At 34.5% G+C, this 144,179-nt stretch overlaps 1 long non-coding RNA gene across 2 annotated transcripts; it reads right to left on the bottom strand.

Annotated features, from left to right (window-relative positions):
• Window positions 1-41,730: 41,730 nt before the first annotated feature.
• LOC108397328 (uncharacterized) lies at window positions 41,731-139,511 on the bottom strand. Of its 2 annotated transcripts, XR_012132874.1 has the most exons (5): window positions 139,400-139,511; window positions 138,610-138,683; window positions 76,732-76,835; window positions 47,375-47,433; window positions 41,731-42,072 (listed from the first exon to the last, which is right to left on the bottom strand). It is a non-coding gene; the product is annotated as an uncharacterized lncRNA (long non-coding RNA). The 2 variants fall into 2 exon arrangements; XR_012132875.1 differs by lacking the exon at window positions 47,375-47,433.
• Window positions 139,512-144,179: the final 4,668 nt, after the last annotated feature.

Here is a 144,179-nt window from a genome sequence, read left to right as displayed (position 1 = left end):
CATTGAGAGAAAAGTCAAGACATAGACTAATAGAACATTTCTGAAATACACTTATTTGTATTACAAAGGATTCTATCTAGAGTGTAAAAATAGCTGATATAAAATCAAAACAATGCAAACTCAACATATAAAAAGCAAAAAACCCTATTAAAATTAAGATAAAATGTGAGCAGGAATTTCACAGAAGATATATAAGTTTCTACTAAACATATGCAAAGATCCTTATGTTAATTAGCCTTAAAGTTACTTTCAGATTAAACCATAATATACCACTATGTACACTAGAACATGGTTAAAAAAAAGAATCAAAAGTGAATATAACAGGTTTTACAAGGATGTGAAACCAATTCAATGGTCATACCCTCCTGGATGATAAGTAGTTTCTGTCACTTTTGGAAATTACCTGACAGTTTTCTACTGCTATTGAACAAATGCATAACTTTGACCCATTAATTCTATGTATACATATGTACTCAAAAATGCACATATGTTCACCAAAAGATATGTATGAGAATATACATAGCAGGACTATTTAAAATAATCAAAACTATAAACAATCACAATCCATTAGCTGCTTATTATATTTTGCTATATTAATAGAAACTATACAGAAATAAAAAATGAACAAACTACAACCAAACACAAAAACACAGATGAGAGGGCAGAAAGATGGCAGCATGAGAAGTGAGACAGAAACCTCCTCCCCAAAGCACACATAACACAAAAATACAGCATATGAGACTCATCCTGAAAGAATGACCCAAAAGAAGACTACAACAGACTGCCTACATATGAAGAAAAAAGCAGACATAGAAAATGTTAAAGTGGCAAAACCATGACCCAGTAGGACCCAATCCTACCCCTACTGCAGCTCACAGGCAGGAGGAAGATACATGGAGCAGGGAGGGAGTAGAAGTCAAGGACTGCTAAACACCCACCCCTGGAGATCCAGGAGTATGAGACCACATTATGTGGTGCTCTGGAGATTAGAGGGGCTGGGAAGAAAAGACAGGCAGAATACTCAGAGAGACTGAGATTCCAGCCACATGTGGAGAACAGGTACCCATGACCAACCACTCTAGGACAAAAGAAAGGCAGGCACTTTGAAAGACTTCCCAGTAGTGAGAGGGACACTAAAGAGGCAAGGATTACACAGAGTTGGCTGCTCAGGAGAAAGGACAGATGAACAAAATTGTTTGGGAGCACTCAGCCCAGCAGGCTGGGAATGTTCAGGGGCTTCAGGCACTTCATCCTCCAGCTGGGAAATGCATGCTTGAGGTCCCCCACTGCAATATTCAGCCTGCCGCTCCTTCTACCCAGTCAGCAATGGTACACAAAACTGCCGACACCACCATAGTGCCAAACCAGCCAGAGGAAAGCCCCACCTATGGCAGCTATAGGGGCATAATGCAGAGGCTCTTCTCAGTGTGCTCAGCCACTGGCCCTGGCAGTGGAAGAAGGTACTGCACCCAGGAAGCAGGAAAGAGTTCTTTTGTCCTAGCAGGCATGGCATCACATGTCTGCGACCCCCACCATCACTCCAGGGCCTGGACAGCTCCAGAGAGGAGAGCTTCTGGGTACTAGAGATGCCACAAACATAAAGTTATTATTCCATAGTAACCATTAGGAATGTGAAGTGGCAAAAGAAGTGGTACAATCCCAAATCCATCAAACACCAGAAAGAGGGCTAAGTGAAACTGAAATCATCAAACTTCTGGATAAAGATTTCAAAATAAAAATCATAAACATGCTCATGGAGATTCTGAGAAATATTCAAGACAAGGGAGGAATACAAGAAAGAGATATAAACTTTGAAGAATACATTATCTGACATGAAACATACAATGGAGGGATTAAAAAGCATATTAGATGAGGTTGAAGAGACAGTAAATGAAATGGAAATTAGAGAAGAGGAATACAAAGAAGCTGAGGCCCAGAGAGAAAAAAGAATCTCTAGAAATGAAAGGATATTAAGAGAACTGTGTGACCAAAGCAATACAGCAATATTGGCATTATGGGGTACCAGAAGAAGAATAAGAGAGAAAAAGGATAGGAAGTTTCTTAGAGGAAACAATTGCTGAAAACTTTCCTAATCTGGGGAAAGAAATAGTCTTGCAGGCCATGGAGGTGCACAGATCTCCCAACACAAGGGACCCAAAGAAAAGGACACCAAGACATATAATAATTAAAATGGCAAAGATCAAGGACAAGGACACAGTATTAAAAGCAGCCTGAGAGAGAAAAAAGGTTGCATACGAAGCAAAACCCATCAGGCTATCATCAGACTTCTCAGCAGAAACCTTACAGGCCAGAAGGGAGTGGCATGATGTATTTAATGCAATGAAATGGAATGGTCTCAAACCAAGAATACTCTGCCTGGCAAGATTATTATTTAAATTAGAAGCAGGATTAAATAATTTCCAGATAAGCAAAAGTTGAGGGAGTTTACCTCACACAAACCATTTCTACAGTGTATTTTGGAGGGACTGCTCTCGACGGAAGTGCTCCTAAGGCTAAATAGCTGTCACCAGAGAAAATAAAACCACAGTAAAGGAAGTAGACCAATTAATTACTAAGCAAATACAAAATTAAATCAACTATCCCCAAAGTTAGTCAAGGGATACACAAAGAGTACAGAATACGACATCTAATATATAAAGAGTGGAGGAAGAAGAAGAGAAGGGAGGAAAAAGAGAAAAACTTTTAGATTGTGTTTGAAATAGCATAATAAGCAAGTTAAGTTAGACTGTTAGATAGTAAAGAAGCTACACTTGAAACTTTAGTAACCACTTGAAACTTTAGAAACTTTTGTTACTAAAGTGATAAGTACACTCCTATCAATAATCACCCTAAATATAAATGGACTGAATGCACCAGTCAAAAGACATAGAGTTACAGAATGTATAAAAAAGGAAGACCCATCTATATGCTGCCTAAACAACACTCACTTCACACACAGACTAAAAGTGAAGGGATGGAAAAAGATATTTCATGCAATTAATAGGGACAAAAAAGGATGAGTTGCAGTACTTAGACAAATTAGACTTCAAAACAAAGAGGAAACAAGAGACAAAGAAGGACATTACATAATAATAAAGGGCTTAGTCCAACAAGAGGATATAACTATTATAAATATCTATGCACCCAACATAGGAGCACCCAAAGATGTGAAACAAATACTAACAGAATCAAAGAAGGAAATAGAATGCAATGCACTCATTTTAGGAGACTTCAACACACCACTCACTCCAAAGGATAGATCAACCAGACAGAAAATGAGTAAGAGAGAGAGGCACCAAACAACACATTAGAACAGATGGACCTAACAGACATCTACAGAACACTCCACCCAAAAGCAACAGGATACACATTGTTCTCAAGTGTACATGGAATATTTTCCAGAGTAGATCATAAAGTAGGCCACAAAAAGAGTCTCACTAAATTCAGAAAGACTGAAGTTATACCAACCAACTTCTCAGACCACAAACATATGAAACAAGAAGTAAATTATGCAAAGAAAACAAAAAAAGCCCACAAACACATGGAGGATTAACAACATGCTCCTAAATAATCAATGGGTCAATGAACAGACAAAAACAGAGATCAAGCAATATATGGAGACAAATGAAAACAACAACTCAAACACCCTAAAATCTGTGGGATGTAGTGAAAGCCAGTCTAGGAGAAAAGTATATTGCAATAGAGGCTTACCTCAAGAAAGAAGAACAATACAAAATAAACAGTCTAAACTCACAATCAATGAAACTAGAAAAAGACTAACAAATGAGGCCCAAAGTTAGTAGAAGGAGGGACATAATAAAGATGAGAGCATAAATAAATAAATTGAGAAGAATAAAACAATAGAAAGAATTAGTGAAACCAGAAGCTGGTTCTTCAAGAAAATAAACAAAACAGGTAAACCCCTAGTCAGACTTATCAAGAAAAAAAGAGAATCTACACACATAAACAGAATCAGAAATGAGAAAGGAAAAGTCACTATGGACACCACAGAAATACAAAGAAATATCAGAGAATAGTTGAAAAATTATATTCTAACAAAGTGGATAAACTAGAAGAAATTGACAACTTTCTGGAAAAAATACAACCTTCCAAGACTGACCCAAGAGAAACAGAAAATCTGCAAAGAACAAATCCCAGCAATGAAATGGACCTGGTAATCAAACACCTTCCTAAGAACAAAAGCCCTTATTCATATGGCTTCACCTCTCAATTTTATCAAACATTTAGTGAAGACCTAATACTCATTCTCCTTAAAGTTTTCCAAAAAGTGGAAGAGGAAGGTATACTTCCAAACACATTCTATGAGTCCAGTATCATTCTAATATCAAAACCAGGCAGACACTATAATAGAAGAAAATTACAGACCAATAGCTCTGATGAACATAGATGCAAAAAGTACTCAACAAAAAAATAATAGCAAACTGAATTCAAAAATACATGAAAAAGACCATCCATTATAACCAAGTGGGATTTATTCCAGAGATGCAAAGATAGTACAATATTTGAAAATCCTCCAACATCATACATCACATCAACAAAAAGAGGGACAAAACCACATGATCATAGATGCTGATAAAAACCAATAGATGCTGAAAAAGAATTTTACAAAATTCAACATCCATTCATGATAAAAATTCTCAACAAAATGTGTATAGAGAGCAAGTACACAACATAATAAAGTCCATGTACCATAAACCCACAGTCAACATCATACTTAACACAAAAAGCTGAAAGCTTTTCCTCTAAGATTGGGAAGAAGAAATGGATGCCCATTCTCCGCACTTTTATTCAACATAGTTCTGGAGGTCCTAGCCGCAGCAATCAGACAAAGAAATAAAAGAAAAAGGCATCCAGATTGGTAAGGAAGAAGTTAAACTGTCACTATTTGCAGATGACATGATATTATACACAAAAGACCCTAAAGAATTCACCCCAAAACTACTAGAACTAATAAACTGAATTCAGCAAAGTTGCAGAATAGAAAATTAGTGTGCAAAATCTGTTGCATTCCTATATACTATATATGCAAGCCTTTGTGTTAAGCCTGTGTAGTTGCCATAGATGGGGCTGTCCTCTGGCTGGCCTGGCACAGTGGCGGGGACAGCAGGTTTGCATGCAGGTTCCAGGTGTGAGGAAGGAGTGGCAGGCTGCTTATAGCGGTTGGGTGCCTTGGGGCTGGGTTGCCCCAACGCCTGAAGCTCATGAAAGTTCCTAACCTGCTGGGTTGAGTGTGCCAGGATGATTTTGTCCACATGTTCCTTCTCCTGGGCAGCAAGCTTTGTGTAATCCTTGCCCCTTTAACAGCCCTCTCACTGTTGGGAAGTCTTTTGTCCCACCTTTCTTTTGTCCCAGAGCGGTTGGTTGTGGGAACCTTTTCTCCACAAGCAGCTGGAATTTCAGTCTCTGACTTGGCTTACAAATCCCTCTAATCGCCAGAGCACCATGCAATGTGGGTTTGTACTCCTAGAGTAGATCTCCAGGGCAGGGTATTTAGTAGTCCTGGGTTTCTACTTCCTCCCCACTCTGTTTCTCTTCCTTCCCCCTGTGAGCTGGAGTGGGGGGAATGTTTGGGTCCCACCAGGTTGCGGCTTTGTTACTTTACCCTTTTCTGTAAAATGTGTTCTCTTTTCCCAGATGTAGACTGGGTGGTGCAATTTTATTTCTGGTCACTCCTTTAGGAATAGTTGTATTTGCTGTATTTTCATATTATATGTGGTTTTGGAAGGAGATTTCTGGCTCACTTCTCACACCACCATCATTTTCTCCCCCCCTGAGAATGTACTTTTAATGCAAATATATTTCTTTATTTGCATCTGTTGTACTGTTTATCTTTCTGTTAATTCCCTTATTTCATAGGCCATTATATTTGCCTATTACAAATTTGTTTGGCAAAAAAAACATATTTTCTTGAAATAATTCATAAATATTAAATACTAAGAACCAAATAATTAATATTTTTTTCTACAACATCCCAGAATAGTGGCTGCTAGAGACTGACTGTATACAATCAAAATTATGTTTCATTTGATAAACATCATAAATGGAAGTAGAATTTTTCTGTTCAGTTTGATTTAAAATTTTATAAAATAAACAAGTAACTAATAGAATAAATGTTACAGTACTAATAAAGAATCTTTTTCTTCCATTTTATTACAACTAGGGAAAGTTTATAATTGAATAATTAAGGAGACCTGGGGATGGTGTACTCCTTTTCATTTATAACAAATTATCACTATATGGTTATCTCAGTTTAACCTAAATTGACCACCTGGAGACAATAATTACACAGCCATTAATTGGTTATATTTCCACCTCAGTAATCATTTAGATTTGATCATGAAATATCAAAAATCTATCATGGTGAATAGGTCATGCTTGTTATGCAGAAATAAAAGATCTATATTGTCTTATTAAAGACATATCACACTCATACTATACCATGGCATCTATTGATATTGTTTTCATAGCAAAAATCATTATGACTTATATAACATATACTTTCTCAGTCATTCCCTTTGCTTTCAATGAAAAATATGCTTTGCCTTTTATGCATGGTATGATAAGCTGGCTATAACAATTAACTCTAATTACAGGTCAACTTGGACAAATTCTGTCATCAGTAATTTAGAAAGTAACATTAAAAAAAGCTTATAGGAATAAATCATTCTAGTTTATTAACACCAAGATCATTCATTTCCTGAGTATACTAAATGAATAGGAACATGTACTTAGAAGAAATTGTGTCAGTTTATCATTTTTAATTCGTTTTTTTCTTGAATACTTTGCTTCAGATGGAATGAAAAATAAGCCTTTACTTGAAACACCATTGCTGTGCACTAAAGGTTCTAATTCTCAATAATGTTTCTAGATTGTGGAAGTTATATTATAACTTTTGTGATTTTGTCATTATAACTGGTAATGCATTTAACTTTCATGGTTTAGTTCTTGCACTTTGATATGAATATTATTATTAATTGTCTATTTCTCCTTGTTTAAAGCAGATGTAGGTATAAATTAACTCTAAGTAATGTTTTATAATATTGTCAAAGTATATATCCTTGATACACAATTGCACCAATCACAGGCACAATCTAAATCTTGGGACAATTCCAGAGATAATAGGAAAAGCTTGCTTGTAATTTGGTCCTGCAGAGACTCCCCTTGTTTAATTTGCTTATGCCTAGAAAGTTTCTATTATCAAGGTGATTTTTGTAGAGATAAAACTAAAAGTGAAGTAATTCCATTATTGCTTACTCATAGAAAAATATGGGATGTATCTGATTTGAGCTCCCTATATAACATAAAGCAAACACCAACTTTGCCCTTTCCCAGTGACCCAAACTTTGTATATTAGACTATATATATGATACATTTTGCATGCAGATGTGTTAACTTGAACTTCCTCCTTAAGCAAGTAATCATTCATCAGCTATATTGAACAAAAATGTCAACATATTCTAAGACTTACATAGTTTTTATATTCAGATACACTGATGACTCAGTAGGGAGGTGAGAATGCCTATCCTGAAAGGTTTGGGGCTAGTGGAGAGACAGGATTCACATGAAGCATAATATGTATTTAAAATTGCATGCTTTTCTAATTGAAAATAATTTGCCTTATGTTTCATATTATATATTTTTATAGTAAAGATATGTCATAAAAACAGTGATTTTTTTCTATAAAAGCTATTAGTGAAGGGTCAGATGGTATATGTATTTTGTTTTGCCCACTACATAGTTTCTCATCATTGTAGTTAAAGAGTAACCATATATATGTAAGCAGATAACATGGTTATGTTTTAAGAAAACTTATAAATGAATATGTCATACATCTACTGATGAACACTTACATTGCTTCCACATCTTGGTTATTGTAAGTAGTGGTGCAATAAAGATAGGGGTGCCATACACACAGTGGAATACTATTCAGCCATAAGAAACAAATCCTGCCATTTGAACATCATGGATGGAGTTGGAGGATATTATGCTCAGTGAAATAAGCCAGATGGAGAAAGACAAGTACCAAATGATGTCCCTCATTTGTGGAGTATAACAAAGAAGCAAAACTGAAGGAACAAAACAGCAACAGACTCACAGACTCCAAGAAGGGACTAGCAGTTATCAAAGGGGAGGGTTGAAGGAGGGTGGGTGTGGAGGGAGGTAGAAGGGGATTGAGGGGTATTATGATTGGCACACATGATGTGGGGGGGATCATGGGAAAGACAGTGTAGCACAGAGAAGGCAAATAGTGACTGTGACATCTTACTACACTGATGGGCAGTGACTGCCACAGGGTATGGGGGGGCAAAAGATAATATGGGTGAATGTAATAACCACATTGTTTCTTCATGTAAAACCTTCATAAGAGTGTATATCAATAACACCTTAATAAAAAATTATGAATTACCTTAAGTGCTGACTATTATAAAAAAGATGTTTCAAACTTAGAAACATATACATTAGTTCCATCTGGTAAAAGGTAAGTACTAAAATATTTATAAATACCACATTATAATTCACATGTCACACATGTAGTGATATTAAACTTTCATGTATCCCAATTAAAAGCTATTATGTATTGTATAATACACAATCACCCATTTGTGTATCTAAGAGGAAAAATAAATGATAAAAAATGAATATGGAAAAGATGGCTGTGTGAGAGGAGAGACAGAGGCTTCCTCCTAAAACAGGATACAATTAGAAAATTTAATTGGGGCAACTAATCCTGAGAGAGCAACAGGAAAGAGGACGGCATCAGACTGACACACCTGGAGAAAAGAGCAGACCTCAGCGAACGGGGTAACGTACCAGAGCTGTGGCTCTGCAGGACCCGAGCCATTCCCCCACCCCAGCTCACCAGAGGGAGGAAGAGAAATGGAGCAGGGAGGGAGTGGAAGGCCTGGGCCTGCTGAATACCTAGCCCCGGAGATCTGCGCTGGGAGCACAAACCTACATTTCATGGTGCTTTCATGAGACTTGCATGACTACTGGGTTGGAAAGTTAATACAGGCAGAGTTCCTGGGGAGACTGGGATTCCAGCTGCATGTGGAAAGCAGGGATCCATATCTGGCTGCTCTGCGACAAAAACTTATACCTGTGTAACTGGCTCACTGGCTCAGGCAGTGGAGACAGGCACAGCAGCCAGGAGGCAGGGAACAGCTCTTTCCTACCCCCAGTTCCACTCCACTGCGACCCCCGACATTGCTTCAGGGGCTGAGCAGCTCCAGAATAGAGCTTCTGGACACTAGAGGGTGCCATACACAAACAGGAAACGCCAAAGGAACCATGTCCAGAGTAAAATTGTTAATACAACTCCTGAGAAAGATTTAAATGATATGGACCTCGTGACTCTTCCTTAAAGGGAGTTCAAAATAAAAATAATCAACATCCTAATGGAGGTACGGAAAGACATCCAAGAACTCAGGAATGAATTCAGGTCAGAGATACAATCATTAAAGAACATGATGGAGGGTTTTAAAAGCAGGTTGGATACAGTGGAGGAGACAATAAATGAAATAGAAACTAGAGAAGAGGAATACAAAGAAGCTCATGCACAGAGAGAAAAAAGTATCTCTAAAAATGAAAGAATATTGAGAGAACTGTGTGGCCAATCCAAGTGGAACAATATTCGCATTATAGGGATACCAGAAGAAGAAAAGAGAGAGAAAGGGATAGAAAGTGTCTTTGAGGAGGTAGTTGCTGAAAACTTCCCCAATCTGGAGAAGGAGATAGTCTCTCAGGCCATAGAGATCCACAGATCCCCCAACACAAGGGACCCAAGGAAGACAACAGCAAGACACATAGTAATTAAAATGGGAAAGATCAAGGATAAGGACAGACTGCTAAAAGCAGCCAGAGGCAGAAATAAGATCACATACAAAGGAAAACCCATCAGACTAACAATAGACTTCTCAGCAGAAACCTTACAGTCCAGAAGGGAGTGGCATGATGTATTAAATTCCATGAAGCAGAAGGGCCTGGAACCAAGATGACTTTATCTGGCAAGATTATCATTTAAATTTGAAGGAGGGATTAAACAATTTCCAGATAAGCAAAAGCTGAGAGAGTTTACCTCCCACAAACCATCTCTGCAGTCTATTTTGGAGGGACTGCTATCTATGGAAGTGTTCCTAGGTTTGGATAGCTGTCACCAGAGGTAGTAAAATTATGGTAGGGAGGGCGGAGCAGCTGATTGCGAGACAAATGCAAAATTAAATTGACTATCCCCACAGCCAATCAAGGGATAGAGAAAAAGTATAGAATCTGATACCTAATATATAAAGAATGAAGGAGGAAGAAAAAGGATGAGAAATAGAAAAGAACCTTTAGATTGTGTTTGCAACAGCATACTAAGTGAGTTAAGTTAGACTCTTAGATAGTAAGGAAAGTAACCTGGAACCTTTGGTAACCACGAATCTAAAGCATGAAATGGCAATAAGTACATACCTATCGATAATCACCCTAAATGTAAATGGACTGAATGCACCAATGAAAAGACATAGAGCCACTGAATGGATACAAAAACAGGACCCATCTATATGCTGCTTACAAGAGACTCACCTCAAACCCAAAGATATGCACAGACTAAAAGTCAACGCATGGTGAAGATATTTCATGCAAACAATAGGGAGAAAAAAGCCGGAGTTGCAGTATAGTATCAGAAAAAATAGACTTCAAAACAAAGAAAGTAACAAGAGATAAAGAAGGACATTACATAATGATAAAGGGCTCAGTCCAACAAGAGGATATAACCATTGTAAATATGTATGTACCCAACACAGGAGCACCAGCATATGTGAAACAAATACTAACAGAACTAAAGGAGGAAATAGACTGCAATGCATTCATTTTAGGAGACTTCAACACACCATTCACTCCAAAGGACAGATCCACCAGACAGAAAATAAGTAAGAACACAGACGCAATGAACAACACACTAGAACAGATGGACCTAATAGACATCTATAGAACTCTACACCAAAAAGCAACAGGATACACATTCTTCTCAAGTGCACATGGAACATTCTTGAGAATAGACCACATACTAGGCCACAAAAAGAGCCTCAGTAAATTCAAAAAGATTGAAATCTTACCAGCCAACTTTTCAGACCACAAAGGTATAAAACAAAAATAAATTGTACCAAGAAAGCAAAAAGGCTCGCAAACACATGGAGGCTTAGCAACACGCTCCTAAACAGTCAGTGGATCAACAACCAAATCAAAATGGAGATCCAGCAATATATGGAAATGAATGACAACAACAAAACAAAATCCCAACTTCTGTGGGACGCAGTGAAAGCAGTCTTAAGAGGAAAGTATATAGCGATCCAGGCACAATTGAAGAAGGAAGAACAATCCCAAATGAATAGTCTAACATCACAATTATCGAAACTGGAAAAAGAAGAATAAATGAGGCCTAAAGTGAGCAGAAGGAGGGACATAATAAATATCAGAGAAGAAATAAACAAAATTGAGAAGAATAAAACAATAGAAAAAATCAATGAAATCAAGAGCTGGTTCTTTGAGAAAATAAACAAAATAGATAAGCCTCTAGCCAGACTTCTTAATAGAAAAAGAGAATCAACACAAATCAACAGAATAAGAAATGAGAAAGGAAACATCACGATGGACCCAACAGAAATACAAAAAATTATTAGGGACTACTAAGAAAACCTGTATTCTAAGAAGCTGGAAACCCTAGAAGAAATATACAACCTTCCTAGACTGACCAAGGAAGAAACACAAAATCTAAATAAACCAATTACCAGCAAAGAAATTGAAGTGGTAATCAAAAAACTACCCAAGAAAAAAAACCCTGGGCCAGATGGATTTACCTCGGAATTTTATCAGACATACAGAGAAGATATAATACCCATTCTCCTTAAAGTTTTCCAAAAAATAGAAGAGGAGGGAAAACTCCCAAACTCGTTCTATGAAGCCAAAATCACCCTAATACCAAAACCAGTCAGAGACCCCAACAAAAAAGAAAATTACAGACCAATATCCCTGATGAACGTAGATGCAAAAATACTCAACAAAATATTAGGAAACCGAATTCAAAAATATATCAAAAGGATCATACACCATGACCAAGTGGGATTCATCCCAGGGATGCAAGGATGGTACAACATTCAAAAATCCATCAACATCATCCACCACATCAACAAAAAGAAGTACAAAAACCACATGATCATCTCCATAGATGCTGAAAAAGCATTTGGTAAAATTCAACATCCATTCATGATAAAAACTCTCAACAAAATGGGTATAGAGGGCAAATACCTCTACATAATAAAGGCCATATATGATAAACCCACAGCCAACATCATACTGAACAGTGAGAAGCTGAAAGGTTTTCCTCTGAGATCGGGAACAAGACAGGGATTCCCACTCTCCCCACTGTTATTTAACATAGTACTGGAGGTCCTAGCCACGGCAATTAGACAAAACAAAGAAATACAAGGAATCCAGATTGGTAAAGAAGAAGTTAAACTGACACTATTTACAGATGACATGATATTGTACATAAAAAACCCTAAAGTCTCCTCTCCAAAACTACTAGAACTGATAACGGAATACAGCAAAATTGCAGGGTACAAAACTCACACACAGAAATCTGTGGCTTTCCTATACACTAACAGTGAGCCAATAGAAAGAGAAATCAGGAAAACAATTCCATTCACAATTGCATCAGAAAGAATAAAATACCTAGGAATAAACCAAACCAAAGAGGTGAAAGACCTATACCCTGAAAACTATAAGACACTCTTAAGAGAAGTTAAAGAGGACACTAACAAATGGAAATTCATCCCATGCTGTTGGCTAGGAAGAATTAATACTGTCAAAATGGCCATCCTGCCCAAAGCAATATACAGATTTGATGCAATCCCTATCAAATTACCAACAACATTCTTCAATGAACTGGAACAAATAGTTCAAAAATTCGTATGGAAACACCAAAGACTCCAAATAGCCAAAGCAATCCTGAGAAAGAAGAGTAAATTGGCTTGGATCTCATTCCCCAACTTCAAGCTCTACTACAAAGCCATAGTAATCAAGACAATTTGGTAGTGGCACAAGAACAGAGCCACAGACCAGTGGAACAGATTCGGGACTCCAGACATTAACCCAAACATATGTGGTCAATTAATATTCGATAAAGGTGCCATGGACATACAACGGGGAAACGACAGTCTCTTCAACAGATGGTGCTGGCAAAACTGGACAGCTACATGTAAGAGAATGAAACTGGATCACTGTCTAACCCCATACACAAAAGTAAATTCAAAATGGATCAAATACCTGAATGCAAGTCATGAAACCATAAAACTCTTAGAAAAAAACATAGGCAAAAATATCTTAGATGTGAACATTAGCGACTTCTTCATGAATATATCTCCCTGGGCAAGGAAAACAAAAGCAAAAATGAACAAGGGGGACTATATCAAGCTGAAAAGCTTCCATACAGCAAAGGACAACATCAATAGAACAAAATGGTACCCTACAGTATGGGAGAATATTTTCATAAATGACAGATCTGATAAAGGCTTTACATCCAAAATATATAAGGAGCTCTTGCTCCTCAACAAACAAAAAGCAAATAATCCAATTAAAAAATGGGCAGAGGAGCTGAACAGACAGTTCTCCAACGAAGAAATTCAGATGGCCTGCAGACACATGAAAAGTTGCTCCACATCGCTAGTTATCAGAGAAATGCAAATTAAAACTATAATGAGATATCACCTCACACCAGTAAGGATGGCCACCATCCAAAAGACAAACAACAACAAATGTTGACGAGGTTGTGGAGAAAGGGGAACCCTCCTACACTGCTGGTGGGAATGTAAATTAGTTCAACCATTTTGGAAAGCAATATGGAGGTTCCTCAAAAAGCTCAAAATAGATTTACCATTTGACCTAGGAATTCCACTCCTAGGAATTTACCCTAAGGATGCAGCACTCCAGTTTGAAAAAGACAGATGCACCCCTATGTTTTTCACAGCACTATTTACAATAGCCAAGAAATGGAAGCAACCTAAGTGTCCATCATTAGATGAATGGATAAAGAAGATGTGGTACATATACACAATGGTATATTATTCAGCCATAAGAAGAAAACAAATCCTACCATTTGCAACAACATGGATGGAGCTAGAGGATATTATGCTCAGTGAAATAATCCAAGCACAAATACCAAATGATTTCACTCATCTGTGGAGTATAAGAATAAAAGAAAAACTGAAGGAACAAAACAGCAGTGGAATCACAGAACCCAAGAATGGACTAACAGTTACCAAAGGGAAAGATACTGGGGAGAATGGGAGGGTAGGGAGGTATAAGTGCGGGGAAGAAGAAAGGGGGTATTATGATTAGCATGCATAATGTGGGGGGTGGGGGAAAGGGGAGGGCTTTGCAACACAGAGAAGACAAGTAGTGATTCTACAACATCTTACTATGCTAATGGACAGTGACTGTAATGGGATTTGTGGGGGGACTTGGGGTAGGGGAGAGACTAGTAAACATAATGTTCTTCAAAAATGATAAAAATTTAAAATAAAAAAATGAATTAAAAAAGAATATGGCATAGTCAGAACTGGCTCTTTGTTGAATTTATTGAGTTGCTTCCTGGAAGTCATATTTGTGCAAAACTAAAATACAGTGAAATGGTCCAAAGAAATTTATATTGAAAATTTCGGTATACCTGCAATATTATTTTATAATAAATAGCTGCATTTCCTACTAATCCCAATCCTCCCCTCTACTATTAATATTTATTTAGAACTCTATTGCTCAGTTTTTAGTTGTGGAATATAATGTAAATAGTGAAATTGCATGAGAATATAAGTACCCCTCTCTACAAAACTATCAAATGTAATCTAAATTAATCTAAAATACTCTGAGCTGATTCCACACATATTTTATAAAATTAATCTGAATGTATTATATATATATATATATATATATATATATATATATATATATATATATACCTTGTAAATTTTAAACACTGGCAAACAACCCAGCTTAGGAACAGAATTTATAGATGTAAAGTTTAGTTTTCCTTTTAACTACTGCATTATTTTAACATTATTTTAAATTGAATTGGGTTAATAATACCTATTTCACCATTCTTGTGGAATTTTTTCAAGAATAAGATTTGGTAATATATTTAGTATTGGTTTTAGACTATAAAGAGTATTAATATATGGAATAGTGTTACAATTTCAGTAATAACATATTTACTTTGTTATATTAGTGTTAGGAGCTATTTTATAAAATAAGCAATACTTAACATTATATGAACTATTTCTTAAAGTCATGGTTATGGTTATCTACTATTAGAAAAGGAGATTTCAGTGCTATTCATGTTGGGCAGTTTTTCTGCTGTTAAATAATCTGCTAAAGATGAAAAAGAAGTGAAAGTCATATTGAGAAATATAAAATTCACATAGTAAGTATAATTTGGCTTCCAATATATAATGAATTCTAAATATATTAATGCTGTTCTATATGAGTTATCAAGAGGAGCAGCAATACTGTAATCTTAAGTAAGTTACTGAGGTTGAGCAGAAAAACAACTACCTCTCAGCTGGAATCTTGGAGGGGATGGACCAGGGAGTATCAAGCTCCAATGGACAGAGATTTAGAGGAAACCTGTCTCCAATCTGAGGGTTTGCTAGGTCCCCTAATATTTTCTTGTTTGAATCATACTTTTCAACCTAGTTTTAATTTCCCAACTTGGGAAACATCCACAAAGACTAATGATGAAGTAGAAAATATTTGTCTATTATGAGTAAGGGAACACATTTTTGTTATTTTCTAAAAAAAGCAGAATCACTTGTCCTGAAATAAAGTGGAAATTTGTTCCAGAATTAAAAGTGCACAGTAAAATACAAAATCTGGGTATGTCTAGCAGTTTATGGAGCCAAGACTAAATTTTGAAAATTATACTTTACAAAACACTCAGGTAGGCTTTTAGACTGTCTTTACATACTCAGAAATCAATATGAAACATCCTAGGAAACAAACTTACAAGCTCTAGCTCTAGCTCTATGGAAGCACTTTCTGTTCAGAAGAACAACTGGATTCACCAGGATACATTAAGTTTAAATACTGAAGGAGAAAGGATCAATATACTAGACGATTTGAAAGCAAAACACTTGTCCAAAGTAAAACACACAGAAAAAAACAGGCAAAACAAACAAATTTAAAAAAAAGACTTCAGTGAGCTGTGGGATATAATAGGTTGATTGATATTCATGTAATTACGGTCCAAAGAAAAAATTTGAGAGTTGTAGTAGTATAATGGGTGATTTTCCCCCCCAAAATTTGATGCAAATTTTAAATCCACATATCCACAGGCTCAATTACAGCAAAGTAGGATAATCATAAATGCAAAAAGACTGAAGCACATCTTAATCAAATCACAGGAATTGTAAAACAAAAATTAAAGTCAGTCAGAAAAAAAAAAAAGAATGAATATGTACAGAAGTGCCAGATTTTTCAATTGCAAAATTAAAGACAATGAAAGAGCATTTTGGAAAGGCAGGGGATAAAACCAAATTAAAATTCTATATTATTCGAAAACATTCACCATAAATAAAGGTAAAACGAGTTTGATTTCTGATCTACTAAACTAAAAGAATTTATTTTCAACTGCCTCTGCCCAAGGAATCTTAAAGGAACTCTATCACATGGAATGAAAATATATTAGATAGAAAAGTGTTCTAAAAATGAAATAAAGAACAGGGAAATTATAAATCCTCAGGTAAATATTTTTTGGTCATTTCTAATGACCTAAAACAATTGATTTTATTTGTAAGACCAAAAATCCCAACAAGATTACTTCTGATTGTATAAAATATGCAGAAGATACATAATAATAGCACTTCCTTAAAGGACATAATAACAGAAGCATATTTTTGTAAATTTTTAAATTATATGTGAGATAATATAGCAATATAGAAAGTAAGACATTAAAGATGCATATTGTAAACCCTAGAACAACCACCAAAAATAAAGAGGCACAGCTAAAATACAACAAGTGGAAACTAAAAGGAATACCAATAATATTATATTCATCAGAAAGAAGGAAGGATGTGAGGGAAAATTGAATAAATAATCAAAAAAGGCAAATAGGTTATAGGATGAAACCCAACCATACTGAGTGTTATGTTAGTTTTAAATAGACTAAGTAATAAATTTAAAGGACATCCTCCGGAATGAATAATACTTTTTAAAGGACCCAACTCTATAGTTGCTAAAGGAATCACACTTGAAAATTACAATATACAGATTAAAGATAAAATGTTGGAAAATTACATATCATGTGAACACTACTCATAAGGGAATTCACATGACTATGTTAATACCATAACAAATAAATTGCAGAAAAAGGTAAATGACCAGAGATAAGGAATAATCATGATAATAAAATTTTCAATTATCAACATAACAAGTATATATATGACATGATTTTGCACCAGAAAACGGTTTCAAAATATATGAAGCAGAAAAGAATTGAACTAAAAAGAGAAGTAAAAGAACTCCATAAATTATAGCTTCAAATTCCATCCTTTATTGCTCAGTAATGGTAGAACAAATAGAAAACCAATGAGGATAGAAAATGCTAATATAATACCATTGAACATACTAGACCTAAATGAAATGGATACAACTCTTTACACAACAGCTATATAAATATTCTTTTCAAGTGCACATGTAATATTCAGAGATCAATCATGTTGAATTATAAAATATCTAAAACATTGATAAAAATTGACATTGTACAGAATATAATCCATAAGCACATCAGATTAGATACGAATAACAAAAATAAAACTAGAAAATCTCCCAAATACATTAAAAAACTAAACAATGCATAGGCAAGTAATGTATGATTCAAAGAAGTAATAGAAAAAGAAGTCTGATAATATTTTAATAAGAGTACAATGAAAACAGTTTATCAAAATGTGTTATATGACTAAAAGCAGCACTTGAAGAAAATGGGCAGCCTTAATTGCATATATTCAAGGATAAAAAAGACTAGAATTAATGATTTACATTTCTACCTTAAGAAGCTAAAAATAAATCAAATTTAATTCAAAGTAGAAAGAAAATAATAAATGAGGGGGAATTCATAAAATAGAAGCTAACAAACAATAGAGAAAAAGCAATCAAATCAAACTGGTTTTTTGCAAGGAATATAATGTGTTTACACATAAGATGTTATGTTTATTTATTATGGTTTATGTATATATTTGCATATTTATATATTTAACATATATCATTAAATTGTATGAAGTACAAATACATATTCTATATAAATTAAATGTATGCATTTAGATCAATTAAAACATTACTCTGAAGGAAAGAACCCAGATATCCATAATGTGTGTGTGTGTGTGTATAAATTCTAAAAAATGTAAAATGAATATTCTAGAACATGTAAAATAATTAGAGCTACTGTTTATTGAAGGCTTAGTATGTGTCTGTTACGTTTATATGTTGCCTATAAAATCTTTGTAATAACCATTTGTGAATTGTAAGTTTATAATTATGAAAACAACTTTCAAAATCCTGACTAAATTGCCCACGATTAGACAAATACAGGGTGTAGCTGGAATTTGAAACAGTTTCTATTTTAGAGCTTGTACTATTTATGTGTGAAACTTCCTCTCAGGCGGTCATAGCCAATAAAACCCTTTAACTAGAATATCAATGTTCATTTTTCTAGAGATTTTCTTTTTTCATATCTTGTAACAAACTAATGTGGCTATCACTGATTGGATGTGGGAGAGCAACATGAAAATATCAATAGCTGGAAAATGTAACTTACTTGAGAGTGGGCTATATCTGTTTGATGCATCATTATAACTCCAACACTTAGTACGATCTTTGCACATTGAAAGTACTTAGAAATTATGTAAGAAATGACCACTAGTCAGAAAGCGTAAATGTTTCCTTATTGCTTATGTAGTTGAGTGTACTACTTTGGATGAGACAGAGTCCACAGAAATTGAAAGGTCCTTTTGACATATGGCCTAGAAGTTTCCTTCCAGTCAAGTTACCAAATGACCTAAGCCATCCTAAGGAAATAGATTGGCCTCTTGAGCATATATACATACTATTGATTCACTTGCTTAGGTTATATTTATTTAGGAAAAGTATTTAATTGCCAAATTAGCCTACAAAAGTGCTTGATATGATTTTGGACAATAATCATAAAACACAGCATGAATAATACATGAACAAATTTAAGAAAGAATAAAATGCAGTTTGTGGTCCATGCCACATTGCCACATAACAATGTGAAACTATATCTTGCAAAATTGAATTTGAGAGGAATGTAATAAGGTATGTGTCACTTCAGGGTCCTAAACTTTGACTGCAAAGTTTATTCATGCATTTTTCTATTGCCTAAATGTGAAACACAAGCAAAAATAAAATAAAAACAAAAACAAAAAACTATGATGAAATGAATTTGTATCAGATAATAAACTTCACTTTCTGGGCACACAGAGACAAATTCTGTTCTTCTATTGCACTTATTTGAAGACCACAGTCAGTCTGAATTCTCCACCTATAAAAACTCACTCCTAAATCAGAAAGCTATTTATACCATTGTGATATAATGCTATCAATAGTTATTTTCCTAATACTGTATCTTTTGAAAAGATAGTTACATTTTCAAAGAAGTCAAAGCCTAGAACTAAAGAAACTGATAACTTGAATAGGAGTACTAAAATCCAAGTGGCAAGTCTGACTTATGAAGAGGGGAGTCAGTCTCTCTTCTAGCACATTTAAAATCCCACCATAGAGGAAAATACCATCTCCATCTGTTTATCACCTAACAACTGACGGACAGATGTCTGCAACTATACTTACATATGTAAACATAATAAATTTGAGTATGTTGTATTATCCTAAGTTTAGCACTGAAGATAGGTTACATTCTGAAGCCAGCTTTTGAACAAACTGCCAGGAATAAAAAGCACTTTAACACAGAGAGTTTTAACTCAGAGACTTTTCTAAAGTTAATGAATATTAATAGTAAATACAAATGTAAAACAAATAATTTAATAAAGTCTAAGTTGTACTGAATTGGTTCTGCTGTGAAGTACTGTGAAAGCATCATTTCCTCTTTGGGATATGAACTTGTCATTTGTGAAATAAGAAACAGTAAGACTCCTTTTAAATCTATACTTTAGCGATTTATGTTATTTGTGCACAGTCTCTGGGTGAGCAGTTGTGTGGTTTCTGTGTTGCCATGAAATAATGCATACACTCTGTATCCCTTCCCCTTCCATTAGTCTTGAGGGGGAATCTAAGTTTATTCTTTTTTACTCTCATTTTTTTGGTGTAGAGGTAAGAGTAGGAGCTTGCTTTTATGTGTCTAGGAAGAGTAATAAAAATCTGTGAATTCAGCATCAGTGTCCCCAATAAGCTTGGGAACTAGGAGACCCTTGGATGAAATCCCTAATTTCAATTTAAAGGCTTCTTAGAATTTACAGCTTAAGAATTGAAAGAAAGATCACTAACAACAAAGTAACACATGGAAAATTATATGAATGAATTCAAAATTCATTAGTAGTCCAGTGTTTTTCTATCATCTCAATAAATATCAAGATAAAATATGTTAATATCTAAGAACTTGAAAACAATATATTTATACTGAAGATAAAATAATTAAACTGAAAACAAATATATAGAAATTAGGTAATGTAATTAAACAAAACCCATGCTGAAACAACATTGAAAAGGCCAAATAATTTTTTTAGCCCCAGATTTAAAAGATGGGATGAGAATGTTAAGAGTGAAGTACCTCAATTACCAAAAAAACTTAAGAAAAATACACATGCATACATGGAAATCTCTTAAAAGTCTATGTTCTAAGGAAATGACAACACAATCTGTTTTATATAACAGAGAAGCTGATCAGAACTGGAAGGTACACACTGGAAACATTCACCCTTAGAAGAAAATAAGCATGTAGTCGTTGGGGAGCAACATCTGCTCAACTAGTAGCTGTCAGTTGCATCCCCAAGAAGACAAAAATCCTCAGGGTAAACAAGCAGCATAGATATGGCTTGAGTCAAATCAGCAAAGTGCTTTCTTTGCAGTAACAAGGATTTGTAGCATTGGAGTCTTATATTTGAAATTAAGGTGTTAATATAAGGAATCTGTATATTTGACCAAGAACAAGTGCCTAAATGTCCTACTTTAGTTATGCATTCATTAGGAGCCAATGCCTAGGACTCATTCTTTTGGATATTTCTAGGACAGTTTTATAAGCTTCCTTCCATGGTGCCATCCCTCAAAATTTACCATGCCCTCCCATGCGCCTAACATCAAGTTCTAAACCATCGATTCTAAAATTAAATTCTGTATCATTATTTCTTTTATTGACTTTGGGTTGCTAGTATGAAACTTGCCTAAATCATGTTACTGCTTTAATACCTTCATTGCAAGCAATGAACGTAACTGTCTGCACTTCCTCAAGATCTAAGTTTAATTTGAAAACAAAAACTAAAATCCACAAAATAATTTTAAACTCTTATTATGACTGTATTATACATACATATAAAACACAAAGAATGGAATGAATGGGTAATATTATTAATAACATAAAAATACATGCATCTATAACCAAGCTTAACAAATAGAACATATCGCAATGTACCCATTGCTAATTTCATGCCTTGCCTAAAGACAAAATTGTACTGATTCTGTTTTTTTTCCTCAAACTCTAAAAATATATATTTTTTAAAGACTGAGTATTTATTAAAGCTTAAGAACAAAGTTCTTGGAGTCATTGTCCCTAGTTTCTGACCTTTTTTCTAAGGTGACTAGAAAAAGGGCCTAGCAGAAATGCTCTGGACTCCAGTTGGTTTCTTTTCTTTCTCATGGCTAGGACTTTCACTTTACATTTAATTCATTTATTCATTTGTGTATTTTTATTTTTATTTTTTTTGAGAGGGCGTCTCTCATATTTATTGATCATATGGTTGTTAACAACAATAAAATTCTGTACAGGGGACTCAATGCATAATCATTAATCAACCCCAAGCCTAATTCTCAACAGTCTCCAATCTTCTGAAGCATAACGAAACAAGTTTTTACACGGTGAACAAGTTCTTACATAGTGAATAAGTTCTTACATGGTGAACAGTGCAAGGGCAGTCATCACAGAAACTTTCGGTTTTGATCACGCATCATGAACTATGAACAATCAAGTCATATGATTATTCTTTTGATTTTTATACTTGATTTATATGTGAATCCCACATTTCTCCCTTATTATTATTATTATTATTATTATCATTATTTTTAATAAAATGCTGAAGTGGTAGGTAGATGCAAGATAAAGGTAGAAAACATAGTTTAGCAGTGTAAGAGGGCAAATGTAGATGATCGGGTGTGTGCCTGTAGAGTAAGTATTAATCCAAGACAAGGGCAACAAAACATCCACAGATGCAGATTTCTCTCGAAACAGGGGGGGTGAGGTTCTGAGCCGCACCTCTGTTGATCCCCAATTTCTCACCTGATGGCCCCCCTGCGACTGTGCCTGTCGTAGGTTGTTCCTCCCTTGAGGAATCTTACCCGTCTCTGGCTAACCAGTCATCTTCCGAGGCCATACAGGGAAATGTAAAGTTGGCAAGTGAGAGAGAAGCAATATTGTTTGAAAGGTAAGCTTTTTACTTTTTTGCAGATTTATGCCCTGTGGTTTCTATGCCCAGCATTTGTCTTGAGGTATCTTTACCACTTGGAAGAATTATGATAATCGGTAATCTGGATATGAGGTATGAATTCTACTTAGGGGTTGTAATTATGAAGGAAGAAGAGAAGCTATAGAAGTAGCAGAGAGAAGAAAACATGGGAAGATTGATTATTTCTTTGACATATCTTCTTGTAGTGTAACATAAGCATATATAGGTTTTAAATTACTAATTAAATTGCATGCACACATCAACATAATAGGAATACAGCTACATAACCAAAGCAGACCTACAATTACCAGCCATAGACAGTGAAACCAAGAAAACCAGATAGGCACACTAGGCATTTGTGAAAACTCATCAATGATATGATGGATATTGTCTAACTGAATTTGAATATTTTGAGAAAAATCAAATTAAAACAACACATTCCTGGGAACTGTTCACATCCTATATGTTCTTTTAACAGTAGATACTCTATAGTCGCAAGATTTTGGAGCCCTGCAACTTGCACTTCTCCTAATTATTGGTTGAGTTGCAACCGTATAGATCCAGTCAAATTTGTTGTTTTCCTGTATGCACAGGCCAGTTTAGATATCTCCTTCTTCATTCCAATGGCAAGTCCAGGAACCGGTGGGATAAATGCAGCTACAACTGCAACAGCACCAGGATCTTTGTTGAAGTTTTTTGATGATCATCTTCTGGAATGACTCCTCCAGAGAATGTTGATGTTGGAAGTTCTTCTTCATATCGTATCTTAATTCGTTTTCTGGGAAGCCAAATTAGGCTTTGATCCTCTGTATAAACACAAACTAACTCTTTGCCCACATTTTGATATGCCCTTTATACCATTGTGAAGAACTTATTGGACATCACCACACAGGAACTGCTTTTTCTTTTTTTTTTTTTTAAGAGAAAGGAATATTATCAGAAAAATGTACTTTCATAGCTGATTATCTGACACCCTTTAAATGATCAAAATTAAGGATATTTAAAGCATGCATTAATCAGTGATTTACAGTTAGTTTTATCCTATCAGGGAGTAATCCCTGTTTCCTTTCTTTCTTTTTGTTATCATTAATCTACAATTACATGAAGAACATTATGTTTACTAGGCTCTCCCCTATACAAAGTCCCCCCTATAAACTCCCTTACAGTCACTGTCCATCAGCATAGCAAAATGTTGTATAATCACTGTTTGTCTTCTCTGGGTTGTACAGCCCTCCCATTTTCTTCCACCCTCCCATTATGCATGCTAATCATAACACCCCCTTTTCTCTTCCCCCCTCTTAACCCTCCCAAACCACCCATCCTCCCCAGGGCCTCCTTTCCCTTTGGTACCTGTTAGTCCATTCTTGGGTTCTGTGATTCTGCTGCTGTTTTTTTCCTTCAGTTTTTCCTTTGTTCTTATACTCCAGAGATGAATGAAATCATTTGGTATTTGTTTTTCTCCGCTTGGCTTATTTCACTGAGCATAATACCCTCTAGCTCCATCCATGTTGTTGCAAATGGTAGGATTTGTTTTCTTCTTATGGCTGAATAATATACCATTGTGTATATGTACCACATCTTCTTTATCCATTCATCTACTGATGGACACGTAGGTTGCTTCCAATTCTTGGCTATTGTAAATAGTGCTGTGATAAACATAGGGGTGCATCTGTCTTTTTCAAACTTGAGTGCTGCATTCTTAGGGTAAATTCCTAGGAGTGCAATTCCTCGGTCAAATGGTAAGTCTATTTTGAGTGTTTTGAGGAACCTCCATACTGCTTTCCACAATGGTTGAACTAACTTACATTCCCACAAGCAGTGTAGGAAGGTTCCCCTTTCTCCACAACCTCACCAACATTTGTTGTTGTTTGTCTTTTGGATGGTAGCCATCCTTACTGGTGTGTGATGAAACCTCATTGTGGTTTTAATTTGCATTTCTCTGATAATTAGCGATGTGGAGCATCTTTTCATGCGTCTGTTGGCCATCTGTATTTCTTTTTTGGAGAACTGTCTGTTCAGTTCCTCTGCCCATTTTTTAATTGGATTATTTGTTTTTTGTTTGTTGAGGTGGGTGAGCTCTTTATATATTTTGGATGTCAAGCCTTTATTGGATCTGTCATTTACAAATATATTCTCCCATACTGTAGGGTAATTTTTGTTCTATTGATGGTATCTTTTGCTGTACAGAAGCTTTTAGCTTAAGGTAGTCCCACTTGTTCATTTTTGCTGTTGTTTTCCTTGCCTGGGGAGATATGTTCAAGAAGAGGTCACTCATGTTTATGTCTAAGAGGTTTTTGCCTATGTTTTTTCTAAGAGTTTTATGGTTTCATGACTTAGATTCAGGTCTTTGATCCATTTTGAATTTATTTTTGTGTATGGGGTTAGAAAATGGTCCAGTTTCATTCTCCTACATGTAGCTCTCCAGTTTTGCCAGCACCATCTGTTGAAGAGACTGTCATTTTGCCATTGTATGTCCATGGCTCCTTTATCAAATATTAATTGACCATATATGTTTGGGTTAATGTCTGGAGTCTCTAATCTGTTCCACTGGTCTGTGGCTCTGTTCTTGTGCCAGTACCAAATTGTCTTGATTACTATGGCTTTGTAGTAGAGCTTGAAGTTGGGGAGTGAGATACAAACCAATTTATTCTTCTTTCTCAGGATTGCTTTGGCTATTCGGGGTTTTTGTTTTTTCCATATGAATTTTTGAACTATATGTTCCAGTTTGTTGAAGAATGTTGCTAGTAATTTGATAGGGATTGCATCAAATCTATATATTGCTTTGGGCAGGAGGGCCATTTTGATGATATTAATTATTCCTAGGCAGGAGCATGGGATGAGTTTCTATTTGTTAGTTATCTCTTTAATTTCTCTTAAAAGTGTCTTATAGTTTTCATGGTATAAGTCTTTCACTTCCTTGGTTAGGCTTATTCCTAGGTATGTTATTCTTTTTGATACTTTTGTGAATGGAATTGTCTTACTGATTTCTCTTTCTATTAGTTTATTGTTAGTGTATAGGAAAGTCACAGATTTCTGTGTGTTAATTTTGTATCCTGCAGCTTTGATGAATTCCGATATTAGTTCTAGTAGTTTTGCAATGGAGTCTTTAGGGTTTTTTATGTAGAATATCATGTCATCCGCAAATAGTGACAGTTTAACTTCTTCTTTACCAATCAGGATTCCTTGTATTTCTTTGTTTTGTCTGATTGCTGTGGCCAGGACCTCCAGTACTATGTTGAATAACAGTGGGGAGAGTGGGCATCCCAGTCATGTTCCTGATCTCAGAGGAAAAGCTTTCAGCCTCTCACTGTTCAGTATGATGTTAGCTGTGGGTTTATCATATATGTCCTTTATTATGTTGAGGTACTTGCCCTCTATGCCCAGTTTGTTGAGAGTTTTTATCATGAATGGATGTTGAATTTTGTCAAATGCTTTTTCAGCATCTATGGAGATGATCATGTGGTTTTTGTCCTTTTTGTTGATGTGGTGGATGATGTTGATGGATTTTCGAATGTTGTACCATCCTTGCATCCCTGGAATGAATCCCACTTGGTCATGGTGTATGATCCTTTTGATATACTTTTGAATTCGGTTTCCTAATATTTTATTTAGTATTTCTGCATCTACGTTCATCAGGGATATTGGTCTGTAGTTTTCTTTTTTGGTGGGGTCTTGGCCTGTTTTTGGTATTAGGGTGATGTTGGCTTCACAGAATGAGTTTGGGAGTATTCCCTCCTCTTCTATTTTTTGGAAAACCTTAAGGAGAATGGGTGTTATGTCCTCTCTGTATGTCTGATGAAATACTGAGGTAAATCCATCTGGCCCGGGGGTTTTATTCTTGGGTAGTTTTTTGATTACCGATTCAATTTTGTTGCTGGTAATTGGTTTGTTTAGATTTTCTGTTTCTTTCTGGGTCAGTCTTGGAAGGTTGTATTTTTCTAGGTAGTTGTCCATTTCTCCTAGGTTTTCCAGCTTGTTAGCATATAGGTTTTCATAGTATTCTCTAATAATTCTTTTTATTTCTCTGGAGTCCGTCATGATTTCTCCTTTCTCGTATCTGATTCTGTCGATGGGTGTTGATTCTCTTTTTCTCTTAGTAAGTCTGGCTAGAGGCTTATCTATTTTGTTTATTTTCTCAAAGAACCAGCTCTTGGTTTCATTTATTTTTGCTATTGTTTCATTCTTCTCAATTTTATTTATTTCTTCTGTGATCTTTATTATGTCCCTCCTTCTGCTGACCTTAGGCCTCATTTGTTCTTTTTCCAGTTTCAATAATTGTGATGTTAGACTATTCATTTTGGATTGTTCTTCATTCTTCAAGTGCGCCTAGATTGCTATATACTTTCCTCTTAAGACTGCTTTCACTGTGTCCCACAGAATTTGGGGCTTTGTGTTGTTGTTGTCATTTGTTTCCATATATTCCTTGATCTCTATTTTAATGTGTTCATTGTTCCATTGATTATTTAGGAACATGTTGTTAGGCCTCCATGTGTTTGTGAGCCTTTTTGTTTTCTTTGTAGAATTTATTTCTAGATTTATACCTTTGTAGTCTGGAAAGTTGGTTGGTAAAATTTTAATATTTTGGAATTTACTGAGGCTCTTTTTGTGGACTAGTATGTGGTCTATTCTGCAGAATGTTCCATGTGCACCTGAGAAGAATGTATATCCTGTTGCTTTTGGATGTAGAGTTCTATAGATGTCTATTAGGTCCATCTGTTCTTGTGTGTTGTTCAGTGCCTGTGTGTCCTTACTTATTTTCTGCCCAGTTGAACTATCCTTTGGGGTGAGTGGCGTGTTGAAGTCTCCTCAAATGAGTGCATTGCACTCTATTTCCCCCTTTAGTTCTGTTAGTGTTTGTTTCACATATGCTGGTGCTCCTGTATTGGGTGCATATATATTTAGAATGGTTATATCCTCTTGTTGGACTGAGCCCTTTATCATTATGTAGTGTCCTTCTTTATCTCTTGTTACTTTCTTTGTTTTGAAGTCTATTTTGTCTGATATTAGTACTGCGACCCCTGCTTTCTTTTCTGTGTTGTTTGCCTGAAATATGTTTTTCCATCCCTTGACTTTTAGTCTGTGCATGTCTTTGGTTTTGAGGTGAGTTTCTTGTATGCAGCATATAGATGGTCTCGGTTTTTCATCCATTCTATTACTCTGTGTATTTTGATTGGTGAATTCAGTCCATTTACATTTAGGGTGACTATTGAAAGATATTTACTTATTGCCATTGCAGGCTTTAGATTTGTGGTTACCTATGGTTCAAGGTAAGCCTCTTTAGTATCTTAGTGCCTAACTTAGCTCGCTTATTGAGCTGTTATATACACTGTCTTTAGATTCTTTTCTTCTCTCCCTTCTTATTCCTCTTCCTCCATTCTTAATATGTTGTGTGCTTTGTTCTCTGCTCTTTTTAGGAGTGATCGCATCTAGAGCAGTCCCTGTAAGATGCCCTGTAGAGGTGGTTTGTGGGAAGCAAATCCCCTCAACTTTTGCTTGTCTGGGAATTGTAAAATCTGTCCATCATATTTAAATGATAATCGTGCTGGATACAGTATCCTTGGTTCAAGGCCCTTCTGTTTCATTGTATTAAATATATCATGCCATTCTCTTCTGGCCTGTAGGGTTTCTGTTGAGAAGTCTGATGTTAGCCTGATGGGTTTTCCTTTATAGGTGACCTTTTTCTCTCTAGTTGCCTTTAAAACTCTCTCCTTGTCCTTGATCTTTGCCATTTTAATTATTATGTGTCTTGGTGTTGTCCTTCTTGGGTCCTTTCTGTTGGTAGTTCTGTGTATTTCTGTGGTCTGTTCGATTATTTCCTCCCCCAGTTAGGGTAAGTTTTCAGCAATTATTTCTTCAAAGACACTATCCCCTTTACTGTCTCTTCTTCTTCTGGTACCCCTATAATACGGTATTTTTCCTTTTGGATTGGTCACACAGTTCTCTTAATATTGTTTCATTCCTGCAGATCCTTTTGTCTCTCTCTATGTCAGCTTCTATGCGTTCCTCTTCTCTGGTTTCTATTCATCAATGGCCTCTTGCATCTTATCCATTCTGCTCATAAATCCTTCCAGAGTTTGTTTCACTTCTGTAATCTCTTTCCGGGCATCTGTGATCTCCCTCCGGACTTCATCCCTTAGCTCTTGTATATTTCTGTGCATCTCCATGAGCATGTTTATGAGTTTTATTTTGAATTCTTTTTCAGTAAGACTGGTTAGGTCTGTCTCCTTCTCAGGTGTTGTCTCTCTGTGATCTTTGTCTGCCTGTAATTTTGCCTTTTCATGGTGATAGAGATAGTTTGCAGAGCTGGCACGAGTGATGGCTGGAAGAACTTTCCTTCTTGTTGGTTTGTGGCCTTCCTCTCCTGGGAGAACAGCGACCTCTAGTGGCTTGTGCTGGGCAGCTGTGCATAGACAGGGCTTCTGATTCCTGCCCGGCTGCTATCCAGTTCATCTACACTGTTGCTGTGGGTGTGGCTTGCCTCTGGCTGCTGCTCCGATATGGTGGAGCCATGTTGGAGGGGGAGAAGCCAGGAGGCTATTTATCTTCGTGAGGGGCGTCAGTGCTCCCTGCTGCCCAGGGGATTAGAGTGCCCAGAGATACCCAGATACCCTGCTCCCAGACTAAATGTCCCCAGACTCTTCCATCCAGTTTTGGGTTCCCTGTCCCTTTAAGACTTCCAAAAAAGCACTTGCAACAAAATAAATAAATAAATAATAATAATAATAATAATAAAAGAACTGCTCGCTTTTCTTTTTCCCCAAGTGCCGGCCTCAGGGACCTGCTCACAGGTCTTGCTGTCCTGTTTCCCTAGTATCCAGGACCCCACGCATGCACTGTGTCTGCGCTCTGGTCCAGATGGCTGGGGCTGGGTGTTCAGCAGTCCTGGGCTCGCTCTCCTTCCCTTCTCCAACTCCTCTCCTCCCACTGGGAGCTGGGGTGAGGGGCACTTGGGTCCCGCATGGCTGGGGCTTGTATCTTACCCCCTTTGTGAGGCTCTGGGTTCTTGCAGGTGTGGATGTGGTCTGGATGTTGTCCTGTGTCCTCTGGTCTCCATTCTAGGAAGAATTGTCTTTGTTGTATTTTCATAAGTGTATGTGGTTTTGGGAGGAGTGTTCTACTGCTCTACTCATGCTGCCATCTTGGCTCCCTTGCCTAAAAATAATTTTGACACATATGAATAATACTTTCATTTTGCAAAGTTTTATACTTCACAATAAAACAACTTTTGGCAGATAGAATTTATCAGTCTAAGTGAACTGGAATCTCTATGATTCCTTAAATAATACAGTAAAAGAGCCACTATTCTTTTAATAGTGGAATTCTACTTAATCATCTTACTAACAAAGTAGTATCAATATAATCATGATATAATGAATACAGAAACAAATTTATATCACTAATTTAAGACTTCTATTTTAAGAACTACATGCTTCCCTGTTACCTTCTTTACTACTTTACTTTCCATGATTTAACCACCTATAGTTCTATTAAACATATATAGCTGATTTTCAAAGACTTCATGTATGTCTGAAAAAATATATTTTTCTTTTAGATAACTGAAATATATTGAATTCCACATCTAATTGATTGTTTCTTTTTAGTGGAAGAGTATGTTTTAATCATTCAGGAGAAGCAATACTCTTAGAGCCAATAGCAAACACACACACAAGAAAACACAATCTTTTTATCCCTTGGAAAATTGAAGTGCATCCATCAAGTGATGCTTATTAGATTTTGTTTATTAGTTAAGTGATGAGGGATTTTATAAAATACCATGTGTGCCAGTTTTTAGGTTATTATCATTTTGCTTCAATCCCACCCTTTTACAAGGTGTTTTGTGGTGCTAGGGCAGAGACTTGTCAAACCACAGTTCTCCTTGACTGGATGGGTCCCTGTTATACCCAGGTGTATAGGGGGTACTAGGAAAGGAGATCAGTAGGTTTGACGTGAGAAAACAGGCCTGTTCCTTTCTGTTTGCTTTCTGTGTCTGAAACCTTTACAGAGGCAGTAAGTGTGCACCAAGGCAGTGGCTGTTCATTCTAGAAGCAGCAGCTACTTCATGCAATTACCATCTTTGTAATAAAGTGTGCAGTGAAATACCTCACCACTCTGTTTCTGCAGCTAATACATGTTTAAGCATTTTTTATAAGTTCTATCTGTTTAAAATATCTGCTGTGATTTTTACTTTTCTGAAATAGACCCTGACTACTGCACCATGGTTACATTTCTTTAAGAGAAATTTTCATAAATTAAGATGTTTGTCTCTCACCATAATATGGCTTCAAATGAGATTGACTATTCTACTGTAGCCATCAATAAAAACACCATTATGGTTGCTCCTGTTCAAAAATCAGTCCCTATGTTCCTTAAATTTTGAAATCTATTGGATGAAAAATAAAGTCTTGTTTGTGATTTTGGGACCAAGACTTTGAAGAGATGATTTCCCTTCTCAATTCTGACAATAAACATTGGCATAATACATAAGGATTATGATCCATAAGCACTGATTTATTTATTTTAAATACAGTATTTTTAATACAGGATACTTAACTTCCTTCAAGCAAATGAAAATAATAACTCTTTTTCTTTCCACTCCTAAATATCCTGTGGGTAAACTTGTGGGAACTGCTTTAGAAGAGATCTACTTATTTACACTCTGCCCATTCAATACATGGTAAATTAACAGGCCCAGAAAAGATATCTTCAGTAACAAGAAAACATTGAAAAGGCCAGTAGCATTAGTCTTTTCTAAGATTATGAAACATTAAAAAGACAGAAGACAAGAAAAAATAAATGAATTTCAAGCCAGAAAATGCTGATATGAAACTTTAAAAATAGTCCTGTTTAAGTAATACGAGTGCATAAATCATATGTCTCAGTGTATCATAATGACAGCACACATTTTCTGAATTAATAAAGAAGGGAATTTATGGGATTCATGTATCTTTTGGAATGTGTAAGCACACAAACATAAACAAATACACACATTTGTGACATTATCTTAATAAGATGAAATGTATAAACTTGAGATGTATACTCAGATATTCCACTTTTTTATACAAATATATAACCCAGATATTACATTTTTAGGGTTTATCCTGTAAAATTTCATCTTCTAATGTGCATATATAATGTACCTGAAGCAGTGTTCATAAAACCTCAAAATGAAACCAAACCAAAGATCCAGGGAAAGCAGGGGAAGGGGTAAAGAAATTGTGGTATATTAATATAATGAAATACAATTCAAAAGCCACAAAAGAGAACTTATGGTATGATTTCATTTATGTATATTATCAAAACCTGTCAAAACTGAACTATGTTGTCAATTCTAAAAAATAGAGCAAAAAGAAAATCCTTTCCATATCAGGGAGTTGTTATAATTCTTTGTAACTGTTTGCTACAATGTGTATTTATGGTTTATATACTATTAATGTAGATGTTATTTTTAAAATATTAATTTATATGTAAATTAATTTAAAAACTTTATTTTCACTGTACAAGACAAATGAGAGCTTTGATTTCAAGTTACTTGTTTTGTTTGATTTTTGTTTTTTATTTTTATTAATGTATAATTTATACATAAATGCATGAACTTTAAGCATATGGTTTGAACAATTTTGGCAAATATGTACACCTTGGTAACCACTACCTCTCTCAAGAAGCACAGCTCCCCCTCCCCCATCACACCAAACAGTTATTTTTTGCCTCTTTGCACACACACACTGTACAGGTTACCACTGATCTAATTTCTGTCAATAGAGGTTAATGTGAGTGGAATTACACAGTATATACTCTTACATGCCTGGCTCCTTTCTTCAAGCATGTTTTTGAGGTGCATTTAGGCTCTTAAATGTATCAGTATTGCATTCCTTTCTATTGTTAAGTTATTGATTAATTTAGGGGAAGTAAATGGATAAACAGTTTGAGGTATATGGAGTTTTGAAACTTTTTCAATTTGGAGAGGGATTATAAATAAAGCTACAGTGAATATTTATGCAAAAAACATTTTATAGACATAAGTTCTTTTTTCTCTTCAGTAATACCTAGGGATGGAAATGCCAGGGCACACAGAAAGCACAGATTTACCTTTTTAAGAAGTTACCACACTTTTTTCCAATGCGATTGTACCATTATCATTTTATAATCTCATGAAAATGAGTGAAAGTTCTAGAAACACTAGATCTTGGGCAACACTTGGGGCAGTATTTTATTAGGGACACATAGGAATATAAGTAATTTTTATATATGCTAGACAAAATCATTTTGTCATACAGATGTGCAAATATTATCTCCCACTTCATGCCCTATTAAAATTTGTCACAGCAAGTACTTTTTAGGGCAGAAGTCTTTAATTTTCATTAAGTCTAAATTATCAATTTTTAATTTTATGACCTGTCTAAAAATTACTCATTGAAATTAGTATGGAATATTTTCTTCCTTTTAAAATTTTGTCAAGTTTTGATATATTTTTCTCATATTTACATTATATTCTCAAAAGGAATGCCTAAATTATTAAGATCAACAGGTCCAAATAAAGTATCCTGTATCATCAGTTGGGGTGGAGGTCACTGTTCCTTGAAGAATGCTGTCTCAGAATATGAAGCTATGAGAATAACTCATTTAGAGTTTTCGATTTATAATTTTTCACCATATGATATGAGTTAACAATTGATAGCTTACCATGTGTTAGACAGTGTTCTATGTCTTTTATAATATGAACTTATACAATTATAACACCAGTCCTATAAAATAGCAATTTACCAATTTTATAAGCAAGCCAAGTAGAGCACAGAAAGCTTTCATAAAGTCACTAACTCAGAACTTGGTCTCAGATTTCGAGTAGGATGATCCCAGATAATGTGCTCTGAGCTATTTTAAATGTTTTATTTCCAATAATTCCCCCAACTTCTTTGATTAGAGGACCCTTCCAGATTTAACTCAACTCCTCAACATCTGATGTGATGGCAAATCCTGGTATGAATCATGCAAACACATAAGCACACACAGAGAATTGAAAATTTACTCAGTTATCTTAGGAAATACATGGGAGTTATTGACTTAAGGGGAAGGATGGGATCGATAAAAATAATAACTTCTGTCTATTTCTGTTGTTTCATTGAGTCACAGCGGGTATCAGGTGTGTTATAGAAAGAAGCTTGATTCTTCTATTCTGTCATATGAGAAAGGGCTCTGAGACAAAAACCAGTGTAAGGTGCCTGTTACAGAATAGCTGTCTTGCCAGTTCAACAGAGAAAGCATGATAGCCACAGTTCAAATCCTATTTTGTGTTTTGATTTCAGGAGAATGCTTACAACAGAGGAAGATTTCCTTAAGTCAGATAGCATTTAATGATACTGAATAAAATCAAACAAAGGTTCAGGTATGAATATAATAGGATATCTTACTAGTTCACAAAGTATATTGAACAACTCGATTGGAATGACAAAAACAATTTTGTATTTCATCCTCAGTGTTCATGATTTAGAATATGTTCACCATGTAAGAACTTGTTGGTTATGCTTCAGAAGATTGGAGACTGATGAGAATTAGGCTTGGGGTGGCTTGTAGTGTAATATGGAAAAACATTAAATATCTGTTAGATTTGGGTTTTCTAGATGGCAGCTGTTATATTTTCCAAGTAACACAAGAAGTTTTTGTTGGACGTTCATTATTTGTTAGTAGGATTTGTGCATACACATAACTGGATGCCTTTGGTATACACTTCGTATACACTTTCTAATTTGTTTTGCATTTTTATTATTACAGAGAAGCTTGTATAAAGACCGCTGAAGCCAGAAGAGAGATGTTAACCTCTTTATGAATCACTGACAGGCTAAACTGAAATTCCCCTTTGTGATTAGCCATTTGTTCATGTCACAGTTCCTGATGTCCTTTTAAGTAACACAGAATCACTGACTTAGAAATGGACCATCTTAATGACATTTCTGTCTTTGTCCATGTCTGTTACAAAACTGATAATTGCCTATTAGCAGTTTGTGAGACAGTTACAGTGGACTTCCTTGTGAGGAGAAAAAGAGCTTTAACAACGGTAATATATCTAACACTGTGTTTTCTTCATAACATATATATTTTTAACTCTCAAAAGCAGCTATGTTTTATCTTAACACGAATATAGGGGTTTCAAATAAGGAATACATTATCTGACTTCAAAGGAATTGAAGAAGCCTGCCAGAATGTCAGATATAGACTCATATAAAAATCAGAGAATATCATTTTAAGAATTCAAAAAGAACAAAATTAATTATATTTCAAATTGTTTTTACTGTTTTGTTTTGGCATTTCCTCTCCTTAGTACTTGAGATTTCACACCAGTGTATTTTATGTTTGTCAATAAAGTGTCTTTGTATAAATAATACCCTAGAAAAAATGACACTTTTCATGTATATAGAACTTTATAATTAACTAGATGCTATTTTTTCATATGTTACTTATGTAAATTACCAAATTATCTTTTAAGAAGTATAATTAACTGTATTTATAGGAAGGAAACTAAATCTTAGAATATTTAGCTATGCAATTATTAGGTGCTATATTTTGTAAGCTGTAATATCCTAAACAATGTTTGTCTCATCCTTGGAGTAAGAAGTCATGGGCTCATGTCTCAAATGTAACATTCATTATGCTGATTGCATAAATAAAAAAAGAGGTGAAAGGGTCTGGGACAAGAGTCCATCTCTTTTGACGCTAAAGACACAGCTAACATTTACAAACGATTTCATTGTATATTTGCTTCTCTCATGTTCCCTTTGATATGATCACTGGGAGAATCATGCTCAACAGCTGACACACCATGCTGCAGATTTTGGCCCCACTGTTCTGTGGGGGAGTATGACGGCCTAACAGGGCTGAGAAGAGGGTTCAGGTCCCCACTTCTGACTCTATACTTCAATATTACTTTTAGTTTCCTATAACTTTTCATCTCACAGATTTAAAATTAAACTTAGAGGCAGCATTCTGAATGTATTTAGGATTCATCATATGATAAGGCCTTATAATAAAGCTCAAATTAGGAACGATGCTGAATGTGGGAGCACTGTGTGAACGTTAAGTATAGATGTCAATAAATATCAATATCTTATGATTATTATATTAAAATATTTTAGGCTTTATATCCATAAACTTTTATCATAATAATTTAGGCCATGAAGTACAAAATTTTTATGGAGTTATTTACTTTTTAATAATTGAAGCTTGGAGATAAATACATCACAATCAGAAAAGGAAAAAAAAATGTTAGAGTTTTTCTGAGAGCCAATAGTTCAGGTTTTCAGGTGAGTTAGACAGTTTCTGTAACTTGAACCCTTGGGCTATGGATTTATTTAATATATTTTAAATTATATTAATGTTATAAAATGTCTAGTATAGTATTTATGATGAACTGTTGTTTATGCTTATGCAAATGTATTTGAAAAGTAAAATATATTGTCTTATCATTAAATACATATATACTTCCAATTATCTATGATAATGCAGAAGGGTAGAGATAAACAAATAATATCTATTTTGATTTTAAATTGATTACATGCAGTATTTCAGCATCTATATTTTACTGATTATATTTGGACGAGGATGCTATTTATTGAGTTGATTATCATGGTCAAATTGTGATTGGAAGAAAAGGACTCTAAATAAAAAGTCAGTAAAACAAAGCAAATCTGGAACTTTACTGAAAAGATATCCACAAAATTGAAAACCTTATGGCTATAAGCTTGGTAGTAACAATAACAGTAATAATTAATTGAACTAGTCATTCACTGAATGCTAAGCAGACTTTATGGATTATCTTATTTTTATGGCATCTCAACAAGATACACATTATTATTTTTCCCATTTATACGTACAAAAAGCTTAGAGACACTCAAGATCTCCTCAGGTTACAGAGAGTGAATAGCAATACCAGGATTTAATTTCTGACTCCAGAATCCATATTCAACTATGACACTTTCTTACCATGAAGTCATTTATTCATCATATTTAAATGAAATTATATCTTCTTAAAGCTTAATGTTGTAGGAACATCTGTGGCTTAAGGCAATTACTGATAATACTAACACATATATGTATATTCTACTTGAAGAACTTTATAAAAAAGTCCACAGAGAGTTAAAATACAATAAGCCGAGTTAAAATTGTATTATGAACAAAGAGTTGTTGCAGGTATTTATATTTTAAATAAGTTTAATTTAGACATGCAACAACCAAATATGGTATAGACCTATAGCGGCCGAGGACCTCCAGCCACCCTGCCCCCTGGCAGAGCCAAAGCCATGGAGCAATGGAGGGTGATTAGTTACAGCACCAAACTTATTTTATGTATAAGTGAAGGGGTGCATAGCAGAGAAGAACATAAGTACCCTTTAATTAGAAGCTAGAGGAAGACGGAAGGCCTGTGAGAAGAATAAATCAGTATTTTTGACCATGAGACCTTGCAGAGACTTTACTTTTATTATAATAGGAAACTGGCACAAGCAATTGCCTTCAGAGTCCTTGACAAGCTGTGATACACTCTTTGGTTCCCAGCTCACAGGAAAACTTTTGACATTCTATTGCAGCACTGCAACCTGCTTTCTGACCATTAAAATGGGAGAAATGAAATGATTCCTCTATGGTGGCTTTTCTTAGAAATATGGTCTACATTCTGCAGACGTGGACATTATATATAAAATGGCTTAGAAACTGGAACATAGTAAAATAAAGACTTACTGAAAGCAGTAGGAGGTTGAAATCTGTACAATATCCTTCATGTTTGAATCATTTGGAAGCTTTTTTGATTAAATAAACTACAAAGCTGTATATTGCTTTTAACATAAGAGTACAATTAAATATATCATGTATGAGTATAAACTTTTGTGTAGCTTAGATTTTTTTCTACGCTTATAAATTGTTGAATATTACTAATTAGCAATTACTAGAAATAAGGAAAAGGGGAGATACCTACAATTATCTTTAAAATTATTGATGCCCTTTCACTTCATATTTTCTCTACCTCATATAATGATTGCAAAATAATCATGGGCTTCAGATACACTTCTAGGCATATATCATCAATTTTCACAGGAATTACCACTCTAATGGTATTATTGTTGTTCTGTTATTTCAAGTATGTCATATTTACTTGGGCCTGATAAATTTTAGTTCTAAGACTTAGACTTTCTAACCAGGCTGTGGCCTCTGGTTCCTTTCCTGTGGCATGATTTCCTGCTCCTCAACACCAGCCACTGAGCTAAGAACAAGTTACATCACATAAATTAAGCACATATTCTGCTTGTGCTGCTGTGTGAAATCATCAGCAGCTGTGAAATAATCATTAGTTTTTTCGGATATTAGGAATTTTCATTTGGTTACTATGTCCAAATATGCTATTTCCCTGATGGAGAATTCTTATTAATGTTCAAGTTGCTCTTTGTCAATGATAGTTTTCTCATTGAAAAAAACAAATAAAAAGGAAATTTCTAGGTATTAGGAGCCAAATCAAATTATGAGAAATAGTTTTGTGCATTCAGTATGGTATTAATGTAGTGAACCTGACGTGGCATTTTGGGAAGCACGTCTTGTATGTATCTGGTAACAATGATCAGATGATCTTTTACAACATATCTTTGTCCTGTTTGGCCTTTGACTTCCTTACCATACTCATTAATGAGAAATACTTTTTTCATCATGCTAATCTCAAATACGACTACTGCTGATAAATACTTAGGAACTATTGATGATTGTGATGTGCCCTTCAAACCTTTATTACTTCTGCATCTATGTATTGTGGCCTCTCTTCCCTACCTAATCAGGATTTCCTTTTTTGTAAGGGATTTACCTGAGAATAAACAACAGCATAATATGTAATGAAAGACAGCAACATTAGTAACAATAGCAATAGAAGTAGTTCCTTTCACTTAATATGGGCTAGGCATGGTTTTATGTCAGTGTTTTATGTACATTATATAGTTTAATCCCCAAGATGAAGGTACTGCTGTATGCCTTTTGGGAAATAAGGAAAAAAGACTACAGAAAGGCTAAATGATTTTTCAAGCTCTCAAGGAATGAAAAATGGCAGAGCCAGAATTTGTACATAAGTTGACCACATTCCAAAGAAAATATTATTAACCAAATAGCCAAAATTCTTCATCTCATTCAAATCATATTCTGCTCCAAGTTCTAAAGGGGTACTTACTGCTATTCTCAATCAAACCAATCTTTTCATATTTAGTAGACCACTCAACCATTTCTCTCTTTCCTTTTTATTCCCCAAAGCTTCCATTTTCTTCAGTTATCACCCTCACCTCCATATTCAGAGGGGCATTCTAATATGTCCATGCCAGTGATGCATGACATTCTCCCCATAAATTATTGGTCTAGGGTTGGTCCCTTGAACTAAGTTAGGCCAATCAATGGGAAGAATTTATTGATACTGTTTTTTTTGTTGCATATTTAAAAGAATGGTGCTTTTCTGTTTTTCCTGAAGAATATGGTAAAAGGAAGATGCCCTCCAATTGTCATAAGCAGCCATTTTTTGACTACGACAAATACCAGCAATAGGATTAAGTCGATACAGACACCTGCAGAACAAAGGGAGGAAAGAATCTGGTGCTGAAAGCACTCTTGACCCTCTAATAATAATAAGCCCAGAGGCCACTCTACTCCTTTTACTTCCCATTCATTTATTTTTGTCAGTAAGCTCTCTAAGTATCTTATTTTTAACAGAATTCTGAGGGCTAAAAATAGCATCTTTGATAGAACAGTAAAGTTGAAAGCCTGATATAGTTCCTGCACAGTGGCTCAAAATTTCTCATAAAATAATATTTTGTATTTGGAATGGCACCCCATTCTGTAGGATGAATGAGGTAAGGTTGACAGCAGGAAAATAAAAATTAGCCGAGCTCTGAAACTTGTTTTCTCAAGCAGAGCCCTACACTTAACTAACATACGTAGTAGCTCTTTAAGTCTCAGATAAGGCTATAGCTACAAAATCATGTTTTAATGAAGTTTCAAAAACACCAAACTTATTAATAGATTTTTGGTCCCTCTCAGCAAATGATGACTAAGTGACACCTGCAAAAGCTGTTGGGAATCAAAATTTCAAACTCCCCTTGACTTCTTTTTATGAGGCTTCATTTCAACATTGGCACAAACTAGGACACTCAGCGTCTTCCTAGTGTAACCTGGGTCCACTTGCTTCATTGGCCCTTGGCCATTGTCAAGCTTTGTTGAAATATTCTGTTCTAAGGGTCCTGGATACATCATAGAACAGAGTTTAGTTGCTGTGTTAAAGTGGTACATTCTACAACTCTGCTTCATAGCCTTCTTTTAAATCATTTGATTTGGGTATTTTCTGATATTTAAATGCAAAAGCATCCTAACTGATACTAAATTTTCAAAAAGTTAGCTTAATGTAAAATACTTTGTTATTCACTGCACACTTCACCTGTTGCTCTGTCGCTTTGCAGTGGCCTTTAGTTCCTCCAGATCCCCAGGTTTCTCCCTTTGGACATACGGCCTGTGTTGCTACAAACTTGAGTCTGTTGTTAGCATTCTGCCCAACGCCTGCTGCACTTCCTCCTGTGATCTTCACTATTCACCTGCATCCAAACTCCAGCTTCCCGGTGATTCTTTTGAGTTCACCAATCCTTACACTTGATGTTACCCCAACCTGGCTGTTACTTACATGCCAAGTTACCCCTCATAGACCTCCTTGTCTAGACACAAAAATATTTCAATCATTTTGGAAATTAAGTAATAATTTCAAGAAAAAACAAAACAAAAGCAGATAACTTCTAGGTGAAAGACTGATTAGCTAACTCAATTGCCTTAGGTGTTTGATCACCTTAGCTATACTCACATTATGTTATACTCACGACCCTAAAGTAGGGGTTAGGCCAAATGGGAGCACGGACAGTACCTACTTATGTATTTTTTAAATTGCACTATGGATTTTAAAAGATGTGTGTGATTTACAGTGCTAACAACAGATATTTAATTTGACTTGTTTGTTTTGCTCTACAGAGCAAGAGCTTTGCAAAATAAAATTTTGGTTATAGAAATGCTACCTAGTGTAGCTATGCTTGGTTTCCTTGATATTTCAAGTCTTAAAAGTTATCTTTTTGGTCTCTTGTCCTCTTCAAGTCTCTTTTCTTTCTAAATAGTAAGCTTTATCTTTCATAAGATCAATAGACCACTCTACTCTTTTTCCTACTATAAATTCTTAATTTATCCTTTCATTGTGGAATATTTCCTTATGACTTTATTATAATTAATAATTAAATTTCTAAAAGACCCCCTTTTGAGTCTCACATTAAAAATACACTACAGTTAAAAACATGATAAAATAAACATTAAAAAGGAATAAAATATTAAAAAGCTCAGCAAACTGGTATCAATAAACCAATAAGACAGAACTTGTCTCATCGAGGTTGCTGAGAAGGACTCTCTGTAGTCACATTTGATGGTTTCTTCTTTTCTTTTTCTTTCTTTTTTTTTTTTTTGTTCCTTATTTTCAAAGGCAGTTGCTTCTGTTTAAATGGTTTCTGCTCTCTTGGCTATTATTGGTCATGCTGTCAGTTTGAGGGATGAATGGAAAATAGTTTCTGGACTTTAAAATATTTGAATGAAGAGCCAGCTCCTCAAACAAAATCACTTAGTAAATGTACTTAACAACCTTTTAATAGTTCAATCCGGTGACTCTATGTCTGGCTCTATTTGACTAGATCTAATTTAACTGATGCCTTCAGCATAATTAATCAGATAATTCACTCTAACAAATGCCTCATGTCATGCCTCGACAACAGGCCTAAAGAGACGTGTTTTGGTATCTTGGGTCTTGCTTGCCATTCACATGACCACCTAGTTTTATTTTTTTTAGATAAAAAATGGAAGTATAAATGCTGTTTAATTGGATATCTGATAAGTTTGAGCTGATAAATGAGATAATCCAAAGTCAACAGGAAAAAATTCAGAAAATTAAAGGAAAAAATAGCATGTTTGGGTTGTCTCAGAATTATGGGTACAATATTTTGCCATGGAAAACTATTAATGACACACCACAGAACTGTAAGCATAAGTTTACCTGTAAGTTAGTCCAGTGACATTTATTTGTATCATTTGAAATTAAAAGTAAAATAGAAAAAAAAGTTTGTCAACCAAGCCAATTCAAACATTCAGAAATTATAACTTCTTTTATATATATATATAGCCCTAATGATGTCATTCATCTATTTCTTCAGTCACTGTAGTAAATTCCTGTTCTTCTATTTTTATTCTTGCATCTCCACTTTTATTCCATCTTGAGAGTCAGACCATCAGTATTTTTCCTGCACAGTATGATAGTCTGGAAACACAAATAACTGAAATTATCGACCCATTTAATAAATAAATATAACAAATATTTTGTCTGTGTGTATATATATATATATATATATATATATATATATATATATATATATATATACATTCTTCTGCTTCTTTGGTGATAATATATATACGAAAGGAAGACTGAACTGAATGAAGAGAGCTGCAGGTGACTGATCGGGTAAAATCGATAGGGTAAAATCTGACATAGAAACTAGAAAGCCTGGCTTTGGAAAACACCTCTCAAAGTGAATGAATAAAGGATTGAAAAAACAAGTAGAAAGGCATTTCAATATTGAGATGTTTTTAGGAAAGTTATGTTTAAAATTTTTTTTTTAGGAAACTGTTTTACCTGATCTGTGATATCTAGCCAGCAAACTTTAAAGTTAAATGCAATATAGGTAAAGGAGTCAGGGTTAAAAGTGTGGGCAACATTTTAAGCATTCATGAAACAGTTTATCAATTCATTGTTTTACTCTTCTTAATCACATAAAATAATGCATATAATAGTAAACAATTTTATTGTATTTTATAATAACAATAATAATTATTTTCTATGTATATTAACTTGCTTAATTTTCAAAACAACTTTATGATATAGGTATAAAAAACAGACTCAGAGAGACTGAGATATTGAGTAATTAGTTGTACATTGTATAAACTTCATGTGATAGTTTGTGAAAGTGATTATATTATGATCAGGCTAAAAATCAGCCCCACTGCCACCAAGCCTAACACTCTTATTTAGAGTACAAATTTAAGGGTGAAATCCATGAATGAAAACCTTTCCTCTAAAATTTAACATGAAATTCAGGAAAATAATTAATTCAGCAAAAGTGAAGGAAGAGAATGAAGCAATAAAGAAAAAATATGAAATATATAAATAATGTCATCTTTTAACCAATGCAAGTAATTTATATTTTGATACTAAAAACAGTCCTTTTGACTTCCATGTTATTGTTGGCATGCATTGTGACCTGACTTAACCTCTGTTAACATGAATGGATGCTAGGTGCTCCTTCACTTTTCCTCTAATCCCACGTGGTCACGCCTACACAGGAATTTAGTTCCAGCAATACTTATCCTTACTTTCTTTTGAAAAATCAAATATTTCTTTTCTACTAGATCATCTTCATATCATGGTGAATTTCGTCCTGCTCCAGGTCTCAGTCTTTGATCCACTTATGTTCTGCATCTTCTTTCACTTGTTTAGAAATCTCATCTAACCTCATAGGTGCAAATACTAACCGAGGATGGCACCTCACAATTTATGTTTCTAGCCTAGTCCTCTACCCTGAACTCCATACCAACATATCCAATTGTAAATGGTAGGATTTTCTTTCTTATGGCTGAGTAATATTCCATTGTGTAGTCATTGCAAACATATTTTGTTCAAAACTTAACTTCAGATCCACTCATCCCAAATTTTGCTTTCTTTCTAATCTCAGTTTATAGCAACACCACTTATTTCCTTTATCAGACAAAACCTTGGAATAATCTTGACTTCACTCTTTCTTTGAAATTGTACATCTAGTGCATTACTACAACTCCATTGTTTGTCTCTTCAAAACAAATCTGGTACCTGGACAATTTTTTTTATCTATGCCAAAATCGATCTGATCTGAGCTCCCACCGGTGTTAGCCCAGACAATCAGAATGGCCTTCACTTGTCTAACAAAGTCTACCCTTGCCTTGCATAATTTTGTTTTAATAAATAATGAGAGTGGCCATACCAAAATATGCGTCATATCAAGTGCTTCATCAGATCAAATACTTCAATGGCTTTATATGATTCAGGAAAAAACAAACAAACCTTATAATGCCTTACAAATAAGGTGATGATATGATCCATCATCAAAACAGGGACATTTTTTAAAATGAAAAGGGGGTTCAGTCATAACTGTACTAGTCAACAGGTATGAACTAAGACTGTCTTGGACAAACCTGGACATGGTCACCCTACGTCAAAGGTCTTATGCAATATGGTCCCGTGTTAGCCCTTTAACCTCATTTCCATCTGTTAACCTGGTCTGCTGTGACCGTACTGGCCTCCTTGCCTTTTCTCCAAAATGCAAGGGGCACTTGCACATTTTCACTGGCTGTTCTGCTTGCCTGCAACACGTGTCTCCAATATATCCATACAATTCATCCTTTATCTACTTCAGATCTTCCCTCAAATGTCATCTTCTAAGTCAGCTCTCTCTCTAACCTGTTTAACATGCGAATTAATCATACTTCCCATTTCTCTTGATGCTTTGTTTCCTCCATAGCATTTATCATCATCAGATAAACTATATTTTTTTGCTTATTGTTTGTGCTCCGCTTTTAAAATATAAGTCCCACTTGGAGAAGTATTTTTGTGTTGGTACTTTTGTCCTAATTCATTTGGAACTTAATTTTATAAGGAAGTGCTTATTAAACTTTATACCTGGCACAAACTTGTCTGGATTTTCTCTCTCCCAACTGAGTATGACTCATTTTTATACCAACTCATGGGCATATTTAAGAACATAAGAAGATGTTACATTAAGAAAATATTTTGTCAGCATATTTCATAGTTTTCAGTGAGAAGATTGAGGGAGGGGAAAACGTTAATGCAGTCTCTTAGTCCCAACATGGTGCTAGGAAATGAAATTTCTGGATAGGCTTTTAAAAGTTACCATAGCTAATAAATGGTTACCCTGTTCTTCAATTTGATCTTACACCCCAAATATCTCCAGACATATAAAGCCTTAGGATTTATTACAAATGATATCAATACTCATGTGATCTCTGCATACATAACTGAGAAGCTAGGAAAACAGGTACTTTCTTAAAATTCAGATTCCTTATTAAAATCCTCACCATGTCTCCCATTTGTTCAGGTTCTCTAGTCTAAAAACCACTTATGGGAGTAGCATCAATTGTTGCTGATGCCTTCTAAGAAAACTGTCCTTTTTTCCTGTGGGTCCCTAAAGATGAAAATTTTACATACTTATATCAGTAAACATGCTATTTATACCAAAACAATGTCATGATTTTTCACTTCAGTGAATGGCAGGGTCCAAAGTCTCTCAAACAGAGCTCCTTCTACTTGCATCTCTACCTTTTTCTCTCCATAAAGGGATCACAATAATGCTTTGTCCAGATAAAAGAACAGCAGCCGGGACATTCACTTACTTATAATTTTCTGTCCATCCTTTTGAGTTAAAAGAAACATACCTTGCATTTAAACTTTGGAAAACAAGCATAAGAATACCTGTTACCCAAATTTGGTCACCAAATTTTGACTTTGGCTAATGTCATTCTGTGACATTTGGTAATGTTAAATTGGCCTCCGTATTTCTTGAAGATATCTTCTAAAGTAATAATTACTGTATGATGAGTAAAACATTTTCTATACACTCATAATTAATTTTTATTATTTCTCCATCTTCATATTTATTTAAAATGATATTCATTTTATGATGGGTTAGCCCATGAAGAAAGAATAATTATTTTTGTCTATAACATGTTTCAAAAAGATGTGTTGTGACATCCCATTGTTATTGTGTTAAGATCTTTAAGAATCCTGTCTCTAATCTCCAAGTTTAAAAAAAATGACAAGTATTCTTGGTCAAACTTCTAAAATACTTAACCATCAAAGGAGTACAATTTGTGTTTTTGATGCAATATGCAGTTAAAGACATTTCCCACACACATTGTTGTTCCTTATTTTATAGTTTAATCAAAAGAAATATACATGAATCTTCTGATATTCAAATTTTGCCTAAATACTCATACATATAGTTATTTATAATAGAATGTCCATTTCAGATATTCTAAGAATTTTGTGAACAGCAAATATTTCTCACTGCAGTATTATCTTATAGAATGAGCAGGAACTTGGGATTTAAAATGACTGAGGTGTTATTATTATTGCCTCTCAACTCATTAGCTATATAATTTTTTTAAATTAAACTTATCTCCCTCTGTCTGGATTTAAACCTCTGGAAATGGGAAATATGCTTATGATCATAAATATTTGACCCAGCAATACTTGTGCAAGAGAAAGGAGAATGCTGTTAGTAGGATGAAGGCTTCTAAGATATATAGTATATCTTAGGAATGAGAGTGTACTGGTGTCCCAAATAGACTACAGTCAAGTCCTAGAGAACCGTGAAGAGGCCAGGCAACTGACTCAAACTTTATATTGTGTATGGTTCACTCTGTATTTTTCTTCAACTCTAGAGTGTCTTTGTTTACTTAGGAGTTCATGTGAAAAGAAAAATGGCCATTTAAAAATGTCACTTGTAGATTTTATCAATTCACAAATATATTTCAACTTAAGTTAAACTTTCCTTGCTTCAATTTCAAACTCCCAGTTGATACATAATTACTGACCCAGTTTTATGGACATGGTGACTCCTGTACTAATCCCCTGGGACCAAAGTATTAGCATCAGATTGTATAGAGTCGGCTTCTGCTGCAATCGAATGAACAGAGTGAAACCGGGTGAGAAAATATATTTAAATGGGAAAGGATGTCTAACTTTTAAATAGTTGCTCATTATAGTCAGAGAGCTATAGTCATTGAGATTTGAAAATTCTAGGCACAGAGTCTTGCTAGTAGTTGACACTTACATTTACTTGTAAAAACATTACCATTCCAGTGAGGTGTCTCTCCTGTGTCACCCTGCCAAAGTGTAATAATAGTTCCTTTAGAAGGTTTATAGACCCAGCAAACCAAACTGGCACAAGTTTAAAATCCTACAGAAATTAGATGTTACTGAACGGACTAAGAACAGGAGTAGAGGACTATAATAGATATAAATGACATGGTAGCTCAGAAGACCATGCTTGTGAGCGCATTTTGAAAAGCTCCTGCCGATCCATAAAACAATTAATTATTTAGAAGTGTTGTTTGAACCGAGGCTGGAAGTCTTATGGTATTAAGGAGATATAGAGAAAGAGAAATACTATTTCATAAATGGTATCATAAATGAAGCCAAATTGGTAATAGTAGTCTGACTTCCAGGTTAATTTGGCTAAGAAATATGCATTCATACAGCAATTACTGTGATGTAGAGATTGCTTATATTGTCAACATCCAGTTCTCATCATTTTAGGCAATCAACTAAACTGCATTTCACAAATCCTATTGCTTCAAGATGGAAGCATATGGCTCTTTTCTCAATGAGGGTGGAAATAATATAGGAAATATCTAATCCTGGCCATATAATGTACTATAGACCATGATCTTGGTATGTCTAGGTCTTTGAGGGTCTGGAGGTCAGTAGAGACACAAAGCACAATAAATCTCACCTTAGTTCTCTGCTTATGGCAGTCGTCACCCAAGGAAACAGCTCTCAGAAACACCTTAGCTTGTATAGAAAATAAACCATTATTATGTTAAACCAGTGAAATTTGAGTTGCTTGTTTCTGTATCTAATGTTCATCCTGGGTATTATAGAAAGATTGTAATGTAAAGTAGATTAAAACTCAAAAATTAGAACAAAAAATTAAGAGATGGAAAATATGAGCAAAAACAGAACAAGAGAAATCAAACAGATCTAAGATCAGACCAATAGGAGTCACCAGATTGGTAAACAGAAGAATTTGGAAGGAATCATCAAAATAATAATAATAATAATAGACCACTAAGAACCAATCCATATATGAAAAAGACCCTTGTCAAGTCTTATTACTATAATGTTTCATAACAGTGACAATTAAGAACTTCAAAGAATTTTGAGAGGAATAAACATTTCTCAGAAAAGAACTAACCTCAGAAGAAAAAACATTAGTTGTCAGGTACCCTTTCTCAGGTTTCTACCAAAGAAAAAAGGAGAGAAATCTTCTAAGGGAAAGATGGGAGAACACTCAGAGGCTATTGTTTAGGGTACCTGAAGACAAAGGATCCAAGATGCAGCCTGCACCGTCTGGAAATGGAGACCCAGAGATGGCTTACCCCTCTCAGACTAGAGATGGGTGGCCGAGGTAGGAAGGCCACTGTAAAAAATGGACCTCATATATCATCTGATATGCTTAAGTGTTTTTAAAAAATGATAATGGATGTGGGAGCATTTGGGAAAATTAATAAATTGTACAAAGAAAACTAAGAAAATTAAAAAGTGAGAGTTATTAATTCTTGAGAAAATGTGCAAGAAAGGAATTATCTTATATTCCTCTAATAAAATGTTATTTGCATAGTCATAACAACATAAACATTGTTTATCAATTTACCACGTGTATGACATAACTCACGTTGTAAGGAATAATGTATGTGTGTGTGTGTGTGTGTGTGTGTGTGTGTGTGTGTTTGTAGAGGACATTAAAGTGAACAAAACCCTCAATTGCCATAGATAATAGGAAGTCAATGACTAATGTCTAAATCTAAATTAAAAAGTAAACATGTAAGAAATAACTTAGAAAAATGGAAGTAAGTGTTTGATGATATATCCAGAGAATTAAAAATCGTTGTGCCTGGGGAACAAATTTTCAGACTACGGAAGAGTGAGACAAGATATCGCTATTTTTCTTGTCAGCACTACTTCATGTCCCTATCTGTAACAAACATTCTCAGTGAATGAACTATATACAGGTACATATGATATAAGCTGGATTTCTATTTATTTATTTATTTAATTTCAGTTATAAGATAAAATATGCTCTCAGTGTATACATATAACCCCAATGTAATGGATCTGTCTAGTGGTTTGAATGATAGAACCATAGGGAGTATGTATTTTGTAATACAACTCTGTTTCCTTCATTCTTTTGGCAAAGATCATATCCAGATACATTTAGTCAGAATCATTTCTCAGACAGTTTTTTTACTTAGGAAGTCATTAATTTTCTAAAATGTTCTAGGTGACTAGTCATTAAACAAACCCTTTCACCCAATTCAGGAAAAGACTGGCTTCTTCTTCAGTGGTAAATGACAAGTCTTCCTAGCAGTATAAGGTAACACCTGGAACATCCTGATTCACTATAAAGTTTTAAAAACCCTGCTGGGTAAGATTTTATCAGTAGGTTAACTGGCTAAACGAAGTAAATGGACTATTTATTTTCATCGCCAAAGATTTATGTGATAATTTCTTTCCTACCAACACCTCATAGCTTTCATTGAAAATTAATAAAATGGAAAAAAGTACAAAAAAATTACCCAGTATTCTATCCCCCTGCAACAGCTACTATTGACATTTTGACATTATTACCTTCCATTCGTCCTTAAAGTTTTAACTGTAGGATTTTATATTGTATACATATTTTTTATTTTTTTCACTTAGCATTATACCATAAGAAATTATCCTTATGAAAATAATTTTTGTGTCACTTTAATGACTACAAAACATGTCATCATATCAGTAATAACTCTATTTAACATTTTTACTTAATGTTTGTAGGTAAATATGGTAAATCAACCTGATTAGGCCAAACTGCCGTCATGGCAGCTGTCAGCCATTCCAGGAGTACCTGATTCCCTGAGCATGATGAGCACTTTGCAACCACTGCCAGAGGGAAGGGTGAGTTGTCAGGAAAGCCAGTCTACTCATCTCAGTACACAACATAACAATGATTTCCCTACAGTGCAGCTGCTACATGGCCACTCAGGGCCTCTAAGCAGCCTTCTGTCTCACGGAGGGCTAATTTTGCAGCTTCTGGTGTCTCCACCCTTTCCCAGTTCTGGTGAAGGCCCCACCCCTCTAGGAGGTGCTTTACCACAGACCAATTCCCCCCTAGGGGCTCCCAAATTGGAAGCCCCACAGCTGGGGAGATAACAACAGGTGAAGCTTCACCCTCTGCCACTGAATCCACTGCGGCCTCCCCACCTTCCACAGGGGGTTTCCAGGCATCTCCCCACCATCTCTAGGGGCAGCCCGCCCAAAGGTCACACCCATTTAGACAGATTTCAGGTTCAGAGGTCCTGCCAACTACAGCCAGATGTAACTCTGGGGAGAGGAAATCCTAGGGCAAAATACCTAGCTGAAAGCGAAATCAGTCAAAGGGAAAAGTAAAGTTTAAAACCCTTTTATTGCTTACAAAAAAGCCATCTGGTATCTCTCTCTCTCCTGCCATGGCAGAAGCAAGTGAATCCCCAACCCCCCAACCTCTCAGGTTCATATAAGCCTTCAGTCACCCAAGTAATTACCTATTGATATGGAGATGAACTACTTCTTTCCACCCTTTAGAAATACCTGTCGATATGGAGATGCACTAAAGCCAGGTGAGAGATTCTGGAAATAATGATATTTTACCCACAATGTTATACATTTTTTGATACCATATATAATGTTGAATTGAATGTATATTAATGCATTTGAGAATAAAGGACAAAATTATCAGAATTGGAATTAGCTCATTTTCAAAATGAAAATTGATACACACTTTCCGAAATCCATATATCTGATTACTAATACCAAGACCTTTCCCTGAGCATGCTTTGACTGTGGCAAGTGGAAGAACAAGGCTATTAGTTTCCCATATGTTATGGGTTCATTTATGTCTCCAAAAAAGATAAGTTAAAGCCTTAATCCCCAGTGCCTCAAAATGTATGAGGTATAAATAGTTAAGATTGTTAGAAAGATAGATATGAGCAGCTGGGGAAGGGAAAGAAGAGGCTCAAGGAAAAAACACTGTCCAAACTCTGCCCAGGTAGAGGGTCCCATGTGAAGACAACAAGGGCTTTTTAGGAAGGTAACTTCTCTGCCTATTGGGACCAGGCCAAATTGGTCCAAACCTGCTCCCAGCATGGGTATTATCAAACAAAACTGAGGTCAGCCCAATACACGCCTCATCCTGGAAAAGGACATGCGCACTGAGAGGGATGGCTGCAGGTGGACCTGTCAATCAAATAACCCCACCCTGTCAAGCAAAGGGGTGCCTCCCAGCCAGAATGCAATATATGGGCTTCCCGCCTAACAATAGAGGCCTTTGTCTACCTTGACTCTGGCCTGTTCCTCCTTTGGAGTGTATTCAAATAAAACTCACTCTGCTCTGCTACTGTGTCTCTGCCTTTAAATTCTTTGTTTTGGAGGGTGGAAGAACTTGAGAGGAACAAAGTCAGCCTGTAACATAAGTCATACTGAGTAGAATGGGAGCCCTGTATGGCTGGTTTCCTTACAAGCAAAGAAGAGACACACGAGGGGAGAATGTCCTATAACGAAGGAGGTACAGACTGAAATTCTGCAGCTACTCAGGCTGAGGAACGTGGTAAGGCATCAGAAATTTCATTATGAAGAGGCCAGGAAGGATTCTCTCATATAGGTTTCAGAGGGAGCATGTTCCTGCTGACATCTTAACTTTGGATTTCTAACCTCCAGAACTGAGAGACAATAAATTTCTGTTGTTTAAAGACATCTAAATTGTGGTCATTTGTTATGGTAATCCTAGGAAATGAATACAACATACACCCCCCCACACACACACACATGATCCCTACCCCACCTTCTCCTAACTCATAGTATTCCTCTATTCATTTTTCCTTCTTCAGATACTTTTCTATCTGTATTACTAATTCAAATAAATCCTTTATATTTCAGTTTTCAAGCTGACCTGCCTCTGGCCACCGAAGACACTGTTCATGCAGAAGTTCAGTTGCTTTAAAGCCTCTGTGTTTTTTTTCCTAGTTTACTATGTGAGGGTTTCAAGTCTTTCTTTATATTTTCTCATCTTCTAAGAAAGGACCCAATAGTTTTATTTTTTTAAGTCTCTTCACTTAACCTCTTCATATTTAATCACCTCTCACTTTTGGATATCTTTCCTCATTTCCCTATAGTCTAGCCTAAATTTATTTAAACATTGATTGAATTGACATTATAAAAATAGCTCACATTTACAGTTTAATTATTTGACTTCCTTCTAATAAAAAAGAAATATTTACATTAAGTTAGAATGTATATAGGAGGTCCTAGGATGTTTATTATGAAGAGGACTCTTTCTAACATGAAGGGAAAACACCTTACAGCTACTAGGAATCAGTACTGAGCTTACTGAGTTATAGTTGGATTAACTTGTTACTTACATTTGTTGAAACCTTCATTTTTTTCAACTGAGATGTTCAAAAATAAATTTAATAATAAACTGTCACATGATTCATTTCCATTGATTCATAGCTAAGTTTAGAGAACTGAGTAAGCTGATTAAAATAACTTGCTATTGTATTTGTCATCCAGGCCTATAAATTTTGTAGTAGTTTAATAATTCCTTTTGCTCAGATTGAAACTAAGCCTTTAGTTTTCCCTCCTTCAGGAGTGGTACAAGGCAGAGGGAGAAGGTATTCCCTCTATAAATTTTATCAGACCAGAAGGCCTTGCTTACAATCTAAGTATATGTAGTCATGTTCAAGAAAAATGCCTCATCAAGACAAGCTTCTTAGTCCCTTTTCTAAACATAGGACCATTCCTATATTTTTTGGATATAGAAACTTTGAACTACCCAAAGCTGTTATTCATTGTTTTTCTCAAAGTAAGGCATTCATTTAGAAATAGCTAGAAAGAGGTGTAATACAGTCACTTTAAAAAGCTATTTTTTTTTTCGGCAGACAATTTAGTCCTTTACTACATTAGGAAGTAAAGATATAGACCTCTCCTCTAAATAGATTCTAGAATAATAATAAAGCTTCTCTCTCTCCAGAAGAAAGGATGTAGCCAGAAGTTTTCTTAATATGGAGTCACTCTCCTGTAGTATATCTCACTTCATGTGCAGGTAGAGTCTGTCCCATGTCATGTTATGCTGTCAATACTGGGGCCAGGGGGACCGATACAAGCTATTGCTCTCGCTGCTGACTTCACAATTAGTGATAAAATGTCTCTGTCTCTGACTCAGAGTCAGCATTCTCTCCACACACACACACACATACCACATGCATATACATGTTTATATTTAGACATAGACACATACATAGCTGCAGGCTAATTTGTTAGCTCATAAGTAGGATGAAAATTCAGGGCCTTCTAATTTAATAGGCCTTTGTTACATTGTCTATAATACTGACACAGGTTTATATTTGCTTTAGGCAGATCTACAATATGGAGTATATATTAAGTCATAGTATTTCATAATGTTAACTTTCCTATATTTCAGAATATTAAATTTTGAAAAATGTGCTCTGATTATAGAAGAGACTGTTCTGGTTCTTAGAAAATATACACTGAAGCCTGAAGGTGTAAAGGGGGATGATGTCTGGAATTTACCTCAAGTGGGTTCAGACAAAAAATTCAAAAGAGAGATTGGTAAAGTAAATGCAGCAAGTGTTCACATTGGTGAAACTGGAGGGTCTAAGAGAGCTCCCCAAAATCACCAGAAAAGCCTTTTAATTGGGTATAGCTGAAATGATCAGATCTTCCTGCAGTAAGGAAACAAGAACCAGCTGTGACCAAGCCTTAGATGTGCCACAAAATGCGTGAAAAAGGAAATTAATAAAACAGGTTTTGCAAGATGAGGAACTGAATAAATTGTGAAGAATTGATAATTAAAAGGCTTTGTACTGGTGTATACAACAAAAAGAAGGTCTTGACATGGTTCTTGATGAGCAAGCTATTAGTCTTGGTAAGTGATCTGTGTCACTGATTCGGTTTTATCTCCTTGGAGTAGGTATTTCTCAGAGAGAGTGAAGACATTTTTACTTAATCATAGTACTAATACAGGGACAGGGAGTTAGGTTGGCTCAGTTTTCATCCTGTAACTTTTTACTAAATTTTAATTAAAGCAGAATAAAAATTTGTGAAAAAAAAACAATGTATAATATTCTCAGCTCTCTAGTCTTTGGGGTAAAATATTAGGTAATTGGAAAGATTTCTAAAATTAGAGACTGAATAACTAAATAAATAAACATAATTTTAAAAAAGACCTCTATGAGTTTGACTATCATTATCTCATAGCCATACAATACGAATAATGGCTTAAGTACATTTCCTTGGTTAAGTCAGATCACTGAGAGAAGCGGTCAACAATCCCTGTGGCCCTATGAACAATCCTCTGGTTTTGTGCAGAAGTCGAAAATCATGTATGAGTTCACAAAAACATATGTTGCAGGAATAAATGTAATTCATATAAAACTATATTATGAATAAGCAATGTAGAAAGCTCATCAAAGCCTTGTTTCCAATAAATAGCTGTTAAATAATTATGCTATAGTTGTTTGACCTTAATTGTTGTACAACACATTGCTGTGAGAAATTTGCCAAGAATATTAGCAATCATAAATCCTCACATTGTGGGGTTCTTATTTTCTACTTTATACAGTATTTTGAAATTTATGGAATTTTTATGGGAGAAAGATAAAAATGCATAAGACTCAGGAAATCAATGTTATCATTTTAAGTTTTAAAGTGTGTCAGTATTTTCCTACCATGTTTTCACAAATGTAAAAGTTTCATGCTGAGAACACAATGATCTCAAAAAATGAAAGACCAACACTGCATTTCCAAGTACCCTCAATATACTACTTCACAATTTATATTTTTATATATTTATGTTTATATGTAAATGTACACATATATCATTATATGTTGAATATAAAAGATAATATCTAGAAATGCACACCCAATATAGTAGTATCTTCAAAATTAAGAAACAAAGTAACAAATTATTCCTAACCCATTATGAATGTTCATACACATAGATGTATATTATATAAATGTAGATTATATATATGGCTGTGTATATATATATATATATATATATATATACACACATATATACATACCATATGCTTATTTGAGAGGCAAATTTCTCAGCCTTATTTTTTTATATCACCTTCTGCTCTTTAACATGTTCACTTCCTCAGAAGCCTAAGTACCAATTCTCAACTACTTACATATTGTCTAACATTATAGAGAAAACAAGCAAAAGTGTTGCATAAAAGAGGCACAATCAAGCTTCCTTTATGGCTAGGCATGGATTGTGGAGCCTTATTTGCATTTTTCAAAATCACATTTGCACATTTTCCTGGGGCATGAATCTGTGGTGACATGTTGGTATCACACTTCTTAAAGCATGATCACAGAAATAGATCTATGAATAATTGAGGTAACTAAGCTAGCCCAAAACCATAAGAATATAATTTAAATATTCGTAAGTGGTATACCTGCTTTTATAAACTTCTACTGTTGTAGATTTTTTATGTTAAATTTACAGGATAACTGTAATGTTAAAGATTGTCCCTAGGTTTGTTCATTATTAAGGACTTTTGGGGTAGGTTTCTTTTTAATAGTCTTGATGGGTGGTGTTGATTTTTATTCCATGCAGTTATTTTTAAAACATAGACTGTAGTTTTTAAAATTTAATTAAAATTTAATTAAATCTTAACTAATCCACTTCTGATTAGAGAGGCAAATTTCAGGTTCTACCGTCACTATGTGAATTTAGATATATTATTTAACTTCGTGATCTACTTTTTTTCTTTAAAATATGTTTTCATGTTAGCATAATGTAATTGTAGTTCAGAAGAAGGCTGTGGAGACAGGCTGGGCTAGAATTCATGTTCTGACATGTACTGTCTTTCTGAATTGGTCAATCATTACTGTTCCTGAGCCTCCGTTTCCTCATCTGAACAAAGATGACCTACCTTAGGGCTTTTATTATCATTATATAAGTTAATTCATGTTAAACATTTAAAGTGGTTACTTTTCTATAATAAATATACAAAAAAAGTAACAAATAATTAACTAGCATGCATTAAAGACAATAATGCTACACGGTATTCCTCAAAGAGTAGAAACAGGTACCCTCATATATTGTTCACAGGAGTCAAAGTTTAAAGTGTTTGTAACCATTAAATTTGCTAGTCTATTTCTAGGACTTAATTTCATAGAACTATTCACACAAGTTTGCAAACATACTGCCTAAAGTTGCATCACAAATAATATTGAAATATTGGAAAACAACTAAATTTTCACAGTAGAAAATTGTTTTAAAACGTTGGCAATCTTATAGTTAAACAACTCGCATCTGATGTGAAGTAAGAAAAAGGTCTACATACATTGTGAATAAAGAAAAATCAAGAATATGATGCCATTTAGTAGGTATGTGTGTGTTTAAATGCAAAAACTGGAAGAACTCATACCAAAGTGTGGTTAAAAAGGGTAATTCAGAACACATTTACTGTTTACAGCAACAAAAGCCACATATAGAATCTAGTCTGTGTAGAAAAATCTATCATATTAGCATACTATATCCCAAAGGATTAACAGTAGGTATATTTGTTCAGTGAGATAAAGGAAGCCATGTTTTCTGTTTTATATATGTCTATATTATTTGATTTTATCCTAATAAACATTTATTAATTTTATAATAAAAAAGTATTTGATGTTAAAATTCATCTACAGAAAAGCCATAATAAATACAATTGACTCTCTAACAACATGGATTTGAACTGTGCAGGTCCACTTATACTCAAATTTTTTTCAATAAACACATTGGAAATATTTCGGAGATTTGTGACAATCTGAAAAAACTATTTTCTTTTCTCCAGCTTATTTTACTGTATGAATACAGTATAGGATACATATAATGTACAAGATATTTGTTAATAGACTGTTTATGTTATTGGTAATGCTTTGAGTCAAGAGTAGGCTTGTTTTTGGGGATTCAAAAATTATATGTGGATTTTCAACTGTAGGGGTGTGGGGTTTGGTGCTCCTCAACTTCCATGTTGCTCAAGGGTCAACTGAAATGTAAAACTAAGAGTTTTTGAACTTAACAAAATCACTATTTTACTCTAATGAAAAAAAACGAATGTGTCCATTTTTATGTTAATTTTTCCCATATCACCAAGTACAGTGAATTTTCCTTATCCACTGCACATAAAGGTACCTTCACTATACTCACAACTGTGACTCTGCACATCCTGTTATCTCTGCCTGTACTTTTCTCCTTTGTCTATTTAAAGTCTACCTAATCTTTGTACCACACATTCTTTATGAAGTCTCACTGACCGATGTAATTCACAATTCTGCAGTTTCTCTACCTTTCAATCTATCATATGTCTTCAAATGTCATATTCTATTCTTGTTTCTACTTATATGACTTTTTTAAACTGTTTAGTTTTTTAATCCCTATTATTTCTAACTTGGTGGATACCTCTTAGTTAGGTTTCTGTTTTATACTTCCTTTATCTCCCCCCAAATCACCCATAATAATTATGTTTGCATAATGAACAATAGAAGATGCTTACTGTTTCAATTGATTGACAAAGTAATTATAGTTTAGATAGGATAATGACAATTTTTTGCCAATATTTACATATTCAAGAAAATTATTCCCAAACAGAAAGTGATAAAAAGTTCATATTCAAATTTTTTATTGCCTGAAGAACAGAAGAATGAAGCCTGAGTCTCCAGGGAGAAACACTTAAAAGGCATTTTCACAGAGTCTTTCCAGCAAAACAGACTTTATCTGTGCTGCTGAGAAGTCCCCAGTACCCACAAGACCAGAGGACAGCAGGAGGCCCAGAGTGTTCCTCAAGGTCTGACTGCCTGGAGAGACTCAGTGCAAGTTGCACCAGTCAGTATTGTTGCCTGCATGCGAGGTCAAATTCCGTTATTTTTTTAAAAAGTGTTTTGAGTTTTTTCAAATGCAAAATACTTTTTTTCCCTTGGGGAGTGGGTGGTTAAGGAAATAAATCATCCATATTTGTTTACCTTAAGAGCCTTCTGTTGTACTCATACCGAGAATGCAGAAAGCACTACATAAACCCTCTAAATATCATGATTAGAAACTAAACAGTGGACCATAAACATAAAACCCACTTAAATATGAAATGGAAATGTGATGGGAAACATCAGCCCTAATAAATAATAGGTGTATTGTATCTATAGGTAGAGAAGGTACCTAGACTGTGTATATATACATATATATAAATCTTGGTACTGAAATGATTGATATAGAAAAAACATTAAATGTTAGGTAGAAATCACTCATAAATTCAGATGCATTTGTCTCATCATGAAAATTTTTTGTCACTAGTAATAGGTAGCTTGAAATGTAATGAAAAGAAAAAAATTGTACTGACTCTCACTTTAAAAATGAGAAAATTGAGGTTTAGGAAGGTAATAGACACAAAAGGTTATTAGAATTCATATATTTAATGATTTCCTGTTTCCTACTGTATCCACATATCTCTTATGGCTTAAAATCATTGAACTCACCCAAAATATCACCAGAAAACCAGTTGATAAAGTAAAGCTAAGTTTATTAGGACTTACTTCAGTAAGGGAACACACTACCTTGACATCTTGACAAGGGGAAGAAAGCAGCATAAAATTTACAAGGTCATTCAATTTGAGGCCTTATGGGTTAAAGTTTCAAGGTGGGCAACATTAGGATTGGGCAAAGTTTGTGATATATTTTAGAAACTTTTTTAGGATTGGTGGACACAATGAAGTGACCATTTTTTAAAAGTGATTCTTGATAAGCACGCTTGAGCTGCTAAGTAGTTGACAGGTGTTCTAAGTGAATAGACTACTGTATCTGAGAAATCTATCAGATAATTTCCTTTAAAAATGAAGTTATTTATTGGTTTACAATCTTATCTTTCTCATACAAAAGTTTCCTAGAAAATACAAGTCATGTTGAAATAGGTAATCTATATTCTTATATAAGTCACGTTAACAACTCAATTCTCAGCTCTATTTTATAGTCATCTTTAGCCTAAGGTGGAATTAGACTGGGAAATGGATAAGTCCAGTTATCACCTTGGTTTAAAGAGATTGAATACACATCAGGGTTTCAGTGGTGGTTATTCCAGCCAGTGTATACATCAGATTTTATTTGTTTTTGTTGAATATTTCTATGTTGGAAGATTTAGATGGACAATAGATACTAAATAGCATTTGAAACTCTGGAGATAACACATTTGAACACTGAAATGCAGATAAATACTAAGAGAAGGTTTATGGTAAGTGTTTTTAGTCTATTTGAATAAGGGGTCAAGATGTTCCCAATTAACCAAGACTACATATAGATCCTAGTCCCAATCCAAAAAGCTGACAGAATCCCATACAGGGTTAGAATCCAAATATCAAATCTTCATGATTTTTGTCTGTTTCCTAGATATTAATAATCTTAATAAAAATCTCAGATGTCTGGAGGGATATAACTAAAACATTATTCTTCTAAAATAAACTACCTTGAGAAGCTGATATTATGTCTAGTGCTTCTTTGTTTTGAAATAATGCCTCTTGGTCTCACAAACTCCTTGGGTGAGAATTTTTATGAGCTTACTGACATTGTGCATCTACCCTGTCAATCTGTGAATCATAACATGCTTGACTTTTTCTACTCTTCATGCTTCCTGGAAAGCATGAAATAAAGTGGTTTGAAAATAGAAATAAGTTACCCAGAGTTCATCTTAAATTTTATTGTTTCAAATTTCAAATTAAGGCCTTTATTTTTTCCTTCTGGAAACAAATTATCTAGTATTCACTTTTTCTGAGATGGGGAAACTATGGGTCAAAATGAACCCTGAATTTTTGATGATAATTAAGAAGTTCCAGAGGAGGAAGTGTTAAAAAGCTAATGTTAAATCACAGCATTTCCATTCAGATTTTGGTCCCAGGTAAGATACTGGTTATTACCATCATACAGTTAAGTCATACAGAAGTATGATTATTTGAGGAAAGGAGAGAGTCAGTGGTGGCCAGCGAAACAAGGAATATTCCTTAATTGTGTCTTAGTAAACAATGCAGGAGAGTAGCAAATGACTATTAATCTCACAAGTGAAGAATTTATTGTTTGGGGGCAAATTATCATTATTAAAGCACTAGGTTTAACAAAATTGTAACTTTTTGGAAATGTTATGTTTTTTTCTAAACTAGAATGTTATGTAGATAGATGAAATCACAATTAAGTTTTAAGTCATCTTTATAACAGAGCCAAAGTCATTCACCTATTTATTGGATAAAGGTAGATTCCCAGGGAAGTTTAATTTTCTGTTTATGACTGTGGATATGTAAGGAATAGGAAAGTGCTTCAGTAAAATTTTGGTGCATAGCAATTCAAGCATATCACAGATTTTTCTAGCAAAAGGCAAGTACTGATTATCTTGATCCACTGGCTAGCTAAAGAAAATAGAGCACAGAACTATAATAATAGAATATATAAGGAAGGTTCAAGATGAAGGTATAGCAAGATCCTGAGCTCATCTCCTCCCACGGACACAATAAATATACAACTACATATGGAAAACTTGCCTCTGAAGTGGACCTAAAAAGGGGATAAATGAAGCCTCCACAACAAGGGACAGCAAGGGAACAAGCAGAAGAGGCAAACATCATCTTACTAAGGAGGAAACACACCCCAGGCATAGTATTCCACAGTAGGAGGAATCTAAAAGGTACGGAACTCTTCCCTAAGGAGGGAATGATTCAAGCACCACTTGGAGCACCCAAACCCTTAGGTCATGAATAGGAGAGACTATGTCCCAAAACACCTGGATTTGAAAGCCAATAGGGAGTATGTCCAGGAAAACTACATGGAACTTTAGGAAAAGGAAAACCCAGCCTTAAGGGGGTATTTGCTGATGCACTCAACCTGGAAATCAGTGCTAAAATACTGGATTAAAGAACACATAGAACACAAGCAAAGGAGACCCACTTACTAACCTTGGAGCACTTTGCCAGTCAGGCAGGAAGCCACTGGGCCTCTCTCTGAGACCCTGGAAGCAACCAGTTTTGCTCTCTTGTTCTGCCATGCTGATCCCAGCACTGATAGGTACCATTTTGAAATTCTCCCTCTAGACTGGTAAGACCTGTGGGTGTGCTCTGTTGAAAGCCCAAAACAACCACGCACATTAGCCAGAACTTGCAGCCCACAGTACATTAACCCCAACTACCACTACACTGATAGAAGCTGCAGCCAGGCCTCAAAGCCACCCATGCTAGGGGAAAACCCCAGCAAACCCACCAACAGTGTGCCCACAGTAACTCCAGCTGGGCCTCACTGCCAGACAGGCCAGGGTCCAGCCTGCTGATCAGAGCACAGCAGCAGTTGCAGCCTCACCATAATTGTGCAGGTGGGGATAGCCCACACGGGGACACACCTGGCTTTGGTTGCCAGAAGGGGTTGCACTACTGGGCCCCACAGGACATTACCTACATAAGTCACCCCGTCAAGACTGGAAACAGCTGAACTACCTAATACATAGAAACAGAGAATTATGCAAAATGTGGGGATAGATAAATATATTACAAATGAAAGAACAAGACAAAACCTCAAAGAAAGAACTGCAAAACAGAAATAAGCAATATACCCAATAAGAAATTCAAAGTAATAGTGAAAAAATAAGCTTACTGAACTTGAGAGAAGAATGTATGAATACAATGAAATCTTAAACAATGAAATAAAAAATATAAGTACTAATTAAAGCTGAATCAATATAATAACAGACATGAAAAATATACTGTAGGGAATAAACATCAGATTGCATGATGCAGAAGAACAACAGATCAGCAATCTGGAAGACAAAGGAGTAGAAATCACCAAAATGAACAGCAAACAAACAAACAAAAAGACTTAAAATAAGGATAGTTTAAGGGATCTTTGGGACCATGACAAGCATACTAACATTCACATTTTCAGGATCCCAGGAGAAGAGAAAGAGAAAGGTGCAGAAAACTTATTTGAAAATATAATGGTTGAAAATGTGCCTAGCTTGAGGAAACAGACATCTGGGTCCAGAAAGACCCAAACAAGATGAACATAAAGAAAACCACACCAAGACATATTGTAAGTAAAATATAAAAATTAAAGATAGAGAGTATTAAAAACAGCTAGAGAAAGAGACTAGTTATATATAAGACTATGAGCTGAAATTTTAGTAGAAACTTTTCTGACTAAAAGAAAGAAAGTGTCAGGATATATTCAGAGTGCCAAAAATTAAAAAAAAACATATAAACAAGAGTACTCTACCTGACAAGGTTATTATTTAGAACTGAAGGGAGATAAACAGTTTCCCAGACAAGCTAAAGCTAAAATAGTTAATCACCACTAAACTGGACTTACGAGAAATATGAAGGGACTACTTTACACTGAAAAGAAAAGTCTATAATTAGAAATTAAAAAATTAAAGAAAAAATCTCACTGGTAAAAGCAAATAAATACTAAAAGTACTGGATTAACCACTTATAAAGCTTCTAGGAAAGTTAAAAGACAAAAATAGTAAAATTCACTATATCTATAATAATTAGTTAAGTAATACAGAAAATAAAATATGACATCTCATATATCAGACATAAAACATAAAACATGGGGAGAGGGGGAATAGATACATAATGCTTTTAGAATGCATTCAATCATAAGCAGCCATCAACTTAAAATAGACTGCTACATACATAGGTTGTTATTCATGAATCTCACTGTAACCAAAAATGAAACCTATAATAGATGAAAAATTAATAGAAAGGAATTGAAACTAACACTAAAGAAAGCTGTCAGATCACAAGAGAACAAAGAAAAATAATAAGAATGTTACAGAGAAACAATAAACACAACTAGAAAACAATTAGCAAAATGGCCATAAATACATACTTATCAAAAATTACTTTAAATGTCACTGGACTAAATATTCAAATTAAAAGACATAGGATGGATGAATGGATTTAAAAAATAAGACCCATATATGCTGCCTATAAGAGGCTCATTTCAAATCTAAAGACACACACAGACTGAACACGAAGGGTCAGAAAAGATACCCATGCAAATAGAAATGAAGAGAAAGTTGAAATAGTGATAACTTACATCAGACAAAATAGACTTTAAAACAAAGGCTGGAACAAGAGACAAAGGCATTATGAAATGATAAAGGGATTTTTCCAACAGGAAGATTACACCCAAATTAAGAGCACCTAAATATATAATGCAAATGTTAACGACACAAAGGGAGAAATTGACAGTAATACAGTAATAGTAGGGGATTTTAACACCCAACTTACATTATTTTACAGATCATCCAGACAAAAAATTAATAATGAAACATTGGCCTTAAGTGCCATATTAGGCCAGATGGATGTAATAGGTACATACAGAACATTCCATCCAAAAAGCAGTATACACATTTCTTCTCAAATGCAGATGGAACATTATCCAGAGTAGATCACATGCTATACCTCAAAAGAAGTCTCAGTAAATGTAAGAAGACTGAAATTATATCAAGCATTTTTTCTGAATACAACACTATGAAACTAGAAATCCATTACTAAGAAAACTGGAAAAAACACAAACATGTGCAAACTAAACAATATGTTACTCAAAAACCATGGGACAACAAGAAATCAAAGAGGAAATTTAAAAAGACACCTTGAGACAGATGAAAATGAAAACACTACATTTGAAAACCTATGGTAAAAGCACAAGCAGATTTAAGAGGAAATTTTATTGTGATACAAGCTCACATGAAGAAGCAAGAACAATCTCCAATAAAACAATCTAACCTTATACTTCCGGGAACTAGAACAAGAAAGACAAACAAAGCCTATTGGGAAGTAGAAGGAAGAAACTATAAAGATCAGAGAAGAAACAAATGAAATAGACACTAAAAACATAATAGAAAATATCATGGGAATGAAGAGCTGGTTCCTTGAAAGATAAATAAAATTGATAAACCTTCAGCTAGACTCATCAAGAAAAAAGGACTCAAAATCAAAAATGAAAGAGAAGTTACCATTGATACCACAAAAATACAAAAGATCATAAGAGACTATGATGAACAATTATATGCCAAAAAATTGTGCAATCAAGAAGAAACAGACAAATTCCTACAAACATACAGTCTTCCAAGAATAAGTCAGGAAGAAATAAAAAAATCTCTGTAGACCAATTACTGGTATATATTGAAAAAGTAATCAAAAAACTTCCAACAAACAAAAGTCTAGGACCAGACAAGCTTCACAGGTGAATTTTATAAACTGTAAGGAATGCTTACAAATTCATCCTATGAGACAAGCAGTATTCTGATACCTATACCAGATAAGGACACTACAAAAAAAAAGAAAATTATAGGCCAATATACCTGGGGAACATAGATGCAAAAATTCTCAAAAAATATTAGCCAATCAAATTCAATGATACAATACAAATATGACACCATGATTAAATGGGTTTATTTCAGGAATATAGGATGGTTCAATATCTGCAACTCAGTGTGATACACCACATTAATTTGAAAAAAGGGTAAAACCACATGATCATCTCAGATGCAAAAAAAAGCATTTTAATGAAATTCAACACCCGTTTATAATAAAAACTCTCAAAAAAGTGAGTACAGAGGTATAGAGGAAAGATACCTCAACATAATAAAGGCCATATATGACAAACTGTAGCTAACATACTGAACAATGAAAAGCCAAAAAGTTATCTTCTAAGATCAGGAACAAGAGAAAGATGCTCACTCTAACCACGTTTATTCAACATAGTATTGAAATCCTAGCCACAGCAATTAAGCAAGAAAAGAAATAAAAGGCATCCAAATTGGAAAAGAAGAAGTAAAATTGTATCTGCAGAAGACATAATACTGTATACAAAACTCCCCAAAGTTTCTACCAAAAACTATTAGAACCAGTTAATTCAGTAGAGATGCAGGACACAGAATCAATATACAGAACTTTATTGCATATCTATACACTAGTAACAAACTAGTGGGAAGAGTAATTGTGAAACACTCCTATTTACATTTGTATCAAAAATATTATAAATACTTAGGAATAAGTTTAACCAAGGATGCGAAAAACCTATACTCTGCAAATTGTAGAAGTGAAGAAAGAAATTGAAAGTTTTCTTGTAGGTCCATTTCTAATCAATCATTTCCCTACTTATAGCAATCACTAATCTTTTTTTTCTGTATGCCTGTCTTATTCTGTCTGTGAGATGTAATATATATGTATATGTGCCATGGTCTGGGTATCTTAAACGACAAACATTTATTTTTCACAGTTCTGGAGACTGGAAAGTCTGAGATAAAGGTCATAGCAGATTCAGTGTCTGCTGAGAGCCCACTTTATGGTTCACAGATGGCTGTCTATAGCTGTGTCCTCAAATGGTGGGAAGGCCACAGAAGGTCCTAAGAAGCTCTTATAGAACTAAGAAGTCCTTATAGAACACTAACCCCTCTTGTGAGGTCTCTGCCCTCGTGATCTAATCACCTTCACAAAGCCCCACCTAAAAGTACCATTATCTTGAGGATTAGTTTCAATATACAAATTGCAGGGGACACATAATTCAGCAAAGCAATCAGAAAAATAAGTGCTTCAAAAATGATCGTGGGAGAACTGTGTGCTGATATGATGGGGAGTGAAACAGAATCCAAGTTCAAACTACACACAGTCACCAGTTTTGGGTGGATTACAGAGCTAAATGTGAAGTAAATACAATAACATTTTATAAATAATATAAGACAGTATATTCATGACTTAGTTATAAGAAGAGTTATCTTTATACAAAATCAGTAATCATAAATAAAAAATAACTTGTAAAGTGGCTAACATTCAAATTAAAGATTTAATTTCATCCAAAGATGCCATTAAGACAATGAGAATATCAACAATAGAAAGGGAGAAAAATACTTCCTCTAACTAATAAAATAACTAAGTAGAGGTGTATTTTCTAAAATATATTGAATTCCTACAAAACAATTAGAAAGGCAACAGAAGAACATGGTAAAAACATTAAAAAGGAACTTTATAAACAAGGGAATATAAAAGCCAAAGAGACATTTAAAAAGCTGTTCATAATCAATAATTATTATGAAAATACAAACTAAAACCAAAATGACATAACCCCCACTGGAAAAACCTTCTTAATTATCTAAATTTAAAAGTTTTAAAAACAAATTATTGGTTAGTATGTATAGAAATGGGTAATTTTAGATACTGTAGTAAGAATGTAAGTTGGTTTCAATCGCTTTTTAAAATTAAAAAAAATATTTGTGCTTTTTCTTTTTTAGTGCATTTTTAGGTTCACAGCAAAATTGAGAGGAAGGTACAGAGTATTTCCATATACTCCTTGGCCACACATGCATATTTTAACTCATTATTAATGACCTCCAAAAAAGTGGTTTATTTGTTACAAAAGATGAACCTACATTGACACATCTAATCACCCAAAGTCTATAGTTTGCCCTAGGGCTCATTCTTGGTGGTCATTCTATGGGTTCTGACATCTTCTTACCATCTCCATAGTTTTGCCTTTTCTAGAATGTAATTTATTTGGAATCATAGAGCATGTAACCATTTCAGATTGGCTTCTTTCAGTTAGGAAAATGCATTTGCAGTTCCTCCATGAATTTCATGCCATGTCGTTCATTTCCTTTTGGTGCTAATAGGATGTGCCACAGTTTTTCTATTCACTAATGAAGGACAGCTTGGTTGCTTCCAGCTTGTTGTAAATTATAAATAAAACTGTTATAAATATCCATTTGCAGGTTTTGTGTGGACGTAAGTTTTCATTTCTTTTGAGTAAATACCAAAGAGCCTGTTTGCTGGATTGTACTCTAAGAGTATGTTTAGTTTTGTAAGAAACCACTAAACTATGTTCCAAAGTGGGTGTAACCATTTAGCATTCCCACTAGCAATCAGTCATAGGTCCACATCATCAATAGCAATTGGTGTTGTCAGAGTTCCAGGATGCAGAGATATCTCATTGGTTTAATTTGCATTTTTTGGATGACAAGTGATGAGGAGTGTCTTTTCATATGCTTATTTTTTATCTCTCTGTCTTCTTTGGTGAGGTGTCTATTCAGGTCTCTGGCCTTTTTAATCTATTATTTGTTTTCTTATTGTTGAGTTTTAAGAGTTCCATGTATATTTTGAGAAGCAATCCTTTATCAGATATGTCATTTTCTCCCATTTTATGGGAGTGATAAGCAAAAGCCAGGATAATTATTATCTCTAAGCAAAGTTTGAAGCATTTGTAGTTGAGAAGAAGAATCAGAGAATTTTTTGGGTTCTAGTCACATATGCTTTAGAATAACTTAAACTATACCCTTAGTTTTATGCAATTCTAAGTATGTTTCAAATATTCTAAAATTTGAATAGAGACTAGGTTCTTGACTCTAAGAAACCAACAACAAAAAAAATACCCCAAATCTATTTTTTTCATTATCCTCATAACTCTTTTGAGGCTTTCCTAAATATGTTTTGTATATATCTCATTTACATATTATAACTAACTTCAGAGTTAAGTATCACTGTTTCTATTTTAATTCGAAAAAACTATGCCCAGATTATTGGATATAGTATTATATATTCATTGAACAAGTTTATTGTGAAACTGAGACTCAAATACATTTCTTTAAGACATATAATTTACCCAGTCTTTTTATTCCCAGACATATACTCCATAAATCATGTTTTATTTGAACAATGGAATTCAAACACCTAAAATTCAATCATTTAATTCTACAAAATAAAGCATAAAAATAGAACTATGCCCTAAGAGAATAAAGCAGAAGAAGTGTCATTAAATCATAAAACATAACTGAATGTTGTAATGGTAATATAAAAAAGGTAAGAAGTGTCATTGCATTCAAAATAGATGTAAAAATCTAAGAGGGTACGAACTTATAAGAACAAAGGGTAAGGAAAAATATAAATTATGATAAAAACTGATGATTTTACACAAACTTTTGTTTTTCGCTTTTAACATTACTAACATTACAAGTCCCCAGTTTTACATAATTGAACACTTCTAATCAGATACAAATATTGGTTAGAATGAAAAATCAAGGCCTAAAAGATTTGAGCTCACACATCAGTGCCAGTTTTATACTACAAGGGCTGAAGCAGGTCACAACATCATAGCTATTTGGAGAGCTATGCCAAGACCAATCAAGAAATTTTCACCAACTACAACTCAGAAATTTTGAGGCCAGAATCCATTCCTCTCTTTTCTGTCTGGTCTCACAGACACCATCCACAATTTAGGAATATTTGTACCAATAGCTTCCCTATTTTCATCCCATTATTTTCAGCCTTCCTGTCTGGATCTCATTCTCCCCATATATCGTCTCCAATGCCATTTTTTCAATATGTTCCACTATTCACATTTTTTTTTTGGATCTTCCATTTAAAAATCATTTTAATTGCAGTAAAATACACACTACATAAAATTTAACATTTTAAATGTACAGTTCAGTGTTATTAAAATTTACAGTCCCTTATTGTTAAGCATATTCACATTTTTGTACAACCAATCTCTGGGATATGAAACCCATTAAACATAACTTCCTGTTTCTTCCCCTCCCCAGCTCCTGGCAACCACCATTCTACTTCCTGTTTTTATTAATTTGACTATTCTTTATACTTCACATAAGTGGAATAAATAGTACATGTATTTTTGTGACTGGCTTATTTTATATGTTTCATCCATGTTGTAGCATTTGTCAGTATTTCCTTCCTTTTTAAGACTGAATAAATTCCATTTTGAGGATAGACAATGTGTTGGTTATGTATTTGTTTTTGGATGTTTCGGTTGCTTCCACTTTTGGTTATTATGAATAATGTTTCCATTAACATGAGATTTCTGATGGCTCTTTAAGAACTTACTTTCAATTATTTTGGATTTACCTAGAGGTGGAGCTAGTAGATTATATGTAATTCTATTTTTAATTTTCTGAGCAATTTCCATTTTGTTTTTGATAGTAGATAACCTGGTTTACTTGTTCCTGCCAATGGTGCATGCATCACACATTTGATAGTAAACATACAAGAATAAATTTTTGCCTGTCTCTCTTTAAAGCACTGCTTTGCTTGAGTTGAACATCATTCTGCTTTCTTCTAGGACCTTGTTGAAATTAACGTTCTTCCAAATCCTCATCACTGGACTTTAGGGTATTTTTCTTTACTCTTATGAAATACAAATAAAGATTCTTTATCCTGTTCTTACGTTTATTTTTAAAGATTTTCGTACTTGGATCACAATCTTTCTCTTGTTCACCACTATTATTCAAGATGACTTCATCTCTACAGAATAATGCAAGATCAGGTCACTATATCTTGGTTCCAACAATCCTGATGTTAATGTTGTATGTGTGTGTTTGTGTGTGGTATGTGTGGTGTGTGTGTGTGTCTGTGAAACTGTAGAAAAATCCTGAAATCCAACGAAATAAGAGGTTCATCAATAAGAAAAATTAATTCAAGTGAAATACCCTTTTTTAATCGGTGCTGATCCTAAGCATGCAACTTGGAATACAAGTTTATATATGGTGTAGGACTAGAATAAGAGGAGTATGAACATAACTGCCTATACCTGAAGGCTATATAACCTTCTGTAATAAATTAATAAATAAATTTAATACAAATAACTCTTAGCCTGAGAAAAATTCTGGGAAAATAGGAAATCTCATGAGAAGATAAATTTGTGTTTAAAAATTTTCCTGGTAATAGAAGGTGGGATTATATAATGCTGCAATTAAAAATGATCTCACTTTATCCTTTCCTAGCATATGGAAAGGAAAAACCCATATGAGCCACATTAGATAAAAGTTATTTGCACTTCTGGTGAATATCCCTTTTTCTCTATAGTAGGATACCCTCATGAGATATAGTTCAATGATCATCTTCTATAATTAAACTTCTAACAGGACTATTTTTATCTAAAATTTACACCCTCAGAAAATGACCAAGTTTGCCATGTATATTAAGTGTTCTGTAAATATGTATTTTTTAAATAATGTAATTTTAGTACACATTTATGGATCCTATTAATTTCTTGGGTTTAAGATTTAATTGGAATCTCTGTGCTTTATATTTTTTATATAAAAATATTTTTTCAACTTTTTGTTAAAGACAGTAGAAAAAAGGAAACTCCATATTCACTTCTCTTTCTAAAAACTATCTGAAAAATCTGTTTCTACTTTCAGCACAAGCACTGCTCCCTGAAAAAGCATATCTGAAACCAACAAAATGCTATCTCTGAAGAAGTGATTCAGCTGAAGATCTGATGACTACATGCCTCTGTGTGATAGGGCATGAGGTAGAAATACGTGAATAATGGGCTCAAAAGCCGACTGTAGTACCTAGTTTGCCATTATTTTGCGGGATTTACTTTTGCTTGGATAGGATTATATGTACATTGGATGTGAAATTTGTGAAGGACATGCAGGAAAGCAAAATCAACCCATAGCTGGCATTTGATGACAAAAATAAATGATAAATCAAAAAATATCCAAATGTGATCAATAAGAACTTTTAAAAGTTGTTGATATAATCACTTTGGAAAATAGTTTAGCAGTATACTGATGTTGACCATCACATATAATTTGGCACACAGAAACTCCATTTTTAGCATGTATGAATTCAACAAATCTCAGTTATACATGTTGCAGCACACATATATTCATAGAGGTACTGTTTGAACTGGCAAAAACTTAAAAAAAGCTCAAATGCATTGAAAATATAATGGCTAAAGAAGGGTATAGTAATTCCCTGGACGATTCCACAAAAGTAATAAACTACAGCTACAAACAACAATGCAAATAATACTCCTGGAAATAATATGAGTAGATGAGGTGGAGCCAGGATGGTGGCGTGAGTAGGACAGTGGGAATCTCCTCCCAAAAACATATATATTTTTGAGAATACAACAAATACAACTATCCCTAAAAGAGAGACCAGAAGACACAGGAGAACAGCCAGACTACATCCACATCTGCAAGAACCCATAGCCTGGTGAAAGGGGTAAGATACAAGCCACACCTGGCGGGACCCGAGGCCCCTCACCCCAGCTCCCAGTGGGAGGAGAGCAGTAGGAGCGGGGAGGGAGAGGGAGCCCAGGACTGCTAAACACCCAACCCTAGCCATCTGCACCAGAGCAAAGACACAGTGCATGCGTGGGGTGCTGAAAACTAGGGAAGCAGGACAGTAAGACCTGTGAGCTGGTCCTGAAGCTGGTGCCAAAGAAAAGCGAGTGCTTTTTGAAAGTATTAAAGGGGCAGGGACCCCATAGCTGGACAGAAGCATCCTGGGTCACAGTCCAGCAGCTGGAAATTCCAGGAAACTCCAGGTATACTAACCCCCTGGGAAACAGCTCTGAGACCCCTCATGGAGGTAAACAGTCAAACAGCCCCCCCCTGTCCATTTCCACTCTGGGGTGCCGCCATAGCAGAGCAGTGGCCTGAGGCTGGCCATGCCCACAGCAAGGGAGCTTCCTCCATACCGGCTGGGCAAGATACAGACCCAGTCTACACGCAATGACCCAACACAAGCCACTAGGGGTCGCAGTTGTCCCAGTAAATAAAGGCCAGGAGCAAGTGGTAAAAGTCTTGGCTTTCCCAGTAGCAGATGAATCAATAGCATACAACTGCACCTATCAACATGAAAAGGCAAAAAATTTTGATCCAGACAAGACTAACCCACACATTCTCGACATCTTCTACATCTTCCCCTGAGAAGGAACCTGGGGAGACAGAGCTAACCAATGTTCCCAAAAAAGAATTCAAAACAAAAGTCATAACCATGCTGATGGACTTGCAGAGAAATATGCAAGAACTAAGAAGGGAGAATACAGAAATAAAACAATCTCTGGAAGGACTTCAAAGCAGAATGGATGAGATGCAAGAGACCATTAATGAACTAGAAAACAGAGAACAGGAACTCAGAGAAGCTGATACAGAGAGAGATAAAAGGATCTCCAAGAATAAAAGAATATTAAGAGAACTGTGTGACCACTTGAAATGGAACAATATCCGCATTATAGGGGTACCAGAAGAAGAATAGAGAGAAAAAGGGATAGAAAGTGTCTTTGAAGAAATAATTGCTGTAAACTTCCCCAAACTAGGGGAGGAAATGGCCTCTCAGACCACAGAGGTACATAGAACTCCCATGACAAGGGATCCAAGGAGGGCAACACCAAGACACATAATAATTAAAATGGCAAAGATCAAAGACAAGGACAGAGTATTAAAGGCAGCCAGAGAGAAAAGAAAGGTCACCTACAAAGGAAAACCCATCAGGCTATCATCAGACTTCTCAACAGAAACCTTACAGGCCAGAAAAGAAAGGCATGATATACTTAATGCAATGAAACAGAAGGGCCTCGAACCAAGAGTACTGTATCCAGCACGATAATCATTTAAATATGAGGGAGGGATTAAACAATTCCCAGACAAGCAAAAGTTGAGGGAATTTGCCTCCCACAAACCACCTGTACAGGGCATCTTACAGGGACTTCTCTAGATGGGAGCACTCCTAAAAAGAACACAGAACTAAACACCCAACATATGAAGAATGGAGGAGGAGGAATAAGAAGGGAGAGAAATAAAGAATCATCAGACCGTGTTTATAATAGCTCAATAAACAAGTTAAGTTAGACAGTAAGATAGTATACAAGCTAACCTTGAACCTTTGGTAACCACAAACTTAAAGCCTGCAATGGCAATAAGTACATACCTTTCAATAATTACCCTAAATGTAAACAGACTGAATGCACCAATCAAAAGACAGAGAGTAATAGAATGGATAAAAAAGCAAGACCCATCCATATGCTGCTTACAAGAGACTCACCTCAAACTCAAAGACATGCACACACTTAAAGTCAAGAGATGGAAAAAGATATTTCATGCAAACAACAGAGAGAAAAAAGCAGGTCTTGCAATACTAGTATCAGACAAAATAGACTTCAAAATAAAGAAAGTAAAAAATTTAAAGAAGGACATTACATAATGATATAGGGCTCAGTCCAACAAGAGGATATAACCATTATAAATATATATGCACCCAATACAGGAGCTCCAACATATGTGAAACAATTACTAAAAGAATTAAAGGAGGAAATAGAATGCAATACATTGATTTTGGGAGACTTCAACACACCACTCACTCCAAAGGACAGATCTACCAGACAGAAAATAAGTAAGGACACAGAGGCACTGAACAACACACTAGAACAGATGGACCTACTAGACATGTATAGAACTCTACATCCAAAAGCAACAGGATATACATTCTTCTCAAGTGCACATGGAACATTCTCCAGAATAGACCACATACTAGGCCACAAAAAGAGCCTCAGTAAATTCCAAAACATTGAAATCCTACCAACCAACTTTTCAGATGACAAAGGCATAAAACTAGAAATAAACAGTACAAAGAAAACAAAAAGGCTCTCAAACACAAGGAGGCTTAACAACACGCTCCTAAATAATCAATGAATCAATGACCAAATTAAAATGGAGATCCAGCAATATATGGAATCAAAAGACAACAACAACACAAAGCCCCAACTACTGTGGGATACAGCAAAAGCAGTCTTAAGAGGAAAGTATATAGCTATCTAGGCATATTTAAAGAAGGAAGAACAATCCCAAATGAATGTTCTAATGTCTCAATTATCGAAACTGGAAAAAGAAGAACAAATGAGGCCTAAGGTCAGCAGAAGGAGGGACATAATAAAGATCAGAGAAGAAATAAATAGAATTGAGAAGAATAAAACAATAGGAAAAATCAATGAAACCAAGAGCTGGTTCTTCGAGAAAATAAACAAAATAGATAAGCCTCTAGCCAGACTTATTAAGAGGAAAAGAGAGTCAACACACATCAACAGAATCAGAAACAAGAAAGGAAATATCACCACAGACCCCACAGAAATACAAAGAATAATTAGAGAATACTATGAAAACCTATATGCAAACAAGCTGAAAAACCTAGGAGAAATGGACAACTTCCTAGAAAAATACAACCTTCCAGGACTGACCCACAAAGAAACAGAAAATCTAAACAGACCAATTACCAGCAACAAAATTGAAGTGGTAATCAAAAAACTACCAAAGAACAAAACCCCTGTGCCAGACGGATTAACCTCGGAATTCTCACAGACATACAGAGAAGACATAATACCCATTCTCCTTAAAGTTTTCCAAAAAATAGAAGAGGAGGGAATACTCCCAAACTCATTCTATGAAGCCAACATCACCCTAATACCAAAACCAGGCAAAGACCCCACCAAAAAAGAAAACTACAGACCAATATCCCTGTTGAACATACATGCAAAAATACTCAACAAAATATTAGCAAACCGAATTCAAAAATACATCAAAAGGATCATACACTATGACCAAGTGGGATTCATCCCAGGGATGCAAGGATGGTATAACATTCGAAAATCCATCAACATCATCCACCACATCAACAAAAAGAAAGACAAAAACCACATGATCATCTCCATAGATTCTGAAAAAGCATTCAACAAAATTCAACATCCATTCATGATAAAAACTCTCAGCAAATGGGTATAGAGGGCAAGTACCTCAACATAACAAAGGCCATATATGGTAAACCCCTAGCCAACATCATACTGAACAGAGAGAAGCTGAAAGCTTTTCCTCTGCAATTGGGAACAAGACAGGGATGCCCACTCTCCCCACTGTTATTCAACATAGTACTGGAGGTCCTAGCCATGGCAATCAGACAAAACAAAGAAATACAAGGAATCCAGATTGGTAGAGAAGAAGTTAAACTGTCACTATTTGCAGATGACATGATATTGTACATAAAAAACCCTAAAGACTCCACTCCAAAACTACTAGAGCTAATATCAGAATTCAGCAAAGTTGCAGGCTACAAAACTAACACACAGAAATCTGTGGCTTTCCTATACACTAACAATAAACTAATAGAAAGAGAAATCAGTAAGACAATTCCATTCAGAAAAGCATCAAAAAGAATAACATACCTAGGAATAAACCTAACCAAGGAAGTGAAAGACCTATACCCTGAAAACTGTAAGACACTCTTAAGAGAAATAGAGCTCACTAACAAATAGAAACTCATCCCATGCTCCTGGCTAGGAATAATTAATATCATCAAAATGGCCATCCTGCCCAAAGCAATATACAGATTTGATGCAAGCCCTATCAAATTACCAACAGCATTCTTCAATGAACTGGAAGAAATAGTTCAAAAATTCATATGGAAACACCAAAGTCCCCAAATAGCTAAAGCAATCCTGAGAAGGAAGAATAAAGTGGGGGGGGGGATCTCACTCCCCAACTTCAAGCTCTACTGCAAAGCCACAGTAATAAAGACAATTTGATACTGGCACAAGAACAGAGCCACAGACCAATGGAACAGAATAGAGACTCCAAACATTAATCCAAACATATATGGTCAGCTAATATTCAATAAAGGGGTCATGGACATACAATGGGGAAATGACAGTCTATTCAACAGATGGTGCTGGCAAAACTGGACAGCTACATGTAAGAGAATTAAACTGAATCACTGTCTAACTCCATACACAAAAGTAAATTTGAAATGGATCAAAGATTTGAATGTAAGTCATGAAACCATAAAACTCTTAGAAAAAAACATAGGCAAAAATCTCTTAGTCATAAACATGAGTGACCTCTTCTTGAACATATCTCCCCAGGCAAGGGAAATAAAAGCAAAAGTGAACAAGTGGGACTATATCAAGCTGAAAAGCTTCTGTACAGCAAAGGACACCATCAATAGAACAAAAAGGTATCCTATAGTAAGGGAGAATATATTCATAAATGACAGATCTGATAAACGATTGACATCCAAAATATATAAAGAGCTCACATACTTCAACAAACAAAAAGCATATAATCCAATTCAAAAATGGGCAGAGGATCTGAATAAACAGTTCTCTAAAGAAGAAATTCAGATGGCCAACAGACATATGAAAAGATGCTCCACATCACTTGTCATCAGAGAATGCAAATTAAAACCACAATGAGATATCATCTCACACCAGTAAGGATGGATGCCATCCAAAAGACAAACAACAACAAATGTTAGGAGTTTCTGGAGATAGGGGAACCCTCCTACACTGCTGGTGGGGATGTAAATTATTTCAACTATTGTGGAAAGCAGTATGGAGGTTCCCCAAAATGCTCAAAATAGAAATACAGTTTGACCCAGGAATTCCACTTCTCGGAATTTACCCTAAGAATGAAGCACTCCAGTTTGAAAAAGACAGATGCACCCCTATGTTTATTGCTGCACTATTTGCAATAGCTAAGATATGGAAGCAACCTAAATGTCCATCAGTAGATGAATGGATAAAGAATATGTGGTACATATACACAATGGAATATTACTCAGCTATAAGAAAAAAACAGATCCTATCATTTGTAACAACATGGATGGAGCTAGAGGGTATTATGTTCAGTGAAATAAGCCAGGCAGAGAAAGATAAGTACCGAATGATTTCACTCATATGTGGAGTATAAGAACAAAAGAAAACTGAAGGAACAAAACAGCAGCAGAATCACAGAACCCAAGAATGGACTAACAGTTACCAAAGGGAAAGGGACTGGGGAGGACAGGTGGAAAGGGAAGGATAAGGGCAGGAGAAAAGAAAGGGGGCATTATGATTAACATGTACAGTGTGGGTGAGGCACGGGGAGGGCTGTGCAATACACAGAGAAGACATGTTGTGATTTTATAGCATCTTACTCCATTGATGGACAGTGACTCTGAAGGGTTATGTGGGGGGGACTTGGTGAAGGGGGGAGTCTAGTAAACATAATGACTTCATATAATTGTAGATTAATGATACTAAAATTAGAAAATAAAAAAAAAGAACAATTTATCTAATGTATAGGCAGAACATTGAGCTGCAGTGGAATGTTCTGGGTTCTGATTTCCATCCTTGGGTGTGTCATTTCTGTGGTATATTTGCAGAGGTGCATTGTGATTTCTCCAAAATATTTCCCTGCTTGTTACCTTTTTTCCAGCAGCCTCATATCTTCTCTGTGACTGCATGAACATACGGGCTTCAGTTCTCTTCTCTTATCCCAAACAGAGTAAAAAGTGACTGAAAATTCATTCTGAACAGACAGACAAGCACACAATGTGTTAGGTTAAATGAGTGTAGTGATTTTTAATGCCACTTCTATTATATTGAAATAGGCTTGGCACTGGGGATATTTTTTGCTTAGAAAAGACTGAGAGAAGGGGGTGGTTTCTGTGCATTTCCATCTGAGCAAAGGGGGCCCCGCTGAATGCAGAACAGAGTCGGAGGGAACTGTTAACTGGAGATTAAGCTCTGACAATCATGCTGCTTGCCAATAAATTTCAAACCCATCTATGCAAGTCATTCAGTAACAGCAGTCTTGCAAAGCAATTAAAGTCAGCCCTTCCTGTTTAATTTCTGCAAAATGGGGCTGGACTGCCTGAGCTTTCATTTGCTGTGATACAGTAAATGAAATGAGCCAGGAGCATACTGAACTGATGAACACCTGCTGCCCTTGCACAGATTCCTTTTTTTTTTTTTTAAACAAAGGGTGGGAGTAGACAAAACCTTACAAGTAGAAAAATTAAAATGGGAGAACCTGATTAAGCAGAAGCACTGCTTTAAACAAAATCAAATATTATCTATACATTTCTTTTGAGCAATTTTTCTTCTTACTGATTCTAAAACAACCTTATAGATAGTTATCTATAACAAAGGGAGTAAACTTTTATCAGACAATCTAAGTTCACCCTTCTGAGCCTCTGTCCTCCCCTTGAACAACACCAATTTTTCTATGCCTGTATCTAGCATTTCTTACTGGTATTAAATTTCTGGGGAAATTGGGTTGAAATGCGTGTGAGATATGGGTAAACTGTATTTAAGGCTGTCATTCTGGATCTGGCATAAATTTATACAGATTGTTTTAGTGGGTAAATTATTCCACAAATAAAGATTTTGCTGTACATTTCCTGAGGCTTACATTTTATATTTTTATACTCATAATGTACACATACAGGTAGTCAGATTGTTAAAACCAGGGACTTACTCACTAAACTGATTTTACTTTCGGTATCTAACTGGGTGATCTTGTCATTTTGTGCACAAAACCTAGTCTTTGAGAGGCATTCTGCACAAATCTTCAAATTTCAATAGCATTAATATCATAAATAAAAAATGCTAATAAAGTCCTTAATAAATTCAATATCTTAGGAGTTAGTTCTAAGTATGTATTATTTACTTGAGTTTAATATATACTGTTTTATGACCTATTGTTGTTATTTAGTGATACTATAGATCTTTTTAAATGATGCGAATATACAATGTAAACATAATACATTATTATTCATGATTACTTTTAGTGGCTCTACAGTATTTCAATGTATGGATGCACCTTAAATTATTAAATAATCCTATAGGATGGATGCCTTTAATATTTCCATTTGTTACTACATTAAAAGTGCTCAGTGAATGAACTTTAACCTATATCTTTGTAACATTTCCTTTATTATCCAAGTATACAACTATAAAATAATAACGTTGAGGTAAAAGTTTCTATTCAAAAGTTACAAATTTTCTACACATTTTTAAATTGCCCTTCAAAATAGTTATATGAATTTCCATTTAATAAAGAGTTAATCTCAATATGAATTTCAAAGCTAGATTTTTAACTTATTGTAACTGTATCTGTGGGCCGAGGTATACTAACTGTATTTTGAACAAAAGCTGCAATACTGACTCTGACACTAGACCTATGTAAGTAAGTTCTGCTAACAAGTTAATATTGCCTAGAGGAATTAAAATGGTAGTTATTTTCTAGAAGCATTTATATTTCATATTTGTCCAGAACTGCAAGTACATCATTTTAAAGTGAGGGAACATTGAAAATAAATGATACTATCCATACTTTTCTCTTTAGTTAACTATTTGTTTTCCATAGATGGAGAAAATAAGCTTGTCGATTAGTAAAATGCTGAGTATATCTTAAAAATAATGAATTATCTATCAAGTTTGTCATGGAGTGAAGGAAACATTTTAGAGAATGAAAAGTTAGGAGACAGCTGCTCGAAACAAAGAGTCCTGGTGAAGAAGGCTGGAACTCAGGAATTATCGGTGAATATGGTGAGGAGTAGACAGTTAATTGATATGTTAATGTGGGAGAAATACCAGAACTTAGTCACCAATTCAATGTGGAGTCTGGGGGCAAGACAGTATGGGCCTGCCATCACTGTTTGAGTGTCCTCTATCTCTGCATTTACATTACATTGAAATTATCTACTTATATTCATGTTTCCCACTAGATTATATGTCTTCTTATGGATGAGCCATATTTAATCATATTTGTATTTTTTACATGTAGCAGTTACTTTATGTTTTGAAATGAATTAAAACAAATGGTCCTCTAAGTTGGAGACCCAGGAACATGTTAGTTTTATATAAACATATATAAAACTTGGTATTATGTAAATACTTTCTGTGACTAAAAATTTTGAGAAAATATAAGAGATTGTGGGTGTTGTAAAGGAACAGGATATAGGGAGAGCTTATTAAACTTGACACCATGAAATGTAAGTTTCAAACTCCTTCAGTTCCCTAGTTAAACACTGGATATCCTTGTAGGTGTCCTTATAGAATTACTAGTTCGAGGTTTGACTCCTACAGTTTAAGAATTATAATACATTTTTGTAAAGGTGCTACACATAGAATAAGAGTAGAAAATCAGGTCAAGACAATGTGTACAAAGACAAATATCAGGATCAAGTAACACCAGAATGTGGAAGGACATCTAGAATTTGTACAAGCCTGTCATTTAAGGTTGAGAATTAGGTGATTCCTTTTATTATGTGTATTAAATGATGTTTGTCTACAACTTGAGAGCAATCCAAAGTAATGGTGGCTTCAATATTATATGAGAATATTTGCCTCATATTACAAGACTTGAAGTTGCTAGTCCAGGCTAGAATGCCAGCTCTGTTGTCCACTGCCTTCTGGGACCCAGGCCCATTCTACCTCTAGGGCACACATAAATCGTCACGGCCCAAGATGGAATGCCTACCTTTATAATTATGCTCCAAGAATCAGAGGGAAAAAAGTAGTCTCAAAAGGCAAGCATCAATTAATTTTTAACTAAACCTGAAAAAAATACTATCATGTTACCTTTAGCCTGTCACATAGATTTCTTTGCATAATATAAAAACCTGACATGTAGCTCAGACAGTCACGTGGCCATATTCACATGTAAACTGATGAACTTCAGTCCTGCAAATAGCTGAGCTTTCTATTAATACAGAAGACATGAGAAACCGTGACAGGAAAACTTTTTTCCATAATTTTACTCTTTTGCCACTCCAAAATTCCTGTGCAACATTTCTTACATGCATAGAGCATACCCAGTACTTGGGGAGAAAATAAATACCAAAAAAGTCTCATCCAATTTTTGCCTCCAGCCCAAAACTCAGAGTTTTTGGTACCATACATTTCTTTCTCTTAGGTGTGAATGTGATTTCTCATGGTCCAGAGACCTTCCATCACACCCATCCTATCCACTATGTGATGGGTGATAGAAGGGAAAGAATAAGATAACTACAATAAAAACTTCCATCCGGAAAAGAGGATAAGCCGCTGGTATTCACTGTCTACAAAATTGATAACATCTTGTTGGGCAGAAACAGAAGTATCTATTTTTGTAATAATCCAATTTAGTTTTTTAGTCCCTCCAGAAGCTTCTGGTTGTACTCTGTGGGAAAAGCAAATTCATTCATGGTCTGCCATAATTCCTGCTTCTCTCTTCTGGGTAGTTCCTCTGTCTTTTTACCTTTATAAGCAAAACTAAAGTTGTTACTGAGGAGTATCCACTTCAGCAATCTTAACATCTCCTTTCTGTTGCTGCCAAGTTGAGGCTCCAAGGGCTGCATCAGAAGTTTGAATGCAGGCTACAAATTAACCAGGCCTACAGTATCTTTGGCAGCATAATTTCCCCCAACTCTTACAAGGCATCCTGTCAAATAACCGCAGGGAAGATCTTGCCTACACCTACTTTCATATTTCTTAACTTTCTCCTTTTGGCATCAATACTGAAGTAGCAGCTTTGACCTGATTTTTACTACTACACTCATCTCGCTGTTTGACAGATATTAGTGTTTCTTAAAAAAATTTGGAGACAGTAGTCATCTCCTACTAAGGACTGTCATTGTTTTTATGTGTAGTTCAATTTAGTATCCAGATGCAATGAACCTTTTCAGTTCTCTAAGATTTCAAATTAGTTTCTCTCTCTCAGCTTATATTTCAGGCAGCCGTTTCTTCACTGGCAAAGCTATACTCCCTTCCACTTGTTTTCAAATGAATTGGTTCTAGCCTGAGTTTTTCTCTGTTTGTTGGTCTTTGTAAAAAGCTATTTTAAAAAATCAGTATTTCCAGATGCTCAATTCTGCTTTGGTTAGAATGCTATTAAGCTCTAATGTTGAAAAAATGTTAGAAACAAGGTACGTTTTTTTTTCTCTTTCATAAAAAGATTATAGAGGTAAATGATCAGGGCGAAGATACAGACTGAGATCCACAGAGTCCTCAAGAATCCAGACTTCATGCAGCTGTTTAGAAATGATATAATCCTGGTCCTCATCACCCATTAAGGAAACCTTCTCATCCATGATCCACCCAGCAGGATGTAAGAAACAGGGTTACAAAGTAAGCAAAGAGCATGTAGCCAGTGTCTCTTAAGTGGAGTGCCCAGGGGCTGATATTTCATGTTTCAAAGTATATTCCATTGGCTGTAACATAGTCATGTGGTCTCATAAATGTCGAGGAGGTTGATGAACATAGACTTTGCTCTCACTGACCACATCTAGGTTAAACATTCTCATCATTATGGAAAAAAACAACAATGAATGCTATGGAAGACAGCATTCTCTAAGTATTCTTCTATACTATACTACTGTATCACAGTATATAAACCACCAATGCCACCAGTCAGGTTTCTTCTGATTGTCAATCATTCCTTAATTTATCAAGTATAATCTGAATCGTGAGGTTTAATTATCCCATTAATTGCAAATAAATTATATGTAGGGGCTAAGGGAAGGCCTCCTAAAAATGTGCCACTTTGGCATGTTCATTGTTTTAAATTAAAAGTTACTTTAAAGACAGCCAGTGTAAGAAGAACACTCCGATTCCCCTTTGTCCCAAGAAAGCAGGAAGTAAATCTCTCACGCGAAACAGGTTTCCAGTTCTGGGAGGTCAGGAGACATCCTGATCACCAGAGAGAGATGACTCAGAGCCTGGAAAGCTGTGTAACAGTGTACAAACCCCTCCTGAAATGTGGTTGAGACCATCTTATTACTAGGAGCTCTGGAATACAAGGAGGTTTCTGACTTTTTGGGTTTCTTTAATCCTGTCAGTTCCTCACAGATTTATTATTCTTTGTCTAAAATGTATAAAAGCTGCATGTCTTGCTCATTCCTTCAGGCTTCAATATCGCTGTGGGGTCTCCAGGTGCATAAAATTAAACTTTTTTTTTCTCCTGCTCATCTGTCTCATGTCAGTTTAATTCTTAGACCAGTTAGTAGACTCTTGAAGGGTAAAGGAAAATTTTTTCTCCCCAACATGTACATCATTAGGCAAATATAAATAAGAAAAAGCAGTAATTTTTAAGCCAATAGTCCTACAAGCATCAATTACATTATCCTCTGAAAAACAAAACAAAAAGAACAGAAAAGCCTCTTTTCTCACCCTTCTGTGAAATAACACATTTTATTTATTGGGTCTGTATTTGGACAAGAAGACTACTGGAAATCAGCCTGAGGCATTTCATCTTCTATATGATTGATCAACTCACATTTTATATTTTTCCTAACTCTGCCCTTAAACCCTGATGCATTTTATCAACCAGTGCACCACTGAGCACTCCCCATCATCTCACTTTCTGTCTGATATTGCTCAACAGGAAAGCTTCCCTGCTGTTATCTTTTTACAGGAACACCTATTACTGTTCTAAGAAAAGGCAGAATGAACAAATCTTATTTTCTTTACTTACTCTTCTGAACAAGTTAGAAAATCTCATTGAACAATTTATAATATGAAGAATACTTGACATTTTCCTCAGTTTTTTAACTGGTGATCATTTAAAATATTTCTATCATGAGTTTAGATCTGTCAGGGATTTTTCACAAAGTATATTAGAAAAAAGTAAGCCTAAGTTAGTGAATTGTTGTTTAGTGCCTCTAAAAAGTCACGTAGTGTTAATAGGATAAAATTAAGCTAAGCAACTTTTCTCTCTCAGGGTCAAGTAGAAATAACTAATAGCAATCATAAACTGAAAAACTAAGGACCTATAAGATATTCAGTCTGAAAATCAATCTGTGTGGAACTGGAAAATTTTTTCTTATACTCAGATCAGTGTTTGGGATATATTTAACCACATTTTAACTTAAATGACTGAAATTCATTTCAGCTCAATTGTTTCTGAGACTATTAGCTGTCATGAAAAGTGTCCCTGCTCAGGCACCAGGCACTAATCACAGAAAGGATAATACTATAAGGAGGTGTCATTGGGGATGGGGTCACATACTGCTTATCTTTATGTCCCTGCTTTCAGTTTTATCTCAGAGCCCAGCACATAGTGTCGCCTCTATAACCGTTTGATGACAACACAAATGATTGTGTGTGTGTGTGTGTGTGTGCGTGTGTGTGTGTGTGGTGCTTGAGCATGTCAACAAAAGTCCATATGCAATTCACTATAAGACAGAATACCCAGATGTGCTTCTCATTCAATTATAGGGATGACTAAGGTTTTCTCGTCTCAACCGGGGATGAACTCTGGCCCTGGCCTTGGCATACTCCTAATATTTGGACTGAAATAATTTATTATCAGCCCTGCATTTGTTCCCACCCAGAAAGCTATCTTCTCTATGGTTTTTTGTATGAAGATTTCTCCAGGAGAATTACATTAAAACAAAAAAAAGATCTTCAGAATATACAAAGCTGTAGTTATTGTTCTTATTGCTACGGTCATATGTTTGCTGTCACTTTTCTTGTCCCTTTATATCTACACATTGATCTCTATTAATTCAAAAAATGTATATACTTTTCATCTTGGACACATTGTACTCAGTGGACTCTGTTAAGATATACTGAGATTAAGTCCCTCAGTTCTACAATAAATACTAAACTTTGTTGTCATGAACTTTCCTTACTTCCTTTTGTAATATTTTTCAAAGCTCCTTTTTCTCCTTGGCCATGAGTATCTCATGCAGCTCTAAAACACCTGGTGCACTGATAATTCTTAAAATCAGCCCCACTGGTGCCTGGACCCAAAGGCCTCACTGTGACTGCTCTGGTTTTACTTGCCACCTTGGCTGCCCTGAGCAGCAATGGCACAGATGACAGAAAGAAGTCTTCAAGACCAATACTAATTTCACTCCTCTCTCATATCTTTTTTCTCTGCCAAAATCTTGGGTCTGTGTTATTCCTTTGTTTCTCCCTCAACTACAAGGCAGATTTATGTAATTTCTTTTTTAGGGAAAGAATATATTCTCATTTAAGTTCTTTCTATTATAAAAATTATCCTGCTTGGGAACAACAGACAACACTTCAATCTTCTCCTGCCTCATTTTAAGTCTTCCTCACCTGGCAGGTAGACTCTGTTCTAATTCATAGTTAAACATTCATGCTTAATGTTCCAACAGGAAAACACTTTTCCTAATCTTCAGAATGTCAGTCAATGCAGGGGTGGAATAAAGAATAGTTGTGTTGATTAAATGAAAGGGAAATACTATATGTGAAACATGTTTACAGAGGTGAGCATGAAGTCATGTTCAATAAAATAGCAGCTATTATTTATAAGTGGACTATAGGAACTGCTATGCAAAAACAAGTATCTTCAGCTATAGGTTCATATGATTATCTACAAATGCATCTTTGTACTTTTATGTGTGTGTGTGTGTGTGGTGGTTGATGGTTCTGAACAACAGGAAGATATTTCAGTTAATAATAATACACTTTGTATTCAGATAAACTACTCTCGGGTTTAAGATAAGGACATTGCTAAGCTGTTAGTAGCAGTGAATAGGAATTTTTTCCCATGTTCAAAAATTATATTCCAGCATTGTCAAGACTTTCACTGAAGTAAAAACTAATTTATGGTCTTGACATTTCCACTTCTCTTTAAATACTCCTGTGACTAATTAGTCATATACGGGGCTTTAACTCCTAATTTTGTGCTGTTTAAATGATTTTACAGTTTGATGCTTTTAAATGCATGCAACAGTATACCAGAAGGATATTATAAACTACTTATACAGAATCCTTGAATGTTCTAAGGAATTATTTTCTACCATGGAAGAGCAAATGCATTTTACTTCCCACTATACTCTTTTCTTTTTTTTGTTCTCTTAGTCTTCTGTTCACATGCATTTGAGGCAAAATGCATCTCACTATTACTTTTATACCCAGTAAAACTTGGTTCAAACCTATATTTTTTTAAGTTTATACAGGAAGTCTTATGTACACATGGTCCCTGTTTTCTACAAGGATTTTGATTATGTTGACTTTGGGCTTATTTTTAAAGTTACCCTTCTATTTATCCTATGTTACTTACATATATCACCAAGCTCTATGCTTGTTTCCTTTGAAAATTTCTTTGATTCTCACCTCTCAGGACTTTCCAATTGTCAAGTGTTTTGATTAACAACCTAATCCTTTTGCACCACCATGTAAAAAAAAAAAACTTCCAAAATTCTGCTCTCTTCAGTCACTTGTCCTCTTTGATTAGCTCACATATTCTGTAACATGAATATTCCCAAACCTATCTTTCATTATTACCACTGCTTTTTCAAGAAACTAAAATAATTCCATATTGCTTATTCTATATATCCCAAAGGCTTCTATGTAGATTTCAAAGCCCTGAATCTTTTCATTTCCCAATTGCCTCTTTCCTCCTAGAACCCATATCCATTCTAATAAGGTAGAGCTCTTTAGTTATTCATGGAGGTCTGTGGCAGACATTGGCTAAATACTCTCAATTCTGTTTATTTTTGCTGGTACCCATAATGTTATTTCCCAGTCTCCTTTGCAGTTAAGTCCATGTCATGTGAAAGGATTTAGGCAATTGATGTAACTAAATAAGATGTATACTTGTTCAAATTTTGGACATTATTATTTCCAAAGAGATCTTTGGCTAGTTCCCTTTCTCAAACATGCTGCTGGAAATGAAGAATTCTGAAATAGCCATGTGCCATGATAGAGGAATTTGACACCCTCAGTTAACTGATCAGAAAATAGATATCCAAAAGTTTCATCTGACATATATCAGATTGTTACTAGAATTAGAAGTTAACTTTTACTGAGAGAAGTCACTGATTTTTTGTTGTTGGTAAAGCTAGCAGAAGTGGTATCCTTATCAATGAAATGCTGTATCCATTTCTTGGTTCCTATTTGCCCTTTGCAGTAGTTGTACTTTCTGATGGATCATTTAATAAATTTATTTACTTGCCTGTCTTTCCTTTTAGACTGTGAATAATCTAAGAGCAATGTCTGTGTTTTAACTTAGACATATAATAATTTCTCTGTGTGTGTGTGTGTATATATATATATATATGTGTGTGTGTGTGTGTGTGATTAATTAACTTTGAATATACAGAATAAAATAAATCTCAAGCTCTTCTATAGAAACAATTTTAGTACTTCCAATTGGTGCTAGTTTGGATGCAACAGCTTAAAAAAATAGTCAAATACATAAGACAATTGCTTTCAGAGTTTGGACAACAGGCAGCACAGGACTGTGATCCCTGAGAGAGGGATATAGTTACAGAACATCTTACAGTTGCGCTCTGTTAGTATTTGGAATTTTCAGGTTGCGGTGCAGAAAGTAAACCTGGCACAGCCTGATCATCTCTGGATTTAGAAAACAGAGATGGAATTTAGAGAAAAGCATCTAAAGTTTTGCCTGGGATGGCAGAGCCCAAGACAGGTGATACCTGGAGGGCAGGAGGGAAGAGGGAGGGAGCGAGTGATAAAGAGCGAGAACTACGGAGATCTCAAGAGAGTACCCTTCAAGTCTTCAGCTAAATGGTGAGAAGTACATGTATATAAAGATGCTATCCAGGGCTTGATAAGAGCCATCTGAAAGGAGAGAGATTGATCCTTATGGCTCCAATACAATCAAGAAGAATTCTTGTTCCTAACAAAGTGGAAAAGATTTGTAAGACTCAGTAAGTACTGAGCTTACTGTCTCAGTAGTGGGTAAAAACTAGCCCTAGATTAAAGTTGCTCTGGTCCTGTCTAAAAAACTCTAAAGAAATGCCTCAAAAAGATCGCTTTCTAATTCACTTAATTCAAGAGGAAAAAAACACAAAAACTAAAGAACATTTTTAAAAATTACCACTCGTGTACACAAGCAGGTAATTAACACTTAAGAGAATCAATTAAAACTGACCCATAAATAATTAAGATGATAGAATGAATATACGAAGACACTAAAATTTACTAGTTGTGGTCCAGTTATTCATGAAGATACAGAAAAACTATAACATATGAAATTTAGTGAAAAATATGAGCTTCCATTTCCAAAAAGCTCAATATAGACATTAATGACATTACATCTATGTACATCATAATCAAAGTGCTTAAAACCAATAATAAAGAGAAAATTAAAAGCAGTTAAAGAAAAAAGACATGTTACATATGAAGAAGAAAAAGAAAAACAAGAATGTAGCAGCAGATGTCTTGTCAGAACCACACAACTTAAGGACAATGAAATGACATATTTGAAAGGGAAACAAAAATATGGGAACCTAGAATTTCCTAGAAAAAAATTATTATGTATATATAAAATATAAAATATGTATTTAAGGTAAAATAATTCACCACTATATTTTCACCAAAATTTCATTGCATATATAATAATGCTAGAGTCTAGTTAGAGAAAGAAGAAAAAGCAGTTATTTTGTTTCTTAAAATTTTCCTATGCAATGTGTTTTGAATAAAGACTAATGAGTAGAATTGAGCAAGTGTAGAATATATAATAAAGGAAGAAGATCCAGATTTGTACAAAATGCTTGAAATGTATCTAATATTAAAGTCACCTCAGCTTGTTACTTTTTAAGATTTTTGGTTTGTGATAAAAACAATGATTAATATGCCCTGTAACTCATACTAGCTCATAAAAACTAACTTATCCCACTTTTTTCAAACTACACCCATCAATGATGTCACATCAATAGAGTGAGATCATTCATAGTTGGAAAACTTATACCAAGAAATTGTCAAAGGTTACAAATGAGGTGTTTTGTTTTTCGTCTGGAGAGTGAATTCTTAAACACTTGCCTGGTTGTCTGGCTCACTGAGGGGAATGAACCCAATGACACCCATTATTCAATGCAAAGAAACATCCCAGAAATATGTCCCTGAATTGATTATATATAATGACTCTTATTTATAAAACTTGATATGATATTTAATATGTCCATGAAATATTATGAGTACTTCACAAATATTAGTTCATGAGATTCTACGACCTAGGTAACATAGATAGAAATGTCAAATGTTAGTAATTGTGGTTAGTTTTACACTTAGAACTCAAAATCTCACTGCAGAAAAATGCTATAAAATCATATTGTTGTTTTTTTTCTTCCTCTTATAAACCTGAAATTATCAGAGTGAGATGTCTAGGATGAAACTTGAGTTTCCTAGTACTTGAGAGAATCAGGTGTGTTTTGCCATGGCATTTTACCAATTGTAGACAATTGCTGCTCTTATTTACAATTTTTTATTTTTGTCCACGAATAAAAAATTGATTTAGTGGACAGAATTTCTTTATTTTCCTAATCAGTAAGAACAGAATCCTTATGTGAACTCTAGGTTTATAGAGAGAGATAACATGAAGGGACAGAAAGCCATCTGAGATCTGAGAGCTAAGGTACTTCTTCTACAGATTGACCTGGTTAATGCTCAAAATTTAGTGTCCCTGCTTATAATAGCGATACTGATATCAAAATACAATTTCAAAAACTGACTTTTGTAGTATGGCCTTACCCATTATATACCTGATCAAAAAAAATATGGTTTTACAATTGTTTTCAAATTTACATCCCTAAGTATGAATCTGTTTCATTTAACATGGGCTTATGAATATGTTTTATCTAATCAATGGTGTGCTAGGAAAATCTTATAATATAAAAATATTTTAACTAGTTTTCTGGTTTCAAAACCAATTGAGAGTTTAGAGAAGAAGAGTGTGGATTATAGATACAGTGAAGGATTATTTGAGAAAGTAATGGAAGCTCAGTAAATATCATATAGGCATACAAAGACAGGAGCTTAGGCATTGAACAGCAAGTTATAAATTAGCATCTACTAGCCACTTGCCATAAAAGGTATAAGGCACTTAACCTAAAGATGAATAATGGGACTGGCCCCTGGCTTTGAGAAATTTAAATATTGGCACGCAAATCAAATTGAAGTTAATGTTCCTAAAATATTTCCTCCTGACAAAACATATGCTTACACTTGGATGGGAATTAACCACTATGTACTCTCTGAAACAGATCAAGAAAGGGTTCATAATCAACAGCAAGGGCTTTTCCTTGCCCCAACACAATGAGATTGTACCTGGACCTCTGGTCCAACAAGTAGAACTTCTTCCCCAAGTCTGAATTTCTGAATCATTTCAGTCTGCTAATCATGTTCCTTCCTCTGTTTTCCCATTCATCCAGATACCCAGGTCAAAAAACAAAAGCTATCCTGCTTTCCTTTCTTGCTCTCAGTATTTTATTAACAAAATTTATTAGTTCTGTTCTCCAAATCAATCCTGAACTCATCTCTGAGTACCATCTCTAATTTCCATAATTTCACAGACACCACCTTCTGTCGGTCCCCAGGTCCACCTGACTGGCTACTCTGTTTATGTTCCTGTCCCCGACCCTCAACAATTAATTTTCCACATGATATACAGAGCGATTTCTTAAAAATAGATCTTTGAAGTATTTAATATTACATCCAATGTCTATAACAGCAAGGAGGACCTACCATGAGTTATCCTCCACCCACTTTGCCCTCTTCATCTGTAACCACGCGCCTTTCCCTGCCCTGCAAAATCTAGCCACAGTCGGTTTCCTCGGTTTGTCAGGTGTGTCGGTCTTGCTCCTCCAGCAGGGTTCTGCTCCAGCTTCCCCTCCACCTGGAACACTCCTGCCTTGCACCCTCTCACGGGTGGGACAAGCTTCTATGCGACCGGGCCCCTTCCACAGAGCCTCCCTGATCACATAACTCTTGATACTTTATTCCTCTTAGTGCTATTGTAGTCTAAAATTTTTAAAATTTTCTTTTCATATTATCACATTTGTCACTTCAAACAGGTACTTTGTTGGTCTTTGCTGCTATATCCCAGCACCTGAAAGAGTCACATATCAAGCTTTTAAAATATGTTAAAGATTGAAGAACTAAATAAACCCTGTTTAAGAAGAGAGAGAAATAAGCCACTAACCCACTTGGAGAATTATAGTATATTGCAGTGAGATGAAAACAATTGGTTTGGAACCTCAGGCCACAAAATTCAAGATACCTGTTTCTAGGTTTGTTCGCAACACATTCCATCGCATTCTAAAAGCAAAAGGAAGAAAACACCGTATCTAACTCCAACTTTCATATCATTTATGCTTAGTTGCAATTTCTGTATGACTGATTATCCCTTAAAATGAAAACCATTCTTATGAACTAAAATAGCTAAATACAAATACAAAAGCAAAGTAAAATTTGATGCAGATGAACAAGATTTTTTTAGTATGAATATCTCCAAATATTACATAGGACATACTTGTACCAAAAGTTATTCATTAATATTATAACATTATTTCATAAGTAAATTAATCTGTGTTTATGAAATTCTAATTTAGCTGGTTATCCTGTATTTTATCTGGCAGTCTTATTATAAACACATTTTAAAATGGGTATGCTTCTATGGAATTCATATTTTAAATGAAAATCTCCGACTCAATAGCCTGCATAACTATGAAATCTCTGGGCTAGAAAACATATGGTTCAAGCACAATCTTTGCCATTGAGGACTTCACATGCTAGTCAGGAATGTTTACAAAATGGCAAGGTAGCTCAAATTTTTCATACCTTCAAAATGTGCTAAATATCTTGAAGCAAAGGAAAAAAATAAAGAGTCAAGTTTTACTTTTAATGTCACTTTCAGGAAAGAATACCGTGGATGTGTGAAGAAATTAGGTAGTGCTTCTTGGATTGAACTTGAAAATGAATTTTAAAATAATGAACATAATATGATAAAAATTGGAGTGGCATTTTTCATCACAATATTAGTATAGGAATATTGTGGTATATTTGTAGAACAGCTTCTTTCTTTCCTTTTGTAAAGTTGTTAGAGAAATTGTAAAACACTGGCAAGGTTAAGTTTGGAGACAATGGTATGAACCAAATTGTGGAGTCTCTTGGAGATAGGCTTAGCAGTATGAGATATAGCATTGGGACAATTAATTTTTAGCCAAAATTTTCTTGAAATGGAAAGCAAATGATAATGCATTGTTTAAGAAAGTTCATTCTGGTGGCAGAGTTTAGAGATCAATTGTAGAATAGGTAAATTTAAACATGTTACTTCAATAATTTTGGCCTGAGGGAACTGGATGGTGACAACAAAAAGTTTACATTGTTTGATGCAATAGAGTTGGAGGCAGATTCCACCTGGGAATTGAGAAAGAGGGATAAGAAAGACATATTTCCAAAGCACTGTATCTAGTGGTTCAAAAGATTTATGGTGTCATTGACAGATGTGAGAAATCGAATTTTGGAGAGAAGATAATAAGTTCAATTTTAGTCAGTTTCATTTTGATGAGAGTGCCTTTCAGGTAAACGGTAATATTTGAGGTTAGAAATTTTGAGATCTTTTTTTCACATGTAGCCAAAGTAGTGAGGTGGAGCAGGTCCTCCAAGGCAGACATGTAGGGTTAAGAACTGAGTGCAGTGCAATATATGCGACGATAGAGAAGGAAGGAAAAGGATCCAGTGTATGGTACAGTGTCTACTTGAACACACAATAAAAGAAATAAATGAATATACAAATTGGACATATGAGCAATGATCTTCAAACTTTAGAGGATCAGTGGCCCTTTAAGGAAACTGATGAAAGTTATGAAACTCTCCTCCAAGAAAGGAATGTGTAAATGTTTATGCATGAAAAATATGCATGTGAATTCCACAGGTACACTGATTTCTATAAATTTTCCATCAGTAAAAGGTCCCTGGATCACAGATTAAAATTCCCTCTTCCAGAAAACACTGAGTAAGAGTGATAGAGTAAGATCCCAAGAAAACAGGGGCAAATTGGGCTAAGAGAAACAATTGGAGAAAATATTGTCCCTTCAAGAAATGGGTAGAAGCAGACTGTACACGTGAGGCTACAAGTTATGATCAGAAGACACAAAACAGACCATCAAAATGGAATATCAAAGATATGAACAAAAAAAATAAACATGTTTAAAAACTAACATCAGATAATGAGAAACAAAATAAAGTTAGGTAATAAGACAGTAGGTTGATGTCAGGCAGAGTCCCGAGTCTGAGAAAACAAATCATTTTTAGGAGAAGCTGTGAATAACTCAGATCCAAGTGTGCAACCAGACAAGTGAAAGGAGGCAGCACATGCCTGACATGGGTCTGAGATGGAGTTTGCCGGGGAGATGAAATCATTTTAGATAAGGTTTCTTTTTTATAGCAGTAGAACCCAAATGCTGATTTCCACAGGCAAAGAAAAATATGCTCCCTCACTGAGGAAATTAAGCCAAGATAAAATTGTACTCCTCAATGACCCAGTATGTATGTGACCTTAAACTGTAATCTTCGGTGGCTGTATGTTGTTTCTGGGGACAAATGATACAAATGAAATTATTTCCTTTCATATATGATAGAAAGGTAAAAACAAAAGGTTGCAACAGATTTCCTTTGGGGATACACAGAATAGATCCAAAGATGATCAGATGATCAGCTATTGCATGAATCACATAATTTAGCTCTTATTTTAGCTGTCTTTTATTGATTATCCTATTTTATAATTCATCTATCTTAAAAACAGGGATCATATAATTTTTTAAATTATCCCTACAGTATGTAAAGAGTCATGTACATATAATAAAATGCAGTCAATAAATACTGAATCATTAACCTAATTGAATATGAAAAGTAAATTGTTAAATTTAAGTCATTCCTTAACTATGACCCAGACTTGTCATATTTTGTAAGTTGATGATTTGTTTGAAATACATTTAGAAACAAACTTAAATAAGCAGGGTTAAGAAGGAAAATCGAACATTAAAACATACTTTCAAAATGAAAATTTAAAAAAAAGTTTCGTGAAACTTCAAAATATGAGGAAATATTTGTTGAACTATACTTATTTTAAATCAAATTTCATGGCAAAACATGACTTCTTTTAGTTCTATTTTAAGCAGAAGAAATACATATATTCTGATATCAAAATATATCAATGCTGATAACTTTTGATTGTGTTTTAATTTTTTTCACTGTTTTTTGTGCTGGTCTGAGAGGAAAATGGTTTCTTATTCATATTACATTACTATGTTACTGAAAAAACAATTAGGCTCTAGTTCCCATGAATTTTTGATGTGAAAAATCATTTGAATATGTTTATGGTGGGGGTGGGAGGAAGTAATTATTTTCTTTACAAAGAGTACCTTATAACTGAAAAGAAAATTCTGACATCTTTCATTTGTAAAATCACTTAAGGCCACTTTAAGGAAAGTCCTCCCTCTTGGCCAACAGCAGCGCTGGCAGCTAACAGTCATTCTTGCTTTGGTTATATTTCACTACCTTCCTCCTTTGCCTAAGGTGATAAGAAGATAATCAATGAAATAATGAGTTAACGCCCACTTTCCTGAAACCAAGCACCCCTAAATTAAGCAGGCTACACAGAATATATATGGAATTGTCTGCCAAACACTCTGAGTGTCAAAGCCAGTAAAAAACTTTCTGATGTCAGTTGCTATGGAGATTGCCTTAAAAAAATGCATTGCAGACTAAATAGCTTCATAAAAGTTACAAACATGGTTAGCATATAAACTACAGGTGCCCTGCAGCTATACTAATTTAAACACCACTCTCCGAAACTTTTAAAAACTTCACTTGTGAAAAGCACGTCTAATAAACCTATAGTTGCTCACCCCCCTTTGTCTGTTAAGGCCAATGCATTTCCCTCAGGCAAGAGTCATCCTTGTCAGGTTCCAAAGGAAACCACAGTCAGAAGCAGAGAGGCTGCACAAGAGCAGTTGTCACGTCTCTGTGACTCTGAGGTTCCCCATCTTCTACTGTCTCCCCAGGCAATGCAAGAACACATTTCCAGTTGCCACTTAGAAATACAGAAGCCTTTCTTTATTTCCCGGAATTGAATAATTGGACTGATGATATGCAAAACTTGCATGTTATTCTTGAAAGTACTTATACGTCACATTGCTGCTTCAATGTTCATAAACATAGTTTCAACTGTTAATTGGTGCCAAACACTCTATAGCTGAGAATGGCAGGATTCTTAGGAAATGATAGTTAATAATTTGTTACAATAAGAGCTGAGCTTTCTGGAAATTCAGAAACACCTTTGTTGTACCAATCTTGCACTGAGATCCAGAAACTTGTGACAACTTTCCTTGTGCTAATTTGTTCTTTATACAGAAAAATATGTATATATTATCTAAAGGATTGCATTTTTTAACCCACTTCTATGGCTGTGTATTAATTTTATGGTCCTTTTGCTTCTTGATTTGTGTATTTCTCTCTCTCCATACAGCAACTTGCATATAAAATTTACGCACGTTACTCACATGTTATTCATCCTTCTACCCTAACTCAACACAATGTTACATTATTATAAGAACTATTTCTGTTGCATTGCTCATAAGTAGACACCTACAGAAAAACTACTCAGATACTCTTTCTGGAGAGTCGCCTTGTCTCTGCCAAGCTTCACACTACTCACATTTTCTAAGATGAAACAGTGTGAATTCCAGCAATATCAACTGCTGAGGGTCAGCAGGCTCTCATAAAATTGTTGCTCCAAACTATGTATCTAAAACTCCCCCAAGCTAGTAAAAATGGATTAAACCAAAAATATCTACTACACATCTCATTTTCAAATGTAGCCAATAACAGCCTTTACTATATAATGACAACATCTACTATTTCCTACCTTCCTGATTGATTCATACTTTGCCCTAAACCTACTTTACAAGATCATCATGAGGATTGAATGTGACTATGTACATGAGGAATATTCTGAAACCTGTAAGTTATTTAGAATTTATCTAACCACCTGCTGTTAAGTGGTTCAGATCCAATGCTAAAGAAATGGAGTAGATGTGGAAATGCCATGCCAAATCACCCCTAAAAGAACTTGTTGCTCGTCTACAGCATACTGCTACTATAGCTAATGTTGTTTCAATAATCCATGGACTGTGATGTGACATAGTTTAAAAAGTGAAGCGACTATTTGCACTTTCTGTGCTAAAATACCTTTCTCTTAAAGCAGACACATATGTTCCATGAAAGGAGGGTTCATGTATGAGTTATAAAATCTGGATTGTTCTGTAGTAAGGATTATTTCCATTTCATCACCTCACATATACTGCTGTAATTAACACACTGATAAAGATGTCTAATTTTTGTAATGGATTTTCCAGCATAATTATCTTTTATATGGACTCAATTGTAGCCATCCTTTAAAAATGTTAGCATGTTGCAAGCATTTTGAAGTCCCCAGATGAAAGTAGCGAACCACACATCTGTGCTCCAAATTCATTTTAATTATCAACACAGTTTTATAGAACCTAAGAAAATAATTTCTTTAATGATCAATGTTAATACAGATTTGATATATATCAATTTCCTGATAGTCAATCAGCTGTGATAATGGATCAGTGTTTCTGTAGCTTCTCAAATATTTTTATGTCTGCATCTTTCTTTGGGAGAAGAATTGCTTTGTGAGATTAACTTTACAAAAAAAAAAGCCATAGTCACAATTCTTTTTTCATTCATTCCTATTCCCAGGATGAGCTATCAAAGCAAAACGTTGGCAGTCCAATGTTATTTTGCCTCCTATTTTTGTATGCCTGTTAAAAACAAATGTCCTTAATTGACTTGTGATAGCAGCAAATTGATTCTAGAATGTCCGGAATATCTGGGAGCAGATGGCTGTGTGGATCCCATTCCTTGCGGACTGCCTCGGGTCACAGCCATCCAGGGTTACATGTAATGTTTGCAGCCTTCTTCTCTGTAGCTGGCTATTTTGAGGATGAGTATGTGTGTAGACAATCCTTCTCCTTTGAGAATCCAGTTCCTTTTGCATGTCTTCTATTTGCAGTGTTCAATATATTCACAGAATACTAATAGCTTTTATTTAAAAGGTGACCTCATGAAAAAATTCAAAGTGCCTCACTCGATGATTATTCTCTTTTTGTCTATCGACTTGGATCTGATATGAAGAGTTGGAGATGGTAAAATAGTGTATAGTGAATAAAAAGAACACTATATATACTATTCTCCAAGGAGATTATATATATCATACTCCAAGTTGATATCACTCTTTTGTTTTTCAAAATAACATATGAACATAGTGGCCTTGCTTAAAGAATGAGGAAACAATTTTACACAAATGATAAAGTGTAGTGAATAAGTGTCTTGGTGGCAATTCTTTAAAGAATGTATTTAATGCTTTGATTGAAAGTATATAAAAATATTGATATTTTTTCTCTTCTATAAATGTGAGATCTATGAAATAAGATGAAATTTAAACATTATATTAACTAAAGTGTAATATTGATGATGGCTTAAAATTGGCCAAATTACATCTAATTATAAAATTATAGTTTCTATATATACTATATGCCTAAATAATTCTGCTGTATTGTAACAAATCATAAGTGTAGATATGTTGAAAGTATACAACATAAATATAAATGGAATATAGCATAGTTGAGATAATGCCCTGGGCCTTTTTCTTCCAGCTTTGAATTCTATTCACTAGAGCTTCATACACAGATATCTGATTAAAATTTTTTAAAACTCCTAATTTGCATATCTGACCTGCAGTGAATTTTTACTCAATTGCCTAATCAACATATTTATCCTACTGAAATTTCATAAAATCAGCCTCATTCTATTCCTCTACCCTGTTTATTCTTCTAGGAGTCTTAGAAAAATATCAGTGAAAGAAAATACGTATCTTTACTTTGATAAAGAAATTGTATGTCATTTCTGCTAGACAGATCCTTTCTGAAAACAATATATTAGCTTTCTTTTTTCTTTTGAAGCCAGATTTTGTTTTGAAGTGGCAATTGACATAATTAACTTAACATGTGCAAAGATTTTAGGTTTTCAACCCTACAAAGTATGTGTGTGTGTGTTTCTCTTTTTCATTCCCAATCACTAATTTAGAGACTTGTGAAATGAGAACAGTTCAGGCCATTACTTTCAGGGACATAGAACTATAAACTTGATTAGTAGGTAAATTGCGTATGTCTAATAGTAAACTTAGTGTTCCTCCCATAACAGATAGCCAATCGGAAATTATTAACCTGTCACACTGGAAGGTTTCTTAAAAATGTGAATATTTTGACAAGCACTCAATATGAATATTCATGGGAAAAAATGTGTCAATGGAATATCAACGATGGTCTCCCCAGAAAATGCTATGAATTGTCTGTAGGCAAACATAATATTCAGTTTTTAATGTCTTGTACCTAGAAACAAGAAATGTGAGTAATGTGATTAATGTGAGTAATGTGAATAAATGTGAATCAATTTATGAACTGAAAGTACTCCACACATGAATTGTACCACTCTGAGGGTGGAACTCAAACATCAGGGCTGTTGCACATTAGGAACACACATCTTTAGGGACATGAACTGTGAAACCAAATTGTGGTCACCGATTGAACTGTCTGGGTGATTCTTACAGATGCCCACAGAAAGGGCCTGTTCACGGATGAGATCAATTGACATCAGGCTCTTGACAGGGCCTGCACTGCCCAGACTACCAGATCAACGCATAACTTCACCACATGCCACACACATAAAAACACTACTTCTAGGCAGAGGGTATACTTGTGTGCCAGATCTATTATTCCCACCACAAGCTGCGTGACGAGGGAAGGCAACATCCCATGGAGCATGGACTTCTACCCATTTCTGGCAAACTGACTACCTCTGCTTACTGACAGGCATCAGTGGAATCTGTGGCATTTCCAGTGTTGATTTTTTTCCCTGTTTCTCTGATCAGTTAATTCCAACCATACTGCTAGGGCTGCAATTAATATATGTTATGTATTTAGCTTTCCAGACTGATTGCAGTTTGTCAATCTGTGACTTTTATGGCAGAAATTACTCAATGACCTGACAGTCTAATTTTACCTCTCTTATCTCCTCCTGGATCACACACCTTAATAAGACAGGTTGGCATTACAGTCAACTCTTCCCAGAAAGGTGATCGCTTCTTCCTTGTGGTTACTTCTTAAGTACTAAGATGGACTAGGCAGAGATGGCAGAGGATGTTATATAGACTTATTTTGAATATTCAAGATTATGCCCTGACCATTCCTGATCTGCAGTCTTCCTTCTTTTCCCTGGTGGGAACCCCAGGCAGGCTGGGCTGGTATACTCTGTATATTGCAGCCAATGAAAGGGGGATTAAGGATTCAAACTTAATTCTTGTCCACCCAACTGAGTTGGACTGACATGGTTTTAGATCATAAGGATAAAGACCACCGCCTTGTGTACAATACCCTGAGAGGGCCACTCAATAAAAGCAACCATAACAAAAGTAGATTAGGTAACTATGATATCTTCACCCTTTGTAAAACCAGATTCCAAGAAAAGAGTATTTAAGTGAACTCTGAAATCAAGGAATGATATGTCTTTTTATTGTTGTTTATACATCTAAATTTTAAATTTTAATAGAAAATACCTAAGACTAGCTGCTAAGAAGTCTTGTCCTATTTCACACTCCTTTCATATCTGTGTTCAACTACTGATGCATGTATTTGAAGTTAATTTTTAATTAGATCATCATGATTTTTCTAGCCAAGTTTTAGCAATTCTGTGCCTCATGAAGATAAAACTAATTCATATGAATAAGATAATTCTAAACTGTAATTTCTTAGAAAAATCCTAATTTCTTTAGTGAGGCTTTACGTTTCCTTATGGAGATTTGAAAGGTCCTTACCTAGATTTTGCAAATCTGATCTCCATCAAGTTTCTAAATTATAGGACTACTGGGGTGGTTATTTTCTCTCTCCCAGGTAGACATCAGAAGGGAATATTGCCCTCTCTCCCTAGTGAGAAGGGAGTGTTTATAAAGGGGCCGTCAACGCAAGGGTGAAAAGATTTGGAAAAGGTATACAGCAAGGAGTAGAATAAGAAGTAAGAGGAAGTCAAAATACAAGAGGACTTGGGAGAGGCCATTTTGCAGTCAAGTAAGGAAAAAGAGGGGAGATAAATTCCAAATTTTTATTAGCCTTTTCTACAAATTTTTTAATGGAAACATTTTAGTTTTCATGTATTTTTGAACATTGCTCATATCAGTCAAAAAATGCTGACTATTGAGTACTTAGAATCTTTGAATCCTTTTATTCCAAAGGAATAAACAGAAAGGGTTTATTCAGTAATCTACTAACTTCATTCATATGCCAAGTTCTCCAGAGTAGCTCTTGAAGTTTTAAATTGTTGTTGGTAAAATTCTGCAGAGCCTTTAGTGCAATTGGTACCATAACTTTTGTACAAGTAAGAAGATAGTAGTTGTGGTTCTATATACTAATAATGAGCTGTCAGAAACAGAAATTAAGAAGACAATCCCATTTAAGTTGCATCAAAAGAATAAAATACCAAGGAATAAATCTAACCAAAGAAGTGAAAAGCCTGTACTTGGAAAACAATATGACACTGATGAAAGAAAATGAAGATAAAATAAATAAATGGAAAGATATTCCATGCTCATGGATAGGAAGAATTAATACTGTTAAAATGTCCATCCTACCCAAATCAATCTACAGATTCAATGCATGCCCATAAAATACCAATTGCATTTTTCAAAAAACTGGAACAAAGACTCCTAATTTGTATGGAACTACAAAAGACCCCAGATGGCCAAAGCAACTGTGGGAAAGAAAAAACAAAGCTGCAGGTATCACACAGCCTGATTCCCAACTATACTACAAAGCTACAGTAATAAAAATGGTGTGGCACTAACACAGTAACAGGCACATAGATAAATGTAATAGAATAGCAGTTCTGACATAAACTCATGCATGTAAGGTAAATTAAGCTATGACAAAGGAGGCAAGAATGTACAGTGGAGAAAAGAACATCTCTTTAATAAATAGCGTTGGGGAGACACTACATGCAAAAAAATGAAACTGGACCACTATCTTACACTATACACAAAAATAAATTCAAAACAGACAGAGTAAAATGTAAGACCTGAAACCATAAAACTCCTAGAGGAAAATATAGGCAGTAAGCTCTTTGAGATCAGTCATAACAATACTATTTTTGGAACAGTCTCCTAAAGCAAGATCCTGAAGAAGCTAAAATAAAAAAAAGGGATTATATCAAACTAAAAGGTTTTTGAGCACCAAAAGTAATCACCCACAAAACAAAAAGAATGGAAGAAAATATTTACAAATCACACATCTGATAAGAGGTTATATCCAAAATATATAAAGAATTTATACAACTTAATATAAAAAAGTGATTAAAATGGGCAGAGGAGATTGTTTATAGTTCATAATTCGTGATCAAAACTGAAAGTTTCTGTGATGACTGCCCTTGCACTGTTCACCATGTAAGAACTTATTCACTACGTAAGAATTTGTTCACCATGTAAGAACTTGTTCATTATGCTTCAGAAGATTGGAGACTGATGAGAACTAGGCTTGGGGTTGATTAATGATTGAGCATTGAGTCCCCTATACAGAAATTTATTGTTGTTAACAACCATTTGATCAATAAATATGAAAGATGCCCTCTCAAAAAAAAAAAGTGGGAATAGACATTTTTCCACAGAAGACATACAGATAGAAAAAAGTACATGAAAAGTTGTTCAACATAACTAATCATCAGGGAAATGCAAATCAAAACCACAAGATAATACATTGGGCCTGTTAGATTGGCTATTATCAAAAGGACAAAAATAACAAGTGTTGGTGAAGATGTGGTGAAAAGGGGGCACTTGTACACTGTCAGTGGGAATGGAAACTAGTGCAGCCACTATGGAAAACAGTATGGTGCTTCCTCAAAAAATTAAAAATTAAAAATACCATACAGTCTAGCAATCCCACCTGTGTATTTATCTGAAGAAAATGAAAATATCAGTTCAAACAAATATATGTACCCCTATGTTCATTGAAGCATTATTTACAGTAGCTAAATATGGAAGCAACCTAAGTGTCCATCAATAGAGAAATGGATAGATGTGGTAAATATATATAATGGAATATTACTCAGTCATAACAATAAAATTTTGCCATTTGAAAAAACATGGATAAACCTAGAGGATATTATACTAAGAGAAATAAGTCAGACAGAGGAAGACAAATACCATATGATTTCACTTATACGTGGAATCTAAAAAGCAAAACAAATGAACAAACAGAACAAAACAGAAACAGATTCATAGATAGAGCAAAGAAACTGTTGGTTACCAGAGTGGGGGGTAGTGATTGGGGGGCAGGTAAAATAGGTAAAGGGAATAAAGAGGTAAAATTTTCCAGTTACAAAATAAATAAGTCATGGGAATATAATGTACAGCACAGGGAACGTAACCAATAAATAATACTGTAATAATTTTGTATGGTGACAGATGGTAACTAGACTAATTATGGGGAATATTCATAGGTATAAAAATATCAAATCACTATTGTATATCTGAAACTAGTAAGATATTGTATATCAATTATACTCATTTTAAAGAAAAGGAAGACAGGCAACAAACTAGAGACACATTGAATAACATGATTGCTTTTATTCAAATGACAAGAATGAATAAGAGGTAAGTAATCACGTCCAGTGAGTCTTCTCATGTTGGGGACCGCCTTTGTCTTCTCACATGTTTGTAGGCAGAATGGATAAGCACCTTCCCCCAGGTCCAAACGCAGCATGGGAAAGCACAAGCTTGAGAACAACCGGTGCAGTCCTTGGAAGTTATCTGCCCACAAAGACATGTCTTGTCCTCGAAGACGAGCCAAGACTCCTCACTCTGTGACTGTGACAAGGAGTGGCCTTGGCCCCCCTCACTCACATGCTGATGAGGCAGGAATGGAGAACAAAGAACACCCTGTTTACACATTCCATGAGGAACTGAAGGAGCCCTATTGTTCTTAACTTTGCCCGGCTGCCGCTGACATCAATACTGTGCTTGGCTGTTTATTAGATAAGGCTATTTTCTGGAATCATGTATCTCTTTGCTGTATAAATACCCTGGTACCCAATGAAGCTTTGCTGGCGACGCGCAGGAGCGTCAGCCCTCCCAGTTCTTTCTGTCTTTCTTTGTTTTCTTCGCCCCCCTTCCGCACTTCAGGACCTGCTCAACTCGGCGTGGCTGGACCGCGTCATTCTCAGTATGCTCCTGCCTTACCTCTGAGACCCCTGAGTAGTGAAACAAGTAAAAACATTACCCCAAGGACACTTCAGACAAGGAGTAAAAGCTTATGTGGTGCTTCACTGCAAAGGGAGTGAACTTTGCCAGGAGAGCTTACTACTATGTCTAGTCACTGGGATTCTGAGTAGGGGAGCCGTCAAGGGCAACTTGACATAACCTAACCTCTTAGAGTCACCTGGGCTGAGCAGGTGACTGGAAGGAAGCCACTGCTAAGCAAAAGCCTTTATGTTTTGTTAAAAAAAAAAAAAGGGAGGAGGGTAGGCACTTTATCTAGAAGAACTTTTTGAAAATTCAGCTTTTCAGGAACAGAGGATTAAAAAATCTGCTCTGAAAAGAAAGAAGCTCTTCTTGAGATTTGGTAGCTACCAGTTGGGAAATTTGGGTTTATCAGTATGGGTAGAGAGGAGCATTTTGGTGTACTACCTTTTTCAGGTCTGTAACATAATTTTTTCAATAGTAAAGACATAAGAATTAGAATGAATTTAAATCTATTTTTAGTAAGCTTGCTCATTAATTAGCTTATCTGTGACCTAATCTTACGTGTTTCTTTCTTTTCTTATTTTGGTTCTCCATTAGCAATTTTAAAAAGTTTTAATTAAAATTTTAAATTTACAATAATTTTAGATTTACAGAGATGTTTCAAAAATATTACATTGAATTCCTATATACCCCTCAATCACTTTTCCTTTCTTTAACACCTCCTTCACCATTGGTGACCTTAATTGTTTCAAGAAATACAGTTCAATTATATCAGTAATGCTCCTTAATGTGTGGACTGAATTGTGTCCCTCCAGATTTACATGTTGAAATTTTATCCTCCAGTAAGGAGACAGGGCCTTGAATGAGGGAATTAAATGAGATCCTAAGGGTGACCCTTCTTTGATAGGACTGGTGTACAAATAAAAAGCAGCTGAGACAACAGAGCTTTTTCTCTCTGGGCACACAGATGAAAGGCCGTGTGGGGACACAGTGAGAGGACCACCCGCAAGCCTGGGAGGGAAGTCCGGTCAGAAACCAACCCTAGCCGTTGCCATCCAAAGAACTCCGTTACAGAAGAAAAGGCTGAGCTACAAGCGCTGTTTCTAAGCACAAAGTACATTGGAGTAAATGGGAAGTCCCACATATAGTGGCTTCTCGTTGGCCAAGTTGTAGCAGGGAGGGGGAAGGTAGAAGCCTTTTTCTTCCTGCTGGTGGTAAGACAGCATGGTACCTGTCTCTTCCAATGGGATCTGAGACTTACAAGCAGTAACAGCATGAGAACTTCTCCTACAGGCCTCCCAACGCCAGGTTAGGGAGGTTTCCCTTAATTCCCACAGCAGTAAGTCACAAACCACATCTTACACTCAAGGTGGAGGGGGTGAAGTTAGATTCTCTCTTGGAAGGAAGAGCAACTACACAAATTACTGGAATTTTTCTGTACAGATTTTACATATATAACACTTTTTCTGCTTTGGGTTTTAATAGATTACTATATTATTTATTATATTTTGATATTCAAAATAAATTAGTATAGCTTTGGCCTTTGGGAAACACCCCAAACTCCAGCACTCATCTTAAAATACAGGATCGATAGTAGCTTCTGCCTAACTATGCAGTGCCTCCCACCAACCCATCCTCCTGCCTTTCACCAACATAATCACTATCTTGAATCCTGTTTTCATCATGTTTTTCTTCTTATATGTATTTTCATTTATCTATATGGATTCTTAAAATCTGTATTTTTTTGGTTAGAAAGGTATAACAATATATGTAAACATTTGGTAGTATTTTCCCCTTATTACCATATTGCTAGATTAATTCATATTGTTGCATGTTACTATAGTTAAACTGATTAATATTCTTTTATGAGACTATAACAATATATGTTAGTGTATGACAGATATCAAAATCAAGTTGTATTTTGCTATATCACTTGAGTCAAATGAGAACACCTTCAATTTGTAAGAATATCAAATAGAAAGCACCCGAGGGAAATTATAGCTAAAACTTAAATGAGATAAATCAACACGTTTTTTAAAAAAGGCATCTTTTTATTATATCTATAGTAGTTGCTCTATTGTAATTTCTTCAAAAGTAATATCAGAAAAAAATGATACTATATTCTTTCAGTTATCTCTTGACCTTAAAATTCAAAATAAGCATTTCTTTTGGTGAATCTATTACTCTGTCAATAGAACTGCATAGCTTAAGATTCCTCTCTGTATCTTGGGGTCTTTAAAAATCTGAATTCATACTTATTTTTTAGTTCAGAGAAAGTGGTTGCCTGCAAAATAGTCATGAAGAATGTCATGGCTAAAGGATGCCAGTGATGTAATTTAAACTGTTTACATTAAAATGCATTATACAGGGAAAAGGGATGAAGAGCCCTCACTATAGATGTAGAGGTCACTTTCTCCTCATTCCCTGCCTAACCAGCATACAAGCTACTCCCTTTCTCATCTTTATACAGGAGGCCTATTCAAGAATGTTTACATAGTGGGGTGCAAAGCCATCACTTCTATGTGGCCTCAGTAGACATTTTACAGAAGAATGGACAGAGGCTGTATCCCACTCTGACTCAGATGTTATTAAAGCTTTGTTGTCTGCTGAAGTCTGAAGAGGCTTGCATATTGAATAATTAGTGCCCCTATATAATGAGACTAAATAGTAATTTAAGTGAAATGGTGTCGTTTAATTATTGACTTCCATGAGAATTTTGAGCAGGTTAGGATATGCTACATTACAATGTAAAAAGTGGATTGGCATGATCAATTTGAATAGAATCAAATAGGTAGGGAAAGATGTGCAGGGAGGTACCAAAGGTTAACAATAAGAAGGTACAACATGCAAGTAGAATACGGTAACTGAAGGTATATTATTAGATAGATACTAAAACCTTCTTTTTAACTAATAAGAAAAGATGGTTTTACGATACTATCCTACAGCTTACTTTTTTCAGAGTTATATTGATAGTGATGACCCTCCAAAAACGAATATATAACTTCAGAAAAATGAAAGGTTTATTTTAAAAAATTCACATATGCATTAGACCCTATTGAATACATTATTTACTCTCCCTACAAGACAAAGAAGAAGAGTTTTCATGTGGGTTCAAACAATTCGTCAGTGTATGTGGATGTGTGCATTTGGTAGACAAGGAGGATAGTGACAATTGTTGATCAAGTAGTATAATTCATGCACGAAAATAGGCTCTTTTAATATAATTCATTTTTTTCTCCTAGCATTTCCATTAGATGTGTGCTATTATACTTATTTGAAGATAAGGAAATTAAGGCTTAGAGAGGTAGATGGCTATAGATTAGTAGATACCTGAACAAAATGTAATTTTTTTTAACAAAATGTAATTAACCAATTGTAAATTCAGGTTACTCACATTTCAATTCCCATACACAATTCAATTCTCAACGTCACCTCTTTTATTAGTAGTTTTGTCATTTTTACAAGAAAATCTCTTTTGGATCTAAAATGTTAAGATTCTATGAACTTTTATCGTTAGAATGAGCAGCTAATTCTATTATAACAGGTTCTAATTAGGGTGACCTCTTGAATTTTGAAAATGATACTTTGCCTGCTGTCTTGTTTTATCAAATTACTTCCTTGACAGACATTAATATTTTCTGGCAGTGACTGAGTGTAAGGAACTTAATATGGTTAATATGGATTAAAACTGCACTATTATATCTGCCCAAGGTTGTTTCCAAGTACTAATTTGAAGAAAAGTCCAAATAATTTCGGCATACTCATTAAAAAAACTCCTAGGTATAAAACTATCTCTAAGTACCAGGCAGTCTGCTAAATGTTTCATGTGCATTATTCACTTAATTCTCAAAGAAAACCTATGAGGCACATAAGAAGACTGAAATAGCCTCTACAAAGTAATTCAGAGCACTTAAGTACTAAAAAGCAAGATTTGAACCCAGATCTCCCTTAGTTGTTACTGAAAAGCCATGAAGCAGATTGAATAAGACATTGATATTAGAAAGAAGCAGTATAGGATTGGACAACAAAGAAAAATAAAATACAAAGACTGAAGAAGGGGAAAAAAGGAAAGGGAGGTGGTACATTGTAGCTACTCCCAAATTTCCTGTGTTAGAAAATACTTCTGCATATAATGTGGGCTATGTTACCTGAGAGAACCCCTGACTACTAGCTCTTTTCATATTTAGGAAGTGAAACCTTACAGTATTTCCGTGGCAGCATATTTGGAAGAAAAGAACATTCTAAGATATCATTTCAGTTTTATTTAAAAAAATATTCTCTGTGGGCAAGGAATTATTTAAGGTGTTTAGAGTGAAACAGCGGTGTATGTTTCAGAACTTGTATTGGCAGAATATTCAGCTCTGAGGTGACAGGTGATGTCTATAAGTTATAATGCAAGTTGTAATGTGGTAAGTTACAAAAAGAGAGGTATGGTCAACAGTACAGAATGCCTCCTTGGAGCTGGGCTGTTCAACCATAGGAGCAACTTTGACAAGAAGAGATGGGATCAGGACATTCCAAAAGGAGAGAACAGGACAACAAAGAAATAGAAAAAGAAGAATGTGTTTAGGGAAAAAAAATGTTACTCCCTTGCTATTATACTGGTGTATGTGTGTTTATGTGTGTGAGGCAGAAAGTGCATCAAAATGGAAAGAATAGTAGGACAAGATCATGGAAGCACTGATATTTTGTGATGAGTTTATATTATACTCTGCACATCCTGGAGGAACAAATAACTGGCCCATTTGTTCTATCTTTTTACTGGTGAACAAAATATCCCTTATTCTACACTATATGATTTCCTTCAGATTATAATACATTTATTAAATCTTTCTCATTTTTTCCCCTTAGCTACATAATAGCAGTTCAGTCACAGTTTCCTTTGATGCCTTATTTACAATCCTTTGTGTTTATTACTCTTCCCTAACTTAGCTGTTCATATGTCATGTGTGTTATGGACACTAAAACATGTTTTGGCATCCAAGCAAGTTTTGTTCTTTGCTGAAGAAAGAGAATCAAGTATATTATTATTATTGCTTTTCACTGGGTCCTTAGTAATATATAACAATTTTATGTGATGATTTTATAAACAGCTAGAATTCCCACAACTTTGCTTTTCCTTTCCCAAAGTTCAGGCAAGGTTGCAGTTAAAGATTAACCTTCACCAAATTAATTTTAATGTCTTAGGTTTTTATTTTGGGAAATATCCACTAAAAATCGGGCTATTAGAAAATGAAAATGAGTGCAATGCATAGCCTGTCACACTTACCAATGCTGAAGAACACAGTACTTTGGCATGAGGCACACCTATCTGTCACACCATGCAAGATGTTTTTACTACTGCCTAACAAATACTAAGTCATTCAGGAAATTAATATTCTGGTGAAAGCTTATCAATTAATGTGACAATCTAATCAACATAAAATGTCAAGTAAGCAAAGTTTCAAAGGAATGATTTCTTATCTGATCTACAATTTGATACTGAAATTCTGTGGCTATGCTGATTCCATACCATCAAATATCAATTTTCTGTTTCTTCAAAGGTGAATTTGACCCTGCATTACAAATAGCATATTGTTTTGTCCACTGTGTTTGCATCTCCATTAAATTTATATTTCACTCCATTGGGAACACATATACAATGAAATGTACCAGAGACAGAAGCAACCTATACTATCAATATATTGTGGACAGCTTCTGCATGGGATGGTCAGGTTTGAGGATATGATTGATTCAAAGGTTGCAAACAATTTTCTTCCTTCAGTTAGGTACTTCAGTTAGAAGCCAGAGGAGAAAGGTAGTTCTCCTTGTCTGGCACTGGGTCCAGGGGCCTTGTAACATATTTCAACGACTCAGCAGAGACTTCTCAGCAGACTTAGAGAGATTGAATAATAAATAAATAAAATATCAAATTTCCTCAAATTCTAAGACTAAGATGAAAGTTCCAGGCTCCAAATAACATCTCTTAATATTCTCATTGGCTGTATTTCTCAGTGAGCCATCCCACATTATTTCCATGAGGATCTCTTCCTTCCATTTAACTGGGGAATTTTCTGCCTCACATCATTATGAATTTATCTATAACAGAAATAGCATATTTAACTCTCAAATATTCTAATTATTTCCCAAAGGCCTTTTTGAATTTCTTGAAAAAGAGTATTCAGTTTCTTTTGGCTGAACATATATGTACCTATAATAATCCAAAATGTCCAAATACCACTTTCATGTTAGCTGGTCAAAAGGAGAACAAGTCCTCTCATTGCTTTCATTCATCCAGCTCGGCAAGGTTCCACCTGAATGAATTAAGAAGCAATGCACTGGGTCTTTTACCTGAAGGGAAATCTCAGGGTGAAATGTATTTTAGTAATATTTATCTACAGCATTTCCTCTAGTGAAGTTAACATCATATTTCGTAAGAAATATCACACACATTTGCTACACAGATTACCATTTCTTATTGGTTATCAATCCACAGATCTGTTTTAATCAACTCTAATTCAAACACTGGATGGAGATCATGACTCTTGATAATGAAGAAGCTGAGCTAGTTAAGTTGCCCAGCTTGGTCATCAGAAGATAATGATGATGGTTACTTGAGAACTTATTAAAAGGAGTATGAGCCATATGTGATCACATATCTTTAATGCTGCTACACTTGTTTTGGTTTAGCATCTATTCATAAATGCATCATTAGCATTCAGAAGAAATTATAAAAAGATAATGACTGGGAAATAACCTTTTTAATGATGCTGTTATATTTTTAAAAAATGATTCAATGGGAATAAAGCTTTAAAAATCTATTGAATCATATATCATAGTGAACATGTACTTCCATATTAGCCCTTTTCGAGAAAATGCTCTGAAGGAATGTGGACTTCACCTGACAAGGAACCCAAGCTCATTACCGCTAGAGTAATCAATAACCTCTGCTAATGTGTTCAGCTGGCGACACAGACCAGATCAATGAAACCTGCCACATGCTTTCATTTTAGGAAATGAAGCCTTTTAGTTCTTAATTAAGGGAGAGACCTCACATCCGTAATGATGTTTGCAATGAATATTACCACAGAGGATATGGGAATGAATCTGAGTTTTTCATTAAAGAACTGCATAAGGAAGGAGTAAAAAAAACCATAAAAGTTAAAATAAGGGGGTTTTGTTTACTGCTTCCTTAGCATTTTGAAATTTAAACCCATAGGAAATTGTGTCCTGGAAGTGTGAAAAAATTCAGTTTTAGGAGCAAAGTGGCAGAAAGCAAATTATTTGCTCAATAAATCTCCAAACAGCAACCAAGCAAGGTAATACCTTTCTAGTAGAGATCAGAGAATCAATTGCCTGGAGAGCTTACAGAGATAACACAGAAAAAAAATGAATAAAATTATAAAAATGTATACATATTAGCTAGAACCTAGCTCTAGAATTTAAGATAATTCAATCTAATCCAATATTCTGTATTGTTTAGCTTTAAAAAATCAGGACATTTTTATAATATAATGCTATAACTTAAGGTCTTAATAGTATACACACACACCCCTAAACCATGTTATAATGAGGAAGCAATTTACAAATGTTTGATTTTTACTCAATAAAATCAGTGAAATAATAATGCCTGACCCTAGACACCAACTTTTTGAAAGCTAAATGACAAACTAGCAGATGAGCTAAAGTACTGTCTCTTTTCTTGCAAAATTACTTTTATTAGTAATACGCATACCATGAAGTATAAAATCATATTGCTTTTGGAATAGAACTATAAAAATAAGTACCTGTTTTGTACAAATAAGGTAAAAGAGGACCCAGCTATATTCTGAGTCAATACTTGATCATTTTTCCTTGATATTTCCAGATACTTATTGATCCTGGCTGGCTATGATAGACCTCCTAGGGTCAGGAAAATTTCATCTATTCATTTATTCATAAGATGGAAAGTTCTGACTTAGTCTTTATTAACAATTAACTGAAAAAATGTGGTTATTTCTTAATGTGTCACTAATTTGGACATTTGCAATTTAAAAAATGTTTTCTGTTTATAAATTAACCACTTGAACAGACTGAAATAACCTCCTATGTTTCCCGTATTTTCCCCACATACTCTTATGTGTTTTTTGTTTTGTTTTTTTCCTCCTTTGTAAGATATTTAGGTCAAATTCTGCCTTTGGTAACTTTGCCATTTTAGCTACATAAGAGATAAGGACAGATGTTTCAAACACTTTGTTGAGTTTTAAAAACGTTTTAAAATCCTGAGGTTCTCTGCACACAAAGCCTTTTGCTTACACTGGTGTATTTTTAAACTTATTGGTCACATACCAAGTATGCTGCCCAACTAGTTATAAAATCACCAGGGACTCTATAGGAAAAGAACTGAGGACAAATGGAAGTAGAAAAACTGTAGGCTATGAGAACTTCAATTTAACAGATAGAATTTACAGAGCTGTACATTTATAGAGATTATGCCTACAGGGGAATTGGAAACTATTAACAGTGAAAATCCTGAGATGAATTATAACTCCCATATTTGTTCATCTTTAAATAAAAATGATAAGTGTTGCATGTTATGCATATATGCAAATAAGTTAGGGAGTTGGGTAATGAAGGGAAAGAAGAGAGAAAGGAGACAAGAAGAGACAGAGAGATTTATGAGAATATTAGTTAAAATATGAGAACCTGGCTAGACCTAGCCACATTATAGCAAAATTGGATTTTCTGAGTCATTCCATGCTTTTCATTTGTTTGTTTTCTTTTATTGTTAATAAACGCTATAGCCAGTCTGGGAAATAGCCATTTTCCATATACCAGCTCATTTAATTTTTTTTTCATAATAGGGGTACCAGAGGAGAAGAGAGACAAAGGCATAAAAGTCTCTTTGAAGAAATAATTGTTGAAAACTTCCCTAATCTGGGGAAGGAAATAGACGTTCAGGTCATGGAAGCACAGAGAGCCTCTAACAAAAGGAACCCCAGGAAGACAACACTAAGGCATAATCATTAAAATGACAAGGATTAAAGATAAGTAGTGAGTATTGAAAGCAGCCAGAGAGAGAAAAAAGATTTCTTATAAGGGAAACCCATCAGGCTATCAGCAGACTTCTCAGCAGAAACTTTACAGGCCAGAAGGGAGTGGCATGAAATACTTAATATACTGAAACAGTAGGACCTTCAACCAAGAATCCTCTACACAATAAGACTTTCATTCAAATTTGAAGCAAAGATTAAACAATTCCCAAATAAATGAAGGCTCAAGGAATTTATAATCAACTCATTTAATTTTTAAAGTGAGCCCATGATGAATGAATTTAGCAGTAAGGACCCTTGAAGTTAGAATTAAAAAATAACTGCCCAAGGCAACTACAAAATAGAAAGGTTGGGCTTTTAACTTAAAACTCTCTGTAATTTATTGGCTTTTCATTTGATGTTGGTCAAGTTTTGTAGTTCCTCAAGAATTACAGGGAACCAGAGAAACTTTGTCTTTCTTCTTGACCTAACTCTAAATTAAGTTTCAGGATGAACATAATTTTTCCATTATTGGGAAAAATGAACTATTATCCAGTAAGAGAAACAAAATCTAGATTCGATCAGAAATATCAGATACCATTTTGTATTTTGTCAGATCTTTTTTAAAAAATAATTTGCTTGAGCTATCATTATTTGTTCATTTCCCCTGAAATATACATGTGGTACTTTTTAATCTCATATTACTTTACTGTAAACTTACTTATATATGCCCACACAAATGGCATAAGATTTCTGTTATTGGAAAGATGAAAATGATGGTAGCAATTAAAATGATTTGTCATAAAATACATAGGATGTGAAGTGGTGTGGTGAAAACTTATATAGGCAGTGAATAAATGTTCATTTACTTGAAAGAGAACAGTTTCATTACCAAAATGCACTGTTGAGAACATTGTAGATTAAGTCTTTAAATGTTTATTTTGAAAAATAACATATATATTGAAGGAAGGTGGGCTGTTAATCTTGCCTTTTGGTCACCATTTAGCCTGTTTTCTTAACTTGGCCCTTTGAACAAAGATCAATGTTTTTCATTCCCAGTGTGGGAGTACTCATCTTCAAAGCTTCAGCCTTAACGCTCACAGAACATGAAGTTTTACAAGGGTTGGGATTGTGTTTTTCACCATCAAAAAGGATAAATGAAATAAATTTGAAGCTATTATTTTCTTTTAATGGGGCCTTGACAGTAAAGATAAATTTTTCAGTGAACAAGAAACTTTTTTTTATTAGATAGCATGTAGCCCTATAAGTGGTAACCTTAAAAGTTCTTACAATAAATAATTATTTTACAGCACTCTAAGGAAGTACAGAAAGTCCTAGGTATTTATTTAACAAAGAAGACTTTTTTTGTCAGAGGTTATATGACTTGTGATGAACTTTTATTTTTCAAATAGCTTATTTTAGAAATCCTCAACCACAGAAATTTTTAATGGGTGGGTTACTTTTATGGCATAATTTGAAAATTATTTGTCTGGAATATCTCAAATAAGCAAATAGGATGATTATATCCATGCAAATATTGCTGAATTAATGATTAAAATAACACTGATTTATTTAATATACTTTGTATCCACTAGAATCTTAGGATGGTATCCTAGGGTGAGCCAGAAGAAACTTTAAAGGGGAAGAAGGACCATACAAGAAAAATTTTAATTAATGTCTAGAATGTGTAAAGCATGCTGATTTTTTATTACTATAATAAAGTAATTAAATCTCCTTATTATAGATATTGCAAACTGAGGCTTAGAAAATGTAACTTTCCCAATGTAAAACAGAAGTAAATAAAAGCTGGTAAGTGACAGAGGAAAAATCTCAACTAAATTTATTTAAATACAAAGTTCATTTTTTTTTCACTAATGACTAGAACAAGCACTCCCTGGAGAAGTCTTTTAAAAAACACACCTTTCAGTTTTACAGTGAGAAAGTTGAGACATGAGAGATTAAGTTCCTGAATAAGCCTTCAAATAAGACATGTACAGAAATAGGAATTGGTGTAGGTTCTTTACACTCAGTCCAAAATTCAACTCTTTTTTTTTTTGCATTTATAATGTTGCTGGTTTTGCAAGGTCTGTTTTTACAACACCATTTTCTTCTACTTTATAAAATTTATGAAGTACAATGAAACTTATGAATTTCTGAGAGCTGTAAGGAGAAGTTTGCATTTTATAGCTTCTTCCACTACTGGAATCTATAATTAGCAGCAGAGAACAATAGATCATTAAGAAATCAAGCAGTGCTATTTTGTATTAATATTTTCATTCTCTCTGGTAGCACCAAAATTCTAAGTAGATGGTACTTGAAACTTTTATGTTTCACACAAATTGCAACCATCTTAATATGAAATATGTTTTCAAGTTCAAGAACAATGAAGAGACTCAGAAATAAAACTGAGCTACATTGTAAATCACTGATAAGATATATTTGATTGCTGTGATTTTCAAATGACCTGAAGACAACTAGTCTGCTTTTAGTATCTCTTGATATTGGTATCATAGCAATACACAATTAAGGTTTTTTTTTTTATGGCTCCATCATTTGTTAGTATTTCAGCAATCAATACCATCAGCCAATGTGCTGAGCTGGGGGCAAACTGGAGTCAGTAATCCTGCCACATGCTTTTGTTTTAGGAAATGTAGCCTTTTATCTCTTAATTAAAGGCCACTCTCATTCTCATTTGAGTTCATTAGACTTATAGGAATATGCGATATGTGGTAACTAAATTATGTATCAATTAGAATATAGATCATTAGTATATCCCAATTCAAGAAAACCTCATGCAAAAAAAAAGTTTCCAGTTACCAAATTTTTATTTATAACAGGGAAATTTTCTTTGATTTATTTAGCATATGTTAACCATAATTCTCGCACCCTAAGGCATTTAAGATCTAATTTACCTGATAAAAATCCAGTTTGTTAAAAAATTATAGGAAATACATGAATTTTTTCAAATTCTGTTTTTTTAACTGCCCAAAAAGAGGCCATTTTAAGATGCCACTTAAAGGAATCCTTTGTAAACTAACTTGTTACACTTTCTGATGGAACCTATATTCCTCTCTGTGACTTTTAAATAGGCATAATTCAGAGAGCTGCATCTAATGCCAACAGTTAAGTTAACCCAATTAGGATGACTGTCAATAAAAGGGACCAATGCAGGCTTCCACAGGCTAAGCTAACAGAACCTAACAGAATTCTCCTAAATCTTCATACATTGTCATCTTTTTCAATAAAGGAAAGTATTTATTAGTTTATATAATTTTCACTGCTTTAATTGACTCCAAAATGAAGGTAATATTAGCCCAACACTCAAGGTTTAATAATAAGCAATTTGAAGTCAGGAAATATCACAGTTAGCATTCTAAAAGTTAAAGTCACTATGCTCATTTAGTCAACAGTATTTCTAACAAAAGTATCCCACACATAGTTAGAAACACGTACTGTTGTATGAATGATTCCATAAATTCTTATCGGAAGCCTGCAGATCTCAGGTACTTACACTATTTCACTGGTGCTCAGTAGGCCAAAAAGAGTCTCTGCACGGCTAGGAAGATTAACTCTGATGATCGGGGAGAAATTAGGTTGCTGTGATTAAATGCATTAGGGGGTCTATATGTGGAACCCAGAGGAGTCGCTGGAGCCTTCCTGATTACTGTCACATCCAATAGCAAACATTAAGTAATAAGAACATCAACTCAATAAAACTGAGAGAACTAAATGCAGCCCTTTCAAAAATGAATTTAATTCTCATGAGTTTTTAAAAAAGTAGAGATCAATTGATGTGCTGGCTTAGGGCCAAGGAGGCATGCAATGGGTGATGGGAAAAATAAGTGATAAATAACTACAGCCTTAAAGCAATTTATAGAAATGAGGAACTTACTACAGTTTTACATAGCTGTATGTGTGTGTTAGAGGAGAGATAGACAGACCTGAATATAACTGTATACACTAACCTGTACATATTAACAAGTTATATTATCTTTCCCTTCCTTTTGTCCTGTCATTTTCTGTGGAGAGTGTGAGTGTTGTTCCAGTTTACAGGTTAGGCCATATGTGACACCAAAAGAAGCCATGTGCAGATTTGATGCAGAAGCCTTCACGTTAACTGGAGATCCCAACCTATTGAAATTAGTGCCATAATTGATGAGAATCTGGGGAGACAGGAAAAGTAGTAGTGTTTTATGAATATAGCTGCATCATATTAAGTAGAGGCATGATGTTTTGTTTGGAAATTACATAGAATATAGGAGTGAAATGGATACAGAAAAAAAATGTAATTGAGAATGTAATAGGTCATTTGTGGCTTTCCTCTCAGATCCATTCCTTGCTCTTTCTGTACCTTAGAGAGGCCCGAGGCTGCATTTCCCAGGCCAGTTTGCCTTAGGTAGCCAAGGTGACTCTCTTCCAGCATGATTTGGCCAGTTGAAGTTCTAGGGGGAACGGCTAATTTGGGAAGCATCTCTATGCATGTCTGTGGCTTCTTTGAGACTCCAGATGCTGCTGGACACCTTTTCTGTCTAGAGTTTTGGCTCCTGCGGGACAGCTGGGCTCTTGTGCCACAACCTGCCCCTGTTGCGTCTTAAGGCCTGAAGTGGTTGCACTGTTACTGCTAAACTCTGAATTGCTTCCCTAATTGATTTATCAGTTTTGCTATCTGAGTAATGAATGAACTGAATGAAATTCCTAATTTTATAGATTAGGTCCACTAGTAATGAGTTCCCTCAGTTTTTATTGCTATAAGAAAGGTTTTATTTCTTCCCTCACTAACGAAAGTGAGTATAAAAAACTAGGTAGATAATTATTGCTGTTTTTCTCAGCATTTTGAAGATGTCACTCTGTTGTCTTTGGCTTACATCGTTTTTGATGAGAAGTCAGTTGTAATTCCTGTCTTTCATCCTGTGACCGTAATATTTCTTTACTTTCCCCTAGCTGCCTTCAAAATGCTCTGCTTCCCTTTGATTTTCAGTAGCACAACGTTTGTTTCATTTATCCTTCCTGGTGCTCACATAGACCTGAGTTTTCAGCTTTGTGTCAAGTCATTAATTTTGGAATGTCCTCAGACATTATTTCTTTAATCATTACCTCTTTATTTCTTGTCCTTCTGGAATTCTAATTATACATATCTTAGACCATTTAATATTGCCCAACTGCTCTTAGATGTTTTATTTTACTCTTTATTCCTTTATTTCATTTTAACTAATTTATATTTACCTGTTATTGTCATGTTCACTAGTTCTTTTATCATCTGTCTCAAGTCTGTTGATGAAACTATTGAACAACATTTTACTAAGTTTTTTTTTTAATTTCTCACATTCCAATGTGATTCTTTCTCATTGGGTCCATATCTTTGCTGATTTACCATCTGATCTTACATGCTGCCACCTTTTCCTCTGAGAACTTTGCTATGTTAATCATTATTTGAAACTCCTTATAATTCTAAAATTTGTATCATCTCTTAGTGAGGACACACTCTGATAACACATCCTTCTGATGATTGTCTTGTCTCTTGGGAGTGTGTTCTTTCTTGCTTTTTCTATATTTCATATTTTACTGAAAGATGGGCAACTCATGTAGGTCATTAGAAACTAAGGTAAATAGTTTTTTTCTGTCTGGTTGTAGGTAAATCCTTCCCTCCTACAAGGCCCTAAGGGAGGTGTTATGAGTTATTCTAGTTAGGATTTGAGCTAGCTCTGGCTTTTATTGTTCTAATAGCCCTCAATACACTGCAGCCTTCACATGCCTGTCATGATCACCTTGCTTCACATGGCCGTGCCAGCCTGCACTTGGTCTTTGTCTGCTAGTGAGCTATTCCAGCTGCACTCTCTTATATCTAGTTGTGTCTCCTGCAAGTCAGTGAGTGGTCATAGCTTCTGTCCTCCTGCAGACACCTGTCTCTCCTTAGACTCTGGGCCAGAGAAGGCCATGGGACTGCAATTCTTTGATAGGTTCAAAGAAAACATAAAGTTGATGTAAGTCTTGATAATTTTTGCTTAAGTATTGGAGCATCCCTATGTCCTGCTCTATGCATCCTAGAACAGACATCATAAGTCGAGTGATACATTTTAAATGCATTACGCACATTTATTGAGGCTCTTATTGTCTAAGTATCACAAATCATGCTAGCCCTTGAGTTTACAGAGGCCTTGTCCTCAGAATGATCTCCTCCTATGGAGGTATCATATTTAAATATAAACAAGCATACTGCCACCATGGAAAGTCACTTTAATAATCAATAGGGCTACCAGAAGGGCTTGGGCATTACTATCATAAGGCCATTTTTGCCAAAGTTAGGGGAATAGATAAAGGGAGTAATTTTGTCCATGTGATAAGATTATGCAGAGTCTAAGAAGGCAATAAGATGGCAATTACCTGTCAGAGACATTCTTGGAAAATATGAATAATAATATTTATATTTCCTCTATTCTTATTATATTCTTCAACAATATTTCCTTTATTCTTATAAATATTACTCAAAAATTTTGTGCAGTGAAGCTAGTCTCACCCACCCCATTAGACTTGCTAGAGTGTACCAGCCCTCGCTTAGGTCCCTTATTAATATGTTTGTAGCATTTAATGTTTGTATCACACAATTTAGTATTTAAATATATTCTAACTTGCAGTGTTCATTGTTTACACATCTCTTTTTCACCTAAACAAATTATTATCTTCAAAAGAGACAAAGGCATATTATGTTTCTTTTTTCATGCAGTGAATCTGTGGTGAAGAGAAGAGTCTAGACTTAATGATCAAATAGAAGGACTTGCATCTTGGTCTCTTATTTCTTTCTACCTTCATTAGCTTGATCAAGTTACTTACATTCAGTAAGCCTTGGATTCTTTAACTACAGAGTGACTGGCTATCAGGGTGCTGAGTAAATATGAGCACTGCTAAGCTCAGAATGGGTGAATGGTACAAAACTTTTGAAACCTCTTTTCTGGTGAGTAAATTCTACAAAAACACCTGAAAGAAATATTTGGTAAGGATAATTCTGGTCCCATATGAAAACTCAACTTATGCATCCATAAATCCCTTCTTCAAACAATAGCATCATGTAAATATTATCTCAAATGAAGCTGAAACACACTGAAAGTGCTTTTAGAGTAGAAATATTCTATATAAATGTGTGTTATTTTTCACTGGTAATTTATAAGAAAAAAGGAAGAATCTCTAGTTCATTGAGTTGATCATTGCAATGATGACCAGTTTATACATACAGAATTCATTTTCGCTTAAGCCCCTGTGATTTGGACATATTCCAGTGAATTTATCTTACTGAAGAACTCTGAGCTAATCCCTTGTTAACTCAAATGGCCCTTCTTGAGGCAACCACTGAACACAAATACAAACATTTTCTTTATACATATTCTAATGATTTAAATTATCCACATTTAAAAAATAGTTAACTCATTTTCTTGGTTATGGCATGATTTTCCATCCTCAGAAAAAACTGCAGTCCTACCAACTCGAGAGCTGTATAGCTTCAGCTGATTTTTTAGTCACACCAAAAAAAAAAATAGTTGAAGTGTTTTTCTTCCAAATGAAGAAATATTTCTAATACACCCTTTTACTAGTCAACACCCTGTGAATCAATCCTGTGCAAGTGTATTTTCAAGGAAATTCAAGAACTTTAAACACAGACCAAATTCTACCTACAAGGAGAGGTGAGGATAAAATTATGAAGTTACTGCTAAGGAATTAAATGTGCAATGTAACCCTTAGTCTAATTACCATATGTATGATTTTTAAATGTGTTAATGGTGCATTCAATACTAATGTTAAAAAAATACACTATCCTCCCAAAACCTCCTGTGCTCATAAAAAACAATTTTTAGCACCATTTTAGGTTCCTTCTAATATAGCTCCTCTATGTCTATCCAGACATATCTCCCATGGAGCCTAACATTCTGTACCCCAGGTAGGTCAACCACCTCACTTTCCATCACTTTTACCACTTTTTTTCATGCCTTTTGTTTTTATTATGTCTTCTGCATAAAACACTGTTACCTGTCCAAATGCAACTCAGCCAACTGGGCCCAAGTTGTACCTTTGTAATTAAACCTTCTTAGATCATTTTAGTTTATAGAAATATTTTTTATTGTAGAAATCTCTCTCCCTTTGAATCTGAGAAAAATCTGTGAATAGTAATAGTATGTGAAGGAAAGCATAATTTCAAATCTATATTTGTTAGAACTAGCACTTTGGATAAGTCATTTGACTTTTTAAAAATAATTTGGAATAATAAAGAATTTGTAGTGGAACTAATAATATTTTTATGACTTTTCTGTAGATTTAGTGGTAAACTATGGGGTGTTATTTTGTGTATTCTAAAATGTTACACAAATTCAAAGATATATCAGAGCTAATATTATTTAATCATTTTATATATTTTAACTTAAAATTTCCTCCAAGAACCTCATCTTCTGGGCTTCACCATGTACATTTTTATATGAAAGGGTTAGACTAAACGAGTATATACTAATGAATGTATGATTGTTCAGTGGAACACTATTTTTCTGAGATTCTCTGACATCTAAGAATTCTCAGTCAAATAATTTTGACAGAATTAAGTAGATTCTGAAGTATCTAGTTTGTGGTATTTCTCAGGGGATATTAAACATTAAAGTCATGAGATAAAGAAACCCATTTAGCTTTGTTTAAGCTGATAGTTTTTAAAAATGTATTTAAAAATTTGCAAATATAGTAACCTGCTCTTGGCCTAAAAAGTAGTAATGTATATAGAAAATAATTCATAAGATATTAAAATAGCTGATCTTTAAGGTCATTTCTAGAGCTAGTATTTAAATATCTATGATTCTTTTTCACTTATTCCTCTTTAGTGTTTGATAGAGTCCTAAGCTTATATTAATACTCAATAAATGATTTAGTATTCACAAAATAACATAACACTAACATGGAATAGCATATTGTAGAAATTCTGAGAATCACACCCACAAAAAGAGTTCAAAACTAACGAAAGATATTTTTGATAGACTTCCACCAAATATTGACAAGATAAAGTGGAGACAGGGTTAAAAACCTGGAGACTGCCTTCACAATTTAATTATGGAAGACAGGATAGTCTGGTGTGTCTGTCCCCACTGGGCAGAGGTAGAGGACAGACTATTTAGTTACTTATAATGAGAAGTAACAGAAATGTCAAGAAAATCCCAACCCTGAGGCCTGGCATTCATGACTACTTAAAACTAAGGCTAAGAAAAAAAGACTCAGAAATAAGAGAAACCTCCTCTGCCTCTCTACTTCAAACCTAGCAAGCACCAAACAATGAGTAACAGTCTCCTCCCTGAAGGAGAGGAAGTATAATGGAGAGAGAACCCTCTATGCTGCAAAAATATAGGGATGGCTCACAGCTGAGGATGGAACTTTTGCATTAAGAAAATCCCTTCATCATTTCAACCCACACTGTAACTACAAGAAATCTTTAGAGAAATATGAAGGCTGTGGTACACTGAAGATACCCACAGAAACACCAAAACTCAAATCCAGCTCAACTCCTGATTAGATTTTACCTCATCCTAAATGTCTTAAAAGATGTGTTTTTATTCCCACGCATAAATATTTTCCTTAGTCTCTCCTATTCTACACAAGATATTCAGTGTTCAAAAGATTAAACACACACACACACATAAGCTTACAACAAAACCCTGGGGGTTGGGGTAAAGGACTTTGTCAAGAAATAAAATAAGCAACAGAATAAGAGTCAAGGATAACCACCAAATTGAAACTATAATAGAGAGACTTTAAGATAAATATAACTGATGACAGAAGACATAGTGGAAAATATAGGTAAATTTTATAAACAAATTCAAGACATTGTCTTATAACTAAAGTAGGACACAAAGTATTTCCACATGAATCAAAGCCTTGAATTGTGGGCATACTCATGACTATTCATGAGGGTGTGAAATTTCAGAAAATTGGAACCAAAGAGAAAATCTGAAAGTTTCTTTTGCATTTGAAAAACAAAAATCCAAGACACATAAACATAACAAGAATAATTTTTTTTTAATTGCAATATTTAGTCCTAGATTGAATCCTGGCTTAGACAAACTATAAAGGGAACTTTTTAAAATAGATGATTTAATTTAAAGAGGTGATTCTATGTATTGAAAGAGATTGTTATATGAAAAATATAAATCAAAACAATATACACTTATTTTGGTATGTGTGTTTATGGTGATCTGAGTTTTGGAACTATAATATTTTTTTCTCACTTTTACTTGGTGGCAGGAAGGATGACTCCTATAAAATGAAATACATTAAACCATACAATATGTGCTTGACATGTCTTAGGATTTAGAAGGATTAAGGAGGAAAAGTGGTTTGGAAAAAACAAGAAAGTGCAAAAAGGATAAGATCTTCCACTCTGTGCTTTAAGGTACATGGGATTTGAAGAGGGAATGATGGGAATAGCTTCTGTGAATGATACGGGGAAATAGCATTTTAAGGGGACAGACATGTTTCAGTTAAAGAAAGAATATGAAGGGAACTTTATTAGAAATGATTATAGATACTGAGTTTTTTAAATGAGATATATGACTGAGGACCTAGAGGAAATGTTTGGTTTGGCAGGACTGGAATTAATGTGGTCGTATTTTGGAGATACACAGAATAAAATGAAGGTAAAGATCTTTGTGGAAATGAATGGCCAGAGAGGCTTAGACTTCTGATGTGACTGAGTGTAACTGGCATGTTAAGTCAAATTAGATTTTGCTTTCTAGTCTTAGGGAAGTATGTCAGTCATCAATTAGTCAAAATTCAGAAAAGTTAGCTGGAAGGCATAGAGTCATGGGCACACATGCAGTGTTTTAATTCAAAATTGTGTCCTAGTTATTAGGCAAGTCTTTTTAAGGGACAGGTCTTTTAGGCAGCTGAGCCCTGGCCACTGGGAGGGGTTATCCCAATAAGGTGACAAGTAGATGCAAACACCCCAGGGATCTCTCCCACATAACATAAGCTCATTGTCATTAAAAATACCTATTTTCTTTTTAGTAAGATGAACAGCATGTTAATTGGATCAGGATATTTTTGGCTTTATGTAGCAGAAACTGACTTTCTGCTTGCCAAACGTTAAGGAAATCACTATCTCACAGAATGTTACAATGTCATAGATTAGATACACTCAAGAGTTGGTTGATTCTGTGGCTAAAGAGGAGAATCAGAAAGCCACATTGTATCTGGTACTTTTCTGCTCTTGTGTTTTGTTAGTTTTGTAGTATTAGTTTCCTTTAGAATCACACGTTAGCTGCCAGTAGCAACTTTGGAAATGTGTTCCTTTGTTTTGGTCAAGAAAAATAATGACCTCTCTTTGTTTCTATTTGCCAAAGCCTTGAATACAAATTTCTCTTCTCATTGTTCTGTGTCTGTTCATTACCTGGGTGGAATGGATAATAAACATAATCCCAACAATCACTAGAAGCATGGTGGGTTACATTTTATTCAGCACATACCATTTCTGTCAACTATTAGGCAATAAGTAACATATATTGAAAGATGAGTGAATGTTCAGGAAGTATTTAATTGTAATGAATTTATATTAGAGGAATTATTTTACTTACCGCAGATTGTGTACACTGATTTATTTTTAATGAGAACTATTTCAAATCTTTTGTTCAGTAACCATTTTTCCCGCTTTTCAACTTGATCATAATATTCTAGGCTCATCTGTATTTATTTTTAATAATTATCTTTCCAAAACTACATTGGGTTAAGGAAAGTGATGTTACATTTATACCTAGTGTTTGACAGATACTTCCTTGTCAAGTCTCAGAAAATACCTTTGCTAACAGGATGCAACTCCCAGTGACTGAGCTGGATTGAAATATTTGCCTTCTCCCTGCGTTAATGTGGAAGGAATAGTGAAAATTAACTTGCTTATTTTTTTCTAACATTTTATGGATGCCATACAATTATCCCAACTCTGAGTGTTTGAGCAATGGGGGTATAAGTCTGGCCTTGAAAACAATCTAACTGGGAAGACAAAAAAAATGAATAAGTATACCTAAGTATGAGGTATAATCTATAATTAAGTATACAGATCTTAAGTATAAAATTCAACAGGTTTTGCCAAAGATAAGCCACACTTGGATCAAATTATAACATTTCTGTTACCCAAGACAGTCCTCTTGTACCATTTCTCATCATATTCTCAACCCCACTCTCTGAAGAGATAACCACTCTTCTGATTTCTAGCACAAAGGTTAATTTTCTTCCTATTCTTAAGCTTTATATAAATAGAATTACACAGTTTATACATTTTTATATCAGCTTGTTTTGTTTACTGTCTGTGAGATTCACTCGTAATTTTTGTGTTTGTCAAATTATGTTTTTGTTGTGTTTGTAGCATCACGTATATGATGATGAGAATTTGTTCTCTCATTGATGGATATTTGGATTTCTTTCAATGAATAATAGGAATATAAGACTTTCTCTGAACATAATTATATCCATTTCTCTTGGCTAAATATCTCTAGGAATATTGTAAACTGCAAGGCACTTCTACACCATAGACACACCATCAGCAATTTATATTTCCACCAGTAATCTGTCTTCTACATCCTCGCTGATATTTGGAATTGTTAACATTTCTAATTATATTTATTATAGCTGGTTTCATATGATATAAAATGTGGTTTCAGGGTTTATTTCACTGATGACTAATGACATGGATTGCCCTTTTTTTATGCTGGTTATTCCTGTATTCTCTTTCGTGAGGTTATTTTTGAGCCTTTTGCACATCTTTAGGGAGTGTCTCTGTTTTTATTTTAGAATATTAGGGTTTGTTTTCTGGATATAAATTATTTGCCAAATACACATTTTTTCTTGGAGGAGGGCAATTTGTTACTCCAAAGGTATGTAGACATTGTTTATTAAGATTTTGAATGAGCTAGGTTTGTTGGTTATATACTAAGCTTTCACTATATGGTTTTGTTAAAATATAACTTTATATGAGCTTATATTTTAAATTAAATATATAATGAACAGATAATTGGAAGAATAAATATAATATTATGTTAAAATTCAATCAACTTACATATTTACACCTAAATATATAATGTCTTACTGTATATATTCAAGAAATCACCTTCTTGCTAATAGAAAAAGAAACTCCTTTTTTTGGAGACAATTTCTACTTCATATGTCCATAAAAAATGTCTTTCTCCAAAGCAAACAAGCAAACAAAATCCAGATTGATAGATACAGAGAAAAGATTGGTGGTTGCAGAGAGGAGGGTATTTGGGGGGCATGAAATAGGTAAAGAGGATTAAGTAGAAACTTTCAGCTATAAAATAAATAAGTCATGGGGATCTAATGTATAGCATGGGCGATATAGTCAATAATATTGTATTAACTTTATAAGGTGACAGATGTTAAGCAGACTTTTTGTGTAACTAGACTTACAATGTATACAAATACTGAATCACTGTGTTATATACCTAAAAATAATGTTGTAATTTTACTTATACCTCAATAAATAAAATTGTCTTTTTTCTTATTATAAATAACTATACAGGCCAGAATTAATCATTTTATGTTTTAACTTATGAACACCCAGCAAAATGTATCTTACATTGGAAGTTCTTGATACAATATTTACTTAAAATTTTTCTAATAACATTTCTGTAATTTACATTAGATTTCAAATGCTTTTGTGGTTATTGTTACCAGTTTACTTTTATAGCAAATCTTGTATTTTAACAAGTTTCTTAGTTGCAATATCAAATTGTAAACTTTGCAGTTGGCTGATGTCTTCTTACAAATTAATTACACTGTTCAAGTAAAGTGCTTAGACCCAGAAGACTGACAAAATTGATTATGGTTTCTAAATACAGCTCACACAGTAACATATCTGCAGGGGTGAAAAAGTCAACAAAATGCTGTTTCTCAAAGGAAAAAAAAAGAAAAAGATAATGAAAGCAAAACAACATTAGAAAAGTCTTTCACATACTTTATGTTTTCTCCTCACAAGTATGAGATTTTCAAACATGAATTTAGCACTTCCACTTTGGTATAGTGGAGATAATAGAAAAAGAGAAGAAGGAAATCTAGGATATAGTTCTGCCGCTGGTGCTAAGAGTTGTGTGATACTAGACAACATATGTAACTTGTAAGGGTCTTGACTTGTGTGCTATTAATTAAGGAGGTAACATGAGCTTTGTATTCCATAAAGAAATTTAAATGCTATTTAGTTTTGAGGTGTACCCCCTTATAGGTAAATAAGATCATATTTTTATATTATTAAGCTGGTACTCAAAGCATACAGGATTTCAAAGAATGGGTATTTTTGGAAACAGTGTGCTTAGTTCTATATCAAAATACTTTCTAATCATATTACCAAGTGTTACTATTTATATTTGAACATCTTTGCATTATCCATTAGATAATTGGTCCCATTCCATTATTTGAATTATACACATATTTTTAAAAACTCTGTACAGATAAAATTATTTTAAGTGTTACATAGCAGTGATAATGAAGTGATCACCCTTTTTTCTCCCCTAGGTCTTAGAAATGAAAGGAAAAAGTTTTACCTCTTTCATTTAATCTAAGTAATAGGATTAGATTGTCAAATCGGCCTCACAGAAATCAGAGATCCCACCCAGTAATAAGTTTTACTAAATAACTTCAAGGATACAGGAAGTCAGAAACTCACAAGAAGCAAAAATATATCCATAACACTGAGGATGGCTCTCCATATTCATTTCTCCCATGTATGGTCCAGACAGTTCAAGACCTCTGTCTGAAGTTTGCAGATATTTTGAGGACATTTCAGAGGTGAAGTCTCTTGCTCCTCTTTATGCAGAGGTCCAGAGGTAAAAGAGATTAGACATGGTTCCCTGCCTTTTCTTTCTCCCGGAGTGTCTTCTTGGTAAAAGTAAAGAAAGTAAGTGGACAGTAGAACTAATGCTTTAACTCATTCCTTTCTGACAATTAAACTGTAAAGTTAGCTCACCATTTGTCAAGAAGGGACAGATAAAGACATTACAAAAGGAATATTTCCTAAGAGCAAGACTAAAATGAAGTTACTACATATCTATAAAAAAAAGTTAATCAGAGTAAAGTTAGCAAGAAATGGAACATAGAAAATCAACAGCCTCAGAGACAAAGTTTATAACAACTCTATAGAAGAGAGTTCTGAGAGAAAGTTTATCCTATTGAGAAGACTGGCTACTAGAACATCCAAGCTTGGAGAAGGCTTGAAACATTCAAATGATAAACCTGTACCTCCTATTGTGGGGATTTCTTCCTACTCAACAAGATATTGTTTTGTTAAATTAATTCTCCACATGGCTTGTCTACAGAGAAAACTGTTCAGACTTATTTGAAAACCTGTACCCTTGACAGTTCTATTTCTTGCTGTAAATTAATACACTATCAAGTCTCTTGTGAATTCTCTGTGCATACATAAGCATCTTTAAATCCTTAGGGATATGGTTGAGAAGTAGAACCTGGAATTTGATGAAATTGCCAAGGTAATAACTTTTCACTGATGCTTTTCCATAGAAGGGCACCTGTACATGCAGCTGACACCTTAACATCACCTTTTGTTCAGTGGGTCTTCTGACATTTGTATTATTCATTGATTTATTTTCCCCAATAATAAATTCATTTGACTCACAAAAGTTAAGATTTTAGAGTTGATAGAATTCTCAGAGGATCTGATCATATATACATAATTCTCCTCCACAAGATCCTTCATGGAAATTTAATACTCTACATTTTATTTGGATATGTTCAGTGATAAGATTTTCATAATCTCATAAGAAAAAAAAACATTACACTAATTACAAATGTATGTCTTAGAGTCACTCTTTTATCCCAGATATTATAATTAGCTTTACAATTCTTTCATTCATCAGTTATAGACATTTATAAATACCTTATTATGTGAAAACAATACAGAAATAAAACCCACCCTAAAGTATTATAATATGGTGGTATTTCACATATTAAAATGCCATGATATTGGAATGTACTGCACCAGTTACTGAGAATGTGAACTGGAGGGGCATCTAACACAGTTTGGAGGCATGGAGAAAGTATAATAGAGGAGGTAATGAATTGAGAGAGCAATTAAAAAGGCATATATTCTCATTCTGGCTCTTGGCTTTAAATCGCATCATTCTGATATTTTCAACATTTATGTATCCAGACCAGACTCCTGTCCTAAACTCCATCCCTCAGTTGCAAAGACAGGTTCATTTGGATATTTCATGGCTGTCTTAAACTTAGCTTGAACAAATCTGTGCTCATAATATTCTGCACGCATACACATGGTTCTCCTACAACCTTCCTTATTTCAGAAATGACAACTCCATTCCTTTAGGAGCTCATGCTGAAGACCTAAAATCATATTTTATGTTCTTTTTCTCTCACAAACCCCTCCACAGGTAATCTGTCAATAAATCTTGTTTGTTCTACCTTCAAAATATATCTTGAATTTAACCCTTTCACACCAAACTGCATTAACAAAGGCCTTCATGTGGTGTAATTACAGGGGGCACCCCATACACTATCCTATGATGGGTTCACTCTCATAGGCTCAGTCTGAGTTAATATCATCTTTTGACACAATTACTAAAAAAAACCTTACAACTGGCTTCTTGCTTACTCCTTTACCATGCTAGAGGAGATTCTTAAAAGTGAGATAAATTCTTTTAAAAATGATATTACATGTTATTGCTTATACTGAATATCTACCAATGCCTCTTATTTCAACCAGGGAAAAATGTTTCTGCAGTTTTATTGTAATCCAACAAGCTCTATGTGATTCTCTAAAAATTTTCTGCCTGAACTCATTACCTATTTCTTTTCCCTCTATCACTGTGCTACAGTTTCAGTGTTCTCTTAATAGTCCCTAGGAGATTCCCTGGACTTCACACTTGCTGTTTCCTCTATTTTTCCTCTTTTTCTGATAAATCAAAGACTCACTCATTCATTTCCTAATAAAGGACATCTTTTCAATGAGAACTTCCGTAGCTACACTTTCTAAAATTTTGTACCTGAACATTTCTCCCTTCCCTAATTTATTTATTTTTGTTATGTAATTTCTCTGTCTAGCACTCTATATTATTGATCTTATTTTATTATTCCCCAGGTATTTATTTTGTAAAGTCAGTAGGGATATTCCCTTTTTCATTCTGTTTTAGTAATTCAAGTCTTCTCTCCTTTTTTCTCAGTAAGGCTAGATAACAGTTTGCCAGTTTTGTTGATCTATTCAAATAATCAATTTTTGGTTTTAATGTTTTTTTTCTATTCCTTATTTCATTAATTTCTAGTCCAGTCTTTTTTCTTTCCTTCTGCTTCCTTTAGGGTTAGTTTGCTCTTCTTTTTCCAGTGTTTTAGAAGATGATTTTGTTGATTTGCATTTTTTTAATATGGATATTTCAAAATATAAATTTTCCTCTAAGCAATGCTTTAGTAGTGTCCCATAAATTTTGGTATGCTGTGTCTTCATTTCCATTCATCCCAAAATATTTACTAATTTCCTGTTTGACTTCTTCTTTGACCCATATGTTATTAAGAACTATGTCATTTAGTTTCTACATACTTCTGAGTTGTACAAATATCTTGATTTCTAATTAAATTTCATTATGGTCAAATAACATAATTGGTATTATTGTAATTCTTTTAACATTTATTGAGGTTTTATGACCTATTTTATGTTTCATTCTGGTGAATGTACTTTACTCGATCTATCCTATATCTATTCTAGATATACAGTATTCTGTTAGCTCTAGTTGGTTCATGGTATATAATTGCTTTGGATTAGAATAAGAAATCAATTTCTGGGACTAAGGATAGACCAAAGGGAGAGAATTAGAGAGACCAAAATTTTTTAGGTGCTAAAATGATCATGCCAGTTTTGTGGCCACTCATTGTCACTAAACTTTACCTTAGCATAAGAAGAAACTATGTATTAGGAATTTCTGCTTATTAGTCACATATTTATCTTATAGAACTAGGAAAAGTAAGTTTTCTCTCTCTTCTTATCTATACTCAAAAACTGGAATAAAATTTTACATCTGCCTTAAATATTTTTCTCCATAGAAAGTTCTCTATTTAACTCCACTGCTCTTCAAATGACAATTTCCCTGTGAGAAATGTTAAGTAGGAATAGTCAAAGAAGTCATGGAATCAAAGTTTTCCCTAAGAGAATATATATTTACTTGGCTTTTCATATATTTAATTGAGTGGGAGGAGAAATAGAAAGGATTTCCAAAAGCATGCTGGAAATTGTATAACCTGTATGTTTGGGTCTGTTTCTATACGTGGACAACATTTAATGCATGACAACAAGGGAGAAAGATTATAACTTCTAATGTAAAAAAAATGAAAGAAATGACCATAAAATTAATTATGTACAACTTTTTAAGGAGCATTTCTTTCTGTTAGCAAGCATGAATTTTGAAAGGACTTTGGAGACCAAACTAAGCTAAATAAAATAGTATTTCTGCAACACTCCATAAGTTTTGAATGAAGCATTGAGCTTTATTCTAAATGTCAAAGCTTATCTGCACACTCAGGAGTGACCAGTATTTTGTCTGATGACAATAACACAATTAGTTCTGATTTTACAGTCACTCTGACATTTAATAAGACTGTTATTTTTGCCATAAAAAGGAAGTACACATTCATTTTCACTATGGTAACAGACCAGGTATGCAATTTGTTTGTTTAGTTTTCAAAGGATGACTATAACAAATACAATTTGTTTAATAAAATAGTATATTAATAAAATCATATAACTGCAAATGAGAAAAAATAAATATTTTAGTTTAATAAACACAAAGGCAAGTTTTTTTCCTTTGATTCTCATCTCAACCTATTGTTGAGTACTTTCTCTCCTAATTCTTTTACCTGTTCAGAAGGGTCCAACCAAATTTAACTATAAAGTAGACCTCACAGTTATACTGTTTCCTATATTTTCTTAATAAAAGTTACTCTCTTTTAGTATTCATAATGTTTCATGGCTTTTTATTACACGTCTTTCATTAATTTTCTCACTTAATTCTCATAAAATCCTGGGGGTACATGCTATTAAAATTTAGTCTACAGATAAAGATAAGTTAGACATCTCACTAAATACATGATATATTGTTTAAATAACTCTGCTTTCACTTGTCATGGAACTTTCCTTAAAGCTTTTTCCCATGCTATTCCACCTAGAAATTTCTTTACCTAAATATTCATCTATAAATACTGTACATTTTCCTCAAAGCTAAATATTAAATTTTTTCCACTAATGTTCTACCCCTAAGTGACATTACACTTCACATTCTTTGACCATATTTTTCAGTCCCTAGGACATACTTTTATTCTATATATTTTCCATGTCTTCTAAGTCACCATTAAGTTACTTGCAAGCAGAGGCCACAATGGTCTTCATGTCTCCACCTTTACTGATTTTGGTACAGATTGTCTGTAAGACACAGAGTTTCTCTTGTCTATCATGAATGAAACATTGAGCATTTCCTAATGTGTCATCAGACTGAGTTGGGAATAGGAACTTTTACAGTTAAGTCCATCATATGGTCCTGTACTCATATGATTCTACCACTGTGAGGTCCAGGAGACCTTTGGATAAAATAAATTAACATTTTAAATATTAAATTTAATCAGAGAAAAATGATTGCCGTTAAACTGATGAAATTGTCTTCAGTTTTCAAGGTGTTAATTTTACCTTGATTTTGTAGTTTTCCTCCCCCCGGCCCAGCAACTCTGAAACATATAATATGGAAGGAAAGGAAAAGAACGGTATAATAAAAAGTAGAAAGAAAAGTAAGAAAGAAAAACAGAAAAAGAAGAAAGAAAAATAATTTCTTTGTTGTAAGTATATTAGAACTAGAAGAATTTATGGTCCCTCAGACATTCACCCTTGATCAATTAATTGTCTTCATGACTTCAATCTTCCAAGCAAACAGTTTAAAAAGATGATTTAGAATTACTGACATGTGGAGGTCTCAAAAACAGCTCTTATTTATATAAAACTGTAACATATCAAGGCTGTGGACACATTTTAGGAGGATGAGCTTATTCTAATTTTAAGAAAAGTGTGTGATATTTTTCTTACAATATCAAGAAGATAATCACAAGCTTTTTCTCTAGAAGCTGGCAATTAATAGGCAAAGTGGGTAGGAGAGATGTCTCACCTTGACATTCTGAGTGTTTTATACCCTTACTTCTCCAAGGCAAATATTTTAATCTTTTTGCTTTGGCAAAAAGCCAGTTCCTCTTGCTTTTATTAATATTTTAAAAAAGCAAACAAACAATTTAGAAATCTTGTGGAAATATATTTTAGAGAATAGATGGGAAACCCCCAAGTATCTACCTTTGGAGAAATGTGTTCATTTCGACTATAAAGCTTAATGTTTATTTTTATAGACAGATTACTTCATATATAATTTACTTTAAGTGGAAATCATTGTGAAACTGTGGGTACTTCTTTCTTCAATATAATTATCTGGACAACAGGAAATCTTTTTAAACAAACATGTTTTTCTTTACTCAGCACATAGGAAAGATTGGAAATTTAGCAAATAAAACACAGAACATAAGTGAAATTAAAATTACAGATAAAATACAGAAATATTTTAGGGTAAGTATGCCCCAAAGGAACATTTAATTAGGCATCCTATATTTTACTTGGTAATCAAACACATAAGCCCTCTGCTAGGTTTTAAGGATATGGGAAGAATAAGAAAGACATGATCCCTTTCTTCATGAACTTTACTTATAATCAGTGGTAGCTTGACAAAAGTATAAAGATAGGAATAAACATTTAAAAATAATTACTAAATGAGAGAGATTCTCTATGCTATATCGTAAGGATTTTTAAATGATTGTAATATACAGGGTTATGTGATCCTTTACAATAAAGGATGTAATTTAATTTGTCTCCAGCTATGCTATTTTAATATTAAACTAAAATGTGGAGCTATCAGTGTGCCTATACCCCTTCTTTACATCTATCATAATCTACTTCCAGAAAGAGAGTTGATCCCTGGATAGGTAATTTTGGAATAGGTCAGGTATTTTTACACATATTTTTCTACTTTGATCTTTATATGAAGGTTAATATGTGGGTCTTACTCAGTGATATCATTGCAGTTTGAATTAGAGACTGTATATTAAAATGGGTTTTTAAAATTTAATTAGGTTACTTTTCAGAAGGAAGTATTTAAGTTTTTGCTAAATGAAAATAAATTGAAATGAAAAATTAAATAAATGTCTTGTTTAGGTATTTTCTGAAGTTGTTATGGAAATTTTCTTTTTATTGACTATGAAACAAATGATTAAACATTAATGTACACTCTTATTCAGACAGAGTTTTATATCAGAATGTACTTTCAAAATCCTAAATATATGGCGAATTTGAAGAATTCAATCCTTTCCTGTTAGTGTTTGTAATTACATGTCTTGTGTAATTTTAACAGAGGTCATTCTTATACGTTCTCATGAGGAAAATGCCTTCAAGAGCAATTTTTAAAATGATGCCTTTTTTGCCATCTTTCTTAGAGTTCTAAACCATAGTTTCAGACTCACAGCATTTTAGAAAAATCTTAACACATTTGATCCCCTGGCTGGTTGGTTGCAAACTAGCACATTGGTGCCAGACTTCTCTAAAAGAATTTCAGGGCTAGACCATATAAATTAGCATTTAGGAATTTTGCCATTGGCTTGATGGCATTGGGAAGGAGACTAGAAATTAGAGAGACATTTGATAGAAATCATAGATACAATTGAGTTGATGCTTTTTAATTACCTCCTATCTTTGCCGGATAATGGATTCTCTCTCAATCATGCAGCGCGCAATGACTTCTATTAGGTATGTGGTAGATGGGCAAGCATGAAACTCAAAGCACACTGAGAACCTGATTATTGTCCGCATATCTGCAGATGAAGCAATCTGCCTACTAAAAATATAGATCTTGGTCAGAAGTGTATGATTGATACACTGGAAGTATTTCAGGATTGGAAATAACACTGAAAATCAACTTCCTCCCTTCGTGTTTTGCTTATTTACTTTCTTCTCAAAAAAATAAAGGAGAAATTAAGAAGACAGACAAAGAGTCGTTTAAAAGGCCCAGCTGTGCACACATAGATTTCCCTTAGTAAGCATTAGAAAATGCTGCAAGCTGAGATGAGGGGAAGGAAAATAAAGCAGCTAAGAAAAAAAGAAATGCAAAGGAAAGACAGAAAGGGGTTTTGGTTGGTGCAGGCTTTCATCTTAATTTGAATAGTGCCAACTAGTTAAAGCAAATGATGGTATGAACGTGGTTTTCAAGACAGTTTATTTTATTTTCACAAAACAAAAGTGATTTAACTGAACTGTGTGGGAAGAGGAGACACGTTAAGTAAAATGAATTTCTAAGAATAGAATGCTATTTGAACCTCAGAGGAGAACGTGGAATACATTTTGACATATCATGTATCAGCCTTCAGTTTAATAGTATTGTATGTACACATTTCCTTTTTCCTAGAAACCAATTAGAATATACTTATATTTTCCATTATTCCTTCCACTTCCTGTATTTCTCTGTGAAACACTTTTTTATGGGTTCATCAGGTTGTGCTCATAGACATGCTTTTATAGCAAGCTGTGAGCATTATCCTGAATATATGTTCTCTGCTGGATGCCAAGCTATCAGGTTCTCTCTTAAAACTGGCTATGTTGGATTTATGGGAATAAAATAGAAAATAAGAATATAAAGAGACTATATGCAATGCTCAAAATGTCTGGGTTCAAATAATAAATATATACATGCTTATGTATTTGCATATATAAAAATATATATATAAGCATATACCTAAATAGGCAGATTTCTTATCTAGAAAAAGTTTAAGGGAGGTTATAACAGCAATTATGGCTAATAATTGCTACAAGTCAGAGTATATGGTATTGGCTGTATTTGCATTATTTCATTTAGTCCTTTCAAAAACCTCATGAGCAGAACACTACTAATATTCTTTTGTAAAGAGGAAGAGACCAGTGTTCACAAAGGTTAAGTATCTTTTCCACAGACCTACATTTGGAAGGAGCAGAGACGATATTTGCTCTGAAAAGATATGGTGCCAAAGTTAAGAACTATTTTCCCTTTCAACAGTAAAAAAGAAAAAGTTAAAAGTAGGAGAAAGTGAAGGCAGAAAAATAAAGCATGGATCTATAATGACATAATCAATTAACCAAATTTTATACCATGAAAACTTTTTTCTTTTCAAATTAGTGGCCACAAATTATACTAAACCTTCTAGAAACTCCTACAACCCTGGTCAGTTATGTATTTCACAGATTCCACTGTATTATTTAAAGATCTCAGAATTCAAGTTATTCTTAGAAGGGAGACAGTTGCAAATTTTACTCGGGTATGTCAGGTAATGTGCATTGTTCTAAAACACCAATACAAGTGATAAAAACAACACAAAATGTTTATTGAAGGATGTAAACTGAGATTAATTTAATAGGGCAATTTTTCAAGGCATCCCTCAAAGCAAGGGTATCATCATTAACTCTCCTGATCTTATAGGAAAAAAGAGAGTGAAATACTTGGAAGAGAGAATACACTGCTTGTGATCCAAGCTCACTGAGTAGAAATGAGTGAAGATTGCAATTCATTGCGAAGTACTTTCTATAGAAGAAATTATTTTATCATTTTTTACAATAGAAATGTCTTCCTAAAAAATAAAAAAGAATTGTGTTAGTATTCTTCAATGAAAAGTAAGGGTCCTACAGCGGATTCCTGCCATTGTAGAAGGATGTGCTTACTCTCAGAGGTGGGCCAAAGGTCTCTCACGATCCATAGGGAGAAAACAAATATAGGAAAGCTAATGACATAGCTTGCACAAATCTACATACAAAAATTGTTGCACTTTATTACTGAAAAGTATCTTAATATATTCTTCAAAACTGTTAACTGCTGATTTATAAATCCTTCTCAAGCATTTGATTTGTCTAATTTCTCTAGAACAAAGCACAGTTTTAGCAGCAAGTTACAAAGAGACCAAAGGAACTGATAGTAACAGCATAAGTGGTTAACTTCCAGCAAAGGCTAGAGAAAAGAGAGAACCATTACAGCAAAATACAGCAATTAAATAAGGTGTGTGATTGTATATATAAAAACCCAAGAGAGCTGGAAATGTGCAACATATGAAAATTAGAAGTTTTTAATCAAAGTAGTATATATGAATTTTTTTTAATCAAACTGTACCAAAAGGTATAAAATCAAAGTAAAATTTTACTCATCTATCTTCCACCTCCCCCTCCTCCATAACTAATTAGTTTTCATTTTTTGTTCATCACCAAATATAACTTAAAATTATATGCAAATATATAATTTTCAATAATATGGTTATGCCTATTTCTTAATTCATCTCCTTCAAGCAATGAATCTGATCATTCTTCACTATGAAAACGAGGACATTGCTTCTCTTCCCTTTTACATGTCCTGGCTCTTTAGTCCCCTAAGTTTTGTTAGTTATTTCAGTATTTTATATAATCAAGATTAATACTATTTACATTTGATTCAGTAATGCTAACTAAGTCTCCTCCCTGTTATGTTAGCAGAATTTCCAAACTAAGGTGCATGGGCCACCTGCATCAGAACCCCCCAGTCTGCTCACTAAAATACAGGTTCCTTGGGCTCCCTGCAGAGACCTAATTAGGCAGATCTGAAATGAGGAAAAGGAATCTGTGTTTGTAACTATTTCTTCAGGTAGTTCTTATGAACACTAAATATCCAGAGACACTTGGGGATTTCAGTCTGAAACTGAAACCTATAATATATATATTAAATATGTTCTTACTACAGTACCACTAGGAAAGATAAAATTGGTGAACTGGGTGAGGGGATAAAGAGGTACAAACTTACAATTTTAAAATAAATAAATCATGGGGATGAAAAGCACACCATAGGGAATATAGACTATACACACATACACACACATATATGATATTCCATCTATATAAAACAGGTTTAAAATCTCTTGCTTTTAAATTCTACAACAATTCTAGTCTCTTGACTGAATAATTTATTGTATATAAAAATGTTTTATTGAAGTGTAAGTATGTTCACTCTGTTTCAGTGCAAAAGAGTTATATCATTTTGGAGATACATTTTTCTAATAAATGATAATATATGCCATGTTTTCTAGGTATGGCTTTTAAAATATACCCATTTAACATTACTTTGATAACTGCTTGAAGGAAAAATGATAGTTCAGTATATTCTGTAGATGATAAGACTTTGATCAGATTCCTTCTTGTTAGTCTGAGTGGTGCATTCAGTTCTCGGGAACATTTTCATGCATATCAGATAGCCAGGCAATTGCTTCACCCAGTAAGATATTGTGTTTTCCTTTCCTTAACTTCATTTCTTGTAACAAGACTGTTTTTCAGGATATTGAAATTTTCTTTATAACAAGGAGAAATACATGCTCTATTACTTCTTTACAAAGTCATTTACATATAAATAAGCTCCTCCTCTTATCCCTGTGTATTGTTTTCATTCTATAAACATTTGCATATTTGAAAAGTCTTTTAAACTATATATGAAATTCAAGAGTAAAAATAATTGGCAATATTGGATTAGAGGAAATGGTGATGTAATTATTACTTATTTACTCAATTCTCACTAATCTATTCATTCAGAGACTACACCTACTAGGAAAAATAATGAAATTAAAGGAATAAAATTGATTTGACACATAAGAATAAGAAAGGTCTCAAGAACTTATACCACAGATAACCTTTCTATGTAATGAGTATTAACTCTTCTTAATATTTATATAATATATAATCACTTCATATTTATATCAATTAATATTTATATTAATAACTTATGACAATATTTATGTATAAATATATTAGTATTTATAAGTTCCCTAAAGTGAGTAATCTACAATATCATTCATAAAACATGTATAGATATCTTTTCCACACTTTCCAACTTGGGTTAAGTACCCACTTTTTGGTGTAGTATTCCCCTTTAGAGTGTTCTATTCATTACTTCTTTAGTAACAGCTGATAACTTGGCCTTTGCAAATTTAATACTCTGATATTTTCTTCTAGCTACTGCCCTTTCTAGATATCTAGATATCTAGGTAAAATATCCTAGATATTTGGTTTTTTCTTGAGTGACAGAATAAGTATTTATTCCTTGATCACACTAGTGATTAAAACCATGCCTCCTAATCCCCTCCTCCCCTGTAGGTCACTGTTGTCGGTGTGTGTGCATATGCATGAAAAGGAGAGAGGAAGGAGATGGTTGGTAAATAATCGTCCTAAAATGTCAGGAGGTTTTGCTATTTTCCTTTTCCATTACATTCAAAATAAAAGATGATAAGGAGAAAATTGAAAAACTTTCTAACTTCCAGAGAAATAGAGGGATTATAAACAAGCATATATTTTCTGGACAACAACTTGCTCCTATATAAAAAGCTACAATCATGTTTTGGAGAAGTAGCATTACTTTTGGTACTATAGCACCATAAAATAATTAGAAATTCAAAACTCATGAAGAAAGATGGTCTTTGCTATATTGTTTCTCATTCTCACTTGCCTATCAATTGATCCTGATTGAATAAACTGTGGTAAAAGATTCAGTCCATAATATAGTGTTCATAAAGTAATACAATAAGAGAAGTACTTACATTCCATACTAGCATATGGTAACTTAGCCTTAGACAATTATAAGTTATTTTGGCACTTTTAGTAGCCACCTGTAGCCCTGGGTAATAGGTAGCTGCTCCTCCAGAATTATCCCACTAAAAAGTTATAATGAAAGCATGCCTCTGACCCTACCTGCTCCACATGCTGACTTATTTTAAGCAAGTATTTAATAGAAAGTATAACACAAAGTGTTCTATAAACACTTTGCCTTTTTCAGAGTTCTCAAAACACCTTCCATTAAAGGTTTAGCTGAGGCAGACGGCCATATTCCAGCTACAGTATTCATCTAGCCATCTATCAAAATCATGTAACCAGGAATTCTCAGGGGAAGGATCAGAACATTGACAACCAGAATGTTGAGCAATATTCATCAAGCCTAGAGAACTTTCCCAACATTGCATGTTACAGTATTCCATATATTTTTTAGTGAGTTTTATGCAGATTTTTAATGAAAATTTTCCATTCTTTTCTACCCCATTTTAGTTCCTGAAAATATGCTTTTCCTATATGCTACCACACATATTTAAAAAGATTAACTCACCCCTTTGCTTTTCTTTAAATTCCGCTGAGATCCTTGGACAGAAATTTAAGGGTGTTCCTTAAATTTTTATCATGCTAATACAAAGATGAGGAAGTGTGTCAATAATATTCCAGATAATCCATTTACCTTTTATACCAATTCTAACATTAATTTTGCTAATTAACTGATATCACCAATAAAAACATAGTTACAATGTATATAATACAAAGCAACTGGTGCAGAATGAGCATAGAGACAGCTAGATTATTCACTGTAGCAACTTCTGTGGTGTGGTATTTCTGATAAATGCTAGTTGACTACTCATGGAATGTGAATTACTAATTTAGAAACTAACAGCTCCTAGAGCATAGTTTTAAAATTATAATACATTCTCTATGTGAAAAACTATAAAGTTGGTTACAGACCTTAAAACATACAAAATTGCATTTAAAAGTCTAACAAAATTCTATATATACACTATGATTTCAAGTACACTAAAATGTACAGAGTACTACTGCAAAATACACCACAATTATTAACAATGTTTGATCATAAATTATTTTCTTTTCTTCCTTATAGATAACATATTTTATTTTGTAGAAAATTCCTTAACTGTAAAATACTGTAGAATAAGTATGGAAATAAGAAAATTCTATTACTTAAACCAAAAATGCATAGATTATTAGAAAAGGGTCTCATGAGCTGTGCTCTAAGGCAACTGAAAAATCTCCAACTTGATTGTTTTAGTTGGTTTGGGCTACTACAACAAAAATACCGTACATTGGGTGGTTTTAACAATAGAAATTTGTACCTTACTGTTTGGGAGCCTGGGAAGTCTGAGGTCAAGATGCCAGGAGATCCAGGGTCTGGTGAGGGCCCTCTTCCTGGTGTGCAGATGGCCACTTTGTCATTGAATCTTCAAATGGTGGAGAAAGAAAACAAATCCTCTAGAATCTGTCTTTATAAGGGTATAAACACTGTTCAAGAAGCTCCACCCTTACAACCTGATTACTTCCCAAAGGCCCACCTCACACTACCACCACACTGGAGTTTAAGATTTCAACATATGAATTTGGGGGGGATACAGAAGCCTTCAGCCCATGACACTGATCCCTCATATATACACTTAAGAGTCTACCAGGTTGGATAATTCTATTGACTATATCTGCAATTTGCAGAAGACTCTCAAGCTTTCCTGTGAAGTAGTTTTCATTTGCTTTTTGTTTGCTTTTTCATTTGTTTCTTTTAAAGAGAATTGTGGTACTGTGAGGCAAACACAAAAGAAACAGGAGAGATTTAAAGCTCCCTGTTGAAAACAGGAATTTTTCTGTTCTCCTTATTCATAGCATAGTTTCTTGAGAAAACTTGTACATATAACTTCTTCATCTGTCACTCGAAATGTGTGTAGATCCTCCTAAAAGCTAAATAAGACTTTGCCAGCTTTATGAGCAGGAATTTCCTCTCAACAATCTGGGAACCACCTCTTTGGAACGTAACCATCCCAGGAAGATACTGACTCCACTCCCTAGTTTTTGCGGAAGGGTAGCAGCCTCACTGCGGCAGGCTTCTGGCTCGACGTTGCAAAACGACCTCATATCATAAAGATACCACAACCATGTTTTTCCTTTGTAAAAATCCAATTGACTAGGCCAGATGCTCAACTCAATTACCAAGTTAATTTAGGATAAATTTCATCTGACAAATAGTAATGTCAAGTTCTTTTACTTGAGAAATAGTTTTTGTTTCTCTTTAAAATGTTTAAAATGTATATGATGGGTTGTAATTGCTTGCCCATAGAAAAGGGTGAGATTTCTTTCTGTTCTTGAAATCTTTGACTAGATTGCCTATGATGCACGTCACATTCTGGTTTAGTGTGTATTCAATAATAAAATTGTTTTCTTTCTCTTCTACCTTTATAGAGATGTCTTGGTTAAAAGTTTCTCCAGCAACGCATAAATGCAAAATTATTTTCTAAGCACCTTTTAAAATCTATCATTTACAAATGACCATCATTTCTTCTATGTAATCACCAGCCACAGAGATATTTGTTTGCAAATCTGCATTTTTTCTATTTATTTTTGAGCAGTTTTGTTTTTTATCCTTGTGTGTGTGTCTATATATATGTGTGTGTGTATAATTTTATATATGTGTATACGTATAATTATATATTTAATTGCAAAATTAACAAACACACATTTTAAGATGTAAAAGAATACAAAGAAGACCATAAAAGAAATTAAGCTCTACCCTTTCTTCCCTTCACACTCAGCATATCCATTTCTCTGAAGTATGGAAGGCAACCAGTTTACATTTCTTTCCATACTGTAGTCCATGCTCTTCCAATTCCATAGAAAAACATTCTTGCAAGCTGTAGTACAATTAAAGTGTCCTAAATATTTAATGCTTTAAATATTTACTATTTGAAAATAATAATGAACAATCATACACATATATCATTATCATATTCATACATATATCATATATTTATTTTCATTATCATATATCAGAAAATTACCTGTTCATGGTCAAATTCATAAAAGTCATAGGTTATAAAAATATATTATGCAACAAAATACTGCACCTTATATTGAGCATAATACTTTTTAACTTCTATTTTTCCTGTTTGTACAGTACACAGAAAATTGCTCAGCTTGTGGTCTACAGTCAGCAATTAACACCACTTAGCAGCTGTTAAAATGGGTAATTGCCTGTTGTTACCTTCATATGGCTTAATTCAAATAGCACTGATCATGAGTTTACCACATCCTGTACAATTTGCAGACATTTTGAAGTAAAATAAATAATAATATTTGTGTATTTGTTTTGGTGGTGGTTGAGATGGTGGGAGAGAGAAATGTTCAAGAGATTTTAAAATTTGAACCATGCTGAAATCCCATTAATGAGGCAACTTGCAGAGGGATTCAGTATTATTGTGACACTGGAGTTTGGTCAAGCAGAGCCAGGACGTACACTATGGCAGCTACATGAACACTTGAAACGAGGCTAGTATAAATTTAGATGAGTTGTAAGTGTAAAATACAAGATGTCAAACTGTTATTACTGAGAAAAGAATGTAAAATATCTCAATAATATTTATATTTATTGCATGTTGAAATAACATTTTGGATATACTAAATACAAATATAGCATAAAATTAATTTCACCTGTTTCTCATACTTTTTAATGTGGTTACTAGGAAATTTAAAGTTACATATGTGACTCACATTATAGTTCTCTTGCATAACACTGAACCAGAGTACTGTGGGGCAAACGGAAGTTTTCACCCAGGATTTGCAGAATTTCCCACCTGCCTTTAGTCCATTTACATACCAATGTATGTTTACTGCAGCAGAACCTCCAGTCTATGGGGTGGAGAGAAAATAGCCATTCTCTCCTGCCCTCCAGTCTTGGTACCTAATTGGTGTGGTGCCGTTGGTCACCACGGACCATTCCTGCTGGAAGGGGCTGGCTGGGGGAGCAGAGCCCACGCGTGGCGGGCAGAAGGGATGGCTGGTGCAGAGCCTGGCTAGAGAGCCCGAGCGATCTGTGAGAGATAAAACCCCTTAACCCACCTGTCCTTCCCCTTGCCTTACTTTGGGTTCACCAGATTCACAGGGAAATTGTCCTGGGAATGAACCCCCTTACGCCCGGAGATACACGTATGAAGAAATTCTTAATGTACCAGGAGGAATAGGAATGGCCATCTTGCCTTCCAGATGCATGGCCTCTGTTTGGTGTTGGAAAGCAGAAAAGTGAGAATAAATCCATATATTCTAAAGAATGACTTTAGAAAATGAATATACTATTATATCTTAAGGAAAATAACACATCCTCAAATCTTTTAAAGTTTCAGTTAAAATACAATTCCCAAAGCCATCCAAACTTCAAAAAGTGAATGGACAAGTGAAACTGGATAATACCACTAAGAAAAGTAAAGCAGGCTGTAATTAATCGATTATTAAATAAATGGGAGGAAGCGACATGCATTTTTTAAATTTGTTTTAATAAAATACAACTAATTGTATGCACTTTGGTGCCAGGCAGTGGGAAGCAGCAGTGCCATCTGCGTGCAGTTTGAATGAACGCACCTTCCCCCCTCCCTGCCTTGGCTCCATGGCTAATGAGAAAATGGAATGTGTTTTGTCTAAATAGCCTTGTTTGAATATCACACTATTGATTTTCTTATGACTCACTCTTCATTTTTAATGTCTTGAGAGATAAGAGATCTTATTGGATGAGACATGGAGCTTAAGTCCTAACCATTTGTGGTCATTAAGCCTCCCAGGGCACATTTTGCTAGAGAGCAGGCTGGTCAGCCTATACCTCGGCTCAATCCCAGTCTAAGCGAGGACGGTCTAGGGACCTAAATCTTCAACCTTCATGCCACAAACAGTGAAGTTTTGGCTATTTTCTATTAAACTGTCACCAACTTTCACTCCATAGGTGGCTATATTTGAGTAAACTGAATGTGTATTTGAAAGTATGAAATCTTATAGGACCATTGATATTCTGTAGTGAATAATATCTTAATTATTATAGCATAATACTATATCATATATGTGATAAAGATATTATTTGGAGATGTGGTAACATGTCTGTACATTATGGTCTGCATAATTTATAAAATAAAAAAAGCTTATTTCAGTGAACATATATTGAGTGCTTACTATGTAAATGTTATACCAAGCAGTAGAGATACAAGTGGTCAAATATAGTCCCAATCTTCAAGAAGCAAAGATGCAGTAGATGAGACAGGAAAGCAAACAGATATTTGCAATATCAAATGATAAAAGTTACCAAAGTTATAAATAAAGAAAATAAGGTAGTTTCCTAAGTCATGGAGATGGCTGTGGGAAGTGAGGTCATATAAATGGCCATATGTTTTATTTTTTTATTTTTGTTTGTAAAAAGAAGAAAATGAACAGCAATTAAGCATAGGAAGGGGAGTGGACAGAGTTGACCACCATAGGAAATGATATCACAAAAGTCAAAGAGGCTTGGAATAAGACATACAGAACTGTCATGCTCTCAGAATCAGTAACATTAGAGAATAGCAGCAAAAATTTTAAGGAAGAAAGAGGTCCTGGAGGGCTTGGATTTTATCTCATCTTTCTCAGTGTACCTACAGATTATCTGCATTAGATTTGAGGACTCATTAAAATGCAAGGCCTTGAGCTGCCTACTGCCTTGAGAAGAGCAGAAAGCCTGGAGTCAGGCGTGTCACTTGCCACTGGTTCTTCAGGTGAAGCCCAGCAGACTTTGAGGAAGAAGTTTATGAACAACGAGAACTATTAAGGAAGCTTCAGTAGGGGGCATGTTATGATCAGACCACATATTAGATTTACGGAGTAAACAGATTACTCTGACAATCAGGGATGAGGGATTTTCAGAAAAGGAAAGACTTCTTATGTCACAGGACTAGCTGGAAGTGGTGAGACCAAAGCAAAAAGCAGAGCATGCTGGTGGGGAGTTACTTTTCTTGGAACAGAACCCCAAGTTTGGCAAAGAACAAGCAACAACCAAACACAAAAGCCTGAAAAACATTTATTTCTCATTCACTCTGATAGATAATTTGCACCCAGGGCTACACC

Source organism: Manis javanica, chromosome 6 (genome assembly GCF_040802235.1).
Source record: "Manis javanica isolate MJ-LG chromosome 6, MJ_LKY, whole genome shotgun sequence".
In the NCBI taxonomy this organism is placed as follows: domain Eukaryota; kingdom Metazoa; phylum Chordata; class Mammalia; order Pholidota; family Manidae; genus Manis; species Manis javanica.
The sequence above is the reverse complement of the archived record's forward strand: the minus strand, read 5'-3'. Positions and strand labels throughout refer to the sequence as shown.